Genomic DNA, 102469 nt, shown 5'->3' with positions numbered 1-102469 from the left:
ATAAATATAGTAGAGTAAAAAGTAAAAAACTTTGTACTTGAGTAAATATACTTAGTTACTTTACACCACTTGTTATGTGATGTAAATGGTCTGCAGACAGTTTTTTTTTGAAGTCACAATGAACACTTACTGAATTCCCAACTCAAGATCTTTTTTCTATTGATTGTGAACATGAACCGTTTTAACAAAACAAAAAAAAACCTTGTCCTGATCTTATTCAGGCAAAACCTAACCCTAAAAAAACACATTTTCTCATTTACACCTGTGTTAACAAGTATCTGAATGTACCTAGATATAGATCACCTTATAGGTCACTATAAGTCACCTTATAGAGTTTCCCCTCCGAGATCAATTAAGTATTTCTGATTCTGATTATAGTTTGTCCTCCATCTTTATTGTACAAGCAGTAATCGTCAGCAATTGTCAGCGCTCACAAAGGTCAAGGACAAGGTCACACAGAAGGTGGAGTCTATGTGTGTGCTACAGCTCACGCACCATACTGCCGCTTCAGCTTGCACATTAGCATTACAGAGTGAGTGACTAAATGGCAACCATGGCCCCAGGAGAGGGCGCCATGGTAAAAATGTACCTATAGTATACATGCCAGCACCCCTGATACTGTCAAGGAAGCACAGGAACCTGTTCAGGCTGATATGAATGTGGTGGTTTTAGAAATGACAACCAACTAGGCCTCCAGTAAAGAAGAAAATGGGAAACAGAACTGTCTTAGCTCTAATATTTTTGGTTCCTTTATTAGCTCAGAGTTATGATTCTTCATCCTTCAGGCTCATGCGTGTTGCCACAGGCTCAAGAGCAGGACCCCCGAGTCATTGTCACTATCTTCAAATAGATAAAATAATCAGCAGCCTCTGCAACTTGATATAAATAACAGCGTGAGAGTAGGAGCTCACAGAACTTCACAGTGTATAAATCAACGTTTTCACTGGAGAAACGTGGCTGGATACAGAATGTCAGACCATAAAAATCCAAGTAATCAGACAAAATCATACTGTTATATAAGAACAGAGCAGTTTTAAAGGCCTATAAGATAACTGTTTGATGTTCGGTCTCAGTAAAATTTGCCCTGAAAACATGGTTGTGGTTCTTTTATTTTGAAAGAAAATAAACTCTCTTCAGGTAAATCATGGGATGACCAGGGCATTATTTTGAAGGATGTATCCTTAGAGAGCAAAGTTAGTGTTGAAAGCAAATATTGCAATAACTTTGTTAAAATTAGAAGCTAGAGGCACCATGATTATGTCATGGGATTAAAATGATAAAAAAAATTGTTTGCAGTTAGAACAAATGTTACTGCTCTAATTTAGAAGTCATAGGTATCTGTTTATTCAGTTACAGATTAAACTGCCCAACAGTAAACTAAACTTCACCAACCACCTCCACCAACTACAACATTAAAATGCTTCTTACACGTTAATGCATCCATGATAAAATCCAATATATAATAATAAAAGTCTGTCAGGGGCCATTGTGCTGCGTAATGAGCACTTTTACTTAAGTAAGATTTACATGCAGGAATTTGAATGGAATATTAGTGTGATGTTGCTACTTCTACTTAAGTAAAAGATCTAAATACTTCTCCCACGTCTGCTGTTTAAAGTACATTATTATTTATTATTTGTTCATATCTGAGTAATGTATTCCAGCTACTGGTAATTTGTAGTTTGATAAACCCCTACTATGTAGAAGAATACATGAAGGGCACTATAATAAGACAGTATATTGCTGTATGAAGAGCAGGACTGCATGTAAAATTCTGTCAGTGAAAACTGGAATATTAGGCTACATTTTGCATTGAAAACATGGCCTACTTTTATTTTGGAAAAGTCAGCTATTTTCAGTTAAATCTGTGCAGCTCATTATTTTAAATGGTGTAACCTCAGAAAGCGGTTTTACTCTTGAAACAGCACATTGTTCCTGTCAGCTCATATGGTGGTGGTGGGCTGCTTGAACAGCAGGGGCTCTGCTCTGTGGGATGGGGGCTCTGTTACATCCCTGCTTTCATTTTACAGGGGGCGCATCCTCACACACCCCCTCCAATCCAAACCTGAGCGGTGTGCGGTGCGTCGACCGCGTAGCCCACATTAACATGTCCCTGTGTGGTTTTATTTTTCTTAAAAATGAATAACGGACGGATGATTTGAAGGCAGCGACTTACCGGCATGGATGCCCGTTGACTAAAGGAATTGCCTATATGGATTGGAGCTCATCGTCGCCGGAGCAAATCTGGGGAGAGTCTGAGAGGTGAGGCGGCATTTAGCCGATTGTGTGCGGGGGGACACCGCAGCGGAAGACTGTAGCGCTCATTGGGTATTTTACCAAAACACGACTCGGGCATATAAACCGTGGTTTGGGCTAATTAAACCCCCCTTTCGGTTACAATGTCGTTATTTTCAGTCTTCCATCAAAAAGCAGTCGTACATACTCCGGTGTAATAAAGGCCTTTTACCCACACGATACGTGGCTGTATCACTACAGTAGCCATCTGCATGCTTCATAGATCGGTGGATAAAGGTATTGAGGCCACTGGCGAAACACATTTTGACTTTGAGTGACATATTGCACCGGATGTCTGTATTTTCCCCCAAATGCATTTATAATAGGATTTTCTGATGAAATGTATACGGATAAGGACGCGCTCCAGGTGGCTAATTTTGGATTACTTTGCTTAAATGAACATCGCGTTACAGTAGCAAATATTTAAAGGGCCCGGTTGTGTGTTTGGGCAATAGGGCCCGGGAGACACTTTGTGTAGCAGGCCCAGAAGTAATATATAAGATTAAATTCCATCACACACTCAGGTGCTGAGAGAGCACGACAAAAAAATAAATAAATAATGCATACTTAATGTTTGGCTTTCAATAGGTTAATCCAAAACAGTCACTCATCACAACCCACGTTATGCAAACAGCATAACTGCATACAGTATAACAGTTACTTGTATTAATTCAGAGTGATGGCAGTCCCCCACAGTTGAAATTCTCCATGCAGTGTGTCATATTGTATGTAGGTTACTGCATCACCAAATCCCTCCCACATACACTGTAACCATAGCCATCCCACTGGTGTTTGCACAGTCCATAAGAAAACAGCAGTGATCTGTGATTCCCTGCCCATCACAGTGATGCAGCATGTAGACTATTTGTCCACCTGGTGAACTATTAAACCTCTGGCACGCACCAACTGTCTTTACATTTACTAACCCAGCAGCTGTCAGAGGAATTTGCCAGGCAGAGACTGAAAGGGGGAGTACTAATGCAGCCCTGTCTGAGAAGTGGTAGTAGTAGGCACAGTATTGGGCTTATAAAATGCTACCATTTTACTGTGGTCAGTGCACACATTGTAGTGTACCTTGTGCAAATCATTCAGTGTGTTTACATGCACTCTAATCATTTGTTTATCACCAGATTAAAGTTAAAGAATTATTCAATTGACTGCAACTGTCATGTAGGCAGCCCCAGTTTTGGCTGGTAGACAGCAGATAGTCCGGTGTACTAAAGGCCTGACAAAGGCTCTTTTGAACTTTGACCCTCTGTGGCTCCTCCTATATCCCTCAAAATCTCTCCTCTCCCCTGCTGGGACTCCCTGATGACCCCCAATTCCCTGCAGAGGTGCAAATGAGATCATGCTGTTATAGTGAAAAGGTTTAAGTGGCTTTTTAATTTCTAGAGGAGCTCCCTGCATTTCAGGATTACAAAGCTCATTTAGTTTGATATTCACGCCTCTAGAAATGTCGTGATGGATATACTGCTGTAGGTTTTGGATTTCACAGGTGTATTTATCACTTACTCACTCTCTCTCTCTCTCGTGTGTTATATGTGTTGTGTTACCCATGCTGACAGTGCTGCGAAGGAGGAGACTTCATCCAAGATCACAGGTCACATGACAGGTATTTAGCTCATTTAAAAAAAACTTTTAGGCTTGTGTAAAAACATAAACTGCTTATATGGTTTGCTAATTCCATGATTTTTCTTTTGCTTAGATTTGTGTAGCGATGAAACAGACAACTCTCCTCCTCTTCAGCTTCACACACTCAAGGAGTTTGAACAGGTAAGAGATTTTGTTTAGAATTATCAATGAGCTTGACTTGAGTTACACTTCCTTATCCTTCAGCATAACGAATAATACTGTAGTGAGTAATAATATTCCCAATGAAAATGTGCTTGACAGTGCCATCTTGTGGCTCCATGTCTTCCTACAAGAAGTAATGAGCTGATTTGGTTTGTTTTGATGCAGTATCCTCACTATGGGATCAGATCATTGAATGTTGAGAAAATCAAGAGTGTCTAACCTAGAAATCCATGCTCATATCCACACTCTCTGTAATATATGATTTAAACTACTGTACAGAAAAGCAGAACACCTGCAGCTGATGATATCAGATGGAAAACACCCTGAACCCTCCTGGTGGTGAAACTCTGCCTCTGGCTACAGGATGGCCCACTTGAGGTTTTTTTCATCAGTCTCTCCTGCACTATTATTGGGCATCGTACCAGTCACATTTTACAAAACAGACTATGTTAAATATCCCTTTTAATGTTTGGCAGCAGGGTGTTGTAATGAGTAAGGAGACCCACAGTAATCATTTATCCTGCTATTTTAACAAGGCACCGATTCCCTTTACATACATACATTTAACTTGAAATTAAATTTGACAATGTAGATGTCTTGAAATTAAAGAGAAATGATGGAGAATATGAATTTGAAATAAGACCCTGACTAATTGGTAATAATAAAATCGTAAAGAATGGATGTAATATGGAACATATGAAAAGGTTTTTGTTCAGTTTGCTCTGATGTTGCCAGACTTGCCAGACAAAGCTAAACAGTTGGGGGTTTTTAAGTCTCTGAGAGCAGTGTTTATGTAGCTGTTTAATGTGTTTAAATGAATATTAATATATGCTCTCTTATAGCTATTTAAGATGGTTATGTGGACAAAAATATAAAAGCTTGTTGCATCCACAGGCACCTACAGAGATTAATTAAAAGGAATAGTTTTACATTGTGGGAAATATGCTGATTTGCTTTCTTGCCAAGAGTGTGATGCTAGGATCAATATCACTCTCATGTCTGTATTAAATATGACTTAGAACCAGGAGATGGTTAGCTTAGCATAAAGACTGAAAACGGGGTTACAGTTAACCTGTAAGTAGTACATGTAAATAGTTACAGCACGTAACTAGCCACAAAATGTCGTTTTTACTTTTATGTTTGTGTACTAACAAAAGAAATGACATATAACGTGATAATTAGTGAGCTTTAGCATTTTGGTTGGCAGATTTATTTGACTTTGTACTACGGTGGCCGACAAGGGCAAATGCACTGCAGCTTAAGAAAACACATGCAAATGGTCAAAACACAAGCAAATTAAGAAAACATCTTCATTAATTTGACGAAACATGTGCAGCATTTAGAAAACACGCTGCAAATGCACATAACAAAACGAAATACAGAAATGGTTTACAATACAACAACAGAAGTGTTTCGAAGGGACACTAAATAGTGCTGAGCACTGCTTGGACACGCTTGCTGTTGCCACGGTTTGTGACTCAAGAAGTTTTTTAAGTCGGGGTGTGTATCATTCTGACTTCTGCTACTGCTCTACTCTGCGCAAGCGCTGAAAGTGACCGCTGCATGTACCTCGCAAGACCTTGCAGACCAAAAAAGTGGAATTCTATTAGTAATTTTAATTATTTGTGAGGATTTAGAATTTATGACAGATATTAACCTAGGAAACGCTATTTATGTGAGCTGCAACGTTCATAAAAGGCTACAGTTCGTCTGTCATCATTAATGAACCTGGTTATTATCTCTGATTAACAGTAATTTTCCTTAAAATTTCCCTTTTCAAATTTACCTTCTGCGAGGTAAGTGCACGCTGCAGATCAGACTACACAAAGTGGAGAAAAAACAATGAACGGATGATACGGACCCGACTTCATGAGTCACAAACCTTTTCAGTGTCCTCTGGAAACACTTCTGTTGTCGTTTTGTGTATTTGCAGCGCATTTCTGTATTTGTTTGTGTTTTGTCGATTTGCATGTGTTTTCTTAAGTTGTTTGCCCTTGTTGGCCACCGTATTGGACATAGCCAGGCTAGCTGTTTCCCCCTGTTTCTTTATGCTACGCTAAGCTAATAGCCTCCTGGCTCTAGCTTCATAATTAACGCTCAGACAGAGTGTTATCGCTGGTGTCATCAAACTCTTGGCAAGCAAATTTTCCAAAAAATATTCCTTTAAGTATCAAAGCATTGCCAGATTAGTGGCAGAGCAATATTAAACATATTAAACACTGTTTTCCAATATATCCCTCCATCCGTTCATCTGTTGCTTCAGTAGCAAACTATCTTAATCGGTTGTGTCTTCTGGTAAATACAGCAAACAAGTAACCCACTTTGTATGAATGTATATTGTCCATTTGCAGTCTTGTGCAGTGTACCCGTAGACTGTATATACAGTCAATGAGCGTAGCCAATAGTAGCATCTGCAGCTTATGCTCTTTGTAAAACAGTTTACACAAGTATGACTGTTTGTCCTCTGAAATACCCAATGTGTATCACACAGTTTTTCATTGATTCCCAAGTCCAACACACATTTTCTTTAATACACGCCTCAGTGCTCGATGTGTCAGACACATACCAGATCAGAATAAAATGCAAGTCAAGCACTATAACTGTCACTGAAAACTCTCTAACAGTGATATTCCCTTAATGTTATTCTGTAGGGGCTGCTGAGCCCTGTTAAAACGGGAGGTGTCACCAACTAGTCACGAAAGCTGAAGTTACTTTCTGAAAGACAGCACCCTACTCCAAGCTGGAGTCACTTACATGGCTGCCAACTCTTGGATGTGTCACTTTTACATTGAAATAAACACATTCCAGCACACACGCCATGCACATATTTGCACACATTAACTCCTATGTATTTGTCATTGATGAAGAGCTGAAAAGTGAGTGTGAGTGTGTATGAGTTGTGTCAGGTATGGAGTTGTTTAAAAACACACACTATGTACGTGAAGTCGTCCTTAATGTAATGTTGAGACTCCACTTGGCGCCTATCCTATCTTTGATCAGAATTATTTAGCAGCAGCACGTAATGTGACACTTTAATGGGCACACTCATTGAATGCATCAAGAACTAATAATGACGTAACTGCACGTGTTGGTAACATGTCTCAGTCACTTCATCATTGATGCTCTTTGCACCGGACATTTGTCATGAAACTTGATTTTAGCCGAGGTTGTTGCTTTTATTATGAGATGAAAAATACTTAGTGGAAGCCTGTCTGCCTTTCTGTTATTTTCTTCCTGTTCACTCATCTCTCTGAGGGACATTCAGGGATTCACCACTGTGTGAGATTCAGGACACATCCCTATTAATAGCACTGTGGCTCACAGCTCCCAGGTCTCCTATTTCATCCAACGTCTTTCCACTCACCTGTCTGTCTGCTTCCATTAGACCCTCTGCCTTCCCATGCTGGTTAGCCTTTGTCAGGGGAGTTTCTGAATTTTAGCTTAACTGTATAACTATCATAGGCTTATGGTAAATTCAGAATGGCTAGATGCATTTGCTTACAAATGTCAGATGATATTGACTCATCCCCCTCAATAATATTAGACTTGTAACAAAGAAGTGCAAAAAAAGAAACAATCTCAGGGACTTTTACATTTGCTTAATTAATAGCTAAATTGGTTGGGTTTTGGCCAACAGGGGGCACAAAAACACCAAAACAAGCTGTCAGCACTGACATGATGTTATCACTCATGAAGTTGTTATGGCTAACATGTTAGCTAGCAGTTTTAGTTTAACATCCAGCAGACAAAAAGCAACATTAGCATTCATTTGGACTCATGTTTCTCGCTACTAAACGACTGCAAGTCCAATATTTACTCTCCTTTTAGCTCTGTTTTTGTCTCCACCAACTCCTGAGAAAAATATCTGGGCATTCAGCTCACGAACGTTAGCGTTCTTCACTGGCTAGCTGGCAACTTTGTCTGTCTGCCATTTGGAGCTGGGCAGGTAGCATAGTTACAGTGGGTTTATCAGTTTAATTTTGTTGCTACAAACAGAATTTATTGAGACTGGTGAGACTGAACCATACAGTAAATTTCATAACTTTTCGTAACAAAACAATTAGCTAAAAGAGACAGAAATGGTCTGCAGAGCTGGTTAGCTGCGTGATAATTCTCTGTTGGGTCGTTACTATGAGCGTTACCATGTCATTCTTCCGACGGCCCATTATTCCGGAACCCCAATAGTCTAACTGGACCGAAAGCCCATTTGTCCCACAGCTCATTATACTGAAAACAAACGCCCATTGCTCCAAAGGCTTATTGCTCCAAAAATACACACTCAGTTGTTAGTTAAGTGACTGCCGGCCCTGTCTATGGTGCTGAATCGGTGGGGTTTCTGCCCTTATATAGGCTTGTGTAAAAACATAAATATATATCTTTTTGGCCTTACACCAAACGACATTTCAAGCAATTTTACTGTCACAGACAAATTTCCAATGTCGGAATAAAATCATGAGAGTTTTATCTCAGTTGGTGCGCGCCCCCGTCACCCGACTCGTTAAATGTACGCTGATCAAAATCAAAACAAAAAAGATCAGTCGGAGTTGTCTTAATAGCCTACAGTCTTTTTGTCATCTTGGCTGTTCCAACAAAATCAAACATCTAACCCTACCTCTAACCCCTAACCCTAACCCAACTGCAGGGAGAGTGTGTAGCCTATTTGTGAGCCTTTGGAGCAATGGGCATTTGTTTTTGGGATAACAGGCTGTCGGACAGATGGATTTTCGTTCCACTGGGAACATTTTATGTACTATTGGGTTTCGAAATACTGGGCCCTCAGAACAATGGGCAGTCCCCCTACGAGCGACCCCTTTTACATTAGACTTTGTCATTTGACTCAGTATTAACATTTATATAAAAAATATTGATTCAAGTAAATATAAGACTCCTATGCTGTGGGTCTGACTGCGGCCTTTTAACTCTTGAACCTGAGGCTGTCTTTTATCGCCTTTATTTGAAAGCACTGTCACCACTCTCAGCCAGACAAGCTACATATTGTGATTTTCTGGAGAGAGAAGGCTATTCAGAAAGCCCATTATTTGGCATGTGAGGGTCACTAAACATGCTCTAGGTAGGATACTAAATATTTTTGACCCAGTCTGAGTTCAGAGGGTTAAAGCAGTAAGAATTTGCATTTATTAGAACAAAAGAGAGAGTGGTTTGCTTCTTAATGAAAACTCCCAAAGGTGTAATTGTATAGTATCTCCCTAAAGTAGAACTCAAGGAAAGTGTTTCCTAGCTTGAAGAACTTGTTAGAAAGTGTATTAGCACCCTGAGTGTGTTATTACAAAAGAAATAAATGTGCAAAATACCAAAATAATTAATGAGATTGTCATGTCCCTAATTCAGTAGAGACTTGATGAAGGTGAGTCACTGTTGTGATTATATAACATGCAGTCTAGTGTGGACAGAGTTTCAGCTGTTCTCTCAATGGGGATCAACCTCTACACTCACAAATATACTAAAATCAGATAGAGAAGTGGTTAAACTGCACAAATGACATTTGTTTTCAATACATCTGAAAGCAAGCAGACACAATGAAATTAACAGAAAGGGGTTCACACCTAACCCCCTCCTTTCTCTTCATGTCCCTGTTTGTTCCTTTTGCTGCTGCTGTTTTGCAGAGGGGTGAGATTTCCCTTCATATCACAACTGCCTGTGAGCCCTGAGCCTCTTACCTCCCCCCATACACCATCCCTCCTCCCCTCTTCTCCCCCTCCACCCATCTCCCCTGGCAGTCTGGGATTCCAGGGATGTCTCCTCCAGTAAAATAAGCTCCTGTCCCGTCCCCCTAGCAGTCCAGAACACACCATGGAGCTGACATGGCTACATCTCTGACCGCCCCGGCTGCAGAGTCGCCCTCTGCACTGCAAACACCCCTATAGACTCTAGTGTGTGTGTGTGTGTGTGTTTGTGTGAATGTGTTAGCTTTAGTGTGTGTTTGCTTTTGTAGATGGAATCCCAATGGCCTGTTAGAATCAAGGATGCCACTTTGTAAATAATTTGTTTGTTCTGACATCATGCTCTTTTGGAGAAGAAGCTAGCATGTCTAACGGTTACCAGACTCTAACACACGGACATGCCTTGACAGCCGATGTCCTTTAAAATGGACTCCATATTCCCCCATGATATGGAGATGTCAAAGACGACCTTTCATTTCTGACCTATAACGGACATGTCAAGCAGTGTCGGTGCTCTTTGACGGTCATGTCTAACGGTTACCGTACTTTGTCACAGCACCTGAATGACCTGAAGAAGGAGAACTTCAGCCTCAAGCTCCGTATCTACTTCCTGGAGGAGAGGATACAGCAGAAGTACGAGGAGAGCAGTGAAGATGTCTACCGCACGGTGAGTAGCGCGCCTCTCATTGAGCATGAGGAAATTAATGGAAACCTGTTGACGAATGGGATGACAAATGGGACTGTAAGTGATGTTGGGAGTTGCTCATCAGGAGCCAAGGGTTGTTTCACTAACAACAGAATAATCAAAAATCATTGATTTTGCTTTCATTTGTGCCTTTATCAGTCATAATGGGCGATTGTTATCATGACAGTATACAAGTATGTTATCCTGAAGAGTTGCTCTACTGAGCCACTTACAGTGTTGACCCAGCTGTCGCACTGATCTGGCTGAGGTGATGTGACCTGCCATGTGTTTGTTTTACCAAGTGCCTGTTTTTAGATGTGGCTGCCCTGCGAAGGACTACACATTAACTAGCTCTTTGCTCAGGAACTTTCATTTGATGCTAGATGTCATCTGTCCAGCAGGACCTCTGTTTTGCTGTGCATTGTTGTCTTATACTGGGATATGTGAAGATTTTATGCCCTTAAATTAGACAGTGTACATTTAGTCTAGATTGCACTCTGGATATATAGAGGCCCAGTGAGATACACTGTGAACCTAATGGAATTTCAACAATAGGCCTTTTTTGGTACAGACCAGGGGTTTAATTGGGATTTGTTAAGTGGGGGGCTCTGTGGTTTCCGGGTTGCCATGGGTGCACATGTGTGTGCACATACAAAATGTGACTGATATCATTTGACAAACTGTAAATAAAATATAACAAGGCTAGACAACTCTCTGCTCTGAACACTAATCAAAGTCATTCTGGATACTGTTGGCAGTGCCATGCCAGCTGATGACAATAAAACCTTTCTGTAAATGCACTCTCTATGGCTGCAGCTTTATGTCTCAAAATAGTAAAATAAAACCTATACAGCTGTGGCTCCTCCAGAGTTCCTTTTATACATTTTCAAATATAAAATACTATTTATACTATGGCTTGGCTGAGTACTTGATGGTTGTTATTTACAGAGATAAATAGAGAGATGTGCATCCATATTGCCCAGCATGCAGCTAATCAACATTTTAAATTCAATATTTAATCAATAGTCAGTGTCATCCATAAACCTTGACAGAGAGCGTGAGCTGTGAGTGTATAAGGCTCGGCCTGATGACACAGAAGAGCATGGCCTATGGACAGGCCCGGCCCAGTTTAACCACTGGTACAGACCGAAATGTCTCTGTAGCACAAGTATCAAAAATGTGAAAGTACTGAAAGCTGACATCAAATCCCTGGTCAGATTGGTATTATTGTTTACTTTATCTTTTATCTACGGATATACCAAACCGATGGATCAGTATTGCTGCAGATACTGATCTTATTTAAGCAGATTGGGTGTCAGCCATTACATGACCAATCCACATTTAATGTTGTTTTACTTTTGTCAATGCCGTAATAGAATGATTTGTGGTAAGTGTCGTAATAGAATGCTATCAGGTGCATTCGTTCAGTCACGCTGGGCCTCATTTTACCTTATTTAACAATTATTCCAATCAGTTTCACAAAGTGAGATGTACACATTTGTATTTGGAACAAAGAGAGCACTGGTATTAAATTGGTACTTGGCAAAATACCCTGATTTGAGGTTGGAATCAGTATTGGGAGAGAAAAAGTTGGATTGGTGCATCCCTGCTTTTGTCAAAGACTCCCTGATTTACATTTTAAAATGCTGATTTTATACTGATTGCATTTCATCTAGGGAAAGTTTTATGGCTGCTTGTGTTTAGACAACATTTAATATTTGAGGACTTTTAATTATTTTGTTAAATGAAATAAAATTGTGTTCCTCAAAGAAAGTCATAGCCCCATAGGTGACCTCAGTACATTACACCATGATTCAGTCACATAGTGTTCCCTGTGCAAACCTTTGGGGAAAAACCGAAACCTTATTCTTTACCTGTTTTTGGCAGTTGGTTGCAGCTTCAAATGTATTTTCGCTCTTATTCTTTGCTGCACTAGCGGCTGATGCAGTTTGTGGAAATGTTGGATTTAAATGTTGGTTTCACCCAAAAGTTTGATCATTTCAGGCAGGAAGTTGACCAGTGAGTGAGACCACAAAAATACCTTTGAAGATACAACCCATTGCTATATAACAGGTGGTTTTAAAGATTACTATGTTGTACTTTAGCATTGTTGCTGTGCTGCCTGGCTCACTTGTAATTATTTATAAATTGTTTAGGCAAAATGATTTGCTGCTTTTCTCTGTTCATCATCTTTTGCAGTCCTAAAAATGTCAACATTTTTCATTCCTCCTTGCACTCTGTTTCTAAGTGCATGTGTGTCCCTATTTTAAACAGTCTATGGTGTGTCCATCTGCGTCCCTCTGTATGTGTGCGTGACCCAGTTTAGCTGTTGTTTGTTTACACGAGCCAGCCGGCATTTAAAACTTAACTCTTTCTTTCTGCCTTCATTCCAAATCTCTTCTGATCACCAACAACTCTTTGATATGAGAAAAACTAAATGGCTGTTTGATTCAGCCGAGCAAGACCTGAGCGTGAACAACCTTATCCTCCACAATTACTGCATACCAGCAGTGACTGAGTAAACTGATCCCACATCATACAGGCATCCAACTGGATTTTAATCCTTGTGCTTCACAATCTCTCGCTCTCTCGTGTGGCTGAAGATTAATCGGTCTAATCACTTTTTCTTGGAGACTAAATCTTTGTTCCATAGTTACTATCTGACCTGTGCTGCTTGTTGCTGTGCTGGCTGAGTATCATGACAGAGTGGCAGTGTTCACATCCTCTCTCCAAAGGATTTCAGTGTAATACAGTACAGACTAGGTGTGTTGGTCCTGGGCACATAGTGATCTCTCTTGGAGCTCGAGAGACTCTATTTATAGAGCAGGCTTGAGTACACTGATTTATTTATCACGTGTATTCATATAAGTGTCCATATGACAAGACTCACACATCATAACGCGTGTATTTATATGTTTCTCTTCACCATATGGTTGCTTACATTGGTGTATATTTTTTAAAGCATTTAGTTTCAGTCATGTCATTTTCATTAATACACTGTAAAATGTAGAGACCTATTTGATATGAATTGTAATTAAATATAGAGCTGAAATGATTAGTCGATTAGACAGTCCCCAGTTCGAGCTTCTAAACTGAGAGGATTTGCTGCTTTTCTTCATTTTATGGTTTGGACGAAACAATCAATTTTGAGGACATCAACTTGGGCTTTAAGGAATTCTAATTGTGATTTTTTAGTATTTTATGACATTTTAAAAACAAAACAAATGATCAGTTAATCAAGAAAAAAATCATTAGTTACATATTCTTGCGTCTTGCACTGAAAATATCATATTTCACTGTTTTCATTCATGTAAATAAAGTGATGCTACCAGAGCATGTAAATGGTTCAGTATGGAATATGGAAAAATGAGCAGCGTCATCAATAGATGAATTTAGAGTAAATGATAATACCTGTCAGTAGGTGATCAGTGTTGCAGATGTGTTTGGTTTATGAGTGACACTCCTGTCAGTGTCCCTCCTCTCGCACAGCCTGGTTATTAGGGGATCTGTTGCTGAGGGCAGATGGGCCAGTAGGGGCCAGAATAGCAGGTGCACTGTGATGGGTGTCTATATATAGAGCAGAGAACACACACACACACACACACACACACACACACACACACACACAAACACATCTTCCTCTTACTTGTATGTTACATCATTTATTATTTGACCACTTGGGTGAATCATTTACCATCATTAGCTATGCAGTACACATGTCTGGTCATATGTTGCAAGTTGTAGTTGCTGCATTACTTTACTGTACTGTACAGAGTTCTTAAGAGATCAATTGGTTTAAATAAAATCCATCCATTCAGTGAAAAAATAGCCTTTCAATAGCCTGCAGATTGCTTCATAATAAAACATAACATTTAATATTCATTTTGCTGACACATAAATAAGAAGTATGATTAGTTGATTAACAGAAAATTAGCAATTTTAATATTTGGTTAATTGTTTAGATAATCTATCAATCAATGGCACACAACATTTGCTGTTTTTTCTCTTTTATATCATTGTAAATTGATAAGCAACAAGCAAGGAATTTGAATATATCACCTTGGGCTCTGGGAAATTGTATATACTAAGTGATTATTTGCTCAAAAGAGCTTCAAATGTTCATGTTTGCTCGAAAAAATGACTAATGACTAATGACTGACTAATGACTAATGACTGATTAATTGATACTGAACATAAATGCAGCACTATCCCGTCAATAGGAGAACTAAGATTATATCATGATTTCAGACTGTGGTTTTGTTCCTGTGATATTTGTCACTTTCTGATTGGATGTGGCCAGTATATGTGTAAGTACTATGTGCTTTGGTCACATGTGCAGAATGAATGTGTGCGTGTGTAGTAACCAGCAGTATGCATGTGTTGAGCTCTGAGGAATATGTTTATGGGTAGGTTTCATGCTGCAAGTGTTGGTGCATGTTTAGCCTGGCTCGTTGTGAGTGTTAGGAACATAAAGCTCTCTGGCAGGGACAGGGGAAGGTCAAACAGACTTGGACATTGCATAAAGAGGCACTAAAACATTTCTTAATCAGAAAGTGAGAAAGGAAGAAGGAGGAGAGAAGAGACAAGAGAGAGACACAAGGACAGAAAAGCAGCTAAACCAAATGACGGACAAGAGAAAGTGGACAATCTGTTGATCATCTGAGATGAACATGAGCCAAGCTGTAGGGATAAAGGTGATAAAACCAGTGAGAGCAGTTATCTGATCTGAGTCCAGCAGACAGATATTGTCCTGTCTCTCTTTTCTGAGGTCAGAATGGAAAGAATGAGCCCCTCAATTCCCGCTGTTTAAATCCTCTGTGCCCTAGCCCAATGTGAGAGCCTTGATTGGCCCTAAAATGTCCCCTGTGGCCCCCTGCAGGTAAACAAACTGTGGAGTTTAGCCTTTGGCCCCAGGGTTGAGTATCTGAGCTGCTCTGAATTCCCCAGCTCTAAATATACCAGCCATGACAGCACAGTCAGATGTTCTGTACTGATGATACACAACACCCACCAGCCCTGATTCACACAGCAGAGACAGAGAGATTAGGGTGTGATGAAGAGGTGTGATGGCTGAGGAAACTGAGCAGGGAACAAGATGTGAGGAAGAGACGAATACTGCCAGTGAACATATAAGCAATGAAATACTTTTTAAAACCCTCAGAATTGTCATCTTTTTTGATATAGAATCTTTAATTGAACCTCGGGTATACAGAACAGACATACAGACACACTCGACACAAAATGATGAGCTATTTTTATCACCTGATGTACATACAGCATAATCCTAAAACAGATTCAGTAGTCCTTTGTCTCTGCAATATATGACAAGCTTTGCTATTAATCACATGTGTATGTCAAGTGTGTAAGGCGAGATATCCCAAATGAAAATGGTTTTATTTTTGTGTTTTTATCCCATCATAATGAAACTTGATTTAAAATGTCACAAACATCATAACTTTTGTACTAGGACTTGATTCATTCTGTTATGTCCATTGTAAAATAGGCCAGCATGCACAATACCAGGACCCTGGAAACAGCGGACCTAAATGGAACGCAGTCGGGGTTTTTTTTATGTTATCAATTCCACCTGTGCTTTTCCTGCTATGACAAGCCAAAATGTCTGCTGTGGAAAAGGTCTATTGGCAAATATTTTCATTATTGGCCGTACCCACACAGATGTTTTCAGTTGTTCTGGCTGCTTACACCTCACACAGGTTGAAGTTGTCGGCCCACACAGTTCTGAGAGGAGGTCTAATCAGCCATTTAAGTGAAAACACCTGTGTGGGTGAACCATAGGTGTGTAGAAGCTTTAATATTCACATATTATGTTAACTAGACACTTAACAATACTGTACATCCCATCCTCGTCAATTTTCCTGTTTCAGCCTTGTTGAAATTGCTATCCTATTTTGACCCTATGAAAAGTAAATGGCACAAGAAATTAAAAAGTTTGTATGTATTGTATATTACCAATTGTTTGTGTTAAGAAGTTCCAAGCCAAATATGGTAGCTACTGTATATTGACAACCCACATTTGGCATGCCAAGTTTTTGTTTTGAGAAAATAGATACTTACATTTTTTTAGGAAGTCTGCAAGTATGACATTGTAAAGAAATATTTTTGTTGTTTTTTATGTATGTTTGGACAGTTGTATGAAATTTCAGAATTTACAGATAAAAGACTCCATCTCAAAATAGAAAAGAAAAAATGTTTCGCCAATATTGCAATATTTTATAGGGTTCCTCGGTCACTTTAACAGGCACATTAGAGTAACTGACCACCATCCACTGTCACTGATACTGCAGTGTAGTAGCAAATGGTTATTTATCTGTTGCAGGGTGTTTTTGCTGATGGTGGAGGAGATGATGATGTGTAATGACCGATTAACAGTCGACTTATTGACCTTACTGCCTTTGTCTGTTGCAGAACATCGAGCTGAAGGTGGAAGTAGAGAGCTTGAAGCAGGAGCTCCAGGAGAAACAGCAGCTTCTGGACAAAGCCCTGTAAGTCTGCAAATATGAATCATAATTATAATGTGCAATTCCAACCCTCAGCATAAATAAGGGTTGTTTTCCCAATTTTTAAGTGTGAATATTGGCGTCAAAACAGTTTCTGTCCCTAATTATATAGCTATATCACACCAAAGACAACATTTGACTTAACTGAATCGTCAAAATCAATGTCTATCTCCTCTAAGTGTCACACTGTAAAAGGTACCTTCTGCTCTTTAACATCAGTAATGAATCACAGAGTAGACAGGCAGGTATTGACTGCCTAGCTTTATTGAAATACCTTTCATGAACAGCCTGTGTAACACAATAATTAATACAGTACATAGTGTGTACGAGGGTAGATTCACCTCCACTGGCTAGCGAGGATTAAGTGTGTACCTACTAGTTGTGATTCTCTACATGATCCTGTCTTAACTGTGGTAACAGCTCATATGTCATGCAGCAGCTGATATAGCAGAGCTAACACATACACACGCACACAATGGACATATGCAAACCTTCATGGATAGCTAAATGCAACCCACAACTTAAACCCCTGACATGTTACAAAACTCTCGTGTAGGATTATTGTAGACAGGCTGCAAAAATGCTGGTATTGTAAATGTGACATGATGATGAGGGAGACTGTCCTTTAACCAGGGGATTCAGCTTGAGGCATCCATGATAGCAAGTATCCACCCTGCTGAAGTGCCCCCGGGCAAAACAATGTGCTCTTGACATTTTTGCAGAGGAGAACAAATGAAAGCAGATTTTCAGAGTTTCACAAAAAAGCTTCAAAATCTTGAATATTTTACTACAAGTTGGGGTTTCAATAGTCATGTGAGAGAAACACAAGTATTCTGTTCCCTTTGTGCATTCTGTTTCTGTTCCAACTAAAGTGGTAAAGCACATTCATATTCTTATCTCCTAAATCTCAATCTCTTAAACTTGAAGCCTCACAACCTTCCTCAGTAATTTAAATTGTTTGTATCGTCGACAGACCAAGATTACTGAATCATCCTTCTTCTGACTTCTTACAGAAAGGCAGGCGCTTAGGATGAAGGTCTTGTCCACTACACATAAAGGACATTTGTCCACGCGACAGACATTTGCATTACTCAGACTGGTTCAAAATATCCCAGTTATTTGAGCTGTTGCATGTGGTGCACAGAGTTAAAAACGTATGTAGAGAGGGTCCAGAACAGGACTCATGGCGACAGAGTGGCGTGTGCCATTCTGGGAGCAGAAATTCTGGGATAGCGTTGTTGACTGACTAAGTGATAAAGACAGATGCTTGCACAGTTGGAGTCCGAAGGAGTGGAGGGAAACACTTACATCATGAACCACATACTGTAATGCGGTTGTAGGAGAACGCATAGGAATTTCAGATTAGAGCTTCAAATGTTCATGTTTCCTGCATATATAGCTTACACAGTGTGTATCAATTGAGTGTGATTCCACATCTACCAGTAAACCTTCCCATCTATAAAACAAGCCTGAGGTTGAGTTAGTTCCAGGTTACTTGCAATAGGAAAAAGGACCCAAATTGCATCTACTGCCGTGTCTACGTCAAGCCTGTCACCACTTTCAGACTGTGTGAACATCACTTCTGCGAGAATATATGTTGGCATTAAGCATGACAATAAATGCCTACAAAATGGGCCGGGCATCTTACTTAATCTCTGCTGTAAGTGGAAGGGTGTTGGGTATCCCATCAGCACAGTAACAGACAGGAAATTGATGACATCATATTTTTCTCTCACTAATGTCTCCATCATGTTGTAACGCTCACCTCTCTGACTACATTTGTGTGTGCATAAAAACTGAGTTGGGCTGTATTCAGTGTGCTGTACCTAACTGATGTGGTGATCAACTCGGACTTGCCTTTTTCCCAGCACAACAGCGGAGAGCTTAACCAATCACAATGAGGCAGAGCTGCAGAGACGGTGTCAGGAGAGACAGCAGGAAATCGACCACATGCAGCAAGTGCTTGAGACCAAGATTCAGCTCCTGCAGGAGGTCCGTCCACTCACACCTTCAGCTAGTTGAAAGTGACGCGCAGGTGCCTCAGATTTAGCAATCATAACTGTTTCTATGGTTGTATATTTCCAGGAGGCCCAGCTAGCACGCAGCGAGGCTGAGCGGATGGCCTCGCTGGCTGGATCGCACTCCCACGCCTCCCTCCTCTCCCTAGACACCCCCATGGAGGACATCCAAGAGGACGAGAGGCCTCCAAGCATCCTGTCTGCTTCCAGCTCTAACAAAGACAGGTGCATAACACTAAGAAATCTCCTCAACCACCACCAATATCAAACCTAGTCCACCTCCCTGACTCACTGGCAATATCTGTGTCTGTGTTCAGGTTAATAGAGGAGCTGGCTAAAGAGCTTCGCTCCAAGGAGGCCCTCATCACAGAGCTGAGCAAAGAGAAGACGACTCTTACACTCAGGGTGGGAGAGCTGGAGGGACAGGTTCAGGAGCTGTCTTCATCTCTGCTACAGAAGGACAAGGATGTGGAGGTATATACACATTTTATTCCTGCCATGTCCTTTCTCTAACCTGAGGAAGTGTTGGAACCCTTCAGCAAATGTGTTTGTATCAGCTAGTTTATATATATGTATGTATATCAGTCAAACCCTGCACGATTTATACGAGCCTTCTAATATTACTACATTCTTCTGGACCACCATGTCTCCTCTGGTCAGACTTCTATTCTAGAAAGAGGCTCCCATCACAAGGCTGAAACTACTACTGAAACAAACACACACACTGCAGGTGCACATGTATGCAAGTATTAACACACTTGTACACATCCATGAAGCGTGCAATCATTTAATATTTCTGTTAAGGTCAATTCGTTCAATTTCCTGTTTCTGTATGTGTTTCCTTAATCTTAATGTTGTATGTAATATTTATTTTGCTAATTCTCAGATTAGTACATACAGTAGGTTTATAGTCTCTCTCCTCTATTACAGTTTTATCAGGAGGAACTTGGTCAAGAGAGGCTGCGCATCGAACAGGAAATGCAGGTATGTGGAGCTCTGTATTTTTATGTAAAAAAGACTAAGGCATAGCTAAAATTTGGGCAACTGTCAGAACAGCATCACAATTCTCATTGTATAATGACAGACAGACTCTGCTTCCTTATGGAGAAGTGACACATAGCATTTCACACAAGAGCTGACAAGTTTAGCTAAAACTACAAAAAAAACATTTTTGAATAATTTGTTGATTACAAGTCGTTTTACAGAAATTACCTATAGTGGAGATTTTGCAATATAACCAGTACATTTCATTCATCATAAATTTAAGTGGTTGTGGTACAGAACCAACAAAATGTATAAAAGTTATAACCAATTTTTTCTCACTTTGCCACTGAAGAAAGCACAGTATCCAAAATGTTACCAAAATGCAGAATGTTTTATGCATATATCAACATAATAGAATCAATACAACTACTTTATGTAATACAAGAACAGAAACACCATTATACAATAACTGAAAGAGCTAACTGTTAACAATGTCAGGACACCATCCAGTGAAACATCCTGTGGCGAGTTGAAACTTTGTGCAATCTGACCCTGAATGTTTCATGAGTCATTGACGGTGGCTTATTCCAGTCTGGTTGGCCAACGATACAGATATGTGTTGATGAACTCTCCTCTAAAGTGAACACACATAGGTGAGGAACACAAAAAGAAAGTGTTCATTATTGTAATACTAAAATGGATGGAGCATCATGTGAGGCTTCCCGTGAAAGTACAGTGCATCTTACAGAGGGTTTATATCATCACACAAAGTGCCAGAATCTCATTACATTTACTGGCTTTAGCTGCGCTGACATCCCCAGGGACACATTTCTCTCCTGATATATAATTAAACTACAAATGGAGGGACCATTACCTTGATGACAGCTCAGAATGTAGTTCAATTTGTAGTCCTACAAATGAATAATCATAACCATAGTTAGCTTTATTATTCATCTTGTTGGTGCTGTGCAGTGTTGCCTCTTGTTATTTGGCTATAGCCTGAATGTGTCACAGCATTTGTTGCAAACATATTTGTTGTTGGGTGAGTTTCTCACAAGCATTGCTTTGTTTTCAAAGTGCCTGTGCAGGGGTTTTAACTTGTAAATCAGTTGTGGATGAAGGATGCAAATGTACTCGCCAGGAAGGCTCTCTGCTCAGATTTCACACTGGATGCTTGCAAAGTCTATGTGTGTGTGTGTGAGTGTGTGCATCGATTAAAACCTAGGAAAAAACAAACAAAACTGAGTGGTATGTTCAGCGATAGACAACTACACTGTACGTGCAAAACATTTAGTCACTAAGGGAACAGTGGGCTAGTGTCTTAGAGTGTGACAAGTAAAAGTAACATATAATATGCAACATGTTGTGTCTGAGTGTTCATCTAGATAAGAAAAGACACAGCCTTAATATGATTACAACATGGTTTGATGGCTGAATTTGAGTTACCAGTGTGTTGAAATGTAGGTTCTTGCGTTAGTGCAGAGGACATGTAACTTTGCAAAATTAGAGGCAAGTGACAGTTGTTTGTTGGTGGTACGTATGTGTGCACAGGAATGTATGTGAGACAGCATGTAGAATTTAAAAAATATATCTATATGACAATGATTTCAAATATACCATGAAACATATTTTTGCATTTTAAGAATGTAAATAAACACCATTTCAGGTAAAATATGGCTAAAACAAAAGTGGTTTGACATTTTGTAGCTAAATAACATTCCGCATTTGCATCTACTCACAGAGATCAAAAGGACCAGTGAGGACCAGTGTAACTGCGGTTGTGTGTGTGTGTGTGTATGTGTGTGTTGGGGGGGTACATTCCCATGAGAAGCCTTCTTTCATATGTGCGTGTGTGCGTGCAGTATCTCACTGGTTAGCAGTTTAGCGGGTCTGGTTTCAGCTGGGTTGTCGATAGGTCAGGTTGACCTTTGAGTGCTCAGCAACCCCGACACTGATATCAAGTTGTGTTGTTTCAGACAGACAACGACCATAAGAGCTCTTAATTTGTTCCCATGACACCACAGCCATTTAGATCAAATGTATGTCTGGAGAGAGAGGAGGAGGCAGGAAAGAAATATCATCTGAAACCTTTTAACACAATTATTTCCAGGGTTTCCCTTTCAAGAATAATTTGTAGTAATTGGTAGACTGTAAACAACCTAATTGTTTATAAGTTTTGACTTTTGCTTATATTTATAAACATTAACATTTCACACAATAGCTGATCAAAAACAAGAAATATCATATGTTCAGACTTATTATTCAGCTGCATCCTTCCCACGTGTTGTTGGCTGTCTGCATCCTCCTTAAGGCAAATTATAACATCTGATTTGGAGAAAATGACTCAGGCCCAGTAATTAATCTTCAAATAATCAGAAATCAAGGACCTTGAAGCAGACACAAGGTAGCACAACTCTGATTCACACATTAATAAGGATGTACAGACTCTGTCCTAAAGCGATAGAATTGCTTTGAGGATGAAATGATATCGACAGTCAACTGGGGATTTTACGCTGCATAGCTGCTTGGAAGTCACAGCATGACAGCATGACCATCTGTTTGTGTGCCCTCGGGACAACAAAAATTGTGGCCACTGCAGAGATGAACTTGCACAGTCAAATGCATGAGAAAAGCCTGGTTGTTTGGACATCACTGTCAAATCATTGTTGAAATATCTGCACCACGGCAACAGGAAATACAAATAATACTAATCTTGAGGCAATAGCATGTTTTGAAGTTACACTGGTCTAATGTGGGTGCTATTAAAGGACCAAAACCACCACACCAGTATGATTACACTATTACAACAGTATTTAATTAAAAAAGTTCAGTAATATGCTAACAAGTCAACTCACTGCACTTTAGTAAACATAACATTTTTCATATTACACATTTTATTTATTATTCATTCTTTATAATGTCTAATGACAAATGCCCAAGTAAGCAAAACCCACAATGATGTTTTAAAAATGCTTAATTCCACTTATTTCCACTTCCACTTATTCCACTATTAATTACTTAATAAAGGACACACAGCAAGTGTAACAGCAATCATGCAGCTGTAATTGAAACTGTCATATATGAAAACTGACTCAAGCAATTTAATGATTATCAAAATGATAATCTGTCAAGCATTGACTCTGTTATGCCGCCAGTATGATAATGACCTCTATTCAAAGTCTATCTTCATATGTAACCTCAGGTAATTTTAATCTCACAACACGGCAGCCATCTTGCTGTACATATGTGTCGTCTTGGTAACCGGTTTTATTGCTCACTGATCATTGTGTGTGTGTGTAGTAGAGAAAACATCCTTTTGTCTTTACTCTGCAGAGCCTCCTGCCTGATAAAATACTAATGAATGACTGGATAGAAATAGAAAGAACATTAGAAAGATTAATTTCATTGGTCTGTTCTGTAGTCTATATATATATATATATATATATATATATATATATATATATATATATCCCCAGTTTAATCACAGAGATTATGTAATTATTGCAGTTTGGTTTTGGTTTGTGTTTTGTGTGTGTGTGTGTGTGTGTGTGAGAGAGAGAGATGAGGCTCTAACTTTTACTGAAGATCTGACATTCTGCCTTATATAGTCTTTAGCATAGATAGTATAACATGACATAGACATAAATAGTGTAGTAATGTGTAAACCTTGTACAAAATGATTATATTGTAATATTATGTATTATCATAAGATTTATTATATACAGACTTACATTGTACACCTTACGTACAACATGCTGTGGCAATACTGTATGGCTAAAAAAAATAGGATAGAATCTGTCTCAGTTTTATGTAATTTTACAGAGCGTCACTAATGTTACCATGCTACTGAGCATTTCACCTGTTCAGTCAGGCGAACAAACCGGGCAGGAGGAAGTAACAGACTCCCTGGGGAACACCTCGCTGTCTCTTTACCAATAAACCCAAAGTAAAGCTCGTAATCGCTGGGTTAACATTTAATTGTGTGTTTTAAAATAAAAAAGGTCGCTTTGAATCGGAATCATAGTGAATGTTAAACCATGAGCATCTCTGTATGACTGCACCGTGCTTCTCCACCCCCTGTATTCTCTAAATGGTGCGCTCCGCCGCTGCAGGTCTGGTTCAGGCAGCCACATAGTTATCAGCCCGGAAGATCTCCGACGGCACGAAGGACTGAGCCTGGTGAGCGCGTGTCGGCCTCTCTAGTTGTCGGCAAAGGCTCTGAAATGAATGAAGAGTCCCTTTTTCGGACACAGACTCCGGGGAGAGACACAGAGGACTGTCCTATGACGCCCGATCCTGCTCTGTGTCCGTGTAAAGGGCAGCGGATTCTTACCGACCCCCGGACATGATATACCTAACGGCGCGCGGTGCGGCTCGTGTGTCCGTGACAGTCGACTGATGGTGCAGAGGCGCGTGCGGTGCTGTTGGGAAATGTGAAACAGCGGTTGGTGACAGTGCGACAAGACATACTGAAGATAAATACAGCATCTGATTGATGAGACGTTAACATGACTTCGGTATGCGTCTGTGGGAGTGTGCATCATATTCCCGATGCACCTGCGCAACTGAATGCTGATCCTGGGCAGATGGATATCTTTTAATGATGGTCACAATGTCTATTAATCTATTTTTACCTCGTGGTTTTCAGTCTTGCCAAGAACCACATGTGCAACCATTCTCTACAAGTATGGGCTTCTTTTTGTCTACCTCGTCTCTTTTTATTTTTAAGCCATTTAATTTAATGCCATCGCAAGGACTGATGTCACGAGGAGCTTTACACTACTGCAGATGAAGAAGAGAAGGCTTTTAATATGCACTAAAGGCATGCATTTACTCTGATGCAGCGTGAACATTATGCTCTTTTGTGTTTACATGGGATCAAATTCACCAACAAGGATTCAGGTGTCCTTGTGTTAGAGTAGATAGGATATTCTGCCACTCCTAGATAATCGCAAACCTGTGGAATGCTTGATCTCAAGATGAAGGAAACCTGTCGCATCTGTGGACGGGAGCTCTGCGGTAACCAGCGCCGATGGATCTTCCACCCCACCGCCAAGCTCAACCTGCAGGTGCTGCTGTCTCACGCTCTCGGGCGAGAGCTGGCCCGGGATGGCAGAGGAGAGTTTGCCTGCTCCAAGTGCACCTTCATGCTGGACCGCATGTACCGCTTCGACACAGTGATCGCCCGTGTGGAGGCCCTGTCCATCGAAAGGTTGCAGCGGCTCCTGCAGGAGAAACATCGGCTGAGGCAGTGCATCACTGGCCTCTACCGTAAAACTAATTCAGAGGAGGGTGCTGTAACATTAACTGGAGGTAATGAAAGACCAGGAGATGGGATGGTGGACATTTCAGGTCTCACTCATGCGAAGTATTGTGCCCTCCTCCAGGACGACCTGGTCTACTCTTTGTATGAGTCCTGGGCCGATGACAGCCTGGACGGTCACCACCAACACCCTCAGTGTGCTGCTGGTCCAGGGTCAGAGGTTACAGTTGCAGGCTCACATCGTTGTGTTCCCAGCACTCCCAGGAGGTGTCAGGGATGTTCCTACTGGCGGGTGGCGGACTCTGACTATGAAGCTGTCTGTAAGGTGCCCAGGAAGCTGGCACGCAGTATTTCCTGTGGGCCGTCAACCAGATATTCAGCCAGTGTTATTGGAGCAAGTGTGATTGGAGGATTAGGAGGTGGTGGAGAAGGAGCAGGAGAAAGAACAAATGTGGAGGACTCAGAAGAAGCCCCCTCCTCTCTGACTCTGGTCCCTGGTTCTCAGGACCCCTCAAGGACATCAGACAGCGATCGCACCCTTGCTGGACGAGCCAGCTCCAGCCCCTCTATAGCATCCTTAGAGACAACCGAGGAATATATTCAACCAGGGGCCTTAACAGATGGGCCGCTGAGCTCCCCCCGGGAACTAATAGATGACCGGATATCTGACTCTCTCTCTGAGGAGCACATGGGAGGCCCACATGGCCAAGCTTCACCTGGACCCAGCCTCTCTCTGGCCCTCTGTTTGCTGCAGAGCTATAGTGTCTACCGGCCCGTCCGTAGCTCTAAAGGGAGCAAGCTGCCAGTGTTGCTCCGACGGAGCTCCAGTAGTGGAGGCATGAGGCTGGGCTTCCCTGATCCTGTTCTGGCAATGTCTTATGGAACTCCAGATGGAGAAAGAGACAACCACATGCCAACACCTGAGCTGGAGACCCCTTTGATCAGGCTGCATGTCGGGGTTGATCGGGATCTAAACCTGGCTGACATGGAAGATTTATTGGAGGATTTGTACAAAGAGTATCCTCCCCCACCTCCCCACCAGGTATAAAACCTTGACAGTGACGAATACTAGGATCTTACTACTGCAGGCTGATGACACGCAGTGGAGTAGTGAGTTTTGCCTATGCTCTGCAAATTTGCAGTGAACCAACCAAACCATCTTTGAGGTTTGACAGACAAATAGTGCTGCCTGCCCACAAAACGATTATTCTCGCCACGTTTTAGTGTAATTAGCCTCATTATCCAGCTGTCAGTCACTTAAATCCTGCCCACAGCTTCTCCAGCGAGCTTTTACCCCGAAGGATGTGAGCTGCAGTGCCGTGTGTGTGTGCTTAGTTGTCTATGTTACATGAGCAGTCAGGTATGGGTAAGCAGTGACACACAACATGGCCTAATTACTTAGTTTTTGTGTGAGTGTGTGCGCTCACGCACAAAGAGGTCATTAGTCATGTCATGTAAAGCAGAGAGCAGCATATAATGAAAGCACAGGCGTTTTTGACAATTTAGTGAAGGTAAATATCTAAAAATGTAATATGTAATTGCTCATATAATTGAATGGTTTTAAATTAAGATTTGAAGAAGCTGAGAATCACAGCTGCTAAATACTCTTTAGTATGAACACAGCCTGCAGACAGATTAGAGTCTCCCAGGTTTTCCAGTTATAAATTAGTGTGCGTCTGTATTTGTGTGTGCGCAATATTAAAAATCTCGCTTCCTCAAGATAATAATCCTCTGCAACAGTTTTTGTAGGGTGTGTATTTCTCTCTGAATTAGATGCTCTTCCTTAACAAGAGTGTGTGATCTTTGAGCTAGGGCTGCTGACTGAAGTAGGTTAGATGTGGGGAGACATTTAGACAGAGTGACTCCACTACTGGCCTAGTTTCACTCGGAGCCCTTGAGGCAAAGTGATCCACACAATGTCACACCACCCTGTCATCTCAACACTGGTTGGCTAGTACAATAAGACTATTATAATGATATGTTAACTTTAATCATTTCTACTAGAAAAAAAAAACAGTATAGTAAAAATCTAAATGTATTTAGTTTAATCTCAGCTACATTACACCACAAATTAATCTTGGTGCATGAATGTAGAAGGCAGTGCATCTTAATGACATCTTTCCTCTAGTAAGTGAAAGTTGGAAGCATTTATACCCTGATTGTGTAAAGATAAAAAGCTATGACAGCATAGCTTTTTTACAAAGCACACACAGGAATGAGCAGTGTTTCTAAAGGTTGTACACATATTACACAATCCACTGTGAAAGTTATGCAGCCTACAGCCTCTGCATTTTTCATGAATTTGACAAAAACAAAACATCTTCCTCACAAATAATTCAGCTGCTGGATTTGGTCAGAAGACTAAGCAAGTTAACATATATAGTGAGTTGTTTTTATAAACTCTCATCTTATCACCTTATTCTCTTCATTACAGAGCCTCGTTGAGGAGCAGCAGAGCCAACTGAACCAGTATGAGTGTGCAGCCGGTCAGTGTGTCAGCGAGCTGCAGAAGGCCCAGCTCCAGGTCCAATCCCTGCAGGCCAAGATCCACGAGAGCGAGGCCAACAATATGGTATGGCACATAAGAATGCCTCATTACAGTTGGCTATGTTTGATAAATCCACCTCTGAGAACTGATGAGTGATACCCGTCTCCGTCTGTAGAAGCTGCAGGAGAAGCTGAATGAGATGGGGTGTGAGCTGCGCTCAATCCGTCAGGCTGCTCAGAGTCAGGAAAGAACCATTCAGGGTCTCACAGAGTCCATCAGCACCAAAGACAGTGAGGTGAGTGTTTGTCTTTGTTGTTCATTAAGTAGTAAATGAACGGATGTCAACCAGTGTGAGATGATACCTGTATTTGAGAAGGTACCCATGATTTATTCTGCTTGAAGGCCCAGGAGCTGTACCAGCTGATTGAAGGACAGAACACCACACTGTGTAAGCTGAGAGAAATGGCCCACCGCAACCAGCTTGCTCAATGCAAGGTGAGACCTGGCGCACATATAGCGGCGCAAACCCTGATCCGGGATCATTCCTTATCAATGGTGAGAAATCTCCAGGATGATGACATACTGATCTTGGTCTGTGGTCGTTCTTTCTCCAGGCTCCAGAGGGGGTCAGCGAGTCCTTGACGCTCGCCCAGCTGCAGGGCGAGCTGGTGGGGGTGCAGAGCTCCCTGTTCTCCCTTGGTCTGGAGCTGGAGGCCAGTCAGAGGAGTCTGAGACAGAGCCAGAGGCAAGGAGATGACCTGGTGAGGTTCAAGGACAGACTCAACTCTGATCTACAGGAGGTACTGCAGCACAGGGAGGTCACTGAAAAGCACAACCAGGTTAGTGTGTTTGTGAACGTGTGAGTAAACCAAACATTTGAAAGAAGTCTTGAAGAATGAATGATGCAGCACGTGTAACCTCTCGTGTCTGTGCTGCAGGACCTGCACTGTGCTCTTAAGAAAACTCGCTCTGAGCTTCAGGCTAAAGAAGCAGCTCTGAAGGAGAGCGAGGCAGAGAGACACAATGTGCTGCAAGAAAAAGACAGGAGCATCACACAGCTCCAACGCACTCTGCAGGACAAGGAGCGACAGTTACAGGTAACATACACAATCCCATACACTTTCAATTCATACTGTATGTAGTTACGTAGATATTCTCACATGCACACATTTCTGATCCTGTCTAAAAAATGTTATATCTGTAGGAGTACTCAGAGATGTTGGAGGCAACTGGAAGCTCCAAACCAAGAGATGCCCTGCTGGAGAAACTAAAAGAGCGTATTAAAGATAGAGACAGAGCTCTGGAGGTAAACACACACACACACACACACACACACACACACACACACACACACACACACACACACACACACATTCTTATACACACCAGGTACAGAAATGAATGGCAGCTTAGTAGAAATAGTGAAAGGAACCCCAAAATGCTCTTGATACTGAAGACTATCCTTCTCAGCTACTGTTCCATGTGGATTACTGGACCATATACTGTGTGATTTATGCGACAGTCTGTCCTGTACAGTCAGTGCAGGGGAAATGGAGAGGCTTTTCATCGGAAAAGAGCTAAGTATGCATCCTGCACCAGTCGAAAGAGCCAGTTGAAGGCAGTAAAGGAAACTTTACAAAATTGTCCTACAAATCAGATGATGGTGATATTCCCTAACAAAAATGTGAATTTCATACCCTGATACATTTTATTGAATTAGTTTGTAAGGAACAGGAGCTTTGAATACTGCACATCTGCTAATTTTTGCTGAACACTGTAATAGAACATAATGAGTATCACAGTTGAGGGTGCCTAGAATAGCAGCAGTGTGATGTTTTTCTTTTTTTTTTTCTCCCCCTCTGCTCTGTGCAGCGCTCCATCGATGACAAGTTCCGCTGTGTGGAAGAGCGCGAGGACCAGGTGAGGAGGCTGCAGCTGGCCCTAAGGGAGAAGGAACGAGACCTGGAGAGACTCCGCTGCATCCTGTCCAGCAACGAGGAGACCATCACGGTACGCTCATGTATCAGACCTGCCAGCTTGCACTAATGGCCTGGGCCTATACGTCAAATTTGTGTGAGATGGAAAGGCCAGATACGAGTTTTGCCCCCCAGAATCTGGTCAGAGATCCGTCAGCAACTCATCAGCAAAAGAGTAAATGTACTTTAAGGTTAAAAACATGAGACTATCCTTTTAGAAAGTAACTTTTTAAAATCAACTCTAAAAAAACACTAGCCTCCCAGGTAGTTTTTGATATAAAGTTATTATGCATTTCTTTGCTTCCAACATTCCGTATTACACTGTTTAAAGTTCAAAACATTTGAGATATATAGGAGATATTATATTTTTCTTTTTGTGTGGTTACACCTGTGATTGTGACTATCAGAGTCTGGATGCCTTGGTGCGTGGTAAAGAGCTGGAGCTAGAGCAGGCGGCAGAGGCCTACAGGAACCTCCAGTGGCTGAAGCAGCAGAGCGAGGAGAAGGAGAGAAACACTCTGAGAGAGAAAGACACCATCATCAGCCAGCTACAGGCAGCTCTACAGGCACGCAGCCAGGAGACACAGGTAACACACACACACACACACACACACACACACACACACTTGTTTATGCCTTTGCTATCATTGGTTGTAATTGTTTGCTGTGAAATTTTCAAAGCTTTGGAAAACCAGTCCACGTAGACAAACCAGTGCTACCTGTTTTCACTTTCACAAATACTACAGGTGTGCTGACACAGCCTTATCTGGGTGTATGTTGTTTTGTGTGTTTGTGTGTGTGTACAGGATCTGACAGCCGCCCTCATTGCCAGAGTTCAGGCCGGTCCCAGCGAGGTTGTAGAGGAGTTGAAGGCTCGGCTAGCGCTGAAAGAGAAACTCTTCCAGGAACTGCTGTCAGACCGCAGCCGCCAGTCTAATGAACACCAAGCACAGGTGCAGGAGATGCTGAAAACTCTCAGCTCCAAAGACCAGTATCTGCAGGTAGGTCATGTAAGGTAATGGTTATTGTTATGGAAATGCAACTGAGAGTGTGCACAACAAAAAGAAGCTTAACCTCTTCACTCTTTCTCTCACAGGACTACTCTTACAGGCTCTCCCTTGTGATCAGCGAGCAGACCGGCCAGCTGCAGGAGCTGCGCAGACAGCTGTCGTTAAGAGAGCAGGAGCTGTGCGAGCTGAAACGGGACAAGGAGAGAGAGATGGGAGGAGAGACGGAGCATCTGCGGAGTCTGCTTAAAAAGAAAGAAATCTTTATCAAGGTATGTTTGTGCATTTCTCTTGGCTTTCTCCCTTGGTCTGTCTCCTGTATGCCTGATCTTCACAGTATACTTTATTCATCAGGAACTGATGCAGGGCCAGGATGAGGTGATGCAGCCATCCTCTAAAGAGAGTGAGGCAGAGATGAAGGCTCTCCAGGATGAGTTGCAGCTGGTACTGAAGAAGGAGAGGGAGGCTCAGGTATCTGTGTGGACCCTGTGATGATGCATAAAAACAATCCTTGTATTTATTTATTTTTTTTGAATCTCACAAGTCATATGTTGATGTCCTCTGCCTGCAGAAGGAGCTCTCTGCTCTGCGTTTGTCTTTGGCTCACCAGCAGGCCACACGAGTGGACACTAAGGACAGCGCTGATCATCAAGTAGGATGTTTCTTAATTCTCAGCCAATTAGACAGTATTTGGCTGTTTGTACTGCTTAAGAATTATGTCTCTCCTTTCTCCTCATCTCTGCCTACCGCTGTGATCTAGTGTGTCCTGGAGAAGCTTGTGTCAGAGTACAACAAGCTGAACGATGCCCTGAGAGCGGAGAAGAGATTATACCAAAATCTCAAGCACATTCACACCAAGAGTGACAGGTAGGGAAGCTGCACCCAGGTGTTGTGACAGGCCAGTTTCCTGTAAATACAGTTTTCTGCTGTTGTTCTAAAAACACTCTTTCCTCTTCCACAGCCCAGAGAAGATCCAGGCCCTTCATACTGAGCTAGACTCAGTTCAGGCACTCCGCAGACAGCTGGAGGAGGTCCTGGCCAGGACCCGTAACATGGCCCTGGTGCTGGAAAGGGCAGCTAAAAGGCAGCCTGACTTTGGAGGTGGGGATAGGCAGGGTCCAGCCTCCAGGGCTGTGGGGGGCACTGTCACTAACACTCTGTGATATTCTGTCTGACCACAGACACTGGCACTCTTTATGTGAGATGGAGCTGTCTGTAGCCACTGTGGTCAGTTTTATGAAAAATGTGTTCCTAAAGTGAATATGATCAGGACAGTTCTACTCTTAAGTGTGAATAAAAATCAAAATCTGACTGTCAGTCTTCAGGCAGCTTCATCCAGATAGCACAAGCACTACTCAAAGTAGCAGAAGCCTGTTCAGATTAACCTCAGTGGTATGAAATGCAACCCAGAAACTTATTTATTAATATATTTTGTGAGTGTGGTATGTGAATATTTTTTTATATTGTTTTTGAAAACTGCCTGCGTATTGCTTTGCAGTGCGATTGTTCTGTATTGCCATTTCTGTGTACTGTCTCTCACCGGTGTCGCTCTTCCAGCCTTACTGTCACAGTGAAGTTACGTCTTGTGGAGAAACTTAAGCTCATGCCTTACAGTGAAATGTCTCACCATCCATCATTTGTTTTAAATCATCTGTTTGTGAACAGGATGTGCACTCTTAACAAGGCCCAAGATACAAATCCAAAAAAAGATGGCCAAGTAGTTTCCTTCAGTTCAGCTTAACCTTGGATTGCTGTCCTACAGTATAATGAAAACCTGCTCTGCTCTAGTTACATTTTAGTCTGACAGATATGCATGAAACATAAGGTCAGCCACATTAGAAATAAGGTGGTAGGTGCGTACTAAAGTAACATTATGGTAATTTAATATATGTATTGTTTTTAGTTTATCTGCTTGTTGAACTTAAGTATAGCTTTGTACCAAGAAGCAGGAAAATATAATATCAAGTAATTTTAGTGTCTGCACTGTGCTCTCTCTAAATCACATGAGATGTGAATGCCAGAAATAATACTTGCCCGTTAAATATTTATATTAGGTAGAGTACATTTTCTTGGGATTTGTGCCCTGATCTCTCATCTAGCCTTGGAATCCTTGTCAACGCTTCTTTTTGTATTTTAAATGCAACAAAAATAAAAACGTGCTCGCTTTTTGTCAAAAGCACTTCTGTTTGTTGTGTATAATTGGGAATTTTCTCTTAAGAATATCCCAAACCTGAAATCCCTCACTTGGTCCTTGATATATACCTTCCTTCTTCCCCTAGAGATCAATCCACAGTGTGTTTTATCTATCTGAACCATTCTTCAGAATAGAAATACTGTCATCCTCAGCCTCTTCCTTGTTTGCCTCTTAGTTTGTCCTAATATGCAATTTTATAACCATAAGAACACAAATGTTATACATGTGTTGAAATAGTGTCACAAATTTAAATCTGAATTTGTCAACAGATTTCTGTAGATAATTCAGTTTTAATGTATTAATATAGACATCCACATGTAACTATAATGTGTATTACCAGTGTTTTTTCTTTATGTCCTTGCTCCCTCATGCATGAGATTGTGGCATGGTTTTCATGTTTGCATGGCTGTTCTGCTGTAATGCCCAGTTAGATATTCTGTTCACCAAATAAGGGAAGCTCATGTGAGCCCATTTACTCTATCACTGATATTTAAAAAACAACAACATGAAATTCAACTTTAGTTTAAATGGCAAATACATCCACCTACATACACAGTTTCTACATGTTCCCAGTATAAGCGTGGTGACAATATGTAGTCCCACAGTGTGTAAACAGGGCCCCACGTTCAGTAAGTTCCGCTAACAGAGCACATTGTTCAATCAATAATAACCCAGCAGTTTCGCTCCATGAATTTCCTGCCCTGTCACTAGCAGCACAAAGACATTTAATACACTTAACCTTCATACATTTTTAGGGTGGAGACATCTGTAGTAATTAACTGTCTTTGAACTTTCCCTGATTGTGAAATAATCCCATAATACATCCCAATAATGCACTGAGGAACTGTATATACACACTCATACACCTATGATTCACATCTAGCACTACACACTATGTGATGTGTGTGTGTGTGTGTGTGTGTGTGTGTGTGTGTGTGTGTTTCTGTTGTGTACCATTAGGGTCTAAAACTATTTGCCTTTGAAATTCCTGTCACTGACTTTCCACTGAGCCTCTGCTTTCTGGCAGGAAACCAACATCCATTTATGTGTTCCTCACTCACTGTGTGTGTGTGTATTACTTTAATAACACAGAACAAAGAATATGCTGCATACATATTCCACTTTGGCACACAGGCACCACCAACCTTTCATTTGAGTGAATATAAATGAGCCAAAATCCATCACATTTGTCCCAGTTTAAAGTGTTTTCTCATGAAAACACACATACACTCTTTCATACTGGGTTGCAATGTACCACTGCCTTGAGTGTGTTTTTGGCTGGCTGCTGCCCCAACGTATGACATAACATTTCCCCTTTAGTCCCATGACTTCCAAAGGGGTGATTCAGTGTCCAGACAGAGTTCTGGAAAGAATGGGATAGAGAGTGGACGCCTGAGAGGGAGAGGTGTAAAAATTATAAGAATAAGAAGAATAACAGAGGATTAAAAAATAAACAAAAGGGGCAACAAGCAAGTGGATATTGTCCTTACATGGTTGTTGTGTTTCCAGAGCTCAGCACAGAGGAAGAGGAGGAGGGAGATGATGAAGACGGCAGCAGTGACGAGTTCACGGACAGCATAGAGGAGGATGATGATAAAGTGACAGCCAAAAGTTTGGCCTCAATTCAGGTAAAATACTGCCATTTGCATTTCACATTTGTAACCACAGATTTATGTATCTCTTACTGATTTAAACCTTGGAGAGAGCCCTTTATCTAATCCCATGGCTGAAATAGTAAGCACATTAACAAACGTCATCTTTTTTCTGACTTCTGTGAAGGCTCATGGACCTGAGAGTGTGACCAGAGTGCCAGTGAGGGGGGTAGTGTCCCAGAGAGCTGATGTAAAGCAGCTTGAGGAAGCAAAGAAGACACTTGAAGGCCAGCTTGAAGAAATAAGGTTACAGCTGGAGAGGGATGGATACACCTCCGTGGCTCAGATGAGGTGCATATTTGTCTCAGAGATCCTCAGGAAACATTGTTTTGATTGTTTAAGAGGACATCATTGCATGTATGGGAGGAGAATTTGGACTGTTGTTGTACTGCTGATGTTGCCTTCTGAACTGTTGGAGAGGTTTAAAGCCGACAGCTTCATTACGCGTATGTCTATTTGACTTTGTCTTTCTTTCCCTCTTCTGCCAGGACTGCACTGCAGAGGTTGCAAAAGGAGAACCAGGCTCTGAAAGAAAGCCAAAGTCGAGCTGGAGTTGTGGGACTGAGGACAAACACAAAAGAGGAGAATCGCAGGAGTCTGAACCAGGAAGAGGAGGAGGAGGAGGAGGAGGAGGAAGAAGAAGAGGAGGAGGATATTGAGGAAGAAGATGAAGAGCAGGAAACATCTCCAGTACCCGTGGGGAAGCGAGGTCCTCCGTGCGTTAGTCTGGGTGACAAGCGAGGGAAGAGGCAATGCACGAGTCCACGCTCTCTGATGTCCCATCATCACACACACCACACTGAGACGGTAACACATTAGACATTTAAATGGGAATCATGTAGAAAAGTGACTTACAACAGCAGCTTGTAACTATGAAGCTGCTGCAAATCTATTATAGTCATTTATACTTCTTTCTCCTTCAACTAGTGTTTTGAAATAAAGGAACAGGGGCTGGAGAACATCTCACAATGAAATAGGATTCAGTACCACAACATCACGACCTACATCTTGACAACCCTCTGTTATAGTCTCTAGAAAAGTGAATATAAAAAGCCTTAAAGAGGTTTATTGTTGGGTTAATATATAGAATTGTACATGAGATGTCATGTTATGTTAATTTGTTAGCCTTTGTGCAACATCTTTTTACTTTATTAACAAAGTACTTTTATTTCTCATTCAACACATCTGACAATGTCTTAAGGAGAATAAAATAGCAAACATTTGGATACAAGGTGATGGGGAAAGTGCTCAAATCAATCAACAATCTTAACTGTTTGAAATATTTTCATATTGTCAATAATTCAGTGTAATAACTACTATACTACTGCTATATTGAGTGATTTTAAAATGAATTATGTTTTTAAGCTCATCACATATTTTGCATGTGAAACTATATTTTGGAAAATATCTGCAGCTGGCAGATAAATTTAGCAAAAGTGCTTTGTTACGTTCCACCTCTTTGAATAAGGCAATGTCAGTGCTAGTTGCAAAGCAGATTTCAGCAAGCTGTGCTGCAGCAGCTTTGCCTCCAGGCCTTGTCCTCCTTTTCTCCCCGACTGCTCTCTGGGTCCTCCATTTACAGTCTCTATGTATGGCCGTTTTGTTCTTTTAGAACCCATGGCTGTTTATATGAGTAATGGAGTCCTCGCTTTACTGTTGCAGGAGGTGGAGACTGCCGGTGACAGCAGTGAGGTGGGAGCGCTCTGGCAGGATATAGAGGAGGGTCTCCGTGAGCAGGCGGCCCGTCTGCGCTCTGATCTGGCTCTGAGCCACCAGGAGATCAGAGAGCTGCAGGAAAGGCTGATGGTGTCTGAGGCCACGGTCCACGCTCAGGCTGAACAACTGAAGGACTACAGAGACCTGCTCAGTGAGTCACTCTCAGGAACATGTATGAAGGAAATGTTATTAGACACATAGAAGAACTAAAAAGTGCTCAAAACCTTATTCAGACACTTATTAGTGTACACGATTCAAGTAATTTCCTTCTCCCGTCTCATGTGCAGCGGAGACATCGGTGCAGCAGGCCAGTAAGCAGGTGCAGGTGGATCTCCAGGATCTGGGTTATGAGACTTGTGGTCGCAGTGAGAACGAAGCTGAGAGAGAAGACGCTAGCAGCCCAGGTAACAAAGAGACCACATTTATCCCATATTTTTATCTGTCCTCACTAATCCTCATTAATCATGCATCAATATGTCTCTTCATCTCTCCCTCCCTCAGAGTTTGATGACCTGGAGATGTGCACGTCACTGTCCCATCAACAGGACTATGAGGGTGTGGGTGGTAGCTGGTACGCTGGTAACTGCAGCAGTATCAGAGGTGGTTATGAAATAGAGGATGAGTCATCTTCTCTCCAGCATCTGGTCCAGGATCTCCGCTCACAGCTTACCCGCTGCCACAAGGTGATCCGTGGGCTGCAGCTGCGTGTCCGCTCCCTGTCTACCACCAGCGACTACGCCTCCAGCCTGGAGCGTACCCCACGCAAGGTACTGTAACATTTACCAGCCATTCTACATTACTGACTGGTCTTTTAGGCTCATTTTAATATCATAATGATGCCATTCATAACATTTTTTTGGCATTTTATCCTCACCTTCTAGGTAAACTGGGCCTTCGAGACATCACCAGCCCCCAGTGGTGTAGAAGAGGATGAAGGCTGGATGTCTGACACCCAAGGGGTTCGCTCAGGGTCCAAGCCCAGCAGGGAACTGCAAGAACTGATGTCACGAGTTGCTTCACTGGAGGCGCAACTGAAGAGCTCCAGACTGGAGGGCAAAGGCCAAGCAGAAGAGGGGAAATGTGCCACGTGGCCTGGGTGAGAGGACAGAGGCAGTGGTAAAAGATAGAGGGGGAATGGAGGCCTTGTAAGGGTCCTAAAGGCCTCTATTGTCCCTGTGTACCCTAAAGTACCTTTATGTTATCTAGAATCAGTTAACAGATGCACATGAGAATGGTTAGTCATCTGAAAACATACCAACATCTCTGTTAAAACTGTGGTTCCTTGTCTCCCTCTGGCCATTGCTCTTCCTCTTTTTACAGGAAGTACAACTCTCTGATCCAGACACAAGCTCGTGAGCTGTCCCACCTGAGGCAGAGGATTAGAGAGGGGCAAGGAGTCTGCCATATCCTCACCCAGCACCTGGGTGATACCACCAAGGTACGGCAAACAATTCTCCACTCATTAAATTATTCATTAAACCACCTTTGATCAATTTTCTACATATTAAATAAACCAGAGCGTTAAGTTTTCTAGTCGATATTCTTATACTTGCTCAAATTGTCAACAACTTACAGGCCTTTGAGGAGCTGTTGCGGGCCAATGATATTGACTACTATATGGGTCAGAGCTTTAGAGAGCAGTTGGCACAGAACACCGCCCTGGCACAAAGAGTGGTCACCAAGATCAGTGGACGTAAGGAGCATCTTCCCATCTCTCCCACCACACAGAAAGACAGTTCATGTTTTATAATTTTGCATTCTTGTGGTTCTTCTTATGTCCAAATTGTCTTTTTAACAACGTTTCCCCGCTCCTATGCTCTGTCTTTCCTGTTTTATTTCTACAGGTGACCGTGCAGAGAGCCATGATGACAAGACAGGCCATGAGTTGCTTGCCCTGCGGTGAGTCAGCTTGATTATATTCATATATTCACATGTGTGTGAGTGTGTGCATATATGTGAAACACAGCATTTTTACCATGTCACAATTTAAAGTGGGGGCAAGGTAAGAAAAGTCAATCCAGTCTGAGAGATTAACTTAACATGGACCTCACTGTGTACATACATGCAACTTTAATCACCTTTAATCATTTAAAACATTAGATGTGCATTTACGCTGCTTGGCAATAATGAGCCATGTGGGAATAGCCATACACTGTTTGCTCTCATAAAAAAATCTTAACTTCTAAACCTTTGCAACAACAAAGCAGTGGTCTATAATATCACCTGCAGCACTGAGATCTGTGGACCTCCCTTTAAGTAATTAGCTTACTTTGTAGAGCACTCACTCCTAGTGATTAGTTTAATGTGTCATGTGACACGCTGCGGCACACGAGGAGCCGTCCGCATGGCTTCTTATGGTGGAGAGGAGACAGAAGGCTGCTGCTAATCCACACACAGGCCACAGCATGGATCCTTTACTCTTAAGTTGCTTTAGTTGAATAGATTTACAGGTGTCCCACCAGCTGGGCTTCAGAGGCTCCATGTGACTGTCCTTTACTGGTGTTGCCTCATTCAGTCGTACCCTGCTTATTGGAAGACTAAGAAGATTTCTTTGGAGATTTTGTTTAAAATTCACTTTCTGAATACTAATATTATTTATAAGGTAGTCTAAGGAGTCTTGGTAAAGTGACTAGAATCAGAAGACACCAAAGATCTTCAGCTCAGGCTGTAGTGCACCAAGGACTTTGGGTCTTTGTTTTTCTGGACTGGACTGATGGTGTGATGGCTCCTCTGTGGAAATCAATGATTTCTAAGAACAGCTCCATATACAGGGACTCGCTGTGGTCTTTCTCTACTGGTCGAGGCCAAGCAAGAGAGACAGCTTTTTTTAGGATGCTGTTGGAGAGAGACAGGGAGTTCATGCTTCGACAACTGAAACAGTAAGGGAAATATGCACGTAGTTACTTCACATAGGCATATTTACTTTAAGAGCTCAATTGTAAAAAAACTACTCGTAAATGGTTGCAGATTGGTCCACCTACAGCAGATGGTTGGCTTGAAAACATCAAAAAAGATTCATGAAATGGAAAGACCGACTTCATTGCTAAGACTAAGATTTATACATTTATACTTAATAGTTTATACATTGTAGAAAAGGTTTCAGTTGTAGTCATCTGGACACTGTTTTCAGAATCAAGACGTTTCGGCTCCCATCCGGAAGTCATTCTCAATTGTGTATAGTTTATACATTGCAACATGGATGGAATGGATAATATATGTGTTCGAATAACAAAACTATCAGCTGGTTTTCCTCTTCCACCTTCGCTGAACTTCTTTCCACTCTTTCCTACTCTTTTAGGGCTGCAACGATTATTTTCATAATCAATTGTCCATAAAATGTAAAATAAATTGTGAAAGATGCCCCGTTTAGTTTCCCACAGTCCAAGGTGACGTCTTCAAATGTCTTGTTTTGTCTGACCAACAGTCCAAAAATCCAAAGCTTTCAGTTCATGTATGAAAAGGCAAGCATCAAATTCTCACATTTTAGAAGTTGGAACCAGCAAATGTTGCTGATTAAATTTCTGATTGACTATTTGACTAATTGTTGCAGCTCTACACTCTTATAATTTGCAATGATTGTGATATAGATGTAATGGTGCCTGGCAACAGTGTTTATTTTGTTGTTATTGACAAATATAAACATATCATGTCAAATCTAAGTACATAAAAAAAGCTCAGTTGCGAACTGTGCCAGGCAATGTGAAACAGCTATTAGTAGCCTATTATGGACATGCTTCTTTTTTCATTAATAGCTATCAATTCAGAATGTAACAGTTGATTATCTTGTCTGCACATGTAGGTTGAGTAAGGAGCTACAGCAGAAAGATAAAATCATCGAGTCACTCCACACCAAGCTGCAGCAGTGCCCAGAGACCCCGTCCAGCTGCCATGCTCTCTCTGAGACCACCGACCAATCAGACAGAACCTCCTTGGTGTCCGATGAGTACAGAACCAATGAAGACTTGGAGCTGTGCTCCGATTTAGACACCAGAGAATATCAGGAGGAGCACCGGCTGCAGCAGCCAGGACACGGATCAGAACAGAACGGTATTGTTAAAGTTTATTTGTATGTTCACCTCTCCTGTCTGTGAAATGCCTTTTCTGTCCTTTCATTTTCCATTCCCCTCCTTTAGTCCGCTCATCTGTCCCTCCTCCTCATGGCCTCCTCAAGTCCTCCAGCAGCTGTCCCAACATGCTTTGCTCAGGCCCTGTGGGTTTGACCAGTCAGTCATTCAGAGGTATGGGACTCATAGCTGGCTATGACTTGCAAAGTACCCAAAAAACACAGTTTCTTTTCCTCCTCCTTCATGTTCTGTATGTGTCACTTCCTGTGATTCTCCTCCAGCCCTTTTCAGTGAGCCTGTCTCCTACTCCCTCTCTGTCCCCTCTGGCCCTGACGTCTGGGGTAAGGAAGTCACTTCTGACCCCCGGCCCAGGGCCCTGTCTGTGATCGCTGTTCGCCCAGAGCTGGACACGCTGTACAAACAGATGAATGAGCAGAACAGGGGTGAGGGGCTAGGGGGTGTGTCTGCAATGTGTGAAATTCATTTATAAAGTGTAAATCAAAGACTTAACTTTCATAATATCTCCTGTGTGAAACCGCCGTCTCACTTACAGATTTAATGCCTCTGTTGTCCCGTGAGTGTTTTCACATCATGTTTCACAAACTTCTTCACTCTTTTGCTCTTTTGTGTGTGTGTGTTTGGTCACAGGCTTTGCAGTTCCCCATGACAAGGCTCTGTTCACTCTCTCACCTGGTGCCCACAACCAGCACGACCTCTACAGCTACAGCCAGCTATCCCGTCATGCCTTTCAACAGTATCAGCTGGGTGGCATTCCTGAAGGCCACTCGCTGAAGTCTGACTCAGGTCTAGTGACAGGAGGAACTTTGTGGGACATGGAGAACATGGCGCAACCGGTTGGAAGCTATTCTGGATCACTGGGACACCAGCAAGGAAGCAGCCATGCAGGTGTGATAAGCTCAAAAGGCTGTCCTTCCACCTGCCTTCACACCCCCATGTTAGCAAAATCATTACAATATTATTGTTGTGCTGTTTGTTTCTAGGGGTAAATTTGATAGAGGAGCACCTGCAAGAGGTGAGGTGTCTCCGTCAGCGTCTGGAGGAGTCCATTAGGACCAATGAGAGGCTCCGACAGCAGCTGGAAGAGAGATTGGCCAAGACTGGGCATGATGGAGGTACTGTAGCCCTCACACACTTTAATAACACCAACACTGCAACCTACTCAACCTGTTTCTCTAAGAAATTACATAAAATAACTCCTGTTTTTTTGTCCAGGGGCAACAAACATCTACATTCAGGGACTGGACACAGTCACTCAACTGTCCAATGAGATCAGAGTCCTGAAGGAAGAGAACTTGGGTCTGCAGTCACGCCTGCAGGCCAGTACAGGTACTTCATCTGAAAGCCAACTACCATTTTAATGATTTTGATTTCTTCTCGAAATATGCATGTCAACCCATTTGGACTCTCCTCTTCCCTCAGACACATGTGAGGAGGTGGTGCAGTTGCGGGAGGCGGTGTTCACAGTACGAGCCCGTCTGAAACAAGCAGAGCTGGAGGCAGAGCAGTGGAAGGAGGAGCTCAGACGACTCCAGGCTCACAGCCAGGAGCAGGGACAGCAGATACACATATTAAGGCAGGAACGACAGGCCAGTCAGGAGAAAACCAACAGGTTGGTGTGCTTGCTTAAAGTGTGTATATACAGATTGAATAAAACAGTGACTGCTATGTGGATAGAAACTGTTCTTGTCTGTGAGTTTACATATCTGTTTTCTGACTGTAATGTACTGCAATGTATCCTCAGGCTGCAGCATGAGGTGTCTCTACTGCAGCAGCAGCTGTGTGAGAGCAGAGAGCTCAGCCACTCCCTGCAGAGCGAACTACAAGTGTACGATCGAGTGTGTTCCAGCACTAAGGCCAACAAAGGTTAGTCTAGTCATGGTACACTAGCTATGTTTAATATACTCCCTTTTTAAATAACAAACTTTTCATTTAAAGCCACTTTGCGTAGGATTTCCTACAAAATTCCCTTTGGCGCCATCTGATGACAGTATCAAGAATGGCATTGTAGGGACACTGAGATGAATAAGCTAAAAGAAAACATAGATTCTCCAAATTTTCCATATGATTGTTTCATTTTTCTGCAAACAAAAACTTATGCCATCAGAACAGTTTGAAGATGCTATAATTACACAATTCTCTACCCAAGTATTGAAAAACTTATTGAAAACAATGTAATCAAGGTTTTATTGTATTGTTGTGCTGGAATGAAACCCTCTGAACCCCAAAGAGCACTCAAACTGAAGCATGTCTAGTCAGACTCTCCAGTGTCTGTGTATTCTGTCTTCAGGCTACCTGTGTGAGCTCCCAGGTCTACCAGTGGAGCTGGGGGAGCTGCTCGGGGAGGTGAGGAGTCTGCGAGCCCAACTGCAAAACAGCGTCCAGGAGAGCAGTGCCCTCAAACAACTGGAGCTCCACAAGCAGCTGGAGCAGAAGCTGGGTGTCGGCTCTCCTCGGACTCCCTCCCTCTCTGCCCTGACTGCCAGCCCTCAGAGGGAAAACTTCTACAGACGACAGCTGCTGCACGGTGAGACAGACGCCTTTAGATGTGACACCAACATATTAAACAAAATGTTTGTGAGGCTTAGTGTGCTGTGGTGTGGTTTGCTGTGTGTCCAAGCCTGGTTTGTGTATCTGTGTGCTCCACAGACCCAGCTCCGTCTCCACCAGTCAGGGACATTGGTCTGTTTAACTGTGGATCTCCCGGTCCCCCCTACTCAGACCTGGACGACAGCCATAGTACTGCCAATGGTGTGACTTAAACTGCACTGCATGACTGTGTTTAATTTGTGGACTGATTGTACAGAGATTGTATTGCTTTGTAACAATAATAACTAATGTGTCACAACATTGTTTTAATCATTTCTCTCTCTTGCAATACAAAAAATACAATAATGTCACTCAGAGTCCTTCCATAATATATTCTAGCTCATTTATCTCCAGCAGACCCTCTTGACCCTCATTCTGAGCTGGAGGGGGAGGCCCCTGATGGATCGTTTGCCAACCGTAATGGCCGCCACGCCATTGGTCATGTGGATGACTTCAGCGCTCTTCAGCAGCAAGTCCTAGAGGGCCGGAGCCTCGTCCAGCGCATGGAAACAACCCTGCAGACCTGCCTCGGCCCACCACTGTTGGAGGACAACCAGAAACAGAGCAGTGAGCTGGTGAGATATTTTTTAACAAGACAGTTACAACAAATCATTAAAGTAATGACTGTAGAGCACAAGTATCTAACTGAGCTCTGTATGCAGGTCCTGGACTATGGATGTGTGAAGAGTCTGCTGTCCAACACCAAGACTCTTAGGCAGATCCTGGAGGAGGTGATGTCTCTGCTGAAGATGTTCTGGAGAGCAGCTCTACCCAGCACTGATCCCTCCATCCAAAACCTTAAGAAGGTTTGGGACACATTATGATATTTTATGACTGGTCTGATCTTTCGAAGTGTAAGGCCGGTGATATACTAAATTTGTGTTACTGTCAACAATTCCTATGAAAAGACCAAAACCAACTATGTATTAGTTTCTCAGTATGTTCCAACATCCCAAGCATGTCTGTGGCACTCAGCCCCAAGCCCATTTGTTCCTAATGAAGAAGTAAATCTTTTAAACAGGTCACAAATATAGAATTTCATTTTCAAACGAGGTTAAATAATTTCCTACAAAAATTGGCACTATTTTCTGCTGCGAATTTGGTGTGCTAGTGAGCAGCAGGACACTGTATTTTAAACATAAAATACATACAATACATTTTAATGAAGGAATTTTAATGATGAAACCCAGAGCAACAGTGTGGCTCAAGATGTGTTTTTAATTGTTTGTGGACAACAATGGAGCTCTATGACACAGAGGAATAATCTATATTAGGCTACACAGATAATACTTGTTAGAAGGATCAATTTATTGTTGGTATTAGTCTTTTCATGGGATTTGTTAACAATAAGATAAATATAGAATATCACCAAACTTATCCTTTAAAGAGCTATGAAACCCAAACATGTTTGGTAAGAAAGGAGAAAGCCAAGCTTTGATAACAAATGTCACTTTGTGTGTGTGTAGGAGCAGAGTATGCAGGAGGAGATCTTGTCCCTGAAACTGCGTATATCAGAGCAGGAAGAGGTTCTTAAGGGGACGATTCAAAGACTGAGGAGCACCAGCCGCACCAAGGAGAGCATGGAGCACTTCATAGTCAACCAGTGTAAGTGTTTCTGTGCATTTGTGTGTGTGAAAGAGAGAGAGAGATCATGAGAGAGATTTGGGGCCCTGTTTTATTGTGCAAGCGCAACGACAAACACAAAGTGGTAGGTCTTGGGCACACGGACTGTGTGGGCTTCTCCAAGGGCACCTGCACCTGGCTCTTTTATGTGCTGCAGCACAAAGAGCAAAAGGGCTGGCTGAAGGTGAATATAGATCAGAGGGTGTGGTGATTAGTAAATATGCTCTCAGCCTGTCACATTACTGGTCTCATTGCTCTGAAACAGCTGAGCCAATCACAGTGAGGTATGACGACAATAGCTCAACAAATGAAGACTCGGCTTCTTCAGGAAATCATATTGTTATCTGGATGGTGCAGAGCGGGCAGACATGGCTTTTTGCCAGTTAATTAGTACAATGATGATAGAAACAAATAATAAAAAATTGTTTGGTGAAACTGTTTATATGATTGCAACAATCTTACGCTATTTTAGTCATAATTCTACTAGATTTCACGCTGCAAATTGTTACATTATATCTTAAAATGTGACACAGCCGCCTATGCTGCGTAATGTATTTCAAGAATAAAAAATTAACAGCTATAATTTTTTTTAAAGTTGGAAAGGAGGCTGTGACGCACAGGATTAATGAGCTCCGGTAATCCGATGTCGCCCGCATAAACGGGCAGAATACTGAGTTATAACCATCTGATGTGCGTGGAGGTGTGTGTGGTTATTGTGTAGCAACCTGGTGTCATTTGCATGTGAGGTAAGGTAAACACAGTGGACGGCCGTGCATAATGGAACTGCGCTCTGGTGCGGCACGTCTCCAATCAGAGGCTGCAGATTTATCAACATATGTGTCCTGCTGCCTTCAGATAGCTGCAGGGGTTTAATGAACTGGACTGGAGGTTGGGGCTTGGACAGAAACTCTTTAGCATAGTTTAAATTACACTTACACAAAAGTTTTAAAGAAAAAGGAAAGCTAAAAGTTGGAAAAAGTAGACGACAAGACGGAGCAACAGCAACAGGCAGCATGCACGTTGGCGCATGCGCACTTCGTTATGTGATGTTAATGTAACTGCTGTGATTTGCTTGTTAATGTATGTAGCACATACAGTATGATGTATCATCTGTGTGCTCTTGTGGTTTTGTAATAACAACATAGAAATATCTTTATTTTTTCTTGTTTTTTTGCAGTGTCAAGGACTCGTGATGTGCTGAAGAAAGCAAGGACAAATTTAGAGGTAAGCCAAAATGACTTTAATCATTTAATCAGCTTTATATGGAGCCTCACCTTTCCAGGATATCATACATAATGTAGGTTATCTGTGTGCAAACGCCATAGGTCACAGTATAATGTGTAGCAGTATTGTATGTTGTGATGCCCCCTGGTGGAGTCTTTGGTATTTATGATGTAAATTCATCACCTTTGGCTTTTCTGTCTCACTTGTTCCTTCGTCCTGCATTTGTCTCTCCTCTCCTCCTTTAAACCCCCCAGAAGAACGAGCTGAGACTTTCCTCTCTTAGCTCCTCCTCTTCCTCTCCTTATGCTGGTAATTGCCTGACACCTCGTGATCTTGCAAATGGGTAGACGTTGTCCCAGACACTGTATTTAAAAAACCTGACTGTAGCAGTTCATGCCTACTGGCTAATCTGTAGGTGTAAAAGTAAATGTGATGGTGACTCTATGGTCTGGGACAGCTTTTACCTCTGTGTGGATTTGCTTTTTCTAACCATGCTGACATTACTGCTCTACCATCCCGTCTGAAAGCAAAGTGTTTATAAGAGAGAAAACATGGGGGTGATACTGTGCCAAAATCCTTGTCATGAGTAGAAAACAAACTGACCACACACACACACACACACAGCTCTATGAATGACTTTATTATACCCCTTGAGCTTTCTCAATGCAGCTAAAGTGATTAAATGAGGTCGAAAGGTTGATATAATCAAGTCTTTCATTGGAGGCGTGTGTGTGGTCACCTTGTTTTCTACATGGGACGCTGCCATGACCAACACCTACAGTATGTATTTGGTGTGTATTCTTATAATCCCAGTACAACTACTATAATCCGGGTAAATAACTGTATTTTTAAGTAAAGCTGTTTGAATAGGGGTTTTAAAAGTTGTTCCTGAACCCACAACACTTGACACCAAATTGCATACACACCCATCTACTAAGCCGCCACTGCACTAAAGTATTGTTTACTTATGCATGTCCCCTGTATTAAGGTTGAGTCTATTTATAGCTTCAGACTCCCACAGTTAGCACCAAAATAACCTCACACTGCATAGTTTCCATTCTGTGTGTATGCTGTCACAGTATAAAGGATGGACACACATAACATGTGTATGACAGCTTAAAAAAAGTTTTACTGCTGCCCTTCAATCTTAGGATAGAGTGGTGTCATAAACACCTAGATTCATTCACACCACCAGGCAAGCAAAGGTTGCGTGTGTGTGTGTGTGTGTGTGGGTCTGACTTAGCCTACCTTCGAGGACACATTTCAGACTAAAGACCAGTTAATTGGGGATGGCTTGTTCAATTTGGGACAAAAGCTGTGTTCCGAAATTGGGAAAAAGCTGATTTTTGGGTCAGTGATTAGGGTTAGGGTAAGTCTCCAGGAAATTAATGTAAGTCTATGTAATGTCCCCAAAAGTGACATAAGTAAACATGACTGGATGTGTGTGTGTGAGTGTGTGTGAGTGAGGGTTTGAGTAACAGCATTGCTTATTCTCTAATCACTCACTCAGCCTTTCATCTGTAAGCAGTTGTATTTTGAGAATTGTATTACAACTAACATTACACACAGCAAACTACTTCTTGCTGGGCTGTTACTTGTTTTTAAAGGAATAGTTTGACATTTTGGGAAATATGAATATTCTCTTTCTTGCTGAGAGATGAGAAGATCGATACCACTCTCACTACTGTACGCTAAATATGAAGCTACCACCAGGAGACAATTATCTTAGCTTAGCATAAAGACTGGAAACGGGGGGAAACAGCTTGTCTGGCTCGGTCCAAAGGTAACAAAATCTGCCTACCTGCAATTCTAAATAACACTAACAGCCAGGCTAGCTGTTTCCCCCTGTTTCCAGTCTTTATGCTAAGCTAAACTAACCGTCTCCTGGCTCTAGCTTCATGTTAGTGTATATACATGTTAGTGGTATCAATCTTCTCATCAAACTCTCAGCAAGAGAGCAAATAAGCATATTTACCAAAATGTTTAACTGTTCCTTTAACATTTCACCTCACCAGCAGTGTGTCAGTTTTATCGGCCTGTATAAGGGTTGTTGAACAATATCTTGTTTTCCTTTTCTCCTTTTGTCCCTAAATCCAGCTGAGGACCCAGGAGGTGCTGCCAGAGAGCGACCTGCTGATTGCAGTTTCCTGAAGACCAGCGGTGCCTCCGGAGCTGCAGCCAATCAACGTCCAACAGCGAGGAAGCGCAGCAGCCAATGCCTGCTTTAGACTTTTAAAGAACCAGCCGCAACGCCACCACCTCTGACCTCTGACCTCTATGCTGAAACAGCCAAGACCTACCACCCCCACCCTCTTTCCAGCCTTCCAAACCAGCCTTTCTTGTCCCACCCAACCTCCGCCTTTACCTCCGTCCAGCCATCCTCCGCCTTCCCTCCTCCAGGCAATACGTGCACAGTATAATCTGCACCTTGAGCCTTACCAAACTCCCTTCACCCCCTCGCCAAATTTCAGTCACTCTCTACCCCCTCCCACCAGATGCATTATTGTCTTTGAGTGATACAGTCAGCAGTTTGCTTTGTCGTGTGTGTGACAGAAGAAGGTGTTTGAAATGTGCCTCTGGTGGTTTCAGTGATGTGGTCCTACTGATGGAGCTGGTTGAAGATGCTCCTAGACACTGATCTCAGACCAGGTGTGTGTTCTCAATCTGGTTTTCAGTATGTTTTCATAAAGACATTTTGGTTTCAGGGGTTGTAATACAGACACGTTCAGGATAACTGTACCTGATTTCGAAATTTTGAAAAATCAACCATAGACATGACAGAACTTAACTTGCGAGTTAAAATAGAAAGTTTCTATAATATAAAACCCTAGATCTGTATCTAAGAGCATCCTCTCCTGAGAGCCAGACAGCCTGTGGACGAGATAGATGTTCATGCATGTTTAATCGTGGCTTGTGAGAGGAATTCTGCACACACGTACACACACATACAGTACATATCTATATGTGTGGTCAAAAACGGCTCACTCAGAGACAAGACATCCTCAACTTTGACTGCCACAGAAATGCAAGTTTACTTCTCGTGGCACTTTTATTAACGAGGACATTTTTTTGCAAATGCAATGCAAAGAACAGTGACACCCACAATGTATCACTACACAGTGGAGGAATGTAGAGGAGGTAGGTGATCACTGCTAAGTAGTCGTGTATTAGCTATATCTGTGTTTGTGGAGGAAGCTTATGAATGGTATGTCAGCCATCAGCCAAGGCTTATGAATAGCAGAACAAAAGTCAGAAAAAGGTTCCATTTTAGTCACAAGCCTCCTCTTTTAGGTCCTAACGGTGCTTTTTTGGCATCTACCTATTGAATTTGAAGTACAGAATAAGTAAAATGCAGGGCAGTAGGGTCAATTAAATGCTCATGGCTTCGATCAATCTGGTTGGTTGTGATTTCTAAGCAGGATGTAACTAGAAAATGTAAAAGAAAAGAGGTTCAAGTGCTCAAATGGAACCAGGCTAAACGCGTATTCAAACTCCTCTGAAGGAGTTCTCATACGAGCATGTGCAATAATGATGTTGTTTCTTGAATGATCATGCTGCACCGGGTTATTATTATTATTATTTCTATGCTTGACCCTGGATTATTAGACACACTCATAATAAAGTTAGGACACAATCAGTATTACGATTGTACTTGTTTCTGGAGTGTTGATGCATGACAGAGATAGTAAATGGTAAAATCTAAGTTATGGAACAGGGGATTGCCAATACTTGCCAAAGTTTGAACTTTGAACTCTTTACTTTCACTTTGACTTGCCTTATCCATGCGAATGACAAACCCAGGTCTGATCAGACCGTAGGGATACCGAGGTGTCTTTTTTCAGAGGGCCTCCAGAACCACAGAGATGGTAACCGTTAGACAGCTAGTTCACTTTATTTTGAATTGTGCGATGGAAATGAGCTCCTTTTTTGGACCAAAACTCACAAGGCCATATGCTATTGTCTTGATGTTATTTCTCTTGGTTCGGGCCGTCTTAGCATTCCCATGGCAATGGCAATATAGGTTATCAAGTTCTTATAGATGATGCAAACTTTGGCAGGCTACTGGTGGGATCATTGTTCTTTCATTCACTCACATATAACAGTTCAACTTCACATTTAGTTTGATGTGTTTTCTTGCTGTACATTTGCCATTTTATGCTGTAAATAACCAGCTTTTTCTGTATGAACTTTACTTTTGTTTGTGTGTGTGTGTGTGTGTGTGTGTGTGTGTGTGTGTGTGTGTGTGTGTGTGTGAAAAAACATCCAACATTTGCTTTTTGCAAAGTTGATTTTCTGGGTAGCTGTGCAATAGCTTTATATCTTTTATTTTGATGTTAAACATCATTGTATTACAAGTATTTTTGCTGCATTCACTTCTTGTATGTTAGAGGATTATGTCACTGAATCAATTAGTTACATAGGTGGTGTCTGATAAGAAATCACAAACTATGCCTTCATGATATCTAAGTCACTGATCACAATATCGTCCACCTATAACAAAGCTCTGATTAATGTTGCTTCGCTTGCCTTTAAATTTAGCCTGAGAGATTCTTCAGTCTGCTCTCAGTGGTAGAAATGGCCTTGAATGTCTTAGCGCTAGTCTACCTGAGATTTGCCAAATTAGGTTTTGTTTGCGCTCGAGTCTTCAGAAAAAGACAGAAGTTGCCAAGTATTTCAATAGAGGTAAAAAGTTTGATTTTTCCTTTTGAAATTAAAGACGTTAAATGGAAAAGTTTTGAAGAATTGTCTACTGTAAAAAAAGCCAATGACTAAAAAGATGTGAAATGTTGGATCCACAAAGCACCTTGTTAGAGCGTAAACAAAGCCTATTTGCTATTTGTTATTAAGAAGGGAATCAAACAGCAGTTTGAAACAATGTATTGTTGGTCCTGAGTTGCGTATGTATATAGTGTATTTTATTTTTTTCCTGAGTTTGTGCATAATGAACTAGAAAGCCGATACAGGACTCATATGGATCCTGTCTCTGATGACAGTTAACAGTGTGCTGTGTTGGAAAAAGTATTATCAATGAAAGATTTTGGGAAAGAATGAATAAAACACTTATGAAGCTTGTGTGGTTTACTATTGTTTTATGTTCGGATCCACATTTGCTTCTGCCTGTGCTGTTGTTAGTAGATAAAAGTTTGTACCTTGGTTCATTAAAGAGTAACTTTACTCCAGGTTGTTGCACCTCTGGCCACACCCAAGAGTGATGTCACAGTGTACTGATGCACCCTGGGGTACACTTCTACATCACTGCAGCAAGGTCAAGTTGCTCTTTAAAAACCCAATTATTTTTTTAACTAGATTGGTAAAGGAGTAACTGGCAGAAATAGAAATGATGCAGAGACCATAAGTGTGTCTTTAGCCTACAATAGAGAATAACAGCTAGTTACATGAGAACATTTAAAGTTTTATTCAATTTGTCCTTACAGCTATTAAAAAAAGTTGAAATGAAATATTGTTTCTCCAGGACCAGGGTAAAAACACTGACAAAATGTCAGACAAAACATACAATATCTAAAGTGTATGGGTTTAATAGACCAAACTGAACAAAACAACATACAAAGTGTCTTTGACCCAGAATATAGGCTTCTTACACAAGAGAGAAGAAAAAGACAAAAAAAAAAAAACAGGAACTAGGACCAGCATGTCCTCTCTTTATTTGCAAACAAGTAAATCCTTGTACAGTGAATCTACACACTGGTTCTGCAAAGCATTTTAAAACATTCATGAAACGGTTGTAAAATTCAAGTTTTGGTTTAAGCCTTAAAACACGTCCCTTATCGTATCTGTAAGTCTTAAAAACTCTTTGGACAAAACATCATGGCTAGGCTTGACATTCGCAAAATACTTTCAGAGCGTCTAGTTGAACACCAACAGGATTTATGAAAGCCCCTTTTATACAGTGTATCAACCATGGGTATATACTGTACTGTAAGTGCAGACATATGAACAACTTACAAGTGACAAAAATAACTTTCAAAGCCACTTTACTTCAAAATACATATTAGCTTAAATGGTTCTACTATAAAGAACACACATGTGAGCAAACTTTTACAACTTTTAAATTCATGGCAACTATCTATCTTCATAGCCCTGTAAATTCATATGAAAATGTGCCTCTGATCACATTTTGAGGTGTGTGCGGCCGATCTGCTTCTGAATGTGTATCACACTCAGTGAACATGTCATGTCCTCACATGTTGCAGACATTCAATACATGCAAAGCAGCAAGTTGAAACTGTTTGGGTGTACACGCCTATGTGTATGACTATACATGTAACAGATACAGTACATTCCTATTAGATAAATACAACTCAATACAGATGCACACACACAAGCACTGCAAGTTCATCATATGTAAAAACAAAAAAGAAAAGTAGAAGAAGCACAAATTGGGTTTTAGAGACCAGAGAAGCTACAGTACAAGACTTGTCTTCTGCATAGTTAAAAGCTTACATCAACACCCCTGCTCACAGGATGGTAAAGTGCTCGCAAAATTATGTCAAGATAAAGGCAACAGCAGAACTAAACATCGACCTTTGACCACCACTCCCCATCTGGAAGGTGGGCTTTTCCTGTTGAAACAGACAAGTGTAGTCTATAGTGACCATTACATTAACAAAACTGGAATCTTGGACTTGTTGGTTGTTTAGTTCACGTTGTAGATTCCAATGAATGATGGCTGAACTGTGAGAAATTCAACATAATATGTACTGATGTTGTTCACTGCTGCCTCATGTTTGAGTTAAAATTCAGTTCTCTTTACAGCGGGTTATTGCACTTCATTTTCAAGCAAAGCCAAGTCTGCTTCTCTCTTCAGCGCCTAGACCATGACTTTGGGCTAGGCGCTGAGCTTGTTATTCTGCATGCACTTGCCATAAATGCTGTCAAGTCAGTTAGTTCACTGAGGATATGACAACACAACACTTTAAAATCAAACTGATCCACATCAATAACACTCAAAAAACTCCTTCACTTTAAGAGAACATCCACAAAATCACCATGGAAGTAACTGATCAATCACAGATCACCCCCTTCCTTTACTCCTTACTTTTAAAAACACACAGACATGCATGTATTCACATGGTGCAGGCAGCAAACACTCAAATACAGACAGTGATTTAGTCAGTCTCTTATCGGTCTGTACATGTCACTGGTAAAAGCCACAGTATGGTTCTCATCTCTCTCTCTCAGACCACCTACACACACACACACATACGCACACTTCGCTACTTTTTGTTTAGAGCCCCGTGTAGACAGAAGTGCAACCATTTACAAACCAAGCCACAGTCACAGCCACTGGCCTTCAGCTCGCCTGTAAACTTGTTTCAGTGCAAGATTTGGCTAAATGTGATGACACAAACAAAAACAGCAGAATACAAACATGCTGCTCTCTAAAAGCACTGTGGAGGTTTAGATGGGCTTGTAAAGCAGAGAAGTGACGTATTTCTTCTTGTATCTGTGAGTCGCGCTCAGCACCATCACTCCATCCTACACAGACAGAAAAACAACACACAGGCAAGCTGCCATTAGTGGGATCCAAACCCACGGAGCAAATAAACAGAGACGTTTAAATTTGTGAAACTGGTCCACACGGCGTGACAGAGAATAATGTATTTCCTTAGCACTAAAGGTGCCCTACTGCATTGTTAGCATATTTAGCACAAATTTGGTTGCTTTAAGAATATGAAAAGTTATGCAGGCTCAAATTCCTTTTGATTGTCCCAGTAACACACTTTCACCTTTAAAAAGGTTTGTTGAACCACCCCAATCTAAGTAGTACACATTTGCTGTGTAAATATTCTGAAAGACACTTGTTCACCTTTGTTGGAAGAAATGACAAAACTAAATAATTCAAATGGTGAAAAAGTATCAAATCTTATAGCATAGGCATTTAATTCACAAAATTAGTCTAGATAGTAGAGTTTGGGAGTTAACAGCCATTATGCATACATTATACATATAGTTGTTATAGCCGGCCATCTGATTGACTGGTTGAGTGGTGAGAGAGATTCAAACCCCCTCCACCAAATTGAGTTGCTCAGGGATTTAAAGTTAATAGAGTTGGGGGAAATGCACTGATATACTGTATTATTCTCTATGATTATTATATTTCATATGGTGGCAGTAACATCAGAGAAGTATTTCAGCAGTCTTCCAGTGAACCTACCTTTATCGAGAGAGCGTAAAGGTGGTTTAGCATGACGTGGTTGGGTTCAGGCAGCAGGGCAGGGTCACACTGCCAAGAGAGAGTAAGAGGAAAAATTACAAACCACAGAGAAACAACAAAGACAAGTCAAATCAAGGTCTGAGGAGATAGAGAGATGTGGCAACAGGAAAGGTGGAGACACTGACAGATATATTGGTGTCCTTGTTGAGAATGACTTGAAGGAGGTGAGGAGGGAGTATAGGTGGGGCTTTGAAATGCTCCTCAGGTCTGAAGATGTACTGTTCCTGCCCATATGGACCTGTAGGGGAGCTGGACAGATCTGCAAACACACAACAATTATAATCACACTACTGACAGGGTTTCAAGGCTTGATCAAATTTCCCATTGCAAAATACCTTAGTTTAGTTTTTACCAATGGTTATGAGTTGATAACTACTGGCCAATCTGTAACTAAAATTATCCAAAAAAACAACACAAGAATGATTAAGTAATAATATGTGTATCTGGACCAATCCACAGTGATTTTGCACAGTTTCTGCCCAGTCCCTAAGACTACTCAAATTAATCTTCCATACAATTCCACACTACCCTTGTCTGTCTATAAGACCTGTATTGAAACGTAACAAACTGCTGTGTCTGACAGTGCCCTGACATTGTAAATCATGGTATGGGCGACTAGCTAACCAAAGAAAAAGAAAAGACACTTTTCAAATAACTTTTGTTGTTGTTAACTATTTATTTGGTTGGCCAAATAAAAAAACAGTATAAATTTACCCGATGTGTCTGAACACTCCAGAGAGTCAACCTGCAGCGCGTCAAACACCTCAAAGTCGGATTTCTTCACCTGGATCAGGTTGTTGATGGTGCCGAGCTGGCTGGTTACAACTGGCTGCAAAAGAGAAACGTACCAAGAGGTAATGAGAAAGCATTTTTATAATTATTATTTACAACACTCTGCACACATTTCACTGGGTTTGAGAAAAGGCTTTGGTGACAGTGCTGTGAGTGCGGTTGCATTTACACAATTATCGGGAGGGGCTGAGGACTTTCAAACAGCATACAGCTGAGTTTGTATGGTTCTTCTGTGGTTTTGCTGACCAAATTCCATGACAATAGCAACACTGACAATATCAGTCAACACCTTAGGGTTTGGAATGGATGAGATTTTAATGTCAATTTCTTTTAAAATGTTTTAATTTCCTTAGAGGTTCCTATCCTTTCATTTTATTGCATCATAGCACTTTGTAAAATGCCAAAATGCAGAGTCTGTTACTGAACTGTGCAAAAGATCATACAAAATACAAAGGTTTTTTTTCTACATTTCAATCTAAATGGTGAAAAAAAAGAAGTTAATGAACATGTATACTTGTAACATGAAAATGACAATAAAATAAAAATGACACTGCTGTACCTCTGAGGGATCGTGGACCCACTGTCCATCTACAAAAAACTTGTACTGGTGCTCTCCTTCTGGCAGGTCCAGGATCGCTACAAAGTCATTATGGCTTTGGAGGAAAAGGAAAGAAAGAGCATTAGTGCAATACTGGGCTTTCCTCTTAGTTAAAACTCTACAACTGTTGCACGCAGTTGGAGCTAAAATGTATAAGCTGAGATCATTTGCACGGGATGCCTTTGAGGCCGTGAGAGTGAGAATGCACTGACATTTAGAGCATGCCTACAACAAGAAAACAAAACCTGTTTACCTCTTATTTAGTGGTATCTTCGTATTCCAGTTATTAAAGGAACCAGCTATGTAGACCTCCTTTCCCCCTCCGGCCCAGCGGATGACCGTTGGTCGAGCCTGAGGAGCAGTTTTCACCAGGTCACCCAGATCTGGGGTGAATTCTTTCTCTCCTAACGCCTAAAAGCAATGAATTAATTAATATCTCAACTATAAGCTGTTTTTTTCCCATCATATCTAACAAATGGCATAGAAATCTGATAGGTATTCCTGCAGAACAAACAAGATTCTGTACAATGATCTGTATTTTCCAACAGTACCTTGGACTCTGGCCCATGGGTGTTGAAGATGTTGGGGTCATCTGTGCTGTCCACCATCTTACAGCTGGGTTCATGGTCTTTGTGACTGCCGCTGCTGTCTGAGCGGTGGGCCTTGGCTCCATGGCGATCTCCAGCCACCCTGTCACTTGTGTTGCCCATAATGCCTCACTATTTATGGTGCTACTGGAGAGAAAAAAACAACTTCTTATATGCTTGGGCACAAAGCATAAACTAAAGGACGAAGCCATTCAGAAACTAGAAACAGATTAAAAATGCAACATAGACTATGAGCCAGAATCAGTCTGACCAACATAATAGCTGGTGTTAATTTCATCTCCCTTCCTAAGGTCTGTAAAGGTGATAAGGGGCAACCACAATGTGAACAAACTCATTAATGAATCCTAATATGGCCTGAAGAGGCCCAAGATGTTTTGTTATGTATTTGCTTGCTTTCGACATACGATGGACAACATTACAAATAATTTATCAATATGTGTAAAATATCAATCATCATGAATAATAGTCATAGCCAAGCCCCAGTTTGTGCCGCTCATGTTTTATTATGACAGTGTAATGACAATACATGACAGAAACTGGGGCTAGCCACAGCGTATTGTGACAGCGGAAAATACAAATGATAAGTGTGACATCTGGCCAATTTAATAGCAAATATCATCTTAATAATACTTGCAATGGGTAACACTTTCCAGATACATTACATGCACACTTGATGAGTCTTTTCTCCCGTAAGGCTAAACGTCTTTCCAGAAAGGCTAAAAGGCTTATCGGTAGGCTAGACAGCCTCAGATACAAGCAAGTACCTGTGGCGGTACTGTCTTTGTGAACCACAACAGATCAGAACCGCTTAACGTTACACTCACACAGCACCGTTAACGCCCACTAGCTACTTAACGAAGTAAGTTGTAACTTCCCAATCTAGCTAAATAATAGAAACAATTATGCAATTCATTAAAAGTAGTGAGTACACATAGCCTGCTAGCTGTAACCTACCAAAGTCACCGCGCTGGCATTTGAGCTGTGCCCACTTCAGATCACTTCGGCATGAGAATATTTATAGCTGCTGCTTACAGTTAACTAGCTAACTTAGCTGCTAGCTGTCACTTCTAACAACTAGCAAGCTGTTTGTCTTATTTACGACGTCAATGCCGATTTTGACAACGCGAGGAAAACTTCACTATGTGGTAACATAACAATACAGCGAACAAACTCACCGATACCAGCTGATGATATTATGTAGTTTGTTTTTAGCGGAGGGCTCACCTTTTTCCCAACTGCAGCGCTGTGGTGCCCCAACTACGGTGTGCGGCGAGGTCAAAATTAGTGGGACAATTCCATGCAGCTTTACTTTACTTGAGAGGTATCAAGTGGTGCCCTGTGTGGAGTGATATGTTGACGGTCTCTTGGTCTATCTAAACTTTTTAATATGAATGTTAATATGAATGTGACTATTAATATGCATATGCTTGGTGTCCATAATCGAAACCGCAAATTATTAATTGACAAATTATTGGCCAATGCCGGGTTAATCTTTGCAGGTAATGTTTTGAGGCCCTGTTAGACTGATTGTTAGACAGTGGTCTTAACATCCTTGCAGTGCTCCAGTCCTCTTCCTGGAGCATAGTGAACCTCAGTAGTAAGCAGTATGATACTGCACACCGTTTGCTACAGGGAGGGTTCTGATATAAGCCTGTATATTATTGTTTTGTCTGCATGCTGTGCAAATAGATCAAGAGTAATTTCCAGAATCATTTGACCACCTACATTCATTCATTTGGTAAACCATTTTTGTCTTCCTCTTAATCTTGGGGAGAGTCCTTATTATGTTATCTTGAAATAAAATTCAAAAATGACTAGACCCCTTTGTATTGTGAATGAAAGCTAATTCAAATAATTGTGAGAACATGAGACTGACACGATGAAGCTAATGGAATATTTTCTCGGTCTTAGTTCTTAGTCAGTATTTTGTCTGCTTTCTCACAACAGCATCTCTATCATATATTGCTGCCCATTTAAACTCCATCTGGCTCTTCTATCGGGCCAGCTAGTATCCATTTTGTTGACCTAGATTGTGGAATTAAATTAACTAGCCTAAAAAAAACCTTTAGTCTAAAATGCTATAAGGATGTGGTTTACTTGTATTCTACTCATACACACACACCAATACATCAAATTCCAGTTTTACATGGAAACGTGTCCCATGTGCTGTCTTTATTAACCACGAGGTGGAGCTGTTAACACATCTCAGTGATCCCCACTCTGAAGAGCTGAACTTAACGCCACCAAACCTTTGTTCTGGAGTGAGCCTTCCAGTAAAGACCATGTTAGCTTCTATATGGAGTTATGTTCAGGTTAATGACCATCAAATTAAGACCAGTTTTAGTTTCTTAAAATCCACATTAATGTAATTTATAATAAAGACAGAAGGCAGATTGTCATCTTACATGGTAGATGAAGATTTCCCACCACTGGGCTATATGGAAGAACAAGTAACAAAATGTTAAATGTAACAGTATCCTGTTGTGGGTGTGTATTTCTGTATTTGTAGGTGGAGATCTTTGTTGAAATGTGAAGTGGCACAAGACAAAAAAACATGTCAGTCCAATGACCAGTTATTACTGTTTTCTTACAAATGTTACCATGTTACATAGTAGTAACCATCATTAAAACCCATAAATAACCATAATATATATATATATATATATATATATATATATATATATATATATATATATATATATATATATATATATATATATATATACAGTACATAGATACAGTATATATATAGTAAAAAACATATCTGTTGATGTCAGAAAGTTCACATCGAGTAGCTGTAAGGCACATGTAAATGATTATCAAATAACACAGAATGGGGAATTAGTGATTTTCACATTGCACAAGATGCATGTGTCTTTGTGCACACAGTATTCCAGTGTTAAGTTAGTGATTTTTCAGGGCCTGTTATTTTTAGTTGACAGCTCTAGGGTAGGTGTTTACAACTTAGAAAAGTTTTAAATGACCTCTAAAGGGTGTGGATTTAAACAATTCAACTGGCATAGTGTCATTCTGCTCATTCAAATAAGACCATTAACTCTGCTGTGTATCCTGTTTGGATGAGCTCCACCTTTCTTTAGAGAAAATATTTCTTTTGTTACCAAAAAGCACACCAGCATGCCCCACTGAGCTACCATTTTGGTTTGATCACAGTTTTAAAAGACTAACAGCAGGATTAATTAAACAACTCCTCATTTTTATATACAGTACTATCTTTGTGTCAAATATAGTTTTTGACAGTTTATCAATTTTGGGAGTGTGTTAAGTGTAACAGTAGGATAAAAATTAAAGCATGCTCACCACAAATGATAAATGCTTTAGCTACTGACAGACAACCCTTAGTGGGACACATAAACTCTTCCATCCACTGAACTCCTGTGCCAGCTGGTGGAAGTCATGCTCTGTATGTCTGATGTCCGTCTGTTTTCTTGGAGTTATTTCAGGCATTTTCAAGTCTGACAAACACAGTAAATGTTCTTCTTTCATTTGCTTGCAGCATCATTTGGAGATTCCTAAGCCAGTCTTCATGTATTCATAAACCACATAGCTAATACTGACAGCGGGAATGACTTTCATGAAGTTTGGCAGGATGCCCCGGTAGAGTCCGAAAAAGCCATCTTTGGCTACGATCTTCTTCATCAGACTACTCATGGAGGGCTGGTCCGAAGAATCCAGAGACGCTGGCGAGAGAAAGTCAGTTAGGGAGGCAGTGTTGCAACTGAAAACATGCTTTTTATTCTTGTACAGTATGTTAAAGGAGGCTATATTTGGGCAACAGCTGCAGCTCCAAATATACAGTATAAGAGGTAACTACTGAAAATAAAATATTTCAATACCCAGAATACTTGCAGATTGTTGTCATTGTGTAGTTTACTCAGAAAAGGTTTTTTTTAAATGTCAAATTATGGTTTTACCCAAATTTCTCTGGATAGAGAGCGCTCAGTTGTTAAAGAGACAGTAACCGTATTTATGTAATTTTGATTAGTCCGTTTGTGCGGACATTTTGCTGTCCATACCTTACACCAGACAGCACCTTAAATCACAATTTCATCTCAGGGTATAATTTAATTGAAACAGGGATGCCCTTCTCCACTGCAGCCCACTTATACTATGTTGGCTCTAACTCAAGTGTATGTTTACAGAAAATATCGGGTACCTTTACAGAGCTTCGTCACCACCATCTTGCCTATCATGAAAAATACTATGCACTGCGTAATTATGTGTTATGTAAGTTTTGTCATCACTGCTAATCAAATGTCAGACTAAGTTTACCTTGTGCCTGCATCCGTGTGCGTACAAGTGCGAGTGGATAGCTGGCCAGCTGGCCGCAGGTACTAGAGATGGTCCCGCAGCCCACCAGCACCAGAACTCCAGGGTTAGCTGAGTCTTTGGCGTGGTACGAAAACCAGGCGTTCTTCAGACTCTTCAGAAAATTGACAGGGATTGGAAAAATTCAACACAGCATAGCACAAGAATTAATTTCTCTGATTAAATATAATGTAGCCCAGCAATCCAGCATGAAGTGGTTTATCATGCATGCAAATGAGTTAATTTAACAAAGTGCACTCTGTTGTGAAACATCACTAAAGGGGCAGGATACATCACCGAGACTGCATACCTCATAAACAGCGAGGTCTATCCCAGCATAGGGAATGATGCCCACTAAGTTTGGAATGTAGCCCTTGTAGAAAGCCATCACACCCTCCTTCCTCAGGATCTTTTTGGCACAGTCAAACATCCCTGAATACTGGCCAGTTTTCCTCAGGGTCAGTCTAGTTTTCAATACCTTAAAGAGAGAATGTTTTGGCAAAAACTTCAAAAATCTGACTTCATTCTATTTGAACGCATCCCATGAGTGAGACGGTGTGATGAAACAGAGATGCAACAGTTGTCCTACCTCCATTGGGTAGATGGCTGTCTGTGCTGTGGCCCCAGCCAGAGAGCCAGCCATAAATCTCTTGTGTGTCTCAATCTTCTTGCCCTCTGATGACAACAACCTTTTATACTACAGAAAACATACAAATGTTAAGAAAATAAATGATCTGTATTCCAAATATCTGCAATGTTATAAAACTGATACCTTCAAATATATTAAATGTGCACTGTACAGCTTACAGTCCCTTACTTGTTCATATGACATGAATTTGATTGCTGTCTCAGGTGCAATCTTTAAAACATTGATGCCGTTTCCCCTCCACAGCGAAGTTAAACCTCCCTCTAAGATCATCTGCTTGAAGCCGCCAATCAGGCTTATCGGGTTGGTCTTAGAAGAATGAACCTGCAGTACAAATATATAAGGTTTGCAGGACTATTGTAGCACACATCTATTTCTTAGCCTATCCTTTGAGGGAAAGAATACATTTGACCATTTTCTTCCATATATTTCACCTGCATGAAGACTTTCATTCTGTCCAGGGGGGCAGTGCCAGTGCGAGAGACGGCCCCCGCCACTGCACCTGCACTAAGCTGCTTCCACCAGCCACCTGAGCTCTTCTCCTCCTCTGTGAATTCATCTGGGATGGCAAGACTATCACCTATGTCCAGCACCTAGTGATTACATGAAACACATTTACTCAAATCACTTTTATTTATTGACACTGGTCAAAATGAAGACATGTCTTGTCATCATACTTGCTCTTGCCAGAGCTATAAACACATAACACTCAGTGGTGTGTCAGTTTACGGCCATAATAACTACTATAAGATGTTTACGTATTACTTACTATTATTATATCACAATTATTTTGCCTTTGGGAACGTAGCTCTCTCAGGAAGGTACATGTCTCAAGCACTTCTCCTTTTGAGGTCTATGTTCGCAGTGATGCAGCAAGTATATTTTTAATCTTGCCAAATTACCAGTTGTACACAGGAGAGAGAGCATCATTTACAAAATCTTTAAAGTAAGGTTTCAGCCAGGAAATAAACACATTAGAAGCATAACATGCTTCTTTTCACTGTATATTTGGTAAAGTTGTTCGTTTTAACAAATAAACAATGAATTGAGCTCCTTATCCTTTAGCTAGAACTGCTTGTGAGGTCATAATCACTGAGCCGACTGAACCCTCCTCTTGCATGCTTTAGCTGTTTCAGATAAACATGTCCAATGTTTTTCCGAAAGCATGTGACAAACACAGTGTGGTGGCAATGTAATGCAACTCTGCAGGGAAACACAAAGGCTGCGTGTATCCTGCAGTCACTGCTATGGCACATTTATGGTATGAGAATGCAGTTCTTAGGTTTTGTGACCTAAGACACCATTAATGTGCAGTGCAGTGACAATTTGGAAACATTTAGACACAAAAGAGAGGCAGTGTTTTGCTCGTGATGGAGCCAAATATCTTGTGTAGTTTGAGAATTACCAAATCAGTCAATGACATCTTTATTTGTACTGAGACGAGGCGGAGGAGCAAGCTGAGGGAAACAGAGTGTAGTGCTGTGACCTAATTATGTTGGGACTTTCAAAGCTGCTCCCAAAATGTGGACTGCAGAGGAAATCCATAATATCTAACACAAGAGGACTAGACGACATATGCTTTATCCCACAGCAGTTGCGTCTGCATTTTTCTATAGAATGTATTTGGGAGTATTTGTGTGTGTGTGTGTGCCCCGTACCGTGGAGTGTTTCCAGTAGCGTAAGATCTCTTCCAGGTTCTGGGCTGGGTGTAAAAGGAAGTGTTCTCTCCACTCGTTCCAGTCCACCATCATGGTCCCATCATGGTCCATGCTAAGGAAACACAGAGAACCCTCTTTACCTACAAACTTATTATGTTGCATAACATTGTAATAAGCATCTAAAGCTTTCAAATGACACACAAGCAATATTTCTGGTCACATTGTAAATAGAAAAATGTTACAGTGGATAGAAGTGGAGGTCGAACCTGTGTAGTATTTTCAGGGCATTCTCTCTGGTGACATCCATGCCCAGCTCTGCAAGGGACTGCTGGATCTCTGAGGCATCAATGTGCCCTGAGAAAACATAAGAAACTCTACTCAGACATGCTGCAGTATAAACAGAGGATAGGTGGTTTTGTAAACATGCACTGGCATGTGTCATTATGTGTGAGCACTCGTGCCAAGTATTTTTTTTTTGTTTACAGTGAGGCAGCTCCCGAAAGCCGCTTCCCTCATCTCCTACCATCGTTGTTTCTGTCCAGACTTTTAAACGTCAGCCGCAACTTCTTCTCGTGCTCTTTCAGATATTTGGAGAACTCGTTGAAGTCGAGACTCCCGTCTTTGTTTTGGTCACCAGAAAACACAATTTTCTGCAGAGAGGAGATAAAAAAAAAATTCTAGTGGTTCATTTGCATCTCCCAGTAGTATCACACACACAGCCAGCCACACCGTCACACCAAAGAAATTCTAAGCAAAACGAGCAGGCCGAGCCCTGAATCTCCTGTCTATACACGACCCGCTTGGCCCCTGAGATTTTACCTGTGCGGCACCCTGGCGGAATATGCCCATTGCTTTGAGACCCGCTCGTAGTTCAGCGACATCCACCTTCCCATCTTTATTGGTATCAAGCCTCTCGAACAGGTCCTGGTATGACCTCTTACTGTCGGCATCCCAGCACCGGGCATTTGATAGTAAAAACGTCCGGTACATAGTAGCGCTAATGTGGAAGCGGCGTCCAGACGAGTTGTCCTGCAGTCAGGATCTGATTATAAATCCATACTGAAGATCATTCATAAACCCTACTAAAATCCAAATACGAGCTCGGCGTTCGCGATGAAAAAAAGGGGTTTCCGGTCACTTTATGTTGCAGAATGTCCCATGCAAAGGTGTATGTCTATACAGCGTTTCAGGGGAACTGCAGTAATCGAGGGCGGAGCTACGTAGCTACTTGACGTTTTCTACGGAAAAGCAGGAAAGATGGTAAAATAGAAAAGTGGTGAAATAAACAACCTCTGGATTAAGCATGTGCATAATCCGGCTTAAGTTTATAGTGGACTTCCCCATCTGCTTTTTTTTAACCCCTGTTCCGTGTGATATGCAATGGTGCATTATAGGGGAAATGTAATCTCTTCATCTAGCAGGACGTGTCAATACAGAGAGAGCGAGAGAGGGGAGAAACACATAGCATAGTATTCCCTACAGCGCAGCACCGCTAGTCGCCACTGGAGGACGCTGTTTCCTCGCACAAAAGGTGGCGCACACAAGAAAAGGAGTCAGGGGCCCTGTGTGTGGCATCTCTGGGCCCTCAACAAAATCACGGACTAGTGAATTTCACTGGTGAATTGGTATTATGACTGTCTATGGTGTTCATTCAGCTCAGTGGCCATTTTTGAGACCCTATATTGTTGTTGAGCAAAAGACATTTAGGCCTTTAGATGCAGTGGTTGAAAGTAACAATCCATTTACTCAAGTCCTGTGCTTAAGTACATTTTTAAGGCACTTCTACTTTAGTGTGTGTATTTTTTTACTACTGTACTAACCCATATTTATTGGCTTTTTATTTTTAACCATCCACTGGAGTGCCTGGAATTGGATTTATCATGCCCCACCCCATGGGCATTTTTTCCTCCTTTTTAATTTCTTTCAGAATCAGAATCAGAAATACTTTATTGATCCCAGAGGGGAAACTCTTTTGCTACAGCAGCTCACTATCACGTCAATGCACACAGGAATAGAAGTACTAAGCAAATCAAAATATAATACGCTATAATATAGGTAAGATAAATTAAGTACAAAGTGGATATAAGTATAAAAGCTAAAATAAATTTAAGTACCAAAGTGGATTTAGAGGTTGATAAGTATGTACGGTATAATACTTGAGTATTTCCATTTGTTGGTACTTTCTTCTTCTACTCCACTACATCTCAGAGCGGAATGTGCTTTTAACTTCACTACATTTGTCTATATTTAGCCAGAGCTACTTTTCAGATTAAGAATTTACACACAATAAAAACATATGGACAGTTTGTAAAATACTGTATGATGCATTTTTATAGATTAAACTACCCAGCAGATCCAATAAAATTCGCCCCACCTCAACCAGCTACATCATTAAAATGCTGATTACTTATGCTTGCTAATGCATCAGTAATAATAATCCAATAATATATAATAATGATAATAATTCTGTTGTTTTTTTTAACGCACACTTTGTTGATAATACTTCTGTAGGCTACTTTTAAGTAAATAATTGAATGCAAGACTTTCACTTGTAAAAGTGTATTTCTGCCAGGTGGTATTGCTATAGGAAATGATCTGAATACTTCTTCCATCACTGTTTAGACATAAATAAAATATTCAGCAACATAAACTGTATGCTCATTGCAGCATTAATGGTTTATTAGCTTTTGCTGTGGAAACCTACAGATTACAAGTTTCAAGTTTAATTTAAATGTCATTAGAACCATAACAAAATTAGACATCTTTTCAAACTGAGACTGTATTATATATCTATATATGTATACACTGTAGGGTGTACAGTCGGACAGTCTGACATAATAGTTAGTTAATTAAGTATTGTAACAGGTTTCAGTTTGTGTTGTCATATGCTTTTCGTGCATATATTATTTTTGTCACGTGTCAGCTGAATGATAGATATTCTCCCTTCTAGTTTTCCCACTTATGTTTCACACAGTCGTTTGTGGTCACAGGAACAATGTCACTTCAGTGCATTCAAGTGTGACTGTGAGTGTGGCGCCGGAAATAGTATTTCTCCTCACAGTGGGCGTTTTGAATGAGTTTCAGCCGGACATCCAGTAAATTGCGAACCGCCATCATGACCTCTCTATTTTTTCATCCAGCTGCAGTGTCCAATCAAACGATGGAATTTCCCTCACGTCATGAAGGATATTTTTCAGTGGGTGGGAAGGAGGAGATTTGAACTTTGAATCGTATCCGCAGACTACAGCAACTCAGCAGTAGCAGCAGCTGAGTGAGCAGCAGTGACAGCACAGGGGAGGGGACGTGTTCAGCTGTCCGTCAGCTTTACCACTTCAGTCTGGGCTTGTTGTGCCCTAGTCTCGCACATTTAGGACACACCATGTCGTTCATCCTTATGAAGAAAAAGAGATTTAAATTTAAAGTAGACATCGACTTGGAGGAATTGTCATCGGTTCCCTTCGTAAACGTAGTTTTATTCTGTAAAGTTAGACTCCTGGATGGAGGCTTTGCCGAAGAGTCGTCTCGGTAAGATTATTATTATTTTTTTGCTATTTATAGCTACAGTTCACTGGTTGTTCGAACAAGATACAATTACGTTAAATTTAAGCGACATTTGTTTATAAGTCCCTGTTTAGTTTTCGTCGGACACCTGTTAAGTATTTGTTGTCTCGGTTTTGCTAACTTATTATTGGCAACGACGGTTGTCTGTGGCATTTAACGTTAATATGTAATTAACGTTTAACTACACCACAGTAGCTAGCTATCTGCTAAGTTAACCAACGTTTTAACGCTACTTATTCTACTACGCTAGCTAAAGCTAAGCAGGGAACTGTATATAAACTTACCTAGCCAAAAGTTGAAGACTTGCTGCTGTGTGTAAGGAGACAGTACAACCCAGGAGTCTGCGATTTAACGTGATTTTAAAAGAGCCAGTGACGCTAATTAGTTCAATGAAATATTGATTATTATGTCTGATAGATAATTAGTTTTTTCGTTGTCCTATGTTTACGCACTTGATCAAAACAGTTGCTAAGCAACACGTAACGTTACTGCAGGTTAATGTAGAGGAGTAAATGGAGTATTTCAGTCAACAGTTGGGTGTAAATAATAATAATAGTTGTTATAATAACAATAATAACAATTTGGAGATTGTTTAATAGAACAGAGACTCCTTATGACGGCGAATTTGTTTTCTTTTTAATATGCACGTTTTGTTAACTTTATCTATTCATTGTTTCTATTGATGACAGTGACGAACAAAAACAGAATTTTCTTCCATTGCAAATGAGTATTTCAAGGTTAACTGATCCCCTCGGGTCTGTAATTATAACTGCTTGTAGCATTTAAATGAGTCATTCTGGAAAAACGGACACAGCACATGTCAACCGCTAACTCACGTTGCTTTGCCATGGTAACTGTCTGTTCCTAAAAACTACAGTGTAAACACTGTATTCTTAGTTTTATCCTGCTCCAAACTAAACTTTTTGCCTCTTTATCTAATACAAGCATATTGACAATCTTGTTTATGATGTATGGGGTGTATGAAAATACTTAAGTTCAGTGATCAGCATCATCTACTCTGTTACATTCTGCATGTACCCTGTGAAGTCAAATTTACTAATATAATCCAAAGTCACAGATCATTAATTTGCCTCAGAGGACTGTCTTCTTCCAACTGTCAAGTACAGCGAGCATCCCATCACAGAAGTTAGGTCAACATTCATACACAATAACAATATTATTAGCAAATGTTTGCAAAGGGTGAGTGAATACATCATCTAATTGAACTTTGTAGGAGACAGCTCAAAGCCTAAAGGAAGATCATAAGCTCATTTCACAGACTACATTTTTTTTTTTTTAAAAATAGCTACATTCTTCAACATATTCTGATTGAATTAGAAACATGCACAACTTTGTCTTTCACTCTTGATGGTCTGGGACACATTTGCATCACATGCTCCGTGGGTAATCCATGCATAGATCTGGCCAATTCGTGCTCTTTCAGTATTCAGTATGCCTGTGTGTTTTACCTTCTGTATGAAGTAGTGTTTCTAAATGTGCTTCTCTCACAGGGAACCAGTCCAAGCCAACTGTGTTCACTGGAAGAAGAGATTCTCTTTCATGTGTAAGATGAGTGCCAATGCTGGGACAGGTGTACTAGACCCCTGTTTGTGCCGGGTGTCTGTGCGCAAGGTACAGGACATTTTTCTGTTTTGTTTACAAAATGCATAGTAGCAGTTTTCCATAGCAGAGTCCAGACAGTTAACTGAGACTTGAATTTGCTAAGAAAATGTTTGTGTACATAAGATCAGAAACACTGTTAATTTGTAACCAAACCACAAGTGCTTTGTGCAGACAATGGCCTTGCTGCAAGGCGTCACAAATGTTTGAATGTAAATAGCGTGTGAGATAGTAACGAAACAGGCAAATGTAACCTCACTAATGTTTGTGTTTTTGTCATTTTAGGAACTGAAAGGTGGAAAAACATGGGCAAAGGTAATACTTCTGTTCTAAAGTCTGTAGACTGGCATTTGTTGTAAACATAGCAGCTTAAGTACCAGAGACCCATTAGAACAGTCTTATCATAGAGTGTATGTGATAACAGTCAGCCTCCAAGTGCCCTTAGAGGACTTTTCGGTGAGGTGAGTCTATTGCCTAAGAAGTTTCCGGCTTTGGTTACTGATTGAAAAATCTGTAAATAAAAATCTACACCATGTTAACCAGTAACTTCAGTGATGAGTTAAAGAATTAGGTTCTCTGATTTCTCAAGGATTGAAGGTCCCATTCCAGACACGTGTGGTGTGTTTCCAAAAACCTGAGCCGGGCTGGATTTTTCATGTGTAGATTACTTTATGTTTTATAACACCACATAATCATAGGATGATGCTTTATGTACAAAAAGATTGTTAACACTGTTCAATACAATTTATATTCAGCAAAATCCTATTTTTAACCATTTAAACTGACTGTCAAATGGTTCAGACTGGTTGATCTCTTGTATCCATGTGCAGCTGGGCTTTGCTGACTTGAACCTGTCTGAGTTTGCTGGATCTGGCAGCACTACACGACGATGTCTCCTAGAGGGATATGACACCAAGAACACCAGACAGGACAACTCAATTCTGAAGGTGCGGTAATGCGTGACAATGCCTACCTCCACAATCCTCCTTTAAATACTGTTGAAAATGATCTTAGTCTCTACCACACTGGCAATGTTTTGGTACTGTCCAATAATTTATCCTTACACGTCTATAAAAACATAATGCATTTTAGCAAATCGTAGATAAGCCTAAAAAGGATTTTTGCGAAACTGCATTGCTCTAAAGTAAATCAGTAGTTCTTGAGTTCATCTGCAGAAGTAGACACTTCTTTGAAAATTTGAAAAAGGTATGTTTATGGCATGGATGGAAAAGTTGAACTCCCTGACAGTTGATGCAGAACATGTTTGAGCCTGTGATCTACAATGGGGCTTACATTTCACAAAGTGTTATTCTAAACCTTAGTTAACAGCAACCCTATCAAACCACACCATACAGGCTTTTTTCTGCCTCACCGGTAGAGTTGCTTGTCAGCCTAAAAGTTACATTACTGTTCTTCCTTTTCCTGTTACAGGTTGTCATCACTACACAACTTATGTCTGGAGACCCCTGTTTTAAAACGTAAGAGCTCATTTTACGTTATTAATCTTCATTCATTTTTATTGCTCACCCATCCAATTTTGAATATCATTTCAATCTGAAACTTGTAACTAAGGAAATGTTGACTTGTCTTTTAACTGTATTCAGCTACAAGATGTTATAATCATGGTTGCAAAGAAAGTATATACCCCACATATAAAATTCTGCATCTAACCACAAAGGAAAGTGTTTCACATCACATCCTGTCTGTCACCAAACTGAAAACACACACTCTTGTCTGCTATTACCCACAGAGTTGAAAGTTATGAAGTATTATTTTGTAGCTGAGATCTTTAGCTTATCTGAGAGCTAATAACACCTCACCCAGACATTAATCAGGCCAACCTCATTTGTGAGCAACAGCTGATATGTGATCAGCCCAGAGGTTGTATTGTCTCTTTTGTCAAGAGCTGTATGTAGAGCAGTTTCTCACGAAGGACGTGATGTAACATCACACACCTGGCAAAGCTTGTACCATGTGCAAACAGTTAGCTTTCTTCAACCAACACGAGTCATTCCCTGTATTCTTTTATGTTCCAACTCCCTCTTGGTGTAATAATACACACGCTGCTACCTAGGTAATGTGTAAAATGTAAACTCAAGGATAGCCTAGTCATTCTTCCCACGCAGTGTTACTCATTGTGTTTGGAGGATTGTCTGTCACTCTTTGTCCGCCCTCATTCCTGTGTTTAACACCGCATGTCAGTAGCAGAGAAGTGGGGTTTTCTGTGTTAATGTCTGACAAACCAGGAGTTTCTAAAAAGTAATTGTCATTCTGTGTTAATAGACTTAAATGTGTTTAAATATCAGTTTAGCCATTACACATGACAGTATTTTTACATGTAAAGGTATGTTTGATGATAAAAACAATATTTTAGTTGCAAGATTTCTCAGTAAAACAATATCACTAATAGTGCAATTTGCCCTTTAATATCTGAAGAAGCAGAGATAAGAATCAGCTTGACCTTAATGACATGTATAGTCTGAAACAAACAAAAACCAACCCAGTGTTACTGCAGTTATAGAGTGATCACCTTATTGACTGTGAAGCAGAGGAATGTGCCAATTTTAATATTGCATATATTGCATATAAGCAATATTTTGTCATTTGGTTGGCATAAGTTGTCTATAGAAAAATGAGTCAATCCCAGGGTAGCAGCGTGCATTGCTGAGTGCTGCGCTGTTTTTGTATCCAACCACCAGGAGTCGCCAAAGTTCACAATTGTCAGTTCTACACAGCTTTAGTCAGGTTAGAGTCAAATTTTTAGTGTCTGTGTAAACATACTCAGTGTTGATAAAGCAGTTGATGGAGCTATTTTCCAACAATACCTAAGACACCACCCTGCTTCTCAGTAACATAACTCTTTCCTGTGTTCCCTTTAGTCCCCCATCTACAGCCATGACTCTGGGAAACCCACAGGCTGAAGCTGAGTGTCTCCTTGAGGACAGAAAGGGAGGGGACATGCACATATCCCATTCACTCACTGGTATGTATATATAGACTCTAAGACGTAAAAGAGTTTGCTGTACCTTGCAATAGCAACATTTTAATTTCTCAGTTCTTGACAAAAGCAATGATTTTGTTGTAGACAGTAGTTTTGATAAGGTTCTACAAAGAACCATCCTTCATGAGGTACCATGATTATTCAGGAGTCAATTTCAAAATAATAAGTTTTTTTCTTTTCACAAGCCTCTGATTAAAAACCATCATAAAGAAACTAAAACTAAGTGAATCCTCTACGGTTTTACCTTAAACTGACAGTTCACCACAAAATCAAAAATACATATTTTTCAACAATGTCTCTTTGCAGAAATTATGACCCAGTGACTCAAGATAATCCACAGATTTGTTGTGAGCAGTTTGATGTAGGAACTATCGGTAGAAAGAAAATAGTTCCTACATCAAACTGCTCACAACAAATCTGTGGATTATCTTGAGTCACTGGGTCATGATTTCTGCAAAGAGAGTTCCTTGAGGTTTTTTTTGCGCTTTGAGCAGAACAAGCCGAGTGCCATGTAGTCCCATTATATTCAAAAAAATGCAGAAATCTCTACAGCCGATATCTCCAAAACGCGTCAACTCACACCAAAAGAGTCTAGATGAATAAATAGCACTACAGGTAAGAGGGAGAATATGTATTGTTGATTTTGGGGTGAACTGTCCCTTTAAAGAATAAACCCTTCCCTCTGAATAGAAGTTACATACATATTTGCTAATTGTTTTGCTTTCACTTTTGTGTGTGCGTCTTTTCATTTAGAGACTCCAGTTAAGTCAGTATCAGTCCCAGAGGAGCTGGTAGCGTATGGTCACTCTAGAACACCCAGCTATGCAAGTCAGCAGTCAAAAATCTCAGGTACCAAACACAGAGACACGTATTTATTCCCTTCAAACAAAAACAGCTTTACTACCACACCAGTTACACAAAACATAGACATAACCTTAGTGTTTTCTTTCTCTCCTTTCCTGTAGGTTACAGCTCGAATCACTCCAGTTTAACAGATCTCAGCCATCGGAGGAGCGCATCAGGAGGTTCTGCCTCCACAGGCATCGGCAGCATCCTGGAACACAGTGATCAACAGGGGGAGAGAGGAGAAAGGGAGAGCAGGACCACTCCCCCAGTCTCTGCAACCTGTCACCTTGCACTTGAACACCCCTCTACCCCTGCTAAAGTTCCAAGGTAATACACATAGTTTACCCAGGGTCTGAAATTGACACCTCACTTTTAGGTCTTTGCTTGTTTTCTGACTTTAAAACATTTCATAAAGAAAAACTAATTCGATCCACTCCAAGTGACAAGGTTTAAAGTCAACACAGTTCAGTGCTCACGCATGCATACATGATTCACATGATTGGCTGGCTATGATCTGCACTGCTTTATAATTACCAGAAATGATGAAACACTGCTATACAGTTAATATCAAAATGTGTGTATTCTTTTTTATTTTCTTGCCTTCTTCTCACCTTTCCTTTTAACATACTTTCTATGTTGGTTTTGACCTTTGTGTATAATGACCTTGTTATAAACAAGCCATGGGATGAGACTGTAATGTTTTCTGGTCCACTGAATATATTGTGTCATGTCTTTTGTTTTCATGTCCATTTGTGTAATATTCCACCCTGTTTCTGTTTCTCCATTAGGCATCCAGTAAAGCAGAACTCAATGGAGAATCAGCTGAAGAGAGTTGATGCCACCAGGGTGGATGCTGATGACATAATAGAGAAAATCCTGCAGAGCCAGGATTTCAGTCATGGCTTCTTGGACTCCAGTGCAGAGGGTGTGTACATCTAATCCATAACTTAGTGGATTTACGAAGGCTGGCTTGGAAAGTTGCCTACCATCCTGCTGATGGGATCAAATTACTGTGAGGTGTTGCAATTCAATAACGCAACGTCTTTAAGTACCTCTTTCAAATGCCGAATGATGATTAGACATTTATGATGGCTAATCATAAACTGGACGTCACTTTGGACCATACTTACATACTTACCAGCCTAAATATTAAGGTTTATTTGATTAAGGATTACAGAGATTAGGTTGTATATTATTCCTATGAATACCACAAGGGCAGTTTAACCTCACTGATAGCTGAGCACACATTGTGGCTGCCATGTTATAAGCCCTTGTCCTTAACCAAACACTTATTGTAGAGGGTCATTTATTGTGTTCAGAAATGATGACTCTCCCTATTCATTTGAGACGGATGTTGCACACATTTTTAGTGTGGGAGGGCATCTTTTGATGGTGTTTCTCAACTATTAACTACCTCCCTGGATGCTCCCTTGTTAGCTGTCTCACCAGCTTCCCTACAACGTCCCCCTATCAATTGTCATATATTTTTAGAATTTCTAGAAACTAAGTGTGTGCCATTTTCAAACCCTGACTGTGCACTGATTGGCAGTATTCTTACTTCTAATGTGTGTGTATGTATGTGTCCGCAGAGGAGGGGCTCAGCTTGTTTGTTGGTCCTGGCGGGAGTACAGCTTTGGGAAGCCAGCACACTAGGTGGGTGTGATTATGTAACTGTGGATTGTGGGTACCGCGCAGCCGGCATTTACTACAAATATAAATTCATTGCAAATATACTAAAAGGGGATTCTAATAAGGAATCTTTATATTAACCACATGACTGATCATCGTGTTGTTTGTTGTTCAACATGTAAAATTTCATGTAAAGATACTTTTAATTAACACAGTGTTAGTTCTGCACATAAAAGAATGCACCACAACCAAATCTGAAAACCACCCTCGTTTCCTGTCATGTAACACATCGTGGTGTTCTCTTTCAGGGTCGCAGCTGGAGCCTTTGAGCAGGTGGTGATCAAGCGCTAAGGTTTGGGAAATATGTGTCTGTCATAAAGGGTGCCGTATTACACTGATGCGGGGGGACACAAGACTGAGTAGTGGAGGTGCCATCAGAACTTGCTCCAGCCTCACTCCAGGAGATTTAAGTACTCTTATGCAATCCCTCTGCAGCGGACCTACAATGTCTGTTGACCAGGAGAGCCCCCTAGTGTTCAAGAAGTGGAGGTGAAGGCCACATTATTGGGACATGTCGGTGACAGAGAAAACTGGTGTGTTGAATGAAAACTAGGGGTTAGTACTGTATTTTTTCACATGTTGTTCACCCTTCTTGGTGACATTTGGAGCTGTTAAGGGGTTTCCCTGTTATTTAAAAAAGTATGTCATAGGATCCAACATGTTTTTACTTTGGTATGGTTGATTTTGTTTCACCATTTTACTTGTACCAGAAGTGGCTTGATGGGGGGACTGTGTCCGTTCCTTGAAGCCCCATATATTTAAAGTAATAGAAAACTGACACTGTGGAATTTACAGTGGTTACAGCACCATTGTGTGTCAGTAGCTCAAGCCTGTTCCACATAAACACCTCTGTTCACCTGGTTGTGAGGGAGGATGAATGTCTTTAAAGTACCATTCGGTTTTTATGTTTTGTTCCTTCGGTATGATATCTATTTTGTGTGTGCGCGTGTATGTCTGTTGTCTGAAAAGTCAAAAGGAATGAATTTATTTTTTACCACAGATTTTCTAAATGTGCCAAACTTGTAAAATGTATATTTGCTGCCACTTAAGAAGTCACATCAGTAGTATGTAAACTATGTATGAAAGTCAACTGTGTAAAGCACATGTTTTTAAGATATCTCTATGTTGTTTTTAAGATGGAAGAATGTTGATGGTGTATTTAAGGCCAAATAAAAAGGAAAAAAAAAAAAAAAAACGTGCACTCTGTATAACTCCCAACCACTTATGTGCTACATTTCACTAGTATTTTTGCGAAAGGGGTGTGGAGGAAAAATTTATCCAGAATTAAAATGAAAGGGAAAGTAGAAAATTAAAAGAGAAAAGGGCAAATAAATTATTATACTTTACTACCCTGGATAAGCAGGGCATAATTTAATGTTAAAAGGAAAATGGAAGCTGAAAGGTAACTGGTTATTGAAATGATTAATGGATATTGTGAAACGCCAATTTGAAACTGGAAAGTGAAATTTAAACTCTTGAAAGGGGCATACCATAGACTATAAAACAGGGGCACACTGAAACATTAACAAGTTCAACAAGATCATTTCCGATTTAGGCTAAACAAACATTTCAAAGTAAACGTCTACTGAGTACATTGACATGAAAAGCACAAAAAAAGTTACCATTTTTAAATACACCATGGAATAAATATATAGTGATTAGACATTCAGAAGCCTTAGATATATTTGTTTGCACATTCATCAAATATAATTTAAACCATTTAGTGTATGAGTACATGCTTTTATTTTCAAAATTAAACATTCACGTACAGACGTATCTACGGTCACAGCAGCAGTCCTTTCACATACAGTCTATGGTTCACACTGCACCACGATACAGTTCCGGTTCCCACCTCGCAACAGCACTTTAGCTACAACGACGGCGGGAAGTTGTTATCATCAATTTAACCACAAATCAGGAACAACTAAAAGGACGAAATTGTTAACGATTGACATTTCACTATCTAATATTGATGGATCTGTAATCGGAAATACGCTAACTGTAAACTAAGTTTAGCGGCGTGGGATTCAGCTAACATGGCTAATGTCGGAAACCAGCTACCAACACAGGCCGTTAGCAAGCCTGCTGCAGGAAAACATGGAAATGTATTGCCCCTGTGGGGCAACGAAAAGACTATGAACCTCAACCCAATGATCCTTACAAATGTGCTGTCTTCGCCATATTTCAAAGTTCAGCTTTATGAACTAAAGACCTACCATGAAGTTGTTGACGAAATCTACTTCAAGGTAACGTTAGCAAATGCTAAACCGCATGCTAGTTAGATAACCCTTGTACAGTCAAGGTAGCGCAACCGCAGTCGTCAAAAAACAAGAGGAACTGGGATCAGACAGCGCTAGTTTAAACTAACTTATTTTTAGGACTCCAGAAGATGTCTGCTTTTTTCTTATAATTGCGCTCAATTATGTAGAACGCAGTGTTTTTATTAATAACGTTAACTTGTAAGTTAGCTAACGTTACCTAGCGACTAAGCTAAATCAAATAAGGTGGCGTTAACTTCAGTTGGCTGCCGTTATAAACAGAACAGTTTAACGTCACGTCTTCACTCAGAATTAGTTGGAGTACAATTCTTTTGGTATTTTAAAAGGCTAACATTAGGACAGTTCAGCATTGTTATGGATACGTGTTAAGCTGTGTGATTAATTTAGAGCATTTCTTACGAAGCCGCTAGGATCTTTCTGATGTGTGTGTATAACGGCAGCTCAAATAAGGTCTCGCAGACAGGTGTGCATAAATTGTTCTCTGTGCACCTACAGGTGACTCACGCAGAGCCCTGGGAAAAAGGAAGCAGAAAGACTGCAGGCCAGACTGGAATGTGCGGAGGGGTAAGTGAGAAGTACGTGCTTTTTATATTCCCCATCTTTTCCCCCTCTATAGTTCCCATACCAGCCTGGATGATATTGCAAAGCATTCTGATGTGATGTACAAGTAGGACAAACTTACATGATTCAGTAGTACTTGAATTATTGTACTTCACTACTTGAGGGTCAGTCGTTGTGAATAGGTTAGCTGTGAATACTGTGCAATGATGTGCTTTTACAAACATGTCTTCATCCTTGTTAGGTGCGTGGAGTTGGGACTGGAGGTATTGTGTCTACTGCTTTCTGCCTCCTATACAAACTGTTTACTCTCAAGCTGACTCGCAAACAGCTTATGGGTCTGATCACTCACACAGACTCTCCATACATCAGAGCACTTGGCTTTATGTACATAAGGTATGTAAGGTTTTTGTGTGTGTGTGTGAGGTTGCCAAATTTGACCACCATAATTCTTCTATGTAGAAGTTTTTTCTTTTTTTTTAGACTTGCAAATATTCTGTGCATTACTATATGTTTTGCACATTTTGGTTAAGACATCATTTTGATTTCTGATTTACCTGCCTCTTTCAGAAGAAAGATGTTTCATTCTTAAGGCAACTTTTTTATTAAAAATATAATTTTAAGGCAAGTATCAATTAAGTGAGTTAATAGATGATAATAGATACTGTAATTACTAATGTTCTAGTTGAATGTTTCTACTATGTATAAGTGAAATGTGTAAGTGCAATGTAATTGTAATGTTTTGGCTGCATCTCTGATGTTACGCTCAATCATGAAAAATTTGATTTAAATCATTGCCCATATTAACCTCACCTGTGTGAAAATTAGTGTATGAAATATCACTGGAACAGGTCCCTTGAAAAAACATAGTGAAATCAGTGCAACATCGTATGATTCTCTGACACAAATGCTCATATTGTGCTCTCTGTTTTGTTCTACCTCAGATACACTCAGCCCCCAGCAGATTTGATAGAATGGTACGATGGCTTCCTGGATGATGAGGAGGTATGTCACCTCGGGTAATAATTTGATGTTTCTTTCTCTCTATTAAATACACAGTGACACAACACACGTTAAAAGCTGTCCGTTTCCTCCCCTTGTGATGCTCATAGCTGATTTTTCACCTTTGCCTTCATTTGGCTTAATTGTTCCCGGTTTTTGTCCTCTAAACCTGAGTAGCTAGGTTACTTGCTCACTGCACTGCTGCTGATTTTTATCAGGGTAAGTACCGTATATGATGCTGAGTAAATCTTTTAGTCAATGTAATATTAAGGCATGCCCTTTGTTTTTGACAAGCTTTTATCAGGACTCGTTGCACAAAACTAAATTTGGGATAAATAGCAATTGGAGCATTCATATAGATACACACTCAAACAGACAGACAAACACAAAGTATACAACACATGTCAACTGTTGCGTAAATCTATTTTGTTTTCTCCATATTCAATTAAAACATAATTTGATCCCAGGCTGTGCAACCAGGCCTCCTTTGATGTTCTGTTGCATTATATTTGAATTGATCATATGAAATCTTACCCAACTGGTTAATTCCCCTGTTTTTTTCTTTAGATGCCCATGTGCAGCAGGTGAATTGGATATTGTATCTCAGCACTGTTGGTTTGCGTGTGTGAGTGCAAAGCGGCTGTTCTCTACCATATAAAATTGATAACTCTTCAACTGGTGTGCACTTAGCTACCTGCTCCGATCTGTGCTTACACTGTGGGCAATTTTTACGCTCCTACGGCCCTTTAAGAGTTCATTGGGTGACTGAAGAAGGAAGCCAAGGCTTCTCTTTCTTTGTCCCTTTGGCTCAATGAGTATATTTCTCAATGTTTTCAGATACTGCTCACCCTTCCCTTCATTTCTGGTCTGTAAACAGTAGATGCAACTGCTTTTTGTAGATGCTGTTTTAAACATGATGTGAAGGAAAGAGGGGTGAATCTTACAAATATATAACATTTGCTTGATTATTAAAGCTCACATTGTAAATACAGACTCCAGGAACTGCCAGACAGTTAAGATGAGGCAAACTTTTGTGATATTTAGAGTTTTGTTTCCGCTATTTAGAGTGATCAAAGTAAAGCCAGGCACATTTGATTGATATGAGAGATTAAGCTAGATGAACAGAGGTGAAGGTTCAGTACTTGGTCATCACAAATAACTTTTTGATTTGAGGCAAGATTGAAAAAGGATTCAGATTTACCTGCGTCCTGCCTGTGTGTGCTAATTGAATTTTTCTATTGCTCTTTCCCATCGGTTTATTCTAGGAGCTCGACGTGAAGGCAGGAGGCGGCTGTGTGATGACAATTGGAGAGATGCTGCGCTCCTTCTTGACCAAACTGGAGTGGTTCTCCACTCTGTTCCCCCGTATCCCAGTGCCTGTGCAGAAGATTATTGACCAGCAGATGAAGGCTAGGCCTCGTAAAGTTGCTCAGAAGGAGACACAGGAAGACGAAGCTGCATTCGCAGAGTCAGGGAAGCAAGGGGAACGACGCCGCTCCAGGTAACTCCAAGACAGTAAACACATGGCTCACGAATGAGTTGTGTGTGAGCCATGTGCTGTAACTATGGGCAGGCTGGGTTTGTGTTTGTTTGATTTTGTTTTAACTGTTCCAGTTGAGCAACTGACCCTGAGTCATTAGGCAAATTTTTCTGATCTATCAGATATTCTGAAGCTAATGGTACCTTTCTTGCCAGGACACCCAGACGGACACCAAGCCCCAGAAGATCACCCAAACGGTCAAGGAGCAGGAGCCACCACCGTGAGAGAGACCGCCACGGCCCCAGCTTTGACCGAGAGCTGGAGAGGGAGCGTGACCGCCAGAGGAAGGAAAGGGAGGGCAGGGACCGGGATAGAGGGGACCGAGGGGACAGGGAGAGACGACGGTCTCGCAGCGCAGACAGGAACCAAGACCGGCGAGAACGCAGAAGAAGTCGCAGTGGCAGCCGGGACCGCAGGAGCGAACGTAGAGACAAAGAAAGAGACGGCGGGGATGACAAGAGCAGGAGGAAGGACAGGGAACACCATAAAGATAGAGGCGCTGAGAGGGAGAAGTCCAGGGATAAAAAGAGCAGGGGAGAGGCCGATGACAGGAGGCATAAAGACGATAGGGAGAGGCACAGAGAAGAGAGGAAGGCCAAAAGGTCGAGCCGGAGTCGAAGCAGGGAGAAGAGACACAAAAGTGGGGGAGAGGAGAAGAGCAGGAAACGAGAGCTCAGCCACAGCAGAGATAGAGACAGGGAGAGAGACGGAGAACAGCGTCCTCACAAACGTAGTCGTAGCAAAGAGAAGAGCCATCACCAGCGAGAGTCCAGTAATGATCATAGTAAACATAGTGAACGCAGAAGGAGTCAGAGCACTGAGTAAATGCCGCCTCGCAGCAAAATCACTTCTTCTACTCCTGTTTTTGGTTTCCTCCTTTTTTCTACCCAGCTGTCTGGTTTGTCACTTGTGCTAAAGAGGGAATGTCAACACATCGGACATCTGGCGTTGTTGTCTTTGGCCAATGTAATGTTGCTTTACGTCTTTTTCACTCCCCATTAGACCATTACTAGTCTTCACTTGAAATTTGAAAAGTGGCAAACATGGCATTTTAATTTTCTATGGTTCGTTCTTTTGCCCCAGGAAGATGTGGGTTTGTACATAATGTTTCAGAGGCTGTCTACACACGATACGTGGTCTGAGTTGCATTCGTTGCTGGGTTGGATGCAGCCAGTGCCAAAAGCTCAACTCAACACTATCGTCATGTAATTTATGTAATTTAAGAATAACTGTTATTTTCAGGCTGTAGAAAAGCCAAAACACATTTTTAAATTTGACTAATATTACAGTACGTATGTCCGAAGTGTCTTCATATTTAAGCTTCTTGGTCAGCTGACCCTTCAAACATGCTTTGAAGGGTCACAAGTAAACGGTTGAAGAAATCTGAGCGTAGCGGCGATGCAGATCAACAATGGCTCACGCCGGCACAAAGCAATTCTGTCCATGCTCGTGTGTAGACAGCCTGAGAATGTTTTAATCCTCTAAAGGGCAGTCTGCAAAGTGTAATTTTTACCACACACACTGAGCCCTGCTTGTGCTGTGTTTGGATTACTGCTCTGTTGCATTTTGTTTTCTAATAAAACACTTTTACAAACAACACGTGTTCTTGTTTTGAAAGAAAAGGGCCTGCAAATGTAACATACAGAGTACTATCACAATCATTGAGTTGAAACAAAGGCTGAATGCAACAATATTTGAAAGTTTTATTAGAATGTAATCTGAAAATAATTTCCATATTAAATATACATTCCGAAATGGATAATAAAAAAGGTAAATATTCTGGACACGTTAAACACTTCCTGACATATTACCTTAGGCATCAAATTATAAAAAACTTGGAGGAACAAAACCCCACATGTAAAATTATAATCTCAACCAACAGCAGACAAAAGATTTACCTCAATGAAGTTTTTTTTTTTAACACAAGTATAGCGTAGAGGAAGTTAAAAATCCTTGGGACATGGGCTCTCATTTTGAAGATATCTTCCCTTGTGTCACACCTCAAACAAATTATTTTGCAGTTCATTGTAAACCAGCAGAAATGTAAATGTCAGAGCAACCCACGCTAATTCCCACATTCTTCCGGATCTAAAGTTATTGTGTATTATGAGTTACTGGGAAAAGATTAGTCATTCTTAAATGTCAGAAACGCTGCCACTTTGACAGTAAGACCATCGCATTTTAAGCAGACCTCTAGCTTTGTCTACAGAAGTGTTTTCCTATTGGGGAAGCCCCTGTCCTGTTTGCACACACACAGGCTCTGACTGTGGTCCACTAGCTGTCCTGGCCGACACAGAGAAACAGTAGGTCGAGTCTGGGCTCAGATCAGTGAGAAAGATGCTCTCGCCGTACACCGATAGCTCCTGAGGCTCACTGGAGCTGCCTTGCTTCCTGATAACCAGGCTGTAATGGGAGGCAGCGTCCACTCGAGACCACTCAACAAAAACAACTGTTGGCGTTGGTTGTTTGACATCCAGCACGGGAGCTGAAAGGACTCCTGTTGGAGGAAAAACAAAATCACAGTTGTGATTTAGGTCCTGGATGACTGAAGACTTGTTTGTCCAATAAAAGGAATGAATGAGATTGCATGGAAGCTAATATATTTAGGAAACTGCCCCTCTAATTTAGCTTTAAAATAGTAGCTCGTCAAAGGCAGCATTAAAGACAATAATAAAATGCCCTCTCACCCTTCAAAAAACTGATTTTCATGTATGAATAATTAATTACGAATGGTTTGATATTTTATTGTCATTTTTGTAATACATGTTCTTACAAATACAAACTCACCAATCTCTGGCATTTGTTCACTGAGGTCTCTCCTCCTGCGTCCTTGTGTTACTACCAAAGAAAAACAGCTAAGATCAATTCATTTGTTTATAAAAAACAGTAAAATGTGTCTTTTAATTCTAAATGAACAATACAGTTTACTACTATTTAAATGAATACACTGAATTTATGCATCTATCAAATCTCATCTCATACATCATCCTCTCCACACACACACACACACACACATCAGTTCCTACCAATCAAGATTGTTTCTTCACTTTCTCCGGCTGCGTTGCTGGCTGTGATCACCAGGTTAGTGAAAGCGATGTTGGACAGAGAGCAGGACAGGCCTGCAGTGCTGCATAGCTGGGCCTTTGGCGTAACACTGTTATCGTACACGGTGTACGTGGCAGCAAACACGGAAGCATTCCAGGAAACTTTGGCAAAGGAGCTGTTACCACTGTACACCACTCCTGATGGTGGACAAGGTGCTGGGCGAAGAGATAGTGGAGTTAAAGTTAGTTAAACATCTGAAAACTTGACTTCAAAAGTCATGCTTTTCCCTATAATCTTGAATATTCATGAACAAGTGAGCAACAACAGGTGTTTTTCATAGCAGTCATTCAGACTTGTCATAGTAAGAAACGCACAGGTGTTACTAATAACATTAAATATATCTCTGTTCCCTTCAAGTGTCCCAGTAAGACATGGCAGTGTGACAGTGAATCAGCATGCACGGATACCAGGACCCTGAAACTGAAGCAGCTAAATGGAATTCAGTGATCATTTTATTGTTCACACCTGTGCTTTTCCAACTGTGACGTGTCAAAATGTCTTCTGTGACAAAAAAGCCCCTTGAGCTAAATTCTGGTGCACAGAAATGTGTGACATCACCCTTTTCCAATAGAGACACACCCCCTCCAAACCAGTGAAAAGAGCAGAAACAAAAAACAAATACACAAATCTCTCATGTGAAATAACCAAAACTGCTTTAAATTTGGCACAAAACACTGTGTTCCTGTAGGACCCCATCGCTCATAGTAAGAAACTGAGAAAATGTGTTTTCGAGGTCTTTACAGTATGGTTAGGGGCATAATTTCCCCTGATTGATATAATGTTGTATTCACCATATAGACATAGCAGATATTTTGGTTTAGCACAGTAGGAATAGCACAGGTGTAACTAATAAAATGAATGACGCCTCTGTTCCATTGACGTGTCCCAGTAAGCCATGTTAGTGAACTAGCATGAAGAATACTGGGGCCCTGGAACTGGAACAATGTGCTGAGCAGGGCTGAAACAAAGTACACAAGTATTGTACTTAAGTACACATATTTAAGCTAGGTACTTATCTAAGCTTGAGTATTTCCATTTACATCATACTTCTACTCCACTACATTTGTTTGTCAGTTATAGTTACATTGCAGCATAAGTTTTTACATAAAAAACATTATGCTCATCTACCACCCAAACTGAGTGACTTCTACTGATTCACTGAACACCACGCTGTGTAGCATCTTGGGACTAAATGTTGAAGCAGCCTTTATTAGGGTTATTAATTACACAATGAGATGTCAAAATGACATTAAAAAAGGGTCAATTTTGAAGGGAAGTGTGTTTTAACTATCTGACTATATGATTTCAAATTCATATACCTCATCAATTGTCTTTCCGTACCTACAACAACACCTCTGTATCACCAGATTAAGAGTAATATTAGGTCAGTTTTGACATGTCAATGCAGGAAGAGCACAGGTGTAGTTAATGATTTATTTTAACTAGCTCTGTGGACACCTTTACTTCATTTACTATAAATACAGTAAATACTATGCTATGACGAAGACGTTTACACTTACTCCACTGGAATTGTTAGCCAAAGGCCTGAAGTAAAAAAACGTGTTTGAACAGTAGCTCGAGTGTTAAGTGTAGTCTACCTGTTGTTCCATTGAGAGGCACAGATGGGTTGCTGGTGCCAGCAGCGTTCCTGCTCTCCACTGTAGCATTGTAGGATGAACCGCAGGGGAGAGGAATCTCAAAGTACGTCATGCTTGTCCAACAGGAAGAGAGCTCGAACTGGGCCTGGCTGTCTCCCAGCAGACTTCCTGTTAACTTCAGCATGTACTCGGTGTCGCTGCAGGTGACCTGTGTCCAGCTGAAGTGCATCACCTGGATCTCCAGCTGCATCGGAATCAGCTGCACCTCAACAGTGTCTGGGGGACAGGGAGCTAAGGGAGAGAGGAGGATTTAATGTATTATTCCATTTAAGTGCAATCACTACAAAGCTACTGAGTCTTTGAGACTGTAGATGCAGTAGCATGCAGCTCCTGTACCTGCTCCACTCTGCACTGGGTCACTGAAGGAGCTGTTGCATGCCCCATCTGAGGCCTGGACAGAGAAATTGTAAACTGTTCCACAATCAAGACCCTGGATAGTACAGGTGGGATTTGTGCTGTGACAGTACAGCATGCTTCCGTTTCCGGCCTGGGCGCAGCCGTAGTAGTCCACAGTGTTATTTCTGGGCTTCCATGACAGCAATGCAGACTGATTGATACAGTGGAATGTGACTGAGAGGCCATCAGGCTTGCAGGGACCTGGACAGAAAAAATAACCAAACTGCTGAAACTAATATTATTTCCTCATGTTGGGTCAACACATGTACATGCACTGGTATCTTCCATGTCTTTTGTATATAAAATACCTGTGTTGAGTGTGGAATTTTCATTGGCTTTGCTGGAGCAGTTCTCGTGGCTGGCAGTCAGAAATACCGTGTACTGCTGGTCACAGTGGAGCTCTGATATGCTGCAGTTACTGGAGGTGGTGTTGCAAGTATGCACATGTCCGTCTACACCCATAGCGACAACATGGTAGGTTTCTGCAACAGGAGAGGGGCTCCAGGACACCAGCACACTGTGGTCCTCACAGGAGGCGTTAACCACCAGGTTCCTGGGTGGACACGGTTCTGTGAAAACAGCATGACAGTCAAGGGATGTTTTCAAATCAGCAGTAGTTGACTTGGATTAGAGTAACCACCGTTTTATAGTAGTTTATTATCTTTGCAATTAATTAAATGAAACAATTTGAGACATTTTGAGGGGAAAATCTATTGCACAAGCCAAAAAGGAATGGGAACTACTCGTCTAAACAATACTGTCCTTCTAAGCTAGTATTTGAAAATGTTACGTAATACACGACAGAAAACAAACAAAAAAAAATAATCTATATACCCATGCTAATTCTGTACGGTGGACTTCTCATACTGCTGCACTGGTCTGATGAAGTAGCTACAATGATGGTGTAATGGAGGTCACATTGTGCTCCGTGGAGGTAGCAGCTAGTGCCAGTGCTGTTGCAGGATAGGTAGGTACGGTCCCTGGCTTCTGCTGTGGCAATGTACACAGTGTTTCCCTTGCTGCCCTTCATCAGATCCCACATGACGAGGATGGACGAATTGTGGCACTGAGGGACCGCTGTGATACTAGAGAGGGAGCAGGGAGCTGGGGCACGAGACAGATTTCATTAACTGACACTGCAGCATGCATGAATTTCAGTTTTACTCAGTGTTGGACATTATTTTTTTGCATTGACATAAAATGGGATGTTGTCAGAATATTTCTTTCATAAAGTCAGAAATTTGTTACCTGTCTGCAAGTCAATGGTGGCACTTGGCTGACTGTCACACTTGCTGCTTTCAGCAATAACACTGAAGTTATAAAGTATGCCACATGCCAGATGTTCCACCTCACAGGTAGTGTTGGAGGAAGTGGTGCAGTTGGCTGTATGGTCCTCGCCACCTACAGCTGACACAGAGTAGCTGTCCGCCCCTGGAGCAGCGTCCCATGATATCCAGGCAGAATTGGTCACACAGTCGAGGTTGCCTCTGATCCTCTGCGGCTGGCAGGGAGCTAGAAAGTAAACATGAAAGTTAAATTGATGACTGGATGGATGGATTTATGCAAGGATGCATGGCTTTTGAAGTTTTCATACCTGACAGGATGCTGTGGGTCTGACTGTGCCGGCCGCGGCAGGCGCCTCTGACGGAGGTGACTTGAACCCTGAATGTATTTCCACAGGTCACATTGCTGATGGAACATGCAGTGTTTGTGGTGTTACATGACTCGCTGGTTCCTCCATTTTCCGCAATTACTGAAACCAAAAAGTGGTCTGCTTCTCTGATGGCGTCCCAAGTAATTGTCATGTCGTTTGACGAACAGTGGACCTCGGCACTCACATTCTGGGGCGGGCAGGGGGCTGTGAATACAGAGACAATTTGATTACTCAGCTTCAATTACTTTTTAAGTTGAATGTTTGGTGTGTAAAAGTACAAAACTGAAACTGTGTATAGCGTGTTCGTGGATGTTTCCTCTCTTACCTGAGTTGAACATCAGAGCCTGGCTGGGGATACTAGAGCAGTTGTCATCCATAGCCACTACCTGAACAGTGTAGTGGTTACCACATGTGAGGTTGTCAAGGCTACAGTGGAGTCCAGAGGTCATGCAGCTGATGTTGCTATGACTACTGTGGGCTGTCACTGAGTACTGTACAGCACCCCGACTGGCGGACCACGACACAACAGCAGTATTGTTGGCACAGTCCATCACCACTGAGACATTAGTGGGAACACATGGCACTACAGGGAGGGGGCAGACAACATGAAGGGTTAGTCATTACGTATAGGGAGAAGAGCATGATGGGTAAAAACTTCATCATGTTGAATTTGAAGTTCAGCAATAATGTATGTATGTACAAGAGTGATACAATTTAGATCTGCTGCATTGCATTTAAATTTGTTAGATAATTATGAAAGCTGACCAGGCTAAATGTAATTGGTTTTGGGGCTCTGTGCTGCATCCTCTGAGTATTATAAATATGGTACCAATGGGAGAAAAGGAAAATGATACTAATTAGCTCTTGATTACAAAGACATAGCAGAGTAACCAACATACTTCTGATCAGATTACTTGTAATTCTAACATGTAATTCAAATATGTTTGGCCCACCAACAGCCTTTCTAAAACCTCACCTGACTGCAGACTGGTGGTTTGACTGGAGGTGATGTTACACTGCTGGTTGGAGGCTGTGACTGACACAGAGAAGTTGTGCCCACAGGTCAGACCAGGGACACTACATTCATTAGAGTCAGACATGCACATTTTAGAAATGCCAGTGTCAGTCTGCATGGTGGCTGTGTAGTAGTCTGACCCATTACGGGCCTGCCAGGTTACCATGACGATGCCAGTGAGACAGTCTTGCATGGTAGAGACTCCTGCAGGTGGACATGGCCCTGAAAGAAAAGACATACAAGTTAATTTTTGACCTGTTTGAGCTCACTTCTGCTACTTATTTCTTCATCTGTTTGCCTTTAAAAGTGAACTAAGCTCAAATTTGACTCTTTGACATGAATACATGTCAGAAGTGTATAACCTACATGTCTGTATGGAGGCTGGTGCACTGGAGCTGCCAGGACAGTGCTGGTTGTGAGGTGTGACTGTGAGGCTGTAGTTTTGTCCACAGGTGAAGTCAGAGAAGTGGGCTGTGGTGACATTAGTGGTGAGCCCAACTGATTTGTTTCCTGCCTCAGCTGATACCATATACAACTCTGTGCCATTACTGGCGTTCCAGCTCAGAGAAACGACTTTCATATCGCAATTCACGGAGGCAGCCAAATTCTGGGGAGCACAGGGATCTGGACAGAAACAGATGATGGATATGTTATAACAGAGTTATTTAGCTATCTCTAGTTCTTAATACACCAGCTGATTTCAATGATTCTGTACATGTATTTGCATATAAAATATTTAATTGGTAATGCTTTATTTTATGGGTCTGTAATTTCCTAATAATTTCCTGGCAAGTTTCCTGGAAAGACCTATTTAATTTGGTAAGTACAGGGAAAACACTGTAGTCAAATGTTCATTCATTCATACTGGAAGCTTTATTCTGCATATATGTTGAATTATATGGTTGCTTGTATACAAATTTCACATTTTTGCATGTTTGGCTGACTTTCTGTGCACTGACTAAAAGCCTAGGTTACAGACCAATAATATAAAGTGTTACCGTTTATTTATGCTGCACTTGTCACTGTCTCAACAACCTTTACATAACATACCCATATGGATGACAGAGCTGTTGCTGGGCAGGCTGGTGCAGTTATCAGCCTTTGCTCTCACTACAACAGTGTACACCTCTCCACAGTGCAGGTCGTTCCAGGTGCAGGAGGTGTTGTTGGTGAGAAACTGGTGGGTGTGGCCATCAAGCCCAGTTGCTACGGCAACATATGTTTCGGCGCCGTCACTGGGCCCCCAGCTGACAGAGCCCACGTTAAACTCACACTGTACATAGGTTGTGACATCGCGGGGGATACATGGAGCTGGGGAGAGAGGATGCAGGTGAACAGTCAAACATGGAGTAAAAACGAAAGTGTGTGACAGAAATTGTGCGCGTGTATTGTGGTGTAAGACATGAGCTCATACTAGTTTTGAAGAAGGCAGGGCTGCTGGGGAGGCTGTCACACTCGCTGCCTTGTCCTTGCACAGTGACATTGTAGTTCTGTCCGCATGGTAAAGCAGCTGACAGAAAGGTCTGGGTTGTATTGCGGCTCTCCACATATCCGAGGCTCCCTGTGGCTGTTACCAAGTAATTCACAACACCACTTGCTTGTTGCCAGGAGATCTGGACCTCCTCACTCTGACAGAGTGCCTGAGCAGATACAATCACAGGCTGGCAAGGCTCTGAGAGGAGCAAGAGAGAGGGGGGGGAAAGCGATTAAGATGATTTATCAGATGGGCAGAGGTCATCTGGCAGACTTAAGCGTAATTATTTCTATTTCTATTATCTACTTTGGGTTTAAAACCATTAATGATATTTAACCAGAAAAAAATGTGTTTCTGTGATTGTCTGTTTTCATTGGTCTGCACCTGTGTGTACAGACCTAAGCCTGTCCTTATATCTCACCAGAGTCAAAATGAATGTCAGCATGTTTGCTGCTGTTGCAGCTTTCTGTGGAAGCCACCAATGTAGCAGAGTATGACTGGCCACAGTGAAGTTTTACAGCACAGGAGGTGTCATTGGAGGAACAGGATGCTACGTGGCCGTGCTCTCCTGTCACCTCAACAGTGTAGAAACCTGCTCCACTAGACTCAGCCCAGGAGAAATTCCCTTTGTTTGTCCCACAGTCCACATGAGCAGTCAAGTTGGTTGGCTGACAAGGGGCTGAAGGAGGAACATATTTTTTAGATTTTAGATTCTGATCATTTTTTACTCTACTGCAGCAGGTAAAACTCTTAAAGCTGTTACCATAGAAACACATCCTACCTGTGCTTATCTCTATGGGTGGACTGTAGCTGCTGCGGCAGTTTCCATCCTGTGCTGCGATGCGGAAAGCATATCTCTGTCCACACAGGACAGACAGGTTGGTCAACGTTTGTGAGGTATTAGAGGTAGGCTGTACTGAAGGAGGGAGTGTGCCGCCTGCCCTCTCAGTTTGTAAAGTGTAGGTTGCCCCGGACACTGTACTCTGGTCCCACGTGAGGGTCAGCATGTTGGTGTCACAACTGACTTGCCCCGTCAAATTAGTAGGCGGACACAAAGCTAGGATAATACAGAGGGAAATTATAAAGGAAAGTGTCTCTGCACAATTACTACATCTATATTTCGATATTTTTGGCATTCTTTGCGATTAAATCCAGCTAAAGACCCAAAATCTATTTATTACAGTTTCCTCCCACCTGTTCTCAGCTCCACAGCTGAGCTCGGCAAGCTCCAGCAGCCCCTGTCCACAGTCACAACAGTAACAGCATAGGTTTCCTCACAGTGGAGGTCAGTGAAATTGCATGAGCTGGAAGAGTTTGAGCTGCAAGTGTGAGTGTGGCCATCATCTGCAGTTGCTGTTGCTATAAACATCTCAGCCCCTGTTATATGAGACCAAGAGACAGTGCTGTCCTCACACGCTGGAGACACAGTGACGTTACTGGGAGCGCAAAGACCTGGAGAGAAAGGGAGAGGTTTAATGTTGTCTGAAATGTAAGGATATTTTTTTCCACAGGTAGAATATGGAAATCCAACTTCAAGTCTTTCCGCACCTGCTCTAAAGCTATAAACTGCACTTGGGTTTCCTGCACATGTCTTAGAGTACGGTGTGACCGTGATGCCATAGGTTTCACCACAGTGGATGTCAGGTAGCTGACAGCTGGTAGTGTTGGTTTGGCAGTGGTGTGTGTGTCCATCCTGGCCCATGGCTGTCACATTGTATCCTATTGCACTGGGGCTTCCTACCCATGTGACCAGGGCTGAGTGATTGAAACAGACCAGAATGGCGCTAACATTCTCCGGGGTACATGGGACTGGGGATGAAAAAGGAAAAAAGACAGGGTGACAAGTAGTTATTAACATACAGCGCATTAACTGACACTTTGTGAGGTTCAGCAGTTAAATAAATTGTTTGACATTTTGGCAAATATGCTTATTTCTTGCCAAGAGTTAGATGTACACTTGTGTATGTATGCTAAATATGAAGATGAAGCGAGCAGTCAGCTAACTTAGCTTAGCACAAAGACTGGAAGCAGGGAGAAACAGCTAGCCTGGCTCTGTCCAAAAGTAACAAAACCTCTAAAGCTCACCAATTAACACATTGTATCTTGTTTGTTTAATATGTACAAAAACCAAATACTGGACTATTTAGCTGGGAGCAACCTCATACTGACGACAAGTTACATGGTGGATTTTTTTACCTTAGGACTAAGCCAGGCTAGCTCTTTCCCCCTGTTTCCAGTTTTTATGCTAAGCTAAGCTAGTGGCGCAGTGACTTCCTGGATACTGCTTGCTATAGCTCCTTGCACAACCGCAAGATTTGTCACTTTATGTTATGGCAAGTTTCATCATTATCTGGTGTCTTTTGGCTAAAGCTCCACTGTTTCCAATCAGTCTTTTGCAATAGCTGATCATGAAAAGTACTTCAAATTTATAAAACACAAGCAAAAAGTGAAAAATGATGCAGGTGTCACTTGTTAGTATGTATTTGAACCTGTTTGGATTAAAATATTGCTGGGCTTTCCCACATCAGAGTGAGTGCCAATCACAGAAGATCTGTGGTAAGTCTGATCAAATGTGGTCTGAACTCAGTACCTTGGTCTTGTCTGAAGGGGGCACTGAAGTTGCTGACACAGGTGCCGTCAGTGGCAGCCACACGAATGTCGTACGCCTGGCCACAGACCAGGTTACTCAGCGTGCAGTTGGGGCTGGGGCTGCTGCAGTTGAGGGTCTGTCCGTTGCTGGTGGCTTTCACTGCATAGGTCACTGCATTCGCACTGGGTGCCCAGGACACCTGCGCAGTGCCAGTGCTACACATCAAATGGCTGGACACATTAGAGGGAGAACATGGCTCTGGAGAGGGAAACAAATAAAACATCAGCCACTGTAAATTAAGTCTTTATGAATGACAGTGCAATATTTAATGAGAATAAAAACACTTCCAGTTAAGTGTTTTTATCAGACATCTCCTATTATTGACATTGATGGAGGTGGTCAGTGTTGTGTTACCTGTGTTCAAAGAGACCGTGTCACTCAGTTGACCTGTACAGTTGTCATCCGCTCCTGAAACACTAATGGTGTAAACCTCCCCACAATGGAGTCCAGGGAGGCTACAGGAAGTTTTATTGGTCGTGCACTCTGACTTGTGACCTCCGCCACTCACAGCGACAGCAGTGTAGTATTTGGCACTTTCACTGGCCACCCATGACACAGGAACAGGATCCGGAGCACATCTGTGCATGGCTGTGATGTTGGTGGGAGGACATGGTACTGAAGGGAAATAAAGATGGAGTAGTTTGAGACTGCATTCAAGGAAGTACGACTGCTGTGTCTACATCCTTAAAGACAATAAATCTGAGTTTCTCACATGTTTGCACTGTGACCTCTGTACTCGGCAGACTGACGCATGTCCCAATGACGGAGCGAACGATCACCCTGTAGGAGCTTCCACACAACAACCCTCCCATGGTGCATTTTGTGTCTGTAGAGTTACAGCGTAGAGGGTGACTCATTCCTCTGTAGATGGTGGTGGTGTAGTTCTCTGCAGGAACCGAGATGTTCCAGGCGACCGTCAGCTCACCAGAAGCGCAGGCCACACTGGCCCACACATCCTCAGGACTGCATGGCACTAAAAGAAGAGGGGACAAGACATCATTTGTAATGTTCATTATTCTTCCAGACAGAAACAGTTACCCCCTCAGTTTACTACCTGAGTCCATGCTGATAGGTGTTGAGGTGGACGGACAGTTTCCATCATTGTTTATGACAGTGACATTGTATCTCTTTCCACAGGGCAGAGAGGTGATTTTACAGTTGTTGACTGTGTTGCTGGTGCAGGTGAGCTGAGCGCCGCTCTGATCCTCTATGGTTGCAGTGTAGAGGCCTGTGGGCTGATGGTTCTGCCAGACTATCAGAGCGCGGTTGGCGTCACAGTCTCTGAATGCCTCAATGTTGGTTGGAGGACAAGGAGCTGATAGAGAGGCAGAGAATTTAGCTGATTAGATGTGCAGTGGAAAGAAGTATTCTTTATGTTTACAAGTTAGTGCAAGTGCAAGTTAGTACAAATCTTGATCTTGATAACACAATCATGAATCTATATTATAAATCCAATTTTAATGTAATCCAAACCTCTGACCTACCTGTCATAAAGGTGACCTCCTCGCTGGCGGAGCTGTTGCACATAAGATTGGTGCTGATAACGCTGCCAGTGTAATTCTGTCCACATCTCAGGCCTTCAATCAAGCAGTTGGTGCTCATTGAATTGCAGCTATACGAATTTCCATTTGCATCCTGAGCAATGGCAACGTAGAATACAGCACCGATGGACATCGTCCAGTCAACTCTTGCAGAATCTTGGCTGCAGTCAACTGACGCTGAGACATTGATGGGGGTACAGGGAACTGGGGAGATGGGAAAAGTTTGTGTTTAAGACCAATCTCTCATTAAACAAGTTCGAATAACAGAGCATCAGTGATATCATAGGTCATACGTATCTCAGGAACTACAAATAATATCATAAAGTGTTTCAAAGAGCTCCCAGTACGTACCAGTCTGAGCAACTTCTCCCAGCACCTTGTCAGTGGAACAGTTGTCGTTGGAGGCGACGATCCACAAGCTGAGGTGTTCACCACATGGCACCCCGGTCACCGCACAGCTGTTGGAGGAGGAGGTGCAGTTGTAGGTTTCTCCAGTGTTCCCCTGTGCTTCTACAGTGTAGGAAAGCGCCCCAGCAGCAGAGTCCCAGGTTGTGATCAGCATGTCAGAATGACACTCTGCTGCTGTCTGTACGTTTGTTGGTAGACATGGAGCTAGAGGAAAGGAGAGAAGAAAATAAATAAAGATTTACTTACTCTCTCTTTTTATGTCTTCCCCCAAGTAGATATTGGAAAGATGCCACATTAATTCCTTGGATATGTTAAAAACTAGTTACTTCAACTGCTTTGAATTCATAATTGTCAGTACTGTAGTAAGTCTAATTATTGGCCTCATTATCATTGGTTATGATTGGTTATATTTAGTATATCACAGAAATTACGCAGATCAAGTCATCAGTTGTAAATTCAAATCAGTCAGTCAGAGAAAAGACATTTTGTTAGCACTACTATCTATTAAATCATGTTCAACAATCATGTCTGTTCTGTGCTGAACAGTATTTAAATGATGCAAGTTAAAAGATAAGTCTGGTGTTGTTCTATATATATATATATATCTATATAAACTGGTAACCAATGGTTTCATTTTAAAGAAAGGCTAAATCACTTCCCAAAACAGCTAGCCACTATAGTTTTTAGCAAATGTTATGCAAACAGGAAGAAATAGTGCATATGTTGAGGACTATTTTCAGCAGTGGATTAATACACACTTGGTGCTCTTTTAAATTTAGCAGACAGGGCGGTGTATGTGGGATTTACTCAAAATAAACTACAGTGCCCATGTTCATCGTAATCAGAATCAGAATCAGAAATACTTTACTGATCCCAGAGGGGAAACTCTTTTGTTACAGCTGCTCACTATCAAGTCAATGCACACAGGAATAGAAGTTCTAAGCAAATCAAAATATAATACGCTATAATACAGGTAAGATAAATTAAGTACAAAATGGATATAAGTATAAAATTAAAATAAGTGTAAAGTACAAAGTGGATTTAGATGTAATGTAATGTAATAATATAGTTAATAAGTAACAGTGCATGAACTGTCAAGTTATTTGTATCTTTTTAAGATGATTATGAGATGGTGGATATTGCACAGCAGTAATAGAAGTATGAATAAATATAAATAAATGGGGAATTTTAAACTGAAAAGAGTATATTGCACAGCAGTATTAAACAGAGAAAGCACAATTTTGTCAAGTATTGCAGAGATGTTAATTGTCCAATGTCCAGTTTAGTGACTTAGGGTCATACAGACTGACACTTAGAGGGAGGAGTTAAAAAGTTTGATGGCCACAGGCAGGAATGACTTCCTGTGGCGCTCATGGTGCATTTTGGGGGGGTGAGTCTTTCGCTGAAGGTACTCCTTTGTTTGACTTTAATGAAGTCATGATGCCAATCACTGCGATGGTGTGGCTCATTAATGTGTTTTTAACAGTTTTTGGATAACAATGGAGCTCTATGACACAGAGGAATGAGCTATTTGAGGCTTTGGCTACACTATGTATAATATTTAGTAGGAAGATCAATTCATTGTTGGTTTTGGTCTTTTCATGGGATTTGTTGACAATAAGAAAAATATAGAATATCACCAAAGTGATCTTATTACAATTTCATAAAAATCACAACAAAGACTTTATTTTAGTGCCCTATATAAACAAACCAAACCCAATCCTACTCACAAGTCCAGACAAACTCAGGTTGGCTGACTTCGCTGTTACATTCAGAGCTGACAGCGTACACGGTGTACTTGTAGAACTGACCGCAGCCCGCATTAGTGAAGTAACACGTGTTGTCTGGCGTTCTGCACTCAGTCGCTTTGCCAGTGTTGTCCACAGCCATTGCCACGTAGTAGAAGGTGTTGTTGGTGGGCTGCCAGCTAAAGACAATCACATTGCTGGAGCAATCGTGAATGGTGACAGGATTACCTGGAGCACAGGGGACTGGGGGAATGAGACAGAGAATTAGAAAGCACAATAAATGAGGAGGAAATAAAAGCAAATGGTGGCATGGAATATGTCCACAATCTGGCTGACTGAGAAGAAAAGAAGAACAGCTATGCACTGTAGTGGAGTTTGTATTGACTGGTGAAAATTGTGCACAACATTGGTTTAAAAGTAAAATTCACAGGCTAACAATTCACCTTCTATAGTTTGAAAGTACACAAATATCGTCTAAGGAACCTGAGATTTTACTCCTGCATTTACCACTTCATTGGAGTAAACCAGTGGGTGTGCTGTGTGTGTGTGCAAGACATTAGATCATTTTCCTAAGTGGACTGTATGTGTGTGTGTGTCCTTTTCACTTTGCGATACTATATCTGACCTTTGAGATAACTTCCTGACTTCAATAGACTGTAAAGGGCTTTAGATTGACTGGTGTTGGATGGCAGTTCTTGGTGGCTAAAGTGTTTTGCACCACTCAGCATGAGAAAGGAACATAGGACACCATGGGAGGAACCTAAACTGCTTCCCACAGGACAGACGTATAGGGACGGTTTGTGATAAAGAGTATGCCCAGAAGTGTGAGTGTGTGTGACAGTGAGAGGTAAAAGGAGAAGGTGTGTGCACGCATGTGGGAAACATATACAGACAGGTAGTGAGGCACGGGGAAAGGTGGAGACAATACAAGCATTTAAAAAAGGGAATGACAGACAAATACAAGCCACGTTTGTAGTTTCAACGTGAGCAGGAGCTCCGCTCACCTGTCTCGAACAAGGTGGAGGTGTTGGAGGTGCTCTCACAGTTGTCAGAGATGGCTGTAACATGGACCTGGTATTTCTCACCACATTTGAGCATGGTGATCTGGCAACTGGTGGAGGCTGATGTACAGTTAAGAGATGCGCCGGTGCTGTCGACAGCCGTGGCCCTGTATAAGTTGGCCCCAAACACCAAATCCCAAGTCACTGTCACCATGCCGCTGGAGCAGCTGTAGTCCGAAGAGATGGTCGTCACCGGATTTGTGGCTGAAGAAAAAGTGTTAGAAAATTGTAAACAGATGATACAGATTTTCAGAATATTTCTTCAGCTTAACCTAATGTTCTGTTTGGTCCTGGAGGCCATGGGCCCTTTAACAGGGACTTAGACCTCTCTGGCATCTAATTGACCCCAAGCATAAGTAACGTCACTATGTAGGATAACGCACTGTAAGTTTGTTTGTCTGTGAATGACTTTTAGGGAAACAAAATGATTATATTTTGTTCATGCATAACATATAACACATTAAATATCTGGTGTAAGAACAATGGTCATTTCCATATTTTGTCACCTTCATCAAATGTGCAAGCTCAGATTGTGACAAAGGGGAGTGTTACCACCAATGCCAGTGTCAACAAAACACAAAGGTTAAAGTGAGGGTGCATTTAATCAGACAAATGAATTCTACTGCTAAAATACTCACTAGCGGTTTTGTATGTAACATTAGAGGCCTCCCCAGGAACTAAGAAGACGTTTACTGATGATACTCCCACTGTGTAGGTGGAGCAGGGCTCCAGATTACTGATATCCATGGATGTGGTTGAAGTGTTCCTGATGACCGGGGCGTTGCTGGGGTTGTCGTCACTCACAGTCACTTGATAAAACAGGACTTTACTTACAGCGTTCCACGTCACTCGGGCTGTGCTCTTTCCCGTCGATTCAAGAGTCACGCCAGTTGGTGGCTGCACCACTGCCAAGAAAAAATACAGGTGGTAATCTAATGCATTTACAAATCACGTTATATCTGAAACACATAACTTGCAGTTAAGTCAATCTGAGTAAAAATCAATAAAAGCAGCATTTTATGTGTACTTACACATTATGATTGTCTTTGTATTACTTTTGGCACCTCTTCCGGCACTGTTGGAGGAGTAAATGTAACAGTTGTAAACTGTAGAGGGAGTCAGGCCGTCCACTCGTCCACTCAGGTTTGTGAAGGTCTGGTTGTATTTTTGGGGGGGAGAACTGAACAACTTCTCCACAAACAAGATGTAGCTGTCTGCCCCTATCGCACTGGACCACTCAAACCTTATAGATGTACTTGAAATAGCTTTGGAAAAGGTGATCTGAGATGTGGCAGGCACTGTGGGAATGTAAGATAAATAATTCAGCATTATTCAAGAAAGGGATTTTTTTCTGTTTTATTGGTTACTTTTTAAAATTGCACCTTTACCTGTCATGGCTGTTTTAACGTCTGTGCACAAAACAGTGTAAAACTGAAAGACCTTTAGTGTGACTTCATAGACATGTCCGGGTCTTAGCCCCTGAATCAGCCTCTGTGTGCTGGGTGCTGACTGCATCACCACCACTGGGGCGATATTGGTAGAGTTCACAACTCTGAAGTTCAGTAAATAAACTGAAGTTCCAGCATAGCTGCTCCATTCCACGTTCAGTGTTGATGCTGAAGGAGATGTCACTGACACAATATTACATTCTGCAAAAAGATACACGAGGCATTTGTTACGTTTCTACACACTAAAGAAAAGAGCAACAGGTATTTGCAACACAATGTGATGGCTTCTTAATGGAACGCTAAACATGCTGGAAATATTAAAGCAAAGAAACCTTGTATAAAACCCTCTCAGATCATGAAAATAATACCACAGAAGATGCAGTATCATAAGTTCAATGTAAACTTACTATTGAATGCCACTGACAAGCAAGAAGAATCTTATCCATTTAGGAATATTATTTTCAATACTTATTTACTTTTTGAGATAAAACAAGGTAAAATGCCAGACAAATATATTACATTATGTTTGTGCCTCAATTCTGAGCACACAATGGAACATTTTCAGTAAAATTCTTATTATTTTATGAATTAAAAATGATTATAAAATAGATTTTTGTTGGCTCAAATTAACACATTATTCTTATGTAAATTACTTTACAAAGTAAAATGTGCTTGCAATAGATCCTTTTCTGAAAAGGTCCCATCACACACTAAAATACTAACTTCAGTAAAATCAAGACTTGTTTCTTGTTTTGTAAAAAGAAAGACTGAATGAACAGATGAAAGAAAGTAAGATATATGTACGAAGTTTTAGCACTACTTAACATATTTAAGGGATGCACTGACTGGTAAACGCCGGTGGCCGCCTCTGGTGGTGGAAACCTCCCCGGCAGCTATTATCATTTTCAATCAATCTAATCAGTCAAATCCTCCTCGAGCCTTTCAGGTACCATGTAACAACATTCAGTGACTGTATGGTGGAGGTGAACCACTCAAGACCACTTACTTCCACATACTGGCTCATCAATATACAGCTCATCTGAAGGGTTTCCTTAATTGGCATTCATGAATTGCCAGAGCAATTAACCACAAGCAGCTGTTTTTGTTTTTCATTTTTTATTTGCTATCTTTAAGTTTTGGTAAATTTTAATGTTTCAATTTCTAAGACGGCTTTGATCAAAACCCCATTTCTGCATATTTTGATGCCACAGTTAAGACAATAGGATGTTATATATTATCCAACAGGGAAAAGTAAAGATGGACTACATAGATAAGGAAATTCACTGTGCAAATACTTGGATGAAAACCCTATTAAATACAAACATTTATATCAGTATCACTGATCACTATCACCTTGCCATATCAGTGATGAACCAAAAAAATCCAATTTAAGCATCTAGAAATCACCAAGATCATCAAGTATCTCCCTTCACATGAATAGCATCAGCAAGAACACAGAACACTCACTTGTAGCCAAAACATGTTGAATCTAAAAAAGACAAAATAATTAGAAATTATTACAAAATAATAACATTATAAAATGAAAACAACAAAGAAACAGAATTTTAAAAAGTATAATTACCTGTATGACAGACAATAGGATGACTGATGAATAAAACATCCACATCTTATCCATTGTTAATGTCAAGGTTTCAGTAAGTTACATCCATACGTGGGTCTGCACTCAGCAGCTCATCTGAAATCTTCACAGGCTGAGCACTGTAAATCAGCTTCATAGGAACCAATCAGGACGTCCTAAATGAGGACAGGTAGATGCCTGTGGGCTCCCTGTCATCATGAGAAGGAAACAAAGTATGTTGCTTGTTAGGTGGAGGTGGGGGCACTTTCACTCCCCCACCCCAATACACTCAAACTGTGCTTCCTCCATGTTCCTGGAATATTTCATTTCTAAAACTCATAACTTTGGAGTCTATGTCTGCACTGGACCAACTTAGATTTTAAGGTGAAAACATAAGTTGTAACTCTGTTTTGTCTCTAAATATCTATATATCTTTATTAAAGTTGTCTTCCTTGTACAGAATGACTGAAAAGTGAATTGAGTACCCCCGCTACACATCCTTCCTGGATTGATGAAGTTTTTTTTTGGAAATGCTCTGTCATTATGCATCATTGTATAATGGCTGCTGTCCTTATAGGACTTATGTCATCTTCAAGTATGTCGTGTGCTTGTTAGATTGTTAATGTTTTGGTTGTAACATGTTTTGTATCATAGGTACTGTATGTCTCACTGAGATTAAAATGCATTTTTCAGCACAAAATACATATAAAGATCAGAAATAAAGAAAAATCACAGGCTTATAAAATCCCATGTAAAATCACCAAAAAGAATCATGTCACACATCAAACAAAACTTAAGAGCAGTTCAATAAATAAGGAAGCAAGCAAACCTAATTTCCAAAGCACTTTTCCAAACAGAAGTTACCAAGTGCTTTACAGGAATAAGAAAAGGGAATAATAGAAATAAAGTAGACAGAGAAGACATGACACCTGGGTGCCATTGTACACACTAATGCCAACAGTCACATGAGATTGTGTGTAGTTTTCAGGTATAAAGATTTACTAAGAACTGGGGACTATTAATGGAAAAATTTTCTCTGAATTTGGGACAGTTTTTCACGCTTTTGTGGTGAAGGTACTGCATCCACCCAAATAAGGTGTTAGTAAACCAAAAATGGCTTTATAAGTAAGAGCATGTCAGCTTAAGCATACGCAGAACAGTGATGGGTGGGGTCTTTGACAAATCTCAATACTCGATGATATACTGTATCCAAAGCATGAAGGCACTGAGAAGATGAATGCATATAATGCACATCCTGACAGTCAAGCACAGATATAAAGGCAGCAGAAACAAGCCTCTCTATGCCCAAGAAACTCAAAGGCATTTGTTTGAAGAAACATGCTCTACTATTTCAGATCAACTTTAACTCAGCCTTTGCCATGAAAAGTAAAGAATATACGAGTTCAATAGATTCCCTAACAGATAAGTAAATAAGAGTATCATTTTAAACATCACATCATGAGTTGATGCTTTTTACATAGATACAGAATAATAACAGTCCTATGATCCATCCTTGGGGCACACCAGTAGATACTGTAAGGAAGGTGGAAGTGATACCTTCAGGTTGTTCACACTGCATTCTATTTGATGAATTGTTTTCAAACACGTTTCATATCATGTTAAAAGCTTTGGATAGGTCAACAAATGAAGCTCTAGTTTCACCCATTATCTGTGAAGATTCCTGTGAAAACCTCACTTCCGGACTGCATGTAATATAAAACAATATATAAAATATACAACTTTGGAACTATTATGTATTTTTGTAGTGAAGAGTCTCATCCTTTGGGTTGTTACCTGGAGTACATAGCCATATCAAGTGTTACATGATAGTAAGAAGGCCTATTAGGTGTCTTTCTAGATGTTTTTATTTTTTGTTGTAAAATAGGATTAAGAGTACATTGTCCAGATAAAATTTCAATCTATCGTGGAAAACAGAGTTCCGAAAAATATCCGAAATATAAATCACAGACTGAAATGTGTGCTGTTCAGCTTTATTTTGTCTTTGATTTGCTTTTTCTATCTAAATCGCTTCTAAGTTGTATTCTGCTGGTTCCCTTGCCTCCGCTAAAGTAGTCATGATAATACAATATATGGATGTATGTGATGTCCAAAACAAACACTCTAAAAGCTTGCAATAAAGTCTGTTTCTTAATAAAATTTAGTTTAACATAACGCTAGTGTTTTAACTAATAAACTGCACTTGATTGCTTTATATGAGGAATAAAACAAAGATGGTTTACAAAGATCATTTTTGTGACCCAGGATATGACCCATACCTTTATTACCACCTACCGTAAAATGTATGGCTACAGGGAGTTCCTGTCCATCATATGTACAGTATCCCAATTTCCAGCTCAGTGTATTCTGCTGAGGGTGCTACGTAATGAATGCGATAGCTTGTTGTGTGTTGCAGTTTGTGACAAAGAGAGTTGTTGACAATTGGTCCACACCTCTGTCTCTTCTCTGAGCTCTACCCGGCTGCTTGTGTTTGTCTTCCGCACTGTACGTCCTGTTGTGAGCATGCAGATCATCACGGTGAAATGTATTCACATGAGTGTCAAGTAGCTTGCGTCTTCGAAATGTTCTTGAATACATGCACGTTTTGTGAATTCAGCCAAGTACTTGTTTTTGAAAGTCTACATCTGGGATTTCTGGCCACCATGTTTGTATGGGTGGGAAATATACTGAATCAGAATTAACTTTATTGGCCATATATGTTGACACATACATAAAAATACTGTTCAAGGAATTTGGTTTTCAGTAGCTCTAAATGTATACACACAACAACATGTGTACAGGAAGAAATATTGTACCGAATATTGTACAGTATATAAATAATACAAACTGGAAAAAAATGGAAAAACAACTAAGATTTCATTGTGCTAAAATCCGAAAAATTCATAACAAGACAAAAGGAGCGGCAAAAACATAGTTGAGTAGCGTGGGAAAACGTGCACCTTGGTATGATTAAGACCAGGTAGAATCAAAAAATTGCCGCAGCTAAAATCCAGTGTCTACTCTTTTCCTAAAGTGGGATGAAGCCCATGGTTAAGGTAAAGTTACAGAAACTGTTACAGTGGATCACCACGAGGTTGACATTTGTGGTTTTAAGTGAAATGCAATCAAACTACTGGATGGATAGCCATGGAATTCGGTGCAGACATTCATGTCCCTCTCAGGATGAATTGTACTGGTAATCCCTAGACTTTTCATCTATCCATCATCAAAATTTCAATTTGTCAAATACTTTTATGACCAAATACTTGCAAAACTAATGACATTCCCATCAACCTCAGCTGTAGCTATTTACTGCAAATCAGCAAATGTTAGCATGCTAACACACTAAACTAGGATGAGGAACATTTTAAACAGACCATCTAAATATCAGCATGTTGACATTATCTTTGTGAGCATGTTGCCATGCTAGCGTTAGCATCTAGCTGAAAGCATCGCTGTGCAGTCTCACAGAGTCGCTAGCATGGCTGTAGAGTCTTAGTCTTGTTATCCACTATACAATCTACAAAATTGTTTCTGATAGTAAAACCAGTTAATCCTGGTCATCATCCAGGTCAAGTCATTTGTTTAGCCTCCATACTGAGGGATGCAGGGCAGAAAACATTTGCAATGAAAACAAGTTCAATCCCTACTGTGAACATAACTAGTATATTTACAGATGCGAAGCTGGAGAGGGATCATATCCTTGCTGCAACACTAAACGCTCCTACTAGGCAATCTGTCCACACTGTCTTCTGTTACCTTTCTATTGCAAATTTTCTACTTATGAAAGTACAAATGTTAGGGGTACAAATTGACAGGGTGCTGCAATGACATGAGGTACTGCCCAGATGACAAGCTTTTCTACTCCAATAAGTACAATTCTGCTCTACGTCGTTCTTCTGAGACTAAGTCTCACAGAAAAGCACATCTGTTAAAGAAGAAGGGTCGGAGATATTTGGTTGCTTTCTATGTGTATGTATTATAGT

General features: G+C 41.1%; 6 protein-coding genes across 21 annotated transcripts; 3 read left to right on the top strand and 3 right to left on the bottom strand.

Moving 5' to 3' along the window:
• The first annotated feature begins 2037 nt into the window (after positions 1-2037).
• Positions 2038-50862, top strand: LOC122886404 (myomegalin-like). 10 transcript variants are annotated; one of them, XM_044218559.1, is made up of 49 exons: positions 2038-2262; positions 3861-3907; positions 4001-4068; positions 10327-10437; positions 16882-16958; positions 18842-18965; positions 19059-19216; positions 19309-19465; positions 19922-19975; positions 27673-27810; positions 27902-28021; positions 28129-28221; positions 28341-28565; positions 28665-28823; positions 28931-29032; positions 29599-29736; positions 30110-30289; positions 30509-30703; positions 30799-30981; positions 31064-31180; positions 31281-31361; positions 31470-31576; positions 31671-31810; positions 34413-34531; positions 34683-34846; positions 35044-35362; positions 36218-36422; positions 36559-36675; positions 36773-37038; positions 37153-37367; positions 37592-37709; positions 37847-37964; positions 38116-38170; positions 40071-40318; positions 40405-40509; positions 40617-40778; positions 40984-41241; positions 41337-41468; positions 41569-41682; positions 41776-41965; positions 42098-42219; positions 42644-42880; positions 43003-43104; positions 43282-43517; positions 43605-43748; positions 44409-44547; positions 45743-45789; positions 46044-46098; positions 47887-50862. In XM_044218559.1, the coding sequence occupies exons 1-49, from the start codon at positions 2213-2215 to the stop codon at positions 48015-48017; spliced, it is 6942 nt and encodes a 2313-aa protein (XP_044074494.1). In that variant the 5' UTR covers positions 2038-2212; the 3' UTR covers positions 48018-50862. The 10 variants fall into 10 exon arrangements, with proteins under 10 accessions (XP_044074494.1, XP_044074486.1, XP_044074485.1 ...); XM_044218551.1 differs by lacking the exons at positions 2038-2262; positions 3861-3907; positions 4001-4068; ... (4 more) ...; positions 19309-19465; positions 19922-19975 and adding an exon at positions 24105-26280 and having other exon boundaries at positions 43300-43517; XM_044218550.1 differs by lacking the exons at positions 2038-2262; positions 3861-3907; positions 4001-4068; ... (4 more) ...; positions 19309-19465; positions 19922-19975 and adding an exon at positions 24105-26280 and having other exon boundaries at positions 43297-43517.
• Positions 50863-51420: 558 nt separating this feature from the next.
• prkab2 (protein kinase, AMP-activated, beta 2 non-catalytic subunit) lies at positions 51421-57372 on the bottom strand. Of its 6 annotated transcripts, none has more exons than XM_044218561.1 (8): positions 57248-57372; positions 55967-56149; positions 55669-55826; positions 55377-55470; positions 54740-54854; positions 54151-54284; positions 53966-54034; positions 51421-53286 (listed from the first exon to the last, which is right to left on the bottom strand). In XM_044218561.1, exons 2-8 carry the CDS (start codon positions 56123-56125, stop codon positions 53209-53211), a joined length of 807 nt encoding a protein of 268 aa, XP_044074496.1. In that variant the 5' UTR covers positions 56126-56149; positions 57248-57372; the 3' UTR covers positions 51421-53208. The 6 variants fall into 6 exon arrangements, with proteins under 6 accessions (XP_044074496.1, XP_044074497.1, XP_044074495.1 ...); XM_044218562.1 differs by having other exon boundaries at positions 55967-56146; positions 57248-57366; XM_044218560.1 differs by having other exon boundaries at positions 57199-57305.
• A 785-nt stretch (positions 57373-58157) lies between these two features.
• LOC122887029 (calcium-binding mitochondrial carrier protein SCaMC-1-like) lies at positions 58158-64088 on the bottom strand. The gene is made up of 10 exons (XM_044219824.1): positions 63473-64088; positions 63177-63303; positions 62920-63007; positions 62654-62765; positions 61430-61588; positions 61167-61319; positions 60939-61046; positions 60660-60827; positions 60314-60464; positions 58158-59721 (listed from the first exon to the last, which is right to left on the bottom strand). Exons 1-10 carry the CDS (start codon positions 63641-63643, stop codon positions 59540-59542), a joined length of 1419 nt encoding a protein of 472 aa, XP_044075759.1. The 5' UTR covers positions 63644-64088; the 3' UTR covers positions 58158-59539.
• A 1677-nt stretch (positions 64089-65765) lies between these two features.
• Positions 65766-74497, top strand: LOC122887030 (protein FAM102B-like). Its single transcript, XM_044219825.1, has 11 exons — positions 65766-66178; positions 67726-67846; positions 68120-68149; positions 68665-68781; positions 69266-69312; positions 70714-70817; positions 71589-71684; positions 71801-72008; positions 72470-72606; positions 73271-73334; positions 73619-74497. The coding sequence occupies exons 1-11, from the start codon at positions 66033-66035 to the stop codon at positions 73659-73661; spliced, it is 1113 nt and encodes a 370-aa protein (XP_044075760.1). The 5' UTR covers positions 65766-66032; the 3' UTR covers positions 73662-74497.
• Positions 74498-75170: 673 nt separating this feature from the next.
• Positions 75171-80346, top strand: prpf38b (pre-mRNA processing factor 38B). 2 transcript variants are annotated; one of them, XM_044219280.1, is made up of 7 exons: positions 75171-75616; positions 76145-76213; positions 76452-76603; positions 77152-77226; positions 77777-77834; positions 78475-78710; positions 78905-80346. In XM_044219280.1, the coding sequence occupies exons 1-7, from the start codon at positions 75407-75409 to the stop codon at positions 79572-79574; spliced, it is 1470 nt and encodes a 489-aa protein (XP_044075215.1). In that variant the 5' UTR covers positions 75171-75406; the 3' UTR covers positions 79575-80346. The 2 variants fall into 2 exon arrangements, with proteins under 2 accessions (XP_044075215.1, XP_044075216.1); XM_044219281.1 differs by lacking the exon at positions 77777-77834 and having other exon boundaries at positions 75172-75616; positions 77152-77212.
• An 86-nt stretch (positions 80347-80432) lies between these two features.
• On the bottom strand, positions 80433-98590 carry LOC122886733. Its single transcript, XM_044219279.1, has 31 exons — positions 98490-98590; positions 98375-98396; positions 96848-97108; positions 96491-96757; positions 96098-96364; positions 95403-95663; positions 94381-94641; positions 92594-92854; positions 92186-92446; positions 91756-92016; positions 91414-91674; positions 91056-91316; positions 90642-90899; positions 89600-89860; positions 89246-89503; positions 88833-89108; positions 88473-88730; positions 87992-88249; positions 87628-87888; positions 86944-87201; positions 86539-86799; positions 85888-86145; positions 85503-85766; positions 85157-85420; positions 84743-85012; positions 84217-84477; positions 83849-84109; positions 83453-83743; positions 81776-82009; positions 81537-81587; positions 80433-81246 (listed from the first exon to the last, which is right to left on the bottom strand). The coding sequence occupies exons 1-31, from the start codon at positions 98541-98543 to the stop codon at positions 80969-80971; spliced, it is 7479 nt and encodes a 2492-aa protein (XP_044075214.1). The 5' UTR covers positions 98544-98590; the 3' UTR covers positions 80433-80968.
• Between the last annotated feature and the right edge of the window lie 3879 nt (positions 98591-102469).

This window comes from Siniperca chuatsi, linkage group LG13 (genome assembly GCF_020085105.1).
Source record: "Siniperca chuatsi isolate FFG_IHB_CAS linkage group LG13, ASM2008510v1, whole genome shotgun sequence".
In the NCBI taxonomy this organism is placed as follows: domain Eukaryota; kingdom Metazoa; phylum Chordata; class Actinopteri; order Centrarchiformes; family Sinipercidae; genus Siniperca; species Siniperca chuatsi.
The sequence above is the reverse complement of the archived record's forward strand: the minus strand, read 5'-3'. Positions and strand labels throughout refer to the sequence as shown.

Excerpts from the sequence above, each read along its gene's own strand:
- LOC122886733 (XM_044219279.1), bottom strand. The coding sequence starts at position 98,543 with ATGGATAAGATGTGGATGTTTTATTCATCAGTCATCCTATTGTCTGTC. Across the intron at positions 96,758-96,847 it reads CGTTAAAACAGCCATGACAG|TGCCTGCCACATCTCAGATC; the intron begins GTAAAGGTGCAA and ends ACATTCCCACAG. Across the intron at positions 92,447-92,593 it reads GGGAGAAGTTGCTCAGACTG|TTCCCTGTACCCCCATCAAT; the intron begins GTACGTACTGGG and ends CCATCTCCCCAG.
- prkab2 (XM_044218561.1), bottom strand. The coding sequence starts at position 56,125 with ATGGGCAACACAAGTGACAGGGTGGCTGGAGATCGCCATGGAGCCAAG. Across the intron at positions 55,827-55,966 it reads CCCATGGGCCAGAGTCCAAG|GCGTTAGGAGAGAAAGAATT; the intron begins GTACTGTTGGAA and ends CATTGCTTTTAG. Across the intron at positions 54,285-54,739 it reads GGAGTGTTCAGACACATCGG|ATCTGTCCAGCTCCCCTACA; the intron begins GTAAATTTATAC and ends GTGTGTTTGCAG.
- prpf38b (XM_044219280.1), top strand. The coding sequence starts at position 75,407 with ATGGCTAATGTCGGAAACCAGCTACCAACACAGGCCGTTAGCAAGCCT. Across the intron at positions 77,835-78,474 it reads AGCACTGTTGGTTTGCGTGT|GAGCTCGACGTGAAGGCAGG; the intron begins GTGAGTGCAAAG and ends GGTTTATTCTAG. Across the intron at positions 78,711-78,904 it reads GGGGAACGACGCCGCTCCAG|GACACCCAGACGGACACCAA; the intron begins GTAACTCCAAGA and ends CTTTCTTGCCAG.
- LOC122886404 (XM_044218549.1), top strand. The coding sequence starts at position 24,940 with ATGCTTGATCTCAAGATGAAGGAAACCTGTCGCATCTGTGGACGGGAG. Across the intron at positions 29,737-30,109 it reads GCAACGAGGAGACCATCACG|AGTCTGGATGCCTTGGTGCG; the intron begins GTACGCTCATGT and ends TGTGACTATCAG. Across the intron at positions 46,099-47,886 it reads CTCTTCCTCTCCTTATGCTG|CTGAGGACCCAGGAGGTGCT; the intron begins GTAATTGCCTGA and ends CCCTAAATCCAG.
- LOC122887030 (XM_044219825.1), top strand. The coding sequence starts at position 66,033 with ATGTCGTTCATCCTTATGAAGAAAAAGAGATTTAAATTTAAAGTAGAC. Across the intron at positions 72,607-73,270 it reads CTTGGACTCCAGTGCAGAGG|AGGAGGGGCTCAGCTTGTTT; the intron begins GTGTGTACATCT and ends ATGTGTCCGCAG. Across the intron at positions 73,335-73,618 it reads TTGGGAAGCCAGCACACTAG|GGTCGCAGCTGGAGCCTTTG; the intron begins GTGGGTGTGATT and ends GTTCTCTTTCAG.
- LOC122887029 (XM_044219824.1), bottom strand. The coding sequence starts at position 63,643 with ATGTACCGGACGTTTTTACTATCAAATGCCCGGTGCTGGGATGCCGAC. Across the intron at positions 60,828-60,938 it reads CAGCCATCTACCCAATGGAG|GTATTGAAAACTAGACTGAC; the intron begins GTAGGACAACTG and ends TCTCTCTTTAAG. Across the intron at positions 59,722-60,313 it reads CACACGGATGCAGGCACAAG|CGTCTCTGGATTCTTCGGAC; the intron begins GTAAACTTAGTC and ends TTCTCTCGCCAG.